This window comes from Lycorma delicatula, chromosome 5, assembly GCF_047948215.1.
Source record: "Lycorma delicatula isolate Av1 chromosome 5, ASM4794821v1, whole genome shotgun sequence".
NCBI lineage: Eukaryota > Metazoa > Arthropoda > Insecta > Hemiptera > Fulgoridae > Lycorma > Lycorma delicatula.
This window is the reverse complement of record NC_134459.1, coordinates 177,866,277-178,010,455: the sequence shown is the minus strand read 5'-3', so window position 1 is coordinate 178,010,455 and position 144,179 is coordinate 177,866,277. Positions and strand designations below refer to the sequence as shown.

At 29.5% G+C, this 144,179-nt stretch overlaps 2 protein-coding genes across 9 annotated transcripts; one reads left to right on the top strand and one right to left on the bottom strand.

Moving 5' to 3' along the window:
* The first annotated feature begins 32,503 nt into the window (after positions 1-32,503).
* LOC142325624 (uncharacterized) lies at positions 32,504-54,113 on the top strand. The gene is made up of 4 exons (XM_075367611.1): positions 32,504-32,567; positions 35,136-35,273; positions 40,762-40,950; positions 53,910-54,113. Exons 1-4 carry the CDS (start codon positions 32,510-32,512, stop codon positions 53,981-53,983), a joined length of 459 nt encoding a protein of 152 aa, XP_075223726.1. The 5' UTR covers positions 32,504-32,509; the 3' UTR covers positions 53,984-54,113.
* LOC142325625 (putative prefoldin subunit 5) lies at positions 47,205-138,454 on the bottom strand. 8 transcript variants are annotated; one of them, XM_075367618.1, is made up of 6 exons: positions 99,549-99,716; positions 95,908-96,039; positions 85,281-85,355; positions 82,860-82,965; positions 59,624-59,846; positions 47,205-47,607 (listed from the first exon to the last, which is right to left on the bottom strand). In XM_075367618.1, the coding sequence occupies exons 2-5, from the start codon at positions 95,926-95,928 to the stop codon at positions 59,833-59,835; spliced, it is 216 nt and encodes a 71-aa protein (XP_075223733.1). In that variant the 5' UTR covers positions 95,929-96,039; positions 99,549-99,716; the 3' UTR covers positions 47,205-47,607; positions 59,624-59,832. The 8 variants fall into 8 exon arrangements, with proteins under 8 accessions (XP_075223733.1, XP_075223730.1, XP_075223734.1 ...); XM_075367615.1 differs by lacking the exons at positions 47,205-47,607; positions 59,624-59,846 and adding an exon at positions 66,709-67,571; XM_075367619.1 differs by lacking the exons at positions 47,205-47,607; positions 59,624-59,846 and adding an exon at positions 72,320-72,348.
* Positions 138,455-144,179: the final 5,725 nt, after the last annotated feature.

Below are 144,179 nucleotides of genomic sequence, written 5' to 3'. Positions count from 1 at the left end.
TACACCAGCAGACCTTAGTTTTTAAAAACAATCCTCATACATTTGACAACTTGAAAGCGAGATTTCAAACATTACTAAGCAAACATTCTGAAAAGTGGTTGCAAATGTTATGAAATGTGTATGAACCTGCATTGCAATCACAGGAAACCATTTTGAACATCTATTGCAAAGTTATTATAGGTAATTTTGAATATTGTTGTATGCCTTTTATTAACATTAATATTTTTGTAATCAATACATGTCAAAGTGGTTGCATCCTTTTTTAAACACCTGTTATTTTAACCAAGAAAAAATTCATGTAACTATCAATATTTTGGTATTCTATTTCTGAAACGTTCAGCCAGAAGATTCTGGAGAAATTGCAAAGGATCTACATGCAATCAATCGGCTTGAGTGGGGAAAAGATGATACTAGCTAATAGTTTAAAATACATTAAAATATCAGCTTCTTCAATTTTGAACATTGAGTATGAGAGTTCTTTACAAGGTCAATAAGATAAGAACCCAGTTCAGAGCTATAGTAAATCATAAAACTACAGATAAGATTTTAATTGTAAAATCTACACAACACTGATGTTTTAATGAGTAATTTGATGCAGAAATTAAAAAAAAAGCAAAGTTTGCATCTACCTCCACTAATAATAAAAAAGTTTAATCTGGCAATCTTTTGTAATTTATAAGTTGCAACTTACTTATGACTATTGTGATTTGACATTAACAAAATTTTCTTTGTGTATTGACTGTTGACAAGTGGAGCTGTTGATTTTTTTAAGGCATTTTCATATTTTCTGTTAATTTAGATATTTTCTAATCTGTTAATTTTGATATTTACCAGCCATGGCATGTTTTTTAATAGGAATATTCTTGTTTTTTATATTACAATATCAATTAGGCGTATCAGGAGATAAGATGTTGGTTAAGCTATTTTTGCTATTGTATTTTGGCTTTGAATGTTTTTGTGCTTATATACCACTTCATCACTGCCTTGATATTATTTCATATACTGCTGCACAGCAAGAACCATATTCTGTTAGTGAAGAAGAAATCTTAATTCAACACATTGAATGTAACCTGGGCATGTGTACCAGAAGAATCCTAGTTCTCCAACTAGGAAGTGTGTTCCTGCAATTGTTAAAAATTAGTTGTTTTATAATTTTTTACATTATTGATAAATTCTCATTTTAACTTTGTAAATGCAAATTCTTTTGTGCTTAATTTGCAGATGAAATTGTGTTCATCATTAGAGTAAAATATTATGACTAATGCATTTAAAAAAAATTATTGATTTACTGTTGATGGTGCATTATACAAACTTTTCCCTAATCTTTTCAAGGAGTACCAGTTAATTTTGAGGAGTACCAAGTAGAGAGTTAATTTTGTACAGTTCATTCATTTGAATGTGGTTGTGCGTTCAAATCTTTTATTTATATTGAATCTAGAGTAGGGAGGTCTTATGTTTTTGTACTGTTTTTGATTTTTTGGTTTCCCTTGTTGGAAAAGAGAAATTATTAAAGAGGTAGTTGGTTGAAAACATACAGTATTTATACATATAAAAAAAGCAAATCAATTTTAGTATTTAAAGGAAGATAATGGTACAAAGGCTTAGTTTATTTTAGTTCTTTTAGAACATATTATTCATTAGATCAGTAGTTATGATGATATGGATTCATTCATTTATTAGATGTTTCCATAGAGTGAGATAAGAGAAAATGGTTGTCAGATCTGAAGAAACCACCCTTCTACCCAAAAATATCTCAATCTAATTAAAAGTGTTCCATTGTTTGCATATGGATGATAGTAACAAAGTTGATGCCATATTATATTTGTTTGTTAGAAATTACAGTATGAAGAACAAGCAGGTTGTCGGTTCATTGATGTCTATTAGTGCTTTAAATGATGATGAACTGAACATAATGATTGCCAACTGCCACTGAGGGGAAGCTCGGTCGGATTCCAATGAACGAGCTGGCTTTGCTGGAGATAAACTCCTGCACCCACAACCCTTCTCTAGGACTACCTTTGTTTTCTGTAGAAGCTTTGTTTTCCCGACTATTTTTTTTTATTAAAAATTTACCTCTTAATATAACAGGTTTTTCAAAAAGGATACAACCCTTAGATTAAGATAGAAGTCACACTTAGGTAAATTTTATTTCTCCCTACTTGTCAGTTTGCAACTATGTACTCAAGTTAACAGCTTGTAAAACTGTTGTAACATCCTTATTATGCACAAGTGCTTTACCGTATAAATTCATCTATTGTGTTAAAGACTTATCGTGTTTAATATTAAGACTTATTGCACATATAAATCTTATAGACGAGTAAAAGGCGAGTTTCGGATAGGATTTTCCAATTCTCAGTTCTTAATAAGGTATTGCGTTCAATTAATAAATTTTGTGAGACTGGGAAGTGTACACAATTGGCAAAGCACAGGACGACTGTTACTGTTAAGGTAGAAGTTCTGGAGGATGTGAAAGAATGTTGTGTGACTTGCTTGCCCACTATGTCGCTCAGAAAGTTATCTTCAGGCTGTGCTTTCACTATCTACTGCTTTCAGGGCTACTAAAAAATTTGTGACAAAGGCTTATTGTATCTGTGTTGTTCAAGAACTGAAAGAAAGTAGACCGTGGAAATTGTTTACAGTTTTGTTCTTTTGTTGATGACAACTGTATTGAAATTTTGGATCGTGTTTATTTCAGTAATGAGGCATGGTTTCCCTCAGATAGCTACATTAAAGCCAAAACCTCCGGATATGTAGCGCTGAAAATCTTCACTCGTTTCATGGGTTACCATAACACACATGTTACACGTATGTAAAATTGGTGTTTGGTGTGCGATCTTGTGGCATCGTGTTATAACCCTTTATTTTTTGACAATCTGTAGATGGTATGGTTTATTGCAACTTAATTGCCATCAGATTTACATGAATGAGAATATTGGTTGTAGCAGGGTAACGCAACGTGTCATACTGCTAATGAAATGACGTATATGTTTTAACGCTTGATAATTTTTTGGCCATAGTTTGATATCAAAAGTGTTGTGGCCTCCCAGATCTTACACCAGCAGACCTTAGTTTTTAAAAACAATCCTCATACATTTGACAACTTGAAAGCGAGATTTCAAACATTACTAAGCAAACATTCTGAAAAGTGGTTGCAAATGTTATGAAATGTGTATGAACCTGCATTGCAATCACAGGAAACCATTTTGAACATCTATTGCAAAGTTGTTATAGGTAATTTTGAATATTGTTGTATGCCTTTTATTAACATTAATATTTTTGTAATCAATACATGTCAAAGTGGTTGCATCCTTTTTTAAACACCTGTTATTTTAACCAGGAAAAAATTCATGTAACTATCAATATTTTGGTATTCTATTTCTGAAACGTTCAGCCAGAAGATTCTGGAGAAATTGCAAAGGATCTACATGCAATCAATCGGCTTGAGTGGGGAAAAGATGATACCAGCTAATAGTTTAAAATACATTAAAATATCAGCTTCTTCAATTTTGAACATTGAGTATGAGAGGTCTTTAAAAGGTCAATAAGATAAGAACCCTGTTCAGAGCTATAGTAAATCATAAAACTACAGATAAGATTTTAATTGTAAAATCTACACAACACTGATGTTTTAATGAGTAATTTGATGCAGAAATTTAAAAAAAAGCAAAGTTTGCATCTACCTCCACTAATAATAAAAAAGTTTAATCTGGCAATCTTTTGTAATTTATAAGTTGCAACTTACTTATGACTATTATGATTTGACATTAACAAAATGTTCTTTGTGTATTGACTGTTGACAAGTGGAGCTGTTGATTTTTTTAAGGCATTTTCATATTTTCTGTTAATTTAGATATTTTCTAATCTGTTAATTTTGATATTTACCAGCCATGGCATGTTTTTTAATAGGAATATTCTTGTTTTTTATATTACAATATCAATTAGGCGTATCAGGAGATAAGATGTTGGTTAAGCTATCCTTGCTATTGTATTTTGGCTTTGAATGTTTTTGTGCTTATATATCACTTCATCACTGCCTTGATATTATTTCATATACTGCTGCACAGCAAGAACCATATTCTGTTAGTGAAGAAGAAATCTTAATTCAACACATTGAATGTAACCTGGGCATGTGTACCAGAAGAATCCTAGTTCTCCAACTAGGAAGTGTGTTCCTGCAATTTTTAAAAATTAGTTGTTTTATAATTTTTTACATTATTGATAAATTCTCATTTTAACTTTGTTAATGCAAATTCTTTTGTGCTTAATTTGCAGATGAAATTGTGTTCATCATTAAAGTAAAATATTATGACTAATGCATTTAAAAAAAATTATTGATTTACTGTTGATGGTGCATTATACAAACTTTTCCCTAATCTTTTCAAGGAGTACCAGTTAATTTTGAGGAGTACCAAGTAGAGAGTTAATTTTGTACAGTTCATTCATTTGAATGTGGTTGTGTGTTCATATCTTTTATTTATATTGAATCTAGAGTAGGGAGGTCTTATGTTTTTGTACAGTTTTTGATTTTTTGGTTTCCCTTGTTGGAAAAGAGAAATTATTAAAGAGGTAGTTGGTTGAAAACATACAGTATTTATACATATAAAAAAAGCAAATCAATTTTAGTATTTAAAGGAAGATAATGGTACAAAGGCTTAGTTTATTTTAGTTCTTTTAGAACATATTATTCATTAGATCAGTAGTTATGATGATATGGATTCATTCATTTATTAGATGTTTCCATAGAGTGAGATAAGAGAAAATGGTTGTCAGATATGAAAAAACCACCCTTCTACCCAAAAATATCTCAATCTAATTAAAAGTGTTCCATTGTTTGCATATGGATGATAGTAACAAAGTTGATGCCATATTATATTTGTTTGTTAGAAATTACAGTATGAAGAACAAGCAGGTTGTCGGTTCATTGATGTCTATTAGTGCTTTAAATGATGATGAACTGAACATAATGATTGCCAACTGCCACTGAGGGAAAGCTCGGTCGGATTCCAATGAACGAGCTGGCTTTGCTGGAGATAAACTCCTGCACCCACAACCCTTCTCTAGGACTACCTTTGTTTTCTGTAGAAGCTTTGTTTTCCCGACTATTTTTTTTTATTAAAAATTTACCTCTTAATATAACAGGTTTTTCAAAAAGTATATAACCCTTAGATTAAGATAGAAGTCACACTTAGGTAAATTTTATTTCTCCCTACTTGTCTGTTGGCAACTATGTACTCAAGTTAACAGCTTGTAAAACTGTTGTAACATCCTTATTATGCACAAGTGCTTTACCGTATAAATTCATCTATTGTGTTAAAGACTTATCGTGTTTAATATTAAGACTTATTGCACATATAAATCTTATAGACGAGTAAAAGGCGAGTTTCGGATAGGATTTTCCAATTCTCAGTTCTTAATAAGGTATTGCGTTCAATTAATAAATTTTGTGAGACTGGGAAGTGTACACAATTGGCAAAGCACAGGACGACTGTTACTGTTAAGGTAGAAGTTCTGGAGGATGTGAAAGAATGTTGTGTGACTTGCTTGCCCACTATGTCGCTCAGAAAGTTTTCTTCAGGCTGTGCCTTCACTATCTACTGCTTTCAGGGCTACTAAAACATTTGTGACAAAGGCTTATTGTATCTGTGTTGTTCAAGAACTGAAAGAAAGTAGACCGTGGAAATTGTTTACAGTTTTGTTCTTTTGTTGATGACAACTGTATTGAAATTTTGGATCGTGTTTATTTCAGTAATGAGGCATGGTTTCCCTCAGATAGCTACATTAAAGCCAAAACCTCCGGATATGTAGCGCTGAAAATCTTCACTCGTTTCATGGGTTACCATAACACACATGTTACACGTATGTAAAATTGGTGTTTGGTGTGCGATCTTGTGGCATCGTGTTATAACCCTTTATTTTTTGACAATCTGTAGATGGTATGGTTTATTGCAACTTAATTGCCATCAGATTTACATGAATGAGAATATTGGTTGTAGCAGGGTAACGCAACGTGTCATACTGCTAATGAAATGACGGATATTTTTTAACGCTTGATAATTTTTTGGCCATAGTTTGATATCAAAAGTGTTGTGGCCTCCCAGATCTTACACCAGCAGACTTTAGTTTTTAAAAATAATCCTCATACATTTGACAACTTGAAAGCGAGATTTCAAACATTACTAAGCAAACATTCTGAAAAGTGGTTGCAAATGTTATGAAATGTGTATGAACCTGCATTGCAATCACAGGAAACCATTTTGAACATCTATTGCAAAGTTATTATAGGTAATTTTGAATATTGTTGTATGCCTTTTATTAACATTAATATTTTTGTAATCAATACATGTCAAAGTGGTTGCATCCTTTTTTAAACACCTGTTATTTTAACCAGGAAAAAATTCATGTAACTATCAATATTTTGGTATTCTATTTCTGAAACGTTCAGCCAGAAGATTATGGAGAAATTGCAAAGGATCTACATGCAATCAATCGGCTTGAGTGGGGAAAAGATGATACCAGCTAATAATAGTTTAAAATACATTAAAATATCAGCTTCTTCAATTTTGAACATTGAGTATGAGAGTTCTTTACAAGGTCAATAAGATAAGAACCCAGTTCAGAGCTATAGTAAATCATAAAACTACAGATAAGATTTTAATTGTAAAATCTACACAACACTGATGTTTTAATGAGTAATTTGATGCAGAAATTTAAAAAAAAGCAAAGTTTGCATCTACCTCCACTAATAATAAAAAAGTTTAATCTGGCAATCTTTTGTAATTTATAAGTTGCAACTTACTTATGACTACTGTGATTTGACATTAACAAAATTTTCTTTGTGTATTGACTGTTGACAAGTGGAGCTGTTGATTTTTTTAAGGCATTTTCATATTTTCTGTTAATTTAGATATTTTCTAATCTGTTAATTTTGATATTTACCAGCCATGGCATGTTTTTTAATAGGAATATTCTTGTTTTTTATATTACAATATCAATTAGGCGTATCAGGAGATAAGATGTTGGTTAAGCTATCCTTGCTATTGTATTTTGGCTTTGAATGTTTTTGTGCTTATATACCACTTCATCACTGCCTTGATATTATTTCATATACTGCTGCACAGCAAGAACCATATTCTGTTAGTGAAGAAGAAATCTTAATTCAACACATTGAATGTAACCTGGGCATGTGTACCAGAAGAATCCTAGTTCTACAACTAGGAAGTGTGTTCCTGCAATTTTTAAAAATTAGTTGTTTTATAATTTTTTACATTATTGATAAATTCTCATTTTAACTTTGTAAATGCAAATTCTTTTGTGCTTAATTTGCAGATGAAATTGTGTTCATCATTAGAGTAAAATATTATGACTAATGCATTTAAAAAAAATTATTGATTTACTGTTGATGGTGCATTATACAAACTTTTCCCTAATCTTTTCAAGGAGTACCAGTTAATTTTGAGGAGTACCAAGTAGAGAGTTAATTTTGTACAGTTCATTCATTTGAATGTGGTTGTGTGTTCAAATCTTTTATTTATATTGAATCTAGAGTAGGGAGGTTTTATGTTTTTGTACTGTTTTTGATTTTTTGGTTTCCCTTGTTGGAAAAGAGAAATTATTAAAGAGGTAGTTGGTTGAAAACATACAGTATTTATACATATAAAAAAAGCAAATCAATTTTAGTATTTAAAGGAAGATAATGGTACAAAGGCTTAGTTTATTTTAGTTCTTTTAGAACATATTATTCATTAGATCAGTAGTTATGATGATATGGATTCATTCATTTATTAGATGTTTCCATAGAGTGAGATAAGAGAAAATGGTTGTCAGATCTGAAGAAACCACCCTTCTACCCAAAAATATCTCAATCTAATTAAAAGTGTTCCATTGTTTGCATATGGATGATAGTAACAAAGTTGATGCCATATTATATTTGTTTGTTAGAAATTACAGTATGAAGAACAAGCAGGTTGTCGGTTCATTGATGTCTATTAGTGCTTTAAATGATGATGAACTGAACATAATGATTGCCAACTGCCACTGAGGGAAAGCTCGGTCGGATTCCAATGAACGAGCTGGCTTTGCTGGAGATAAACTCCTGCACCCACAACCCTTCTCTAGGACTACCTTTGTTTTCTGTAGAAGCTTTGTTTTCCCGACTATTTTTTTTTATTAAAAATTTACCTCTTAATATAACAGGTTTTTCAAAAAGTATATAACCCTTAGATTAAGATAGAAGTCACACTTAGGTAAATTTTATTTCTCCCTACTTGTCTGTTGGCAACTATGTACTCAAGTTAACAGCTTGTAAAACTGTTGTAACATCCTTATTATGCACAAGTGCTTTACCGTATAAATTCATCTATTGTGTTAAAGACTTATCGTGTTTAATATTAAGACTTATTGCACATATAAATCTTATAGACGAGTAAAAGGCGAGTTTCGGATAGGATTTTCCAATTCTCAGTTCTTAATAAGGTATTGCGTTCAATTAATAAATTTTGTGAGACTGGGAAGTGTACACAATTGGCAAAGCACAGGACGACTGTTACTGTTAAGGTAGAAGTTCTGGAGGATGTGAAAGAATGTTGTGTGACTTGCTTGCCCACTATGTCGCTCAGAAAGTTTTCTTCAGGCTGTGCCTTCACTATCTACTGCTTTCAGGGCTACTAAAACATTTGTGACAAAGGCTTATTGTATCTGTGTTGTTCAAGAACTGAAAGAAAGTAGACCGTGGAAATTGTTTACAGTTTTGTTCTTTTGTTGATGACAACTGTATTGAAATTTTGGATCGTGTTTATTTCAGTAATGAGGCATGGTTTCCCTCAGATAGCTACATTAAAGCCAAAACCTCCGGATATGTAGCGCTGAAAATCTTCACTCGTTTCATGGGTTACCATAACACACATGTTACACGTATGTAAAATTGGTGTTTGGTGTGCGATCTTGTGGCATCGTGTTATAACCCTTTATTTTTTGACAATCTGTAGATGGTATGGTTTATTGCAACTTAATTGCCATCAGATTTACATGAATGAGAATATTGGTTGTAGCAGGGTAACGCAACGTGTCATACTGCTAATGAAATGACGGATATTTTTTAACGCTTGATAATTTTTTGGCCATAGTTTGATATCAATAGTGTTGTGGCCTCCCAGATCTTACACCAGCAGACTTTAGTTTTTAAAAATAATCCTCATACATTTGACAACTTGAAAGCGAGATTTCAAACATTACTAAGCAAACATTCTGAAAAGTGGTTGCAAATGTTATGAAATGTGTATGAACCTGCATTGCAATCACAGGAAACCATTTTGAACATCTATTGCAAAGTTATTATAGGTAATTTTGAATATTGTTGTATGCCTTTTATTAACATTAATATTTTTGTAATCAATACATGTCAAAGTGGTTGCATCCTTTTTTAAACACCTGTTATTTTAACCAGGAAAAAATTCATGTAACTATCAATATTTTGGTATTCTATTTCTGAAACGTTCAGCCAGAAGATTCTGGAGAAATTGCAAAGGATCTACATGCAATCAATCGGCTTGAGTGGGGAAAAGATGATACCAGCTAATAATAGTTTAAAATACATTAAAATATCAGCTTCTTCAATTTTGAACATTGAGTATGAGAGTTCTTTACAAGGTCAATAAGATAAGAACCCAGTTCAGAGCTATAGTAAATCATAAAACTACAGATAAGATTTTAATTGTAAAATCTACACAACACTGATGTTTTAATGAGTAATTTGATGCAGAAATTTAAAAAAAAGCAAAGTTTGCATCTACCTCCACTAATAATAAAAAAGTTTAATCTGGCAATCTTTTGTAATTTATAAGTTGCAACTTACTTATGACTATTGTGATTTGACATTAACAAAATTTTCTTTGTGTATTGACTGTTGACAAGTGGAGCTGTTGATTTTTTTAAGGCATTTTCATATTTTCTGTTAATTTAGATATTTTCTAATCTGTTAATTTTGATATTAACCAGCCATGGCATGTTTTTTAATAGGAATATTCTTGTTTTTTATATTACAATATCAATTAGGCGTATCAGGAGATAAGATGTTGGTTAAGCTATCCTTGCTATTGTATTTTGGCTTTGAATGTTTTTGTGCTTATATACCACTTCATCACTGCCTTGATATTATTTCATATACTGCTGCACAGCAAGAACCATATTCTGTTAGTGAAGAAGAAATCTTAATTCAACACATTGAATGTAACCTGGGCATGTGTACCAGAAGAATCCTAGTTCTACAACTAGGAAGTGTGTTCCTGCAATTTTTAAAAATTAGTTGTTTTATAATTTTTTACATTATTGATAAATTCTCATTTTAACTTTGTAAATGCAAATTCTTTTGTGCTTAATTTGCAGATGAAATTGTGTTCATCATTAGAGTAAAATATTATGACTAATGCATTTAAAAAAAATTATTGATTTACTGTTGATGGTGCATTATACAAACTTTTCCCTAATCTTTTCAAGGAGTACCAGTTAATTTTGAGGAGTACCAAGTAGAGAGTTAATTTTGTACAGTTCATTCATTTGAATGTGGTTGTGTGTTCAAATCTTTTATTTATATTGAATCTAGAGTAGGGAGGTTTTATGTTTTTGTACTGTTTTTGATTTTTTGGTTTCCCTTGTTGGAAAAGAGAAATTATTAAAGAGGTAGTTGGTTGAAAACATACAGTATTTATACATATAAAAAAAGCAAATCAATTTTAGTATTTAAAGGAAGATAATGGTACAAAGGCTTAGTTTATTTTAGTTCTTTTAGAACATATTATTCATTAGATCAGTAGTTATGATGATATGGATTCATTCATTTATTAGATGTTTCCATAGAGTGAGATAAGAGAAAATGGTTGTCAGATCTGAAGAAACCACCCTTCTACCCAAAAATATCTCAATCTAATTAAAAGTGTTCCATTGTTTGCATATGGATGATAGTAACAAAGTTGATGCCATATTATATTTGTTTGTTAGAAATTACAGTATGAAGAACAAGCAGGTTGTCGGTTCATTGATGTCTATTAGTGCTTTAAATGATGATGAACTGAACATAATGATTGCCAACTGCCACTGAGGGAAAGCTCGGTCGGATTCCAATGAACGAGCTGGCTTTGCTGGAGATAAACTCCTGCACCCACAACCCTTCTCTAGGACTACCTTTGTTTTCTGTAGAAGCTTTGTTTTCCCGACTATTTTTTTTTATTAAAAATTTACCTCTTAATATAACAGGTTTTTCAAAAAGGATACAACCCTTAGATTAAGATAGAAGTCACACTTAGGTAAATTTTATTTCTCCCTACTTGTCAGTTGGCAACTATGTACTCAAGTTAACAGCTTGTAAAACTGTTGTAACATCCTTATTATGCACAAGTGCTTTACCGTATAAATTCATCTATTGTGTTAAAGACTTATCGTGTTTAATATTAAGACTTATTGCACATATAAATCTTATAGACGAGTAAAAGGCGAGTTTCGGATAGGATTTTCCAATTCTCAGTTCTTAATAAGGTATTGCGTTCAATTAATAAATTTTGTGAGACTGGGAAGTGTACACAATTGGCAAAGCACAGGACGACTGTTACTGTTAAGGTAGAAGTTCTGGAGGATGTGAAAGAATGTTGTGTGACTTGCTTGCCCACTATGTCGCTCAGAAAGTTATCTTCAGGCTGTGCTTTCACTATCTACTGCTTTCAGGGCTACTAAAACATTTGTGACAAAGGCTTATTGTATCTGTGTTGTTCAAGAACTGAAAGAAAGTAGACCGTGGAAATTGTTTACAGTTTTGTTCTTTTGTTGATGACAACTGTATTGAAATTTTGGATCGTGTTTATTTCAGTAATGAGGCATGGTTTCCCTCAGATAGCTACATTAAAGCCAAAACCTCCGGATATGTAGCGCTGAAAATCTTCACTCGTTTCATGGGTTACCATAAAACACATGTTACACGTATGTAAAATTGGTGTTTGGTGTGCGATCTTGTGGCATCGTGTTATAACCCTTTATTTTTTGACAATCTGTAGATGGTATGGTTTATTGCAACTTAATTGCCATCAGATTTACATGAATGAGAATATTGGTTGTAGCAGGGTAACGCAACGTGTCATACTGCTAATGAAATGACGTATATGTTTTAACGCTTGATAATTTTTTGGCCATAGTTTGATATCAAAAGTGTTGTGGCCTCCCAGATCTTACACCAGCAGACCTTAGTTTTTAAAAACAATCCTCATACATTTGACAACTTGAAAGCGAGATTTCAAACATTACTAAGCAAACATTCTGAAAAGTGGTTGCAAATGTTATGAAATGTGTATGAACCTGCATTGCAATCACAGGAAACCATTCTGAATATCTATTGCAAAGTTATTATAGGTAATTTTGAATATTGTTGTATGCCTTTTATTAACATTAATATTTTTGTAATCAATACATGTCGATGTGGTTGCATCCTTTTTTAAACACCTGTTATTTTAACCAGGAAAAAATTCATGTAACTATCAATATTTTGGTATTCTATTTCTGAAACGTTCAGCCAGAAGATTCTGGAGAAATTGCAAAGGATCTACATGCAATCAATCGGCTTGAGTGGGGAAAAGATGATACCAGCTAATAGTTTAAAATACATTAAAATATCAGCTTCTTCAATTTTGAACATTGAGTATGAGAGTTCTTTACAAGGTCAATAAGATAAGAACCCAGTTCAGAGCTATAGTAAATCATAAAACTACAGATAAGATTTTAATTGTAAAATCTACACAACACTGATGTTTTAATGAGTAATTTGATGCAGAAATTAAAAAAAAGCAAAGTTTGCATCTACCTCCACTAATAATAAAAAAGTTTAATCTGGCAATCTTTTGTAATTTAGAAGTTGCAACTTACTTATGACTATTGTGATTTGACATTAACAAAATTTTCTTTGTGTATTGACTGTTGACAAGTGGAGCTGTTGATTTTTTTAAGGCATTTTCATATTTTCTGTTAATTTAGATATTTTCTAATCTGTTAATTTTGATATTTACCAGCCATGGCATGTTTTTTAATAGGAATATTCTTGTTTTTTATATTACAATATCAATTAGGCGTATCAGGAGATAAGATGTTGGTTAAGCTATTTTTGCTATTGTATTTTGGCTTTGAATGTTTTTGTGCTTATATACCACTTCATCACTGCCTTGATATTATTTCATATACTGCTGCACAGCAAGAACCATATTCTGTTAGTGAAGAAGAAATCTTAATTCAACACATTGAATGTAACCTGGGCATGTGTACCAGAAGAATCCTAGTTCTCCAACTAGGAAGTGTGTTCCTGCAATTTTTAAAAATTAGTTGTTTTATAATTTTTTACATTATTGATAAATTCTCATTTTAACTTTGTAAATGCAAATTCTTTTGTGCTTAATTTGCAGATGAAATTGTGTTCATCATTAGAGTAAAATATTATGACTAATGCATTTAAAAAAAAAATTATTGATTTACTGTTGATGGTACATTATACAAACTTTTCCCTAATCTTTTCAAGGAGTACCAGTTAATTTTGAGGAGTACCAAGTAGAGAGTTAATTTTGTACAGTTCATTCATTTGAATGTGGTTGTGTGTTCATATCTTTTATTTATATTGAATCTAGAGTAGGGAGGTCTTATGTTTTTGTACTGTTTTTGATTTTTTGGTTTCCCTTGTTGGAAAAGAGAAATTATTAAAGAGGTAGTTGGTTGAAAACATACAGTATTTATACATATAAAAAAAGCAAATCAATTTTAGTATTTAAAGGAAGATAATGGTACAAAGGCTTAGTTTATTTTAGTTCTTTTAGAACATATTATTCATTAGATCAGTAGTTATGATGATATGGATTCATTCATTTATTAGATGTTTCCATAGAGTGAGATAAGAGAAAATGGTTGTCAGATATGAAAAAACCACCCTTCTACCCAAAAACATCTCAATCTAATTAAAAGTGTTCCATTGTTTGCATATGGATGATAGTAACAAAGTTGATGCCATATTATATTTGTTTGTTAGAAATTACAGTATGAAGAACAAGCAGGTTGTCGGTTCATTGATGTCTATTAGTGCTTTAAATGATGATGAACTGAACATAATGATTGCCAACTGCCACTGAGGGGAAGCTCGGTCGGATTCCAATGAACGAGCTGGCTTTGCTGGAGATAAACTCCTGCACCCACAACCCTTCTCTAGGACTACCTTTGTTTTCTGTAGAAGCTTTGTTTTCCCGACTATTTTTTTTTATTAAAAATTTACCTCTTAATATAACAGGTTTTTCAAAAAGGATACAACCCTTAGATTAAGATAGAAGTCACACTTAGGTAAATTTTATTTCTCCCTACTTGTCAGTTGGCAACTATGTACTCAAGTTAACAGCTTGTAAAACTGTTGTAACATCCTTATTATGCACAAGTGCTTTACCGTATAAATTCATCTATTGTGTTAAAGACTTATCGTGTTTAATATTAAGACTTATTGCACATATAAATCTTATAGACGAGTAAAAGGCGAGTTTCGGATAGGATTTTCCAATTCTCAGTTCTTAATAAGGTATTGCGTTCAATTAATAAATTTTGTGAGACTGGGAAGTGTACACAATTGGCAAAGCACAGGACGACTGTTACTGTTAAGGTAGAAGTTCTGGAGGATGTGAAAGAATGTTGTGTGACTTGCTTGCCCACTATGTCGCTCAGAAAGTTATCTTCAGGCTGTGCTTTCACTATCTACTGCTTTCAGGGCTACTAAAAAATTTGTGACAAAGGCTTATTGTATCTGTGTTGTTCAAGAACTGAAAGAAAGTAGACCGTGGAAATTGTTTACAGTTTTGTTCTTTTGTTGATGACAACTGTATTGAAATTTTGGATCGTGTTTATTTCAGTAATGAGGCATGGTTTCCCTCAGATAGCTACATTAAAGCCAAAACCTCCGGATATGTAGCGCTGAAAATCTTCACTCGTTTCATGGGTTACCATAACACACATGTTACACGTATGTAAAATTGGTGTTTGGTGTGCGATCTTGTGGCATCGTGTTATAACCCTTTATTTTTTGACAATCTGTAGATGGTATGGTTTATTGCAACTTAATTGCCATCAGATTTACATGAATGAGAATATTGGTTGTAGCAGGGTAACGCAACGTGTCATACTGCTAATGAAATGACGTATATGTTTTAACGCTTGATAATTTTTTGGCCATAGTTTGATATCAAAAGTGTTGTGGCCTCCCAGATCTTACACCAGCAGACCTTAGTTTTTAAAAACAATCCTCATACATTTGACAACTTGAAAGCGAGATTTCAAACATTACTAAGCAAACATTCTGAAAAGTGGTTGCAAATGTTATGAAATGTGTATGAACCTGCATTGCAATCACAGGAAACCATTTTGAACATCTATTGCAAAGTTATTATAGGTAATTTTGAATATTGTTGTATGCCTTTTATTAACATTAATATTTTTGTAATCAATACATGTCAAAGTGGTTGCATCCTTTTTTAAACACCTGTTATTTTAACCAGGAAAAAATTCATGTAACTATCAATATTTTGGTATTCTATTTCTGAAACGTTCAGCCAGAAGATTCTGGAGAAATTGCAAAGGATCTACATGCAATCAATCGGCTTGAGTGGGGAAAAGATGATACCAGCTAATAGTTTAAAATACATTAAAATATCAGCTTCTTCAATTTTGAACATTGAGTATGAGAGTTCTTTACAAGGTCAATAAGATAAGAACCCAGTTCAGAGCTATAGTAAATCATAAAACTACAGATAAGATTTTAATTGTAAAATCTACACAACACTGATGTTTTAATGAGTAATTTGATGCAGAAATTAAAAAAAAAGCAAAGTTTGCATCTACCTCCACTAATAATAAAAAAGTTTAATCTGGCAATCTTTTGTAATTTAGAAGTTGCAACTTACTTATGACTATTGTGATTTGACATTAACAAAATGTTCTTTGTGTATTGACTGTTGACAAGTGGAGCTGTTGATTTTTTTAAGGCATTTTCATATTTTCTGTTAATTTAGATATTTTCTAATCTGTTAATTTTGATATTTACCAGCCATGGCATGTTTTTTAATAGGAATATTCTTGTTTTTTATATTACAATATCAATTAGGCGTATCAGGAGATAAGATGTTGGTTAAGCTATTTTTGCTATTGTATTTTGGCTTTGAATGTTTTTGTGCTTATATACCACTTCATCACTGCCTTGATATTATTTCATATACTGCTGCACAGCAAGAACCATATTCTGTTAGTGAAGAAGAAATCTTAATTCAACACATTGAATGTAACCTGGGCATGTGTACCAGAAGAATCCTAGTTCTCCAACTAGGAAGTGTGTTCCTGCAATTTTTAAAAATTAGTTGTTTTATAATTTTTTACATTATTGATAAATTCTCATTTTAACTTTGTAAATGCAAATTCTTTTGTGCTTAATTTGCAGATGAAATTGTGTTCATCATTAGAGTAAAATATTATGACTAATGCATTTAAAAAAAAAATTATTGATTTACTGTTGATGGTACATTATACAAACTTTTCCCTAATCTTTTCAAGGAGTACCAGTTAATTTTGAGGAGTACCAAGTAGAGAGTTAATTTTGTACAGTTCATTCATTTGAATGTGGTTGTGTGTTCATATCTTTTATTTATATTGAATCTAGAGTAGGGAGGTCTTATGTTTTTGTACTGTTTTTGATTTTTTGGTTTCCCTTGTTGGAAAAGAGAAATTATTAAAGAGGTAGTTGGTTGAAAACATACAGTATTTATACATATAAAAAAAGCAAATCAATTTTAGTATTTAAAGGAAGATAATGGTACAAAGGCTTAGTTTATTTTAGTTCTTTTAGAACATATTATTCATTAGATCAGTAGTTATGATGATATGGATTCATTCATTTATTAGATGTTTCCATAGAGTGAGATAAGAGAAAATGGTTGTCAGATATGAAAAAACCACCCTTCTACCCAAAAATATCTCAATCTAATTAAAAGTGTTCCATTGTTTGCATATGGATGATAGTAACAAAGTTGATGCCATATTATATTTGTTTGTTAGAAATTACAGTATGAAGAACAAGCAGGTTGTCTGTTCATTGATGTCTATTAGTGCTTTAAATGATGATGAACTGAACATAATGATTGCCAACTGCCACTGAGGGGAAGCACGGTCGGATTCCAATGAACGAGCTGGCTTTGCTGGAGATAAACTCCTGCACCCACAACCCTTCTCTAGGACTACCTTTGTTTTCTGTAGAAGCTTTGTTTTCCCGACTATTTTTTTTTATTAAAAATTTACCTCTTAATATAACAGGTTTTTCAAAAAGGATACAACCCTTAGATTAAGATAGAAGTCACACTTAGGTAAATTTTATTTCTCCCTACTTGTCAGTTGGCAACTATGTACTCAAGTTAACAGCTTGTAAAACTGTTGTAACATCCTTATTATGCACAAGTGCTTTACCGTATAAATTCATCTATTGTGTTAAAGACTTATCGTGTTTAATATTAAGACTTATTGCACATATAAATCTTATAGACGAGTAAAAGGCGAGTTTCGGATAGGATTTTCCAATTCTCAGTTCTTAATAAGGTATTGCGTTCAATTAATAAATTTTGTGAGACTGGGAAGTGTACACAATTGGCAAAGCACAGGACGACTGTTACTGTTAAGGTAGAAGTTCTGGAGGATGTGAAAGAATGTTGTGTGACTTGCTTGCCCACTATGTCGCTCAGAAAGTTATCTTCAGGCTGTGCTTTCACTATCTACTGCTTTCAGGGCTACTAAAAAATTTGTGACAAAGGCTTATTGTATCTGTGTTGTTCAAGAACTGAAAGAAAGTAGACCGTGGAAATTGTTTACAGTTTTGTTCTTTTGTTGATGACAACTGTATTGAAATTTTGGATCGTGTTTATTTCAGTAATGAGGCATGGTTTCCCTCAGATAGCTACATTAAAGCCAAAACCTCCGGATATGTAGCGCTGAAAATCTTCACTCGTTTCATGGGTTACCATAACACACATGTTACACGTATGTAAAATTGGTGTTTGGTGTGCGATCTTGTGGCATCGTGTTATAACCCTTTATTTTTTGACAATCTGTAGATGGTATGGTTTATTGCAACTTAATTGCCATCAGATTTACATGAATGAGAATATTGGTTGTAGCAGGGTAACGCAACGTGTCATACTGCTAATGAAATGACGTATATGTTTTAACGCTTGATAATTTTTTGGCCATAGTTTGATATCAAAAGTGTTGTGGCCTCCCAGATCTTACACCAGCAGACCTTAGTTTTTAAAAACAATCCTCATACATTTGACAACTTGAAAGCGAGATTTCAAACATTACTAAGCAAACATTCTGAAAAGTGGTTGCAAATGTTATGAAATGTGTATGAACCTGCATTGCAATCACAGGAAACCATTTTGAACATCTATTGCAAAGTTATTATAGGTAATTTTGAATATTGTTGTATGCCTTTTATTAACATTAATATTTTTGTAATCAATACATGTCAAAGTGGTTGCATCCTTTTTTAAACACCTGTTATTTTAACCAGGAAAAAATTCATGTAACTATCAATATTTTGGTATTCTATTTCTGAAACGTTCAGCCAGAAGATTCTGGAGAAATTGCAAAGGATCTACATGCAATCAATCGGCTTGAGTGGGGAAAAGATGATACCAGCTAATAGTTTAAAATACATTAAAATATCAGCTTCTTCAATTTTGAACATTGAGTATGAGAGTTCTTTACAAGGTCAATAAGATAAGAACCCAGTTCAGAGCTATAGTAAATCATAAAACTACAGATAAGATTTTAATTGTAAAATCTACACAACACTGATGTTTTAATGAGTAATTTGATGCAGAAATTAAAAAAAAAGCAAAGTTTGCATCTACCTCCACTAATAATAAAAAAGTTTAATCTGGCAATCTTTTGTAATTTAGAAGTTGCAACTTACTTATGACTATTGTGATTTGACATTAACAAAATGTTCTTTGTGTATTGACTGTTGACAAGTGGAGCTGTTGATTTTTTTAAGGCATTTTCATATTTTCTGTTAATTTAGATATTTTCTAATCTGTTAATTTTGATATTTACCAGCCATGGCATGTTTTTTAATAGGAATATTCTTGTTTTTTATATTACAATATCAATTAGGCGTATCAGGAGATAAGATGTTGGTTAAGCTATTTTTGCTATTGTATTTTGGCTTTGAATGTTTTTGTGCTTATATACCACTTCATCACTGCCTTGATATTATTTCATATACTGCTGCACAGCAAGAACCATATTCTGTTAGTGAAGAAGAAATCTTAATTCAACACATTGAATGTAACCTGGGCATGTGTACCAGAAGAATCCTAGTTCTCCAACTAGGAAGTGTGTTCCTGCAATTTTTAAAAATTAGTTGTTTTATAATTTTTTACATTATTGATAAATTCTCATTTTAACTTTGTAAATGCAAATTCTTTTGTGCTTAATTTGCAGATGAAATTGTGTTCATCATTAGAGTAAAATATTATGACTAATGCATTTAAAAAAAATTATTGATTTACTGTTGATGGTGCATTATACAAACTTTTCCCTAATCTTTTCAAGGAGTACCAGTTAATTTTGAGGAGTACCAAGTAGAGAGTTAATTTTGTACAGTTCATTCATTTGAATGTGGTTGTGTGTTCATATCTTTTATTTATATTGAATCTAGAGTAGGGAGGTCTTATGTTTTTGTACTGTTTTTGATTTTTTGGTTTCCCTTGTTGGAAAAGAGAAATTATTAAAGAGGTAGTTGGTTGAAAACATACAGTATTTATACATATAAAAAAAGCAAATCAATTTTAGTATTTAAAGGAAGATAATGGTACAAAGGCTTAGTTTATTTTAGTTCTTTTAGAACATATTATTCATTAGATCAGTAGTTATGATGATATGGATTCATTCATTTATTAGATGTTTCCATAGAGTGAGATAAGAGAAAATGGTTGTCAGATCTGAAGAAACCACCCTTCTACCCAAAAATATCTCAATCTAATTAAAAGTGTTCCATTGTTTGCATATGGATGATAGTAACAAAGTTGATGCCATATTATATTTGTTTGTTAGAAATTACAGTATGAAGAACAAGCAGGTTGTCGGTTCATTGATGTCTATTAGTGCTTTAAATGATGATGAACTGAACATAATGATTGCCAACTGCCACTGAGGGAAAGCTCGGTCGGATTCCAATGAACGAGCTGGCTTTGCTGGAGATAAACTCCTGCACCCACAACCCTTCTCTAGGACTACCTTTGTTTTCTGTAGAAGCTTTGTTTTCCCGACTATTTTTTTTTATTAAAAATTTACCTCTTAATATAACAGGTTTTTCAAAAAGGATACAACCCTTAGATTAAGATAGAAGTCACACTTAGGTAAATTTTATTTCTCCCTACTTGTCAGTTGGCAACTATGTACTCAAGTTAACAGCTTGTAAAACTGTTGTAACATCCTTATTATGCACAAGTGCTTTACCGTATAAATTCATCTATTGTGTTAAAGACTTATCGTGTTTAATATTAAGACTTATTGCACATATAAATCTTATAGACGAGTAAAAGGCGAGTTTCGGATAGGATTTTCCAATTCTCAGTTCTTAATAAGGTATTGCGTTCAATTAATAAATTTTGTGAGACTGGGAAGTGTACACAATTGGCAAAGCACAGGACGACTGTTACTGTTAAGGTAGAAGTTCTGGAGGATGTGAAAGAATGTTGTGTGACTTGCTTGCCCACTATGTCGCTCAGAAAGTTATCTTCAGGCTGTGCTTTCACTATCTACTGCTTTCAGGGCTACTAAAACATTTGTGACAAAGGCTTATTGTATCTGTGTTGTTCAAGAACTGAAAGAAAGTAGACCGTGGAAATTGTTTACAGTTTTGTTCTTTTGTTGATGACAACTGTATTGAAATTTTGGATCGTGTTTATTTCAGTAATGAGGCATGGTTTCCCTCAGATAGCTACATTAAAGCCAAAACCTCCGGATATGTAGCGCTGAAAATCTTCACTCGTTTCATGGGTTACCATAAAACACATGTTACACGTATGTAAAATTGGTGTTTGGTGTGCGATCTTGTGGCATCGTGTTATAACCCTTTATTTTTTGACAATCTGTAGATGGTATGGTTTATTGCAACTTAATTGCCATCAGATTTACATGAATGAGAATATTGGTTGTAGCAGGGTAACGCAACGTGTCATACTGCTAATGAAATGACGTATATGTTTTAACGCTTGATAATTTTTTGGCCATAGTTTGATATCAAAAGTGTTGTGGCCTCCCAGATCTTACACCAGCAGACCTTAGTTTTTAAAAACAATCCTCATACATTTGACAACTTGAAAGCGAGATTTCAAACATTACTAAGCAAACATTCTGAAAAGTGGTTGCAAATGTTATGAAATGTGTATGAACCTGCATTGCAATCACAGGAAACCATTCTGAATATCTATTGCAAAGTTATTATAGGTAATTTTGAATATTGTTGTATGCCTTTTATTAACATTAATATTTTTGTAATCAATACATGTCGATGTGGTTGCATCCTTTTTTAAACACCTGTTATTTTAACCAGGAAAAAATTCATGTAACTATCAATATTTTGGTATTCTATTTCTGAAACGTTCAGCCAGAAGATTCTGGAGAAATTGCAAAGGATCTACATGCAATCAATCGGCTTGAGTGGGGAAAAGATGATACCAGCTAATAGTTTAAAATACATTAAAATATCAGCTTCTTCAATTTTGAACATTGAGTATGAGAGTTCTTTACAAGGTCAATAAGATAAGAACCCAGTTCAGAGCTATAGTAAATCATAAAACTACAGATAAGATTTTAATTGTAAAATCTACACAACACTGATGTTTTAATGAGTAATTTGATGCAGAAATTAAAAAAAAGCAAAGTTTGCATCTACCTCCACTAATAATAAAAAAGTTTAATCTGGCAATCTTTTGTAATTTAGAAGTTGCAACTTACTTATGACTATTGTGATTTGACATTAACAAAATTTTCTTTGTGTATTGACTGTTGACAAGTGGAGCTGTTGATTTTTTTAAGGCATTTTCATATTTTCTGTTAATTTAGATATTTTCTAATCTGTTAATTTTGATATTTACCAGCCATGGCATGTTTTTTAATAGGAATATTCTTGTTTTTTATATTACAATATCAATTAGGCGTATCAGGAGATAAGATGTTGGTTAAGCTATTTTTGCTATTGTATTTTGGCTTTGAATGTTTTTGTGCTTATATACCACTTCATCACTGCCTTGATATTATTTCATATACTGCTGCACAGCAAGAACCATATTCTGTTAGTGAAGAAGAAATCTTAATTCAACACATTGAATGTAACCTGGGCATGTGTACCAGAAGAATCCTAGTTCTCCAACTAGGAAGTGTGTTCCTGCAATTTTTAAAAATTAGTTGTTTTATAATTTTTTACATTATTGATAAATTCTCATTTTAACTTTGTAAATGCAAATTCTTTTGTGCTTAATTTGCAGATGAAATTGTGTTCATCATTAGAGTAAAATATTATGACTAATGCATTTAAAAAAAAAATTATTGATTTACTGTTGATGGTACATTATACAAACTTTTCCCTAATCTTTTCAAGGAGTACCAGTTAATTTTGAGGAGTACCAAGTAGAGAGTTAATTTTGTACAGTTCATTCATTTGAATGTGGTTGTGTGTTCATATCTTTTATTTATATTGAATCTAGAGTAGGGAGGTCTTATGTTTTTGTACTGTTTTTGATTTTTTGGTTTCCCTTGTTGGAAAAGAGAAATTATTAAAGAGGTAGTTGGTTGAAAACATACAGTATTTATACATATAAAAAAAGCAAATCAATTTTAGTATTTAAAGGAAGATAATGGTACAAAGGCTTAGTTTATTTTAGTTCTTTTAGAACATATTATTCATTAGATCAGTAGTTATGATGATATGGATTCATTCATTTATTAGATGTTTCCATAGAGTGAGATAAGAGAAAATGGTTGTCAGATATGAAAAAACCACCCTTCTACCCAAAAACATCTCAATCTAATTAAAAGTGTTCCATTGTTTGCATATGGATGATAGTAACAAAGTTGATGCCATATTATATTTGTTTGTTAGAAATTACAGTATGAAGAACAAGCAGGTTGTCGGTTCATTGATGTCTATTAGTGCTTTAAATGATGATGAACTGAACATAATGATTGCCAACTGCCACTGAGGGGAAGCTCGGTCGGATTCCAATGAACGAGCTGGCTTTGCTGGAGATAAACTCCTGCACCCACAACCCTTCTCTAGGACTACCTTTGTTTTCTGTAGAAGCTTTGTTTTCCCGACTATTTTTTTTTATTAAAAATTTACCTCTTAATATAACAGGTTTTTCAAAAAGGATACAACCCTTAGATTAAGATAGAAGTCACACTTAGGTAAATTTTATTTCTCCCTACTTGTCAGTTGGCAACTATGTACTCAAGTTAACAGCTTGTAAAACTGTTGTAACATCCTTATTATGCACAAGTGCTTTACCGTATAAATTCATCTATTGTGTTAAAGACTTATCGTGTTTAATATTAAGACTTATTGCACATATAAATCTTATAGACGAGTAAAAGGCGAGTTTCGGATAGGATTTTCCAATTCTCAGTTCTTAATAAGGTATTGCGTTCAATTAATAAATTTTGTGAGACTGGGAAGTGTACACAATTGGCAAAGCACAGGACGACTGTTACTGTTAAGGTAGAAGTTCTGGAGGATGTGAAAGAATGTTGTGTGACTTGCTTGCCCACTATGTCGCTCAGAAAGTTATCTTCAGGCTGTGCTTTCACTATCTACTGCTTTCAGGGCTACTAAAAAATTTGTGACAAAGGCTTATTGTATCTGTGTTGTTCAAGAACTGAAAGAAAGTAGACCGTGGAAATTGTTTACAGTTTTGTTCTTTTGTTGATGACAACTGTATTGAAATTTTGGATCGTGTTTATTTCAGTAATGAGGCATGGTTTCCCTCAGATAGCTACATTAAAGCCAAAACCTCCGGATATGTAGCGCTGAAAATCTTCACTCGTTTCATGGGTTACCATAACACACATGTTACACGTATGTAAAATTGGTGTTTGGTGTGCGATCTTGTGGCATCGTGTTATAACCCTTTATTTTTTGACAATCTGTAGATGGTATGGTTTATTGCAACTTAATTGCCATCAGATTTACATGAATGAGAATATTGGTTGTAGCAGGGTAACGCAACGTGTCATACTGCTAATGAAATGACGTATATGTTTTAACGCTTGATAATTTTTTGGCCATAGTTTGATATCAAAAGTGTTGTGGCCTCCCAGATCTTACACCAGCAGACCTTAGTTTTTAAAAACAATCCTCATACATTTGACAACTTGAAAGCGAGATTTCAAACATTACTAAGCAAACATTCTGAAAAGTGGTTGCAAATGTTATGAAATGTGTATGAACCTGCATTGCAATCACAGGAAACCATTTTGAACATCTATTGCAAAGTTATTATAGGTAATTTTGAATATTGTTGTATGCCTTTTATTAACATTAATATTTTTGTAATCAATACATGTCAAAGTGGTTGCATCCTTTTTTAAACACCTGTTATTTTAACCAGGAAAAAATTCATGTAACTATCAATATTTTGGTATTCTATTTCTGAAACGTTCAGCCAGAAGATTCTGGAGAAATTGCAAAGGATCTACATGCAATCAATCGGCTTGAGTGGGGAAAAGATGATACCAGCTAATAGTTTAAAATACATTAAAATATCAGCTTCTTCAATTTTGAACATTGAGTATGAGAGTTCTTTACAAGGTCAATAAGATAAGAACCCAGTTCAGAGCTATAGTAAATCATAAAACTACAGATAAGATTTTAATTGTAAAATCTACACAACACTGATGTTTTAATGAGTAATTTGATGCAGAAATTAAAAAAAAAGCAAAGTTTGCATCTACCTCCACTAATAATAAAAAAGTTTAATCTGGCAATCTTTTGTAATTTAGAAGTTGCAACTTACTTATGACTATTGTGATTTGACATTAACAAAATGTTCTTTGTGTATTGACTGTTGACAAGTGGAGCTGTTGATTTTTTTAAGGCATTTTCATATTTTCTGTTAATTTAGATATTTTCTAATCTGTTAATTTTGATATTTACCAGCCATGGCATGTTTTTTAATAGGAATATTCTTGTTTTTTATATTACAATATCAATTAGGCGTATCAGGAGATAAGATGTTGGTTAAGCTATTTTTGCTATTGTATTTTGGCTTTGAATGTTTTTGTGCTTATATACCACTTCATCACTGCCTTGATATTATTTCATATACTGCTGCACAGCAAGAACCATATTCTGTTAGTGAAGAAGAAATCTTAATTCAACACATTGAATGTAACCTGGGCATGTGTACCAGAAGAATCCTAGTTCTCCAACTAGGAAGTGTGTTCCTGCAATTTTTAAAAATTAGTTGTTTTATAATTTTTTACATTATTGATAAATTCTCATTTTAACTTTGTAAATGCAAATTCTTTTGTGCTTAATTTGCAGATGAAATTGTGTTCATCATTAGAGTAAAATATTATGACTAATGCATTTAAAAAAAAAATTATTGATTTACTGTTGATGGTACATTATACAAACTTTTCCCTAATCTTTTCAAGGAGTACCAGTTAATTTTGAGGAGTACCAAGTAGAGAGTTAATTTTGTACAGTTCATTCATTTGAATGTGGTTGTGTGTTCATATCTTTTATTTATATTGAATCTAGAGTAGGGAGGTCTTATGTTTTTGTACTGTTTTTGATTTTTTGGTTTCCCTTGTTGGAAAAGAGAAATTATTAAAGAGGTAGTTGGTTGAAAACATACAGTATTTATACATATAAAAAAAGCAAATCAATTTTAGTATTTAAAGGAAGATAATGGTACAAAGGCTTAGTTTATTTTAGTTCTTTTAGAACATATTATTCATTAGATCAGTAGTTATGATGATATGGATTCATTCATTTATTAGATGTTTCCATAGAGTGAGATAAGAGAAAATGGTTGTCAGATATGAAAAAACCACCCTTCTACCCAAAAATATCTCAATCTAATTAAAAGTGTTCCATTGTTTGCATATGGATGATAGTAACAAAGTTGATGCCATATTATATTTGTTTGTTAGAAATTACAGTATGAAGAACAAGCAGGTTGTCTGTTCATTGATGTCTATTAGTGCTTTAAATGATGATGAACTGAACATAATGATTGCCAACTGCCACTGAGGGGAAGCTCGGTCGGATTCCAATGAACGAGCTGGCTTTGCTGGAGATAAACTCCTGCACCCACAACCCTTCTCTAGGACTACCTTTGTTTTCTGTAGAAGCTTTGTTTTCCCGACTATTTTTTTTTATTAAAAATTTACCTCTTAATATAACAGGTTTTTCAAAAAGGATACAACCCTTAGATTAAGATAGAAGTCACACTTAGGTAAATTTTATTTCTCCCTACTTGTCAGTTGGCAACTATGTACTCAAGTTAACAGCTTGTAAAACTGTTGTAACATCCTTATTATGCACAAGTGCTTTACCGTATAAATTCATCTATTGTGTTAAAGACTTATCGTGTTTAATATTAAGACTTATTGCACATATAAATCTTATAGACGAGTAAAAGGCGAGTTTCGGATAGGATTTTCCAATTCTCAGTTCTTAATAAGGTATTGCGTTCAATTAATAAATTTTGTGAGACTGGGAAGTGTACACAATTGGCAAAGCACAGGACGACTGTTACTGTTAAGGTAGAAGTTCTGGAGGATGTGAAAGAATGTTGTGTGACTTGCTTGCCCACTATGTCGCTCAGAAAGTTATCTTCAGGCTGTGCTTTCACTATCTACTGCTTTCAGGGCTACTAAAAAATTTGTGACAAAGGCTTATTGTATCTGTGTTGTTCAAGAACTGAAAGAAAGTAGACCGTGGAAATTGTTTACAGTTTTGTTCTTTTGTTGATGACAACTGTATTGAAATTTTGGATCGTGTTTATTTCAGTAATGAGGCATGGTTTCCCTCAGATAGCTACATTAAAGCCAAAACCTCCGGATATGTAGCGCTGAAAATCTTCACTCGTTTCATGGGTTACCATAACACACATGTTACACGTATGTAAAATTGGTGTTTGGTGTGCGATCTTGTGGCATCGTGTTATAACCCTTTATTTTTTGACAATCTGTAGATGGTATGGTTTATTGCAACTTAATTGCCATCAGATTTACATGAATGAGAATATTGGTTGTAGCAGGGTAACGCAACGTGTCATACTGCTAATGAAATGACGTATATGTTTTAACGCTTGATAATTTTTTGGCCATAGTTTGATATCAAAAGTGTTGTGGCCTCCCAGATCTTACACCAGCAGACCTTAGTTTTTAAAAACAATCCTCATACATTTGACAACTTGAAAGCGAGATTTCAAACATTACTAAGCAAACATTCTGAAAAGTGGTTGCAAATGTTATGAAATGTGTATGAACCTGCATTGCAATCACAGGAAACCATTTTGAACATCTATTGCAAAGTTATTATAGGTAATTTTGAATATTGTTGTATGCCTTTTATTAACATTAATATTTTTGTAATCAATACATGTCAAAGTGGTTGCATCCTTTTTTAAACACCTGTTATTTTAACCAGGAAAAAATTCATGTAACTATCAATATTTTGGTATTCTATTTCTGAAACGTTCAGCCAGAAGATTCTGGAGAAATTGCAAAGGATCTACATGCAATCAATCGGCTTGAGTGGGGAAAAGATGATACCAGCTAATAGTTTAAAATACATTAAAATATCAGCTTCTTCAATTTTGAACATTGAGTATGAGAGTTCTTTACAAGGTCAATAAGATAAGAACCCAGTTCAGAGCTATAGTAAATCATAAAACTACAGATAAGATTTTAATTGTAAAATCTACACAACACTGATGTTTTAATGAGTAATTTGATGCAGAAATTAAAAAAAAAGCAAAGTTTGCATCTACCTCCACTAATAATAAAAAAGTTTAATCTGGCAATCTTTTGTAATTTAGAAGTTGCAACTTACTTATGACTATTGTGATTTGACATTAACAAAATTTTCTTTGTGTATTGACTGTTGACAAGTGGAGCTGTTGATTTTTTTAAGGCATTTTCATATTTTCTGTTAATTTAGATATTTTCTAATCTGTTAATTTTGATATTTACCAGCCATGGCATGTTTTTTAATAGGAATATTCTTGTTTTTTATATTACAATATCAATTAGGCGTATCAGGAGATAAGATGTTGGTTAAGCTATTTTTGCTATTGTATTTTGGCTTTGAATGTTTTTGTGCTTATATACCACTTCATCACTGCCTTGATATTATTTCATATACTGCTGCACAGCAAGAACCATATTCTGTTAGTGAAGAAGAAATCTTAATTCAACACATTGAATGTAACCTGGGCATGTGTACCAGAAGAATCCTAGTTCTCCAACTAGGAAGTGTGTTCCTGCAATTTTTAAAAATTAGTTGTTTTATAATTTTTTACATTATTGATAAATTCTCATTTTAACTTTGTAAATGCAAATTCTTTTGTGCTTAATTTGCAGATGAAATTGTGTTCATCATTAGAGTAAAATATTATGACTAATGCATTTAAAAAAAAAATTATTGATTTACTGTTGATGGTACATTATACAAACTTTTCCCTAATCTTTTCAAGGAGTACCAGTTAATTTTGAGGAGTACCAAGTAGAGAGTTAATTTTGTACAGTTCATTCATTTGAATGTGGTTGTGTGTTCATATCTTTTATTTATATTGAATCTAGAGTAGGGAGGTCTTATGTTTTTGTACTGTTTTTGATTTTTTGGTTTCCCTTGTTGGAAAAGAGAAATTATTAAAGAGGTAGTTGGTTGAAAACATACAGTATTTATACATATAAAAAAAGCAAATCAATTTTAGTATTTAAAGGAAGATAATGGTACAAAGGCTTAGTTTATTTTAGTTCTTTTAGAACATATTATTCATTAGATCAGTAGTTATGATGATATGGATTCATTCATTTATTAGATGTTTCCATAGAGTGAGATAAGAGAAAATGGTTGTCAGATATGAAAAAACCACCCTTCTACCCAAAAATATCTCAATCTAATTAAAAGTGTTCCATTGTTTGCATATGGATGATAGTAACAAAGTTGATGCCATATTATATTTGTTTGTTAGAAATTACAGTATGAAGAACAAGCAGGTTGTCGGTTCATTGATGTCTATTAGTGCTTTAAATGATGATGAACTGAACATAATGATTGCCAACTGCCACTGAGGGGAAGCTCGGTCGGATTCCAATGAACGAGCTGGCGTTGCTGGAGATAAACTCCTGCACCCACAACCCTTCTCTAGGACTACCTTTGTTTTCTGTAGAAGCTTTGTTTTCCCGACTATTTTTTTTTATTAAAAATTTACCTCTTAATATAACAGGTTTTTCAAAAAGGATACAACCCTTAGATTAAGATAGAAGTCACACTTAGGTAAATTTTATTTCTCCCTACTTGTCAGTTGGCAACTATGTACTCAAGTTAACAGCTTGTAAAACTGTTGTAACATCCTTATTATGCACAAGTGCTTTACCGTATAAATTCATCTATTGTGTTAAAGACTTATCGTGTTTAATATTAAGACTTATTGCACATATAAATCTTATAGACGAGTAAAAGGCGAGTTTCGGATAGGATTTTCCAATTCTCAGTTCTTAATAAGGTATTGCGTTCAATTAATAAATTTTGTGAGACTGGGAAGTGTACACAATTGGCAAAGCACAGGACGACTGTTACTGTTAAGGTAGAAGTTCTGGAGGATGTGAAAGAATGTTGTGTGACTTGCTTGCCCACTATGTCGCTCAGAAAGTTATCTTCAGGCTGTGCTTTCACTATCTACTGCTTTCAGGGCTACTAAAAAATTTGTGACAAAGGCTTATTGTATCTGTGTTGTTCAAGAACTGAAAGAAAGTAGACCGTGGAAATTGTTTACAGTTTTGTTCTTTTGTTGATGACAACTGTATTGAAATTTTGGATCGTGTTTATTTCAGTAATGAGGCATGGTTTCCCTCAGATAGCTACATTAAAGCCAAAACCTCCGGATATGTAGCGCTGAAAATCTTCACTCGTTTCATGGGTTACCATAACACACATGTTACACGTATGTAAAATTGGTGTTTGGTGTGCGATCTTGTGGCATCGTGTTATAACCCTTTATTTTTTGACAATCTGTAGATGGTATGGTTTATTGCAACTTAATTGCCATCAGATTTACATGAATGAGAATATTGGTTGTAGCAGGGTAACGCAACGTGTCATACTGCTAATGAAATGACGTATATGTTTTAACGCTTGATAATTTTTTGGCCATAGTTTGATATCAAAAGTGTTGTGGCCTCCCAGATCTTACACCAGCAGACCTTAGTTTTTAAAAACAATCCTCATACATTTGACAACTTGAAAGCGAGATTTCAAACATTACTAAGCAAACATTCTGAAAAGTGGTTGCAAATGTTATGAAATGTGTATGAACCTGCATTGCAATCACAGGAAACCATTTTGAACATCTATTGCAAAGTTATTATAGGTAATTTTGAATATTGTTGTATGCCTTTTATTAACATTAATATTTTTGTAATCAATACATGTCAAAGTGGTTGCATCCTTTTTTAAACACCTGTTATTTTAACCAGGAAAAAATTCATGTAACTATCAATATTTTGGTATTCTATTTCTGAAACGTTCAGCCAGAAGATTCTGGAGAAATTGCAAAGGATCTACATGCAATCAATCGGCTTGAGTGGGGAAAAGATGATACCAGCTAATAGTTTAAAATACATTAAAATATCAGCTTCTTCAATTTTGAACATTGAGTATGAGAGTTTTTTACAAGGTCAATAAGATAAGAACCCAGTTCAGAGCTATAGTAAATCATAAAACTACAGATAAGATTTTAATTGTAAAATCTACACAACACTGATGTTTTAATGAGTAATTTGATGCAGAAATTAAAAAAAAAGCAAAGTTTGCATCTACCTCCACTAATAATAAAAAAGTTTAATCTGGCAATCTTTTGTAATTTAGAAGTTGCAACTTACTTATGACTATTGTGATTTGACATTAACAAAATGTTCTTTGTGTATTGACTGTTGACAAGTGGAGCTGTTGATTTTTTTAAGGCATTTTCATATTTTCTGTTAATTTAGATATTTTCTAATCTGTTAATTTTGATATTTACCAGCCATGGCATGTTTTTTAATAGGAATATTCTTGTTTTTTATATTACAATATCAATTAGGCATATCAGGAGATAAGATGTTGGTTAAGCTATCCTTGCTATTGTATTTTGGCTTTGAATGTTTTTGTGCTTATATACCACTTCATCACTGCCTTGATATTATTTCATATACTGCTGCACAGCAAGAACCATATTCTGTTAGTGAAGAAGAAATCTTAATTCAACACATTGAATGTAACCTGGGCATGTGTACCAGAAGAATCCTAGTTCTCCAACTAGGAAGTGTGTTCCTGCAATTTTTAAAAATTAGTTGTTTTATAATTTTTTACATTATTGATAAATTCTCATTTTAACTTTGTAAATGCAAATTCTTTTGTGCTTAATTTGCAGATGAAATTGTGTTCATCATTAGAGTAAAATATTATGACTAATGCATTTAAAAAAAATTATTGATTTACTGTTGATGGTGCATTATACAAACTTTTCCCTAATCTTTTCAAGGAGTACCAGTTAATTTTGAGGAGTACCAAATAGAGAGTTAATTTTGTACAGTTCATTCATTTGAATGTGGTTGTGTGTTCAAATCTTTTATTTATATTGAATCTAGAGTAGGGAGGTCTTATGTTTTTGTACTGTTTTTGATTTTTTGGTTTCCCTTGTTGGAAAAGAGAAATTATTAAAGAGGTAGTTGGTTGAAAACATACAGTATTTATACATATAAAAAAAGCAAATCAATTTTAGTATTTAAAGGAAGATAATGGTACAAAGGCTTAGTTTATTTTAGTTCTTTTAGAACATATTATTCATTAGATCAGTAGTTATGATGATATGGATTCATTCATTTATTAGATGTTTCCATAGAGTGAGATAAGAGAAAATGGTTGTCAGATCTGAAGAAACCACCCTTCTACCCAAAAATATCTCAATCTAATTAAAAGTGTTCCATTGTTTGCATATGGATGATAGTAACAAAGTTGATGCCATATTATATTTGTTTGTTAGAAATTACAGTATGAAGAACAAGCAGGTTGTCGGTTCATTGATGTCTATTAGTGCTTTAAATGATGATGAACTGAACATAATGATTGCCAACTGCCACTGAGGGGAAGCTCGGTCGGATTCCAATGAACGAGCTAAATTGTAAATTGTTTGAAATGTTTCCAAGTGATGCTATAATTAAGAGCAATCCTATGTTGGATAATACAATTTTACGTAAGTGTGTATTATGTTTAATTTCTTGACTCACGAAAAAACAAAACAGATAGTTGTAGTGCAGAATTTATAAATTTTAATTGCCTTTTAGAAATACCTTGAACAAGAAACAACAGTAACTCCTTAAAATATCCATAATCTCATTAACATTGTATACATAGCTTCCAATAAATCTGGAAGGGATATACAAAAAAAAAAAGATTCAAACAAAGATTGTTACAAAATCAGAGAATTCCGTCTTTAATCAAAATAAATTTTCATCAAATATCCAATGAAGATGTCAAAAAACCTAGTTATATCATAGTCTAGAAATAAAGCAGAGGGTAACAGCATACCATCAAAACTAAATCAACCACCTTTTTTTATCATACCAGCAACATAAGAACATCTAAACTAAACATCTAAATGGATTGAAATTATTAATTTATACGTACAAAGTTGGAAGGAAGAATATAATACATAGCCAGCTACAAGGCAGTTTCCCCAACATGCAAATGTAAATTCTATGACAGGTAGAAAATATTGGTTTAGCAATCAACTGATACATCATTACTTCATGAAGATGATTTTGTTAGGAAGCTGGAGTTTTATGAGGAATTAAATTAATTATTCATTGTAAAATAAATCATCATTTCTTAAGCTCAGTGATAAAGTCTGATGAAGCATATTTTAAGATTGAATGATCAAGTAATCACTCTTAATGTGGAATTACAAAAAATAAATGTTAAGATCTTATTTCTTCAACTGAAACAGAATTCACATCTTAAAATTTTACATGAGTAAGATATTGTTATTGTTATCACAAACATACATCATTATCCCAAACCATTTAACTACTCTATGTTTGGCAGCAAAATAGGGCATCTCCTCACTGTGCTCTTCAACTTAGAAACTACCTCAATCAAACCTTTTCTTGACTGGACCGGATACCAAGGAACAATTAATTAATGAATGGCTACACCATTTTTTGCTCTGAGAAATTTTCATAGACATGGTATTTTCTTCAAATCCAAATGGCTGAACCTCTTCATAATCTCAACTGAAAAACTTGATTTATTTTAAAAATAAGGCTGAAGTCTTATTGGAAAAAATGTGTAATTCAGTGGGTTGTGAATTATGGGTAATCAATGGGTGGTGTAAACACCACTTGTAAATAAATATAAACACCACTTTAACCTGTATATAGTACAGGTTAACTCTAGTTTACAGTGAAATAAATAGCACAGATAGGAATTAAATACCTTTTTATTAACAATTATATATATTACTTGACAGCAACAGTCAAACAAAAGTTGTATTAGGCAATGTTATTATGTAGTACTTTTCATTAATCTATTACTAACGCTATTATTACTCAAATGTACAGAGTGTGAATTTAAAGTTATGGTGTTGTGCTGTAGCTACTGAAACAACACAGAAGTATGCAATAAGAAAAATTAATACAATAATATGGCCAAATTATCACCCAGCCAATATGGTTACTTTCACGTTAATCTTAAAACGATAAAAATTAAATTGATTCATTTTAAAATTATTCATTCAACATGAATTTTCCTACAGAATGATGTTGGACTTATATGATAGCAATTACAGGTACTATATATCTAACTCCGAGTGCTGACACCTCGGATCAAAAGTATAACTTCAGTATAACAGATGAATGATACACTAATCCATCGGATGAAATTAATGTGGTAATTACCTTTAATTAAAAATCTGAATAAAAAGTAAACATGTTATACCATGAAGATGTTAGTAAAAATTGGAATTCTTGTTAAAGAAAAATGTATTATAATAAACAGATTTAAGATCCCAGGCAAAGTAGTTAACTTTTTCCTTCAGTATCCCAGCCTAGAGTATCTCAGGGAAGGTTTAATTACTGAGCATTAATTAACCTATTACTACCATTTTTATTTTTAAGTTCTAATTAACAATACTTCCTAGCCTGGTGATAATGGAATGTAATAATCTACAGGTACACTTACTAACTGGATGCAGGTGCAAGTGGACTCTTTTCCAAAAAGTTATCTGGACACTTATGGAATATCATAAAAATCTATCAATATAAATTACTCAAGTTGAAAAATATTAATGTGTGCCTTACATAGTTAACTTTATATTGCTAGAAATTGTTAGTAATAATCTAAGGAGTAAATGCATTTTAAGCAGTCCAGATTTTCTCAATTAATAAATGATATTGAATAAGATATAGAAAAAATTGCTTTATTGGCAATTCTACAATGAAGTCTTCAGCCAGAAAATGTCAAGTAAATATTTCAACAATGAAATAGGAATTGTATCCACAGTCATTTAACTAAGAACTGTTTTGTTAAAAGTGACCATAAAATCCTTCTTACTCGACATTCTTTATTTATGATTACCGTTCTTACTTTATGATACATAAATAAATTTATTGATTAAAAAGATTATTTCAATTAATATATTTTGATGCAATACTTGTAACAATATACCGCAATCCACTACTTGCAAAATATTATTTATTATTCCTATTATTGTTGCATTGTTGTTTTTGTTTTCATCTTTTATGTTTCTTTATTCTACTTACAGATTATACAAGGACAGAAATGATATTCTCTGTAATAAGTTTATTATTAATAATGATGGGATTTTTCTTTTCATTCTATACATTTCGCAATCCAAGGTACATGTTTAAACGACTAGCTGGTGGTATTCATTTTATAACTTGTAAGTATTATTTCAACCGGTTTAAAACTAATAATTCTAAAAAACTCTTTTTACAAAAATTTTACATTTAAATTTTATGAATGAATAATATTTTAAATGTGAAATGAAAATTAGCATAATAATCATTTTAAAATTAAAAATTACTCAGTAATAAGCTTACTTAAGTAAATAAATAGAAATCTTTTATTTTGATCAGTACATAATACTTTATACAGATCATGTTAAGATGGGTAGATATGTGTAGTATTCCATAGATAAAAAAAGTAACTGCCAAAGACTTTACCTGTCGGGATCATAGGAAATAGAGATAAAAACTTGGATCACAGCAGCCCTTCACAAAATACACAATTATAATTTTAAAATAGATATTAATTATTTAAAATCTAAACACATGAAAAAATTTTAACATAAATACATGATGGTACTCAATATAAAAAATAAGTATAAAATATTTCATAATTCAAAAGTCATTTATGAAAATTATTTGGATTCATATTTATTTACAAGTTGAACAGAATGCAGATTTAGGTTTTTATATTTTTTATTTAGTATTTGAAAATTCATCGACCACGTGTTATGTTTCTGTAAAAGAAAATCTTTTAATTATATTTTAAATATAATGGTGGGAAAATTTTGTAAGTAGTTAAGTAAGTTATTAAAAAATGGTAATGGAAACAGAATAAGGCCCTTTTCTCAAAAGCAGAAGTATTATATTGAGTTAACATGAAAAAATTTATTTTCTCTGGTTTGATTGACATTTTAAGATTAAATGACTATTCTTTTTAACAAAGATTGCGCATCTATAAATACAAACATTTTTAATTTTCTAAATATGGTTTACGTAATTCATACTGATGGGCTCCAGATAATGACCTGACAGCCCATATTTGTATCTTAAAAATTTCTTCAAACTTTTTAAGGAAGCCCGAATAGTTTATGTTAAACTTCACATAATAAATATTAAATAATGTTCATTATATTTAATAATGATAAGTTTAACATTTTATTAAAGCACTTCAAAGGAAAACAGGAAGTTTGATGTTGTTCCAAAAGAAATCAATTTGATCATGTGAGAATTCCAATTAAATCTGTTTTCTAATAAAGCAGCCAGGAAATCCATAATAATAATTAACAAATAATAATAATAATAAATAATATACAGTACTAATAATTAATCCATATACAAGGAATTTTTTATTTCTATGTTGTAGCTGCACTGCTTGAACACACCCATAATGCAAGTTGTCTGTCTAATCTGAGATTATTTTTAATTGTTTCTCTTCTGACCATACCGACTCTGTATGACAAATATAAATATAATAGAGCTGTTGTAATGTCTTAAATTATTTCCATGTTTTTATATTGTATATATCATGTTTTTATATATCCATCTTTTTTATATTTAATAATGTCATAATATCTTAAATAATTTCATATTAAATAGTCATAATTAGCTATTTCATGAATGTATCTTGGTAGAATAACAAAATTGTAGAAATGGTTTATTATTCATTATCAAAAACAGTAGAAATAAGGTATCAGGAAGTGTCCTTACTACAAATAAGAACAATCTTCTTTTTTTTTACTGACATTTTAAAACCCCTGATTAAATATTTTACAAACTCCATCATTTATGGGATTACATAACATTATATTATTGCACCAGTCTGTAAAGGTTATTTGAGGTAAAAAAACAACTTATATCCATAACATATTATGTTATTTCTACCTGAATTAAATTATCCCAACAAACACAATATATATATTAATTTCTTGCTGAATATTACTATTCTGTTAATGGCCCATAAACTGTACCTGTCAGATATTTCAATAATTCTATTTCAACTGCTTCAAATATCAATTTTTCTGACCCATTAATTAAGGCCCAACATTTCAAATCATGTAACAAAACAGATTTAAGAGGGTGTAAAGTTTCAAAATATATCGTTTTACACTTTAGAGACTAATTTTTTCCTTTATATATAGGTCACTTAATTCTTAATGACTAAAGTTTTGGGTATTTATAATCTTTTAACATTTTTATACAAAAAGAATCCACAGTTTTTAGATCCATTTAGAATCATCAAATATGATAGCATGAAATATACTATTAGATCTGTTTCTGACAGAAGTGAATTGGCATACGTCATGCTGAATATATACTTAAATATTAATGTTACGAAAATATAAAGTGGGGAATTTTTTTGTTTATTTCTATGTTGTGGCTACATTTCTTGACCACACCCATTCTGAAAGTTGTCTCCGTAATTTGTGGTTATTTTTCTTTGGTTATTTATGAGTAGTAATTTTCATGTTATAAATAGTGTTTTGTGTAAGTTTATTCCACTTTTTATTAAAAAATCATATTTTCATAACTTTTGTCCTGTGTGTCTAAAATAATGGACATAACTCCAAGAAAGTGTAAAAAATTGTTTTTCTTCTGAGCATATCAACTCTTTCTATATGACACAACTACAAATAACTACTGAGTGTAGTGTTGCACTTGGAATAGTGAATAGTATCTTAAAATGATTTAAAGACATTGGTTTCTTTTCACCTCAAAGGAAATGTAAATGTGGCTGTAAAAGAAAAACTATTCCCAACACAGGATTGGTTATTAGCAAGAAAAAGTAAACGTGACCCAAAATTATTTGCTGCAGACCAAATTGAGAATTAGCAGCCAGTGGAACAGATTTACACATGACAACTGTTAGATGACGACTTTTGCAGCTGGATGGAAAGCTTGTCAGCTAGCTAAAAAGCAGTTACATTCATATGTTTAGGAGCAAAGAGTTCCATATATTAGAAAAGCATCAGATGAAAATACATTATTGGCTCATACACAACTTTCACTTAAACCTCCCCAGAAAAAAAATGTCTTGGAATTGTTTCACATTTGATTGTCCTTGTTCATTACTTCCAGTAGATGGTATGTTGAAAAGGTTGTGATACAACTTCAAAAAAGAAACTCTCACAAGGTAACAGAATGTTTCAGTAAGATCATACCATACTGCCAAAAAAGCGGACAAATTTATCAAAGAACAAAATTAAAGTGTTTCCATGGCAGGCAACTGGCCAGATATAAACCAGATTGAAAATCTTTGAGTAATAGTAAAAACAATGTCTTTCAAAACTGAATTGTACAACAAAAACTGTCCTCATTAAGCAACAATATTGATATGATTTTATGATGAAGAAATTTAAAAAAAATGAGTAGTGTGCTTGTTGATTCGATGCCAAATTGTGTACATGAAGTGATTAAGAATATAAGAGGAAATTTTAATTACTAGATATTCACAAATTCTACAGGTATGATTTTTTTCTAAATAAAGTTATCTTTTATTAAATAATATCTGTGTTCGGATTAATTTGCATGCTAATGAATACTCCTGTTATAATACAGTCTTATACTCTTTAATGACATCAAATGAAAGTTGAAGAAGTAGCTTAATGAGAAGAATGTGAAAAATATTTGTAACCAACTTATTAAAATATAAAATTTGGTAAATTAATTGATGATTTTAGAATTTTTCGTTTGTACCTCAAATTAAATGTAAATCAGAAATGTTTCTTAACTAACTATCCCACCAAAACTATCCTCTTTTTACATAATTATTATATCTTAAATTAAATTTTTGTTTATTCTCCAATTCACTTATAAGAAACTTTAAAACTAAATCATTAAAGCTGTTTCTATTTTTTTCAGGAAATAGATAGTACACAAGTGCTAATTAAGCAGGCATTACAGCATTCATTTAAACTATATTTTAGATTAGTTAAACCTTACTTGTACAAAAATCTTGATATATATTTACCAGGTGAGAAACTTAAAATTGAACCACTACAGACTAAACAAAATTGTAGGCATGTAACATTTTATGAATTAAATGAAAAAATGAAAACATAAATTAAATTCTGTATTTGCATCTACAAAAGTTTACATATTTACCATATTTAAAAAAAAATTCAAAGTAAGCAATATATTTTATGTGCTCAAGTGTTCATATTGAGAGTCAGCTAATGCAAAATATTGTCAATACCCTTTCAACAAAAAATCTACAGATCTCTTTATTTAATGTTTACCTTCATTTCATTGAGAGTGTGGGAATTTGATTCCTAAACTCTATCCTTCAAACAGTCCCAAAGGAAAGAATTGCAACTAGACAAATTTGGAGAACATGGATGCCAAAGCACTCGCCTGACAGTTTGTTCTCTTGTAAAAACCGCATGAATGCATGCTAGTAAATCTTTGTTTGTGACTTGTTACTCTATGTTGTAGGAAGAAATCACATTCTTTTTCACAGCACAGTTTTAAAATTGTGCAGCACACTTTTAATATCATACACCAATTTTCTCATTGTGAACTGGACACTCAAACATCTGGTGAAGATTTTCAGTCATAAAATACCTAGTGTTGTAAATTAACATGCCCAGATAAAAGAAATCATGCCTCATCTGAATTAAATACAGCATCAGGTCTATCGGTCCTTCAACAATGTTTTTGGGAAGTCAGTCGCATTAAGACATTTTGGTTTGTTTGTTCTCTTAAGTTACTGCAAAGTTGCTCACGATATTGTTTCAAATTTAAATCATGAAGAATCTTTACAACAAGATGTGTATTTTACACCTCTGTTATGATAACTTATATATGAATTTTTTTCAGATCCACAGAAATTCTTTTTCCGTTATAGAATCTGTTGTAGTCTCTGGAACCTGATGGAAGGTTGCCTATTTTCTGTTGCATTTGAAACCAACTCAAGATGGCATTTTTTAACCAAATCATGTCTGCTAATCTTTACTGGGATACTGGCATTTAGAAATTTTTCCATAATTTTTTACGGGTTTTTAGAAAGAATCCAGAATTCACATAAGCTTTCATTAGCATTGTTTTCCTCTATCAAATAAAGCATTTTAAAAAAGATAACTGCAGAGAAAGAGACTATATTGAATGGAACATGCATGAACAGTTTACAGCTGACAATAATAGATAAGAGTAGTAACATACACAACTAATAATGGCAGTAGCAGGAACATTAGCATCATTAAAGACAGTACTCAAACAACTGCAATTTGAGCCGATTTGGTTTGGTTTTAAATTCTTCACCTGGTATATCAAATTAACTAACTAGTAGTATCAACAAACAATTAACTATTATTTTAATGAAAGTAATGATGAAACATTAAGATTTCCAACATATTTTATTTATCTTTCTGGTAAACATAATCTCCTAATTTCTTTTTTAAGGTAAAAAATAAAATTTATAGCATATGAAAAATGCCAAGCTAACCCAGATTCAAATCTGGAACTTACTGAATAAAAGGTAGACAAATAGACATAACCATTCCTGTATGGAGGTTGTTAATATGTAAATATTATCAAAATTTGTAAATAAATAAATTTTAAAAAAGTGTTATATATAGTTCTTAAGCCTAACCTACCTTTGTTAATGTCATGAAAGATTATTAATAATTCAAAAATTATTTTTAGGTTTATCAGTAATGGTGGTCATAGAAGTTTTAATGAGTTCAATTGTCTATGAGAAAGAGCATCTTCCAGTGGTACACCCAAAGAAAGCTGATTATTATTATGGCTACTCATTTTACCTAGCATGTTTAGTTTTCATTTGCAATTTATTGGCTGGCATCGTATTCTTTTGGTATTCAAAGAAACGTAAAGGTAATAAAGCACCTACAGATGAAATAGCCATGGCTGATGAACCGACCATAATTGGTCGGTAAATTTAATATTAAATATAACTAATACACTCATTAAAAAAAAAAAGAAAGAAAAATTTATTGTCATGATACTATAAACCTATGTTAGTAATATAATTGTCAGATGTCCCTCAATATTCCCAGTGTGTTCATTTCTCTTTTACAGATTTTAATTAAGTTTATGTAGTGTAGAATTTTTATAATAATTTAAGAATTCAGAATTCTATTTTTTTCCTCAACTTTTTAATATATCTATAATTATGTAAATGTAAGAAACTATCTTTACTAATTATAAGACCCCCTATTTTTATCTAGGTCCACAATTTGAAAATAATGAAGGTTTCAGGTATAGAATTAACATGAATTATGCTATTCTACTAAGTATTTAATCAGACTTTGACTGGTAAATGAAAAAAGTAATTGCAAAATAATTGAGAAAAGAAAAGGTGTGCATATAATTTGTATTCTGTAAAAAAATACTATTATAAAAGTAATTATTAGTAATTTAATTTAAAGTTTTCAAAGTAAATTTTTGCCAATGAAATCATTGAAGTTTATTTATTAATTATTTTTTGCAGTTATTAGTTTTATGATGATTTTGATATCTGGATAAATCATTGATTTATTTTTAAACTGAGCAAAGTTCATATTGCTGGACATTACAAGTCTACAACTAATGTAATCCTTTTTTACTATCAAATATTATATCACCAAGAATTCTAATGTAAATAATGGCCTTAAGTGAATATAGATTAATGTTGAATAGTTTTTATATATAGCCTGTATAGAAAATGTGCATTAGAGGATAATTTATATATCCTCTATAATTCGTCAGATGAAAAATGTTTATGTCTGACTGATCATAGCTATTTTATTTACCAACAATTTGGCTGAAATATTTGAAAGGATATCAAATTAATTCATGTCACATCTTAGGTGCACAGCCCATGCAGGGCCCTGGCCTGAGCCCACTGGACTGCTCTAGTATTTAACTCGTCATCACAGATCAGCTGATTTCATAATCAAGAGTTCAAAGGTTCAAATCCTAGTTACTACTACATCATGGATACCGATGTTCTTTGGTGGTTGGGTTTTAATTAACTACATATATCAAGAATGGTCGACCTGATACTGTATAAGGCAGTATAAGACAGTTATTTACATCATCCTCTGAAGTAATACCTTACAGCGGTTCTGGAGGCTAAACAGGAAAAAAGAGGACCCTGGCTTCACCTTTCTTTGAATGTCTCTGCCTGATGTTCATCAATAAAGGTTGTTTTTAATCATTTTCATTACATTTTGACTTTAATTAAGATTCAATGCATTCTAAACCTGTTGTTTATTCTGCACAAAGCAGCAGTGTATTTTGCAGTCTAGACCCATCAAAATTACACCTTGAGGATCACTTGATTTTATGTACAGGTTTTCCCCCCCCCCAACCTTCAGAGAAGCAACTCTTATGTACAAGCCAGCCATACCACTTTGGATCAGCCCTGACTATATTATTTCCCCAACCCCATCATAACTGGAAAGTATTTGCCATGTGGAGGGGAGACACCTGATTGAGGACTAGAAACATCTCACAGTACTGTTCTACACTGTTTGCCTTATATTTCTTTCATCTCTCTTTTTTCTGTTTAGCCTCCGAAACCACCGTACGGTATTGCTTCAGAGGATGAATGATGAATGAATGATATGTATGAATGTAAACATGTAAACGAAGTGTAATCTTGTACAGCCTCTGGTTAATTGAAACCAACCACCCCAAAGAACACCAGTATCACGGTCTAGTATTCAAATCTATATAAAAGTGACTGCCTTACTAGGATTTGAATCTTAGAATGCTTGACTTCAAAATCAATTGATATGCAATAACGAGTTCACCACTAGACCAACCTGCTGGGTTATATTTCTTATGTCTGTGTTATATAATACTATCTGCAATAACAATATTTAAAATTGCACATGTCAGTGTTACTTTCTTTAAGAGTAATTATATTCATTATAAAATTAGTTCCAGTAGTGGACAGAAAGATGCTATAATTTGTAAGATTCATTATTATCTGCATTTTAGTAAGCTTAACATCCTGACTTCCAATAGTATGTTCTGTCGATGAGTCTTATATATACATACACACATAGACTAAAACATATATTGTTATTAATTATACTTTCCCAAATAAAACAGCAGTTCAACAATATGCTGAATGGTTACAATCTAAGATATTGACTACATCACAATAAAATATATGATTTTAGTTACCACAGTTCTATTTTCAAAGGTTACTATTTTGTAAAAAAAAAAAGACTGATATTATTTGATTATTTGTTTTTTTCTTAGTGTTTTATTTTGTTGTCGATACAAAACTTCAACCAAAACAGTAGGTAAATAAGATAGCTATAGCTAACCAAAGACATTAATCTCTTCTTCATTGAACACACCGAATTAGATAACGCTTAATTTTTTTATTTGAATATTTCAGAGAAATGAGGGGTCTTATATATGAATAAATATGGTAGTTAGTTAATTTCTTAATTAAATTTTTTTTAACATTAATTAGAACAAAATATTACATCTAATAATTTATTTTATTATTAATCTATAAATATTTTTGCATAAAAGTTTTCTTTATGATTTTATAACCATTTTTCATCTATATTTACATATACTTCATGTATGCATAAGTAACAAAATATTATAGATTTAGAAAATATATTTATTCATAAATATATATATAAAATTATATATGGTTTTTTATTTTAAATATTTATTTTGCTTTTCAGTTAAGATTAAAGTATAGTTTTATAAATCTCAAAAGACATTAATTACTTTTATACATATGATAATTTTAATGTAGAGCGTGTACATATTTATTCATAAGAAATGAACACTTCAGAAATTATTTTTCTTGAAAATGTAATACAGTGATACTTTTTGTTTTTAATTTTTTTAAATTATACAACAAAGATCTATAAGCAAAAGTAGATTAATAATGTTACATAGTATGATTATTTTTTATTTATTTTTTTAAGGGGTAAAATAAATTATATAAACATCATTACTCAGTTCAAAGATTATAACTATTTCTTTATTATCTATTTTATTACTGTGGAGTAATACGGTTTTACTCCCACTGCTAATTTGAAAAGTGTATAAAACATACTATTTCAAAACAGAAAGATAATGCATTAATTCGTTGCGTTAAACTATTTGTCTCAGTCTTTCTTGAGGCTGTATTGTATGTAAAGCATCAAAAGGAATCAATAGTAATAGTCATAAGTTCTTTCTCTGACAGTAATGAAATCCACTAAACAGCAATTCTCTGTGGTGAATATATATCATTTGCACTTTGGTGAGCTTGATGGGACTAATGTAAAATCATTTATTTGGCTTGGTCAAGAAGGCAATGGTATCTTGCTACATGGCATAGCAGTAATTCTGGTATGGTAAGGCTATTATTTTTGAGAATAGTACATCATTTTAAAGAATGGCCAGAACTAATTTTTGATTCTGGTCAGGTTGATGATCAGCCGTTATCATTATATTTTTAGTGCTAAACATGCATATTATATACATGGGTTTTAATCATTTATATAATAAAATTATATGTTTACATGCAATGAAGGTAGTGAACATGCAATGAACATTTTACTTATCTTTTTTGTGTACTGCATTAACTACGTATGATACTATAATTACATAAAGCAATGAAATTCATTATATCTAATCGTCATAATTTAACTGCATGTATGAATTTATATATATACATAAATCCTGTTTTTGTGTAAAACAATAAAACTAGATAAAATAAAATAAGTTAGCAGAACTAAAGTACATACATAATAATTTAATTATACTGAACAAAATAACAGTAAAAAACTGTCAATAGTTAAAATTAAATTTTACATTGAACTTGAAGACTCAGTTCAATTTTTCACACTGACAAAATAAATTCGTCAAGTTAAGTTTTTAAAATATGAAATCCCCTGATGATCTTTGTTTGTAAAATCACAAATAGTTGCCAGTTTCATCCTCTCAGTTTACAGACAGACTGCATGCAAACTAGCCAGCCAGATGTTCGTATGATGAACATGCTGGCTCTAATTCATTTAACCTCAGATTCAAACCCTGGCAACAGTATAATGTTTTTCACCCATCATTTCAAATCATATCAATAATGGAAAAACCCTCACTGTAATAAAAACTGAATAAAGTTTGTAAGTAAAGGCACTTAATACTTTACTAATGCCATTAGTTTTCAGTAAAATAAACTGTGAAATTTTAAGAAGCCAAAATACAGTTACTGCATATTTATTTTTTGTTACATAACTACTGACCAGTGATACCTAATGAATGTATTTGCAAACACGAATTTGTACACAGAGCTTTTTCAGGCTCTCTTAATTAAATAATGGCTGTCCACATCCTGTCAATTTATTAAATGTTGAAAGCATGTTTAATCCAAAATCAAAAATGCGCTGTTAATGCTTAACTCTTCAAGAATAGATATCATACTTTCTATGATTTTATTGTTTTATATATTTTAACAATATTAATATTCATTGCATCAGCAATGGGAAGAAGCATTTTGACAGTTTCTTTGAGGAACGGTTTTTTCATTTTTTTTCGGAGTAGGTTGCAGGCCTGTTATTACTGGATCTGAGCTAAGCAACAATCTACATATAACATCTAGATTGCAGAATTCTCTGCTGAACTTACAAGCAAAATCTTGATGGTACAAGCGAAAGTGTTTTTTTTTAGCCTCAGCACAGCAGCCTCTTCTGACATCATTGCTATGGGTAATAAAGCTTTTCAATGATGATAGATCCATGGATTAATATTTTATGAAGAGTAGGTATTAAAAAAGTAAGACTTCATGAATATAATTTCACATACAACTTCACCATACCTAAACAAAAGGCTTTGAATTTATCAGTGTCTATTTTATGGTCATTAGATATAGCCTCTAAAATGGTTTTTGACAATGTATAATGTATAATCTATGCCAGTTATTGCCGCTGATAGCTCACAATCCATAAAAGATCTTCTACTCATGTTTCCATCATTGTTATTTCAAAGTCCTGCTTTAGGAACAGTACTATTAAAGCCAATTGTGTTTTAAATTCCTCTTGTATCTCCATTTTTCTTTGTTGAATGATTTGCTTATCACTTTGAGTTCTTATTTGCCATTTTATTACTAGCAATGTATATGTAAGATAAAGCAATCCTTCAAACAATCTTATTTTGGCATGGAGTATCAATAAGCCAAATTTAAAAAAATCTTCATTTATCTGCTTTGTCATTGTTGAATTATTAAAATCCTCGAATGATGTTCCGCAGATGTAGCATTTCATCTCGGCATTGCATACTTTATTGACAACCATTGTCAGCATCATGACATGTTTTACCAAAAATGTTTTGTTTGTTAGTGTGATTCCAACTTGTTAGTGTAAGTTGATTGCAATGAACTTATTTTATTTTCTACATAACTAATTCTTCTTTCATAATATTTGTTTCTTTTACAAATCTTATTCAAATTGGTCTGCAAAATCGTGGAGATGAAGGCAATGGATTTCACTGCATCACTAGGGATATTTGAAATATCACTTCCAGCAGTAAAAGTTTCTTAGCCACTTAAAAAAGGGAAGGATTTTAAAAAATGTACTTCAGAAAGATTCAATGGTTAGGTTTTTAAAAAATAAAGGTTAACGTACAAGCCCCAGTAACTAATAAGCAAGACTTGAGCCATCAGACTTTTGAGACAGAAACACATAATTAATTAATTAACATAAAATAGATTTACAAAGTCAGCTATAATTATATGGTAATCATTTCAAACCATTTTATTATTTCTTTCATTGTCTTAGTTCAAGCTCCACTCCATTTTGCCAGAAACATGATCATATATGTGTATATAAATATTTACTTATTTGTTGTGTCACTTATTATTGATGTATCAATTTTAATAACACCTTAATAATTATGCAATTTTTGTGATATTTATTTTAAAACTTTAGTAGATGTTTCTGAGGAAATAAAAAGGACTTTCTCTTTTAGTTTTTCAGACAAAAAATTATTTTACACATTGAAATTAATTTTAATATTTATTTCTTTTCAAAAGATATAATATTAAAAAAGCTTATTAATATTTTAGGTTTATCTTTTAATTATATTAAGATAATTAAAAAAATAATAATTTCTTATTACATAGTTTTATTTTATAATTTTATAAATTGCTGTATTGTATAATATTTTATTGCTCCAAATAAATTGATCGTGTTTTTACCCTAAAACTATTTTTCATATTTCTTATTCTTCACTTTTTATGTTGGGTAAATGTTTTGCTGAAGCATGATTATTTGATTTATATACTTGTACATGGTGTTTTGGATGTCAGTGTTAAAGGTTTGTTATTCATTAAATACAAAAATTAATAGACAGTTCTTTTCTTCATTTTTATATTTTCATAAAATGGCAAGATATTTTCCAATGTACTACAAGTTTTGACCAGTTCGTTTCTCTTCTCAGAAACATATGCTGCTAACTAATGTTCAGTTCTTTACCCTTCACCACTTTCTGTTTTTTTTCTTCACCACCAATATTTAATAAAAATGTATGCTAAAAAAAAAATTTTACATGCCATAATTATATAAGACACATTTAAAAAAACTAAACATAATGAATAATAGTTTTAGATCATAATGAATTTTAGATTATATTTAATGATTTTCATAACTTTAATAATTCAATCAATGATTGAGAATGAATGAACAAAAGGAGAAAAGATGGAGTCAATTGTAATTTGGTGAAAATTGTACATGTCAAAGTTATTTTAGTGCAGTTCTCACAAATTTTGGCTTGATGAGGGGGTTTTTTATGCATGCCTGATTGAATTCAGTAAGTGTAGATAAAGCATGCATACAAAGCTAGTTACTCTATGATTGGACATATTATCATTTTCACACAAAAATAAATTTTATAAACTACTATTTTGTTAATAATCTACCCAGCAATCATTTGTTATTTATCATTTGTTAATTATTGATACTACTCATCTCAACTTCGCATTCAATAGAGCTGCAGGCTGGTGTATAAAAAATACAGACTGGTACATAGAATTCATCTCATTAAGTAAAAATAAAATATTTTGGTAGGAATAAAAAAAGAAAAAGTAAAAAAAAAATTTTTTTACTCAAGGATGAATTTTAACTATCATCATATAAATATTCTCATTTTTCTTGATTTCTATCTAAATGAAACAGAACTAATGTAGTAGAAGCTTCTTGATTATCCAATTGTGAATAAATAAGTAAGTAGTATAATGCAAAATATCAAACCACAATACCATGAAAATTAAAAAAAAAAATAAATGTTTAAAGTTACATGTATTTCACAAAATATTTATTAATTATAAAAAAAAGTTATTGCCTTTTAATCTAATACTTAATATAATTAGTATAAGCAAAATACGTCAAAGTTTTGTAAAATATTTTAATGTTTATGTATACAAAGATAAGTGTATTGTAATATTTAAAGTACAGGGTACATCAATGAAGTAAGAAATTTAAAAATACTGATTTTTAAATAAGATTTTATTTTGAGATGAATGTTTCAATAGTTTTTTGTTAAATAAGACATGGCATTTTATTTTTTTTAAATAATGCTTGAAAGGTGGATGGTAGATGGTCCTCGCCAATTGTGACACAGATTATTGATTCATAGAATTCACACAGATTCTATTGCAGAATAACGTTCTATGTATAGTTACTGCAGAGTCATCATTTTTATAAAGTGGTTTAACACAGAATAACATGATATGAACTTGAAAACTGTTCCCTATTTACTAAATGGCATTAAGTGACTGGCAATTTATCATTAAATTCAGCGTCTTCATCTAAACATCAAATGAAGAAATTTAATTAGCATTTCAAAATTTAATTAGAAAAACTCATAAAATTTCAAATGTAATAATTCTTTCTTTAAATAATACAAATTAAAATAGTATTTTACTCAAATTTGAGCATTAGCATGATGAATTTAAATATAAATTAGTAAATGTGCAAAATAATTATTGAAATAAATTTAAAAAATAGGTTATGCTCAAAAACAGTTTGAAGTTTACTTGCAATCTAAAACTGTATGATCATTCTGATCATTGAACAGCCAGCATCAATAGTAGGCCCAGATCAGATAATAGATAAACCGGGCATTTGCCCAGAGCAGCAGATTTTAGATAACAGCAAAAATAGTAGTAGAGAAAAAACAAGCTAAATAAAAAACTATAAAACATGAACATGTTGTACATTTTCAACATACTGCAGATGCTTAGGAAGTTAGACAGACCATCCTTCAATGTGTTAAATGAAATCACTTGGGAGCAGCATGCATTCTGAGAGCTTGAATAGAATCCCTGAAATTGGTAATAAATGAATTGAAGGGCTTAAACCTGTCTTTGTCGACAAACATTGATGCTTTCAAGTGCAATTTCGCAAATATATTTTTTTGCGTGCATGTAGTTTCAGGAAAAACTATTATTTTTATGACCGATGGGTGGAAATGTAATTTGAAATAAGGACATTCAGAAAATTACAACAAATCCATCATTGTTTATTTTGATGATTTACAAAAATGAGTTTTGTTTTAAAGAACTTATAAGAGATTTTGTAGGAAAAAGTGAGGAGAAAATTGTGTTAGAATTCAAATCAATTAAAAGATTTTTTTATTATTATTTGTAATCATACATTTTTTAAAACCAATTTATTTTCTTTCATGTTTTAATTATGAATATTATCTGTTATACTTTATTGAAATGAAAATTTTAAATATGTGTTGTATTTTTTGATATTATTTTTTATATAAATATATTTTATTTTAAATAATGTTTTTACTTTTTAAAAATATCTACAAAAATTCGCTGTCAAAAATTATGTTTCAAAATAATAATATGTAAAGGATGGTGAAAATAATTTTTGCCCAGGGCAGCAAAAGCTGGATCGGGGGCCTGATAAGTAGACACATAGTAGTCATTAATATCGGTAAAGAAGAATCATCATTCTCATTAAACAGAATTTTTTAAAATAATTTTTAAGCACAACCTATTTTTGTTATTTTGTAATTTATAACAAATTTAAATTTATGTATTTCCCATGTTCTAAAAAATTAAATTTTGATGTAATATTCATATAAAATTAATTTAAAGAGAATTCTGATTATGAATTTTGGGAAATAATTGTATGACAATGTGTTATTATATCAAAATGGGAAAAAGTGTTATTTCTTTTAAATAGTTGCAAAACAAAACAGTAGTTTAATATTGGGTGTTTCCACATTACTAAAGTTTCTAGATACTTTATTTATTTTAGGTATAAAGATATTTTCTGACAAAATTCTTCACTACATGAAGAGTTCACTTTTTTCACTTTTCACTATATGTATTTCATTTGCTGTATTGTTATATTTTTAGGTTTAAAGTTATTGTAAAATATTGGCATGTATGCATGTATGTGTATAAGGGTATGTACATAATATGTAAGATTATAATATAAACATTAAAATAGTAACAAATGTAAACTAAAAAGACAGATTTTATTAGTGTAATATATGTTGATGAATTTATGTTTATGTTAAGTGTATTTGTGTTACTTGTGTACTTTTATAGTGTTAAATTATGTGTATGTGTGTGTAAATTTTATGTAAATGTACTAAATTAATATTTTATTATAAATTAAATTTATTATAAATTACTTATAATTTACAAACTTAAATTTGTCTAGTAAATGTAAGAATTTTCAATTTCATAGGAAGAATTAATTTTGTGTCATTTAATTAATTTACAATTAGACCAAGCTGGTCTAGTGGTTAACTCATCGCAAACCAGTTGTTTAGCAGCTGATTTTTGGTGTCAAAGATTCTGAAGTTCAAATGCTACTTAGTTAGTTGCGTTTATACGGATTTGAATACTAGTTAGTAAATACCAGTGTGCTTTGGTGGTTGGGGTTCAATTAACCACAAATCTCAGGATTGGTCAGCCTGAGTCTGTACAAAATTACACCTTATTTCTTGTCATACATATAGCCTCATCTCATTGGGCCATGGAGAGGGATTTCTTATTGTTCAGTTGAATAGATTGCAACATACACAATTACCTTCAGGCCACAGAATTTGAACAGAAAAAGAATTATTGTAAAATTACTAAATTTACTAAAGACAATGAAAGTTTTGCCTACTACATTAAGATAACACATAAATTGAATTTAAAAGAAGAGCATTTTGTTACTAAGATTCATTCTTATCTGACATATATCCCAAAAGTCAGGGAAAATCACATTTCCAGCTCTAGATAAATGATACCAACCTTTAGACATGAATTACATTAATTAAACTATTAAATTGAACAAAAAAGACATGAATTAGAATTAATCAAATTAACATAATAAATATATTATCACTAGAGATCAAGGCAGTTTACTGGATGCTTTATCTTTTGAATGAAATAAATATACAATCTTTGTTACTATTAATTTAATAAGTACATCAGAGACTTTCATTATCAGCATTTTTATAAGCATTCAATAGACACTGATTAATCATATTTTTAGATTAATTCATTATTACTCTTAAGTATTAATTAATATATTAGTATTTCTAGATCCTTTCATAAAACAAAAGTTGACATAGTTTAAGATTAATTTCAGTAAAATTCTGGATTCTAAACTTTTTTTCATTAAATTCATTATTTCCATCTCTTTTTTTAAAATAAATTATATGCTATAAATGATATTTTCAGAAATTAATTGAATTAACTAAAACAAAAGTAGTTTAAATCACATAAAATATTATGGCTTAGGATCAGTTTTTTATATTAGATTTTGGTAAATAAATATGTTACTCCAACGAGTATGTAACAGTTAAATATTACTTTGATGTTACACACTGATACATATACTACTCCAGAAATAAAAAAAATGGAACTGCCTTGTAACTTACCTGTAAAATGGAAACCAAGTGAAAACCTTGATCAGAACAGCATCACAAAATTTAAAACTAATAATAAAAAATGGCATGACAGTAAAATCACTTAAAATAAAATAAATTGTACATTATTTTATAAGAAATTTACAAACCCAATCGATTATTCAACAAGTCCAGTATTATTTTATGTAAAACACAGTAACCCTACTTATCAAACAAAAATGTAATTTATAAAAGTATATAGATATTACAATAATGATATAATAACATATCTAAAACTGGAAGATAAATAAATTAAAGATTGCATAATCAAATTAAATGTCAAAATAGATAAATTAAATACTTTAAATATTATATTATATTACATTTAGGCTGATTTACATTTTGATTGAGGCTGATTTTACATTTAGGCCTGAGCAGTATAAGTGATAAAGAGCATGATATTTTAATGAACATAATCGCTGATGTTAAATGATGGTGAGATAGACACAGCTGTTAATTCTAAAGTATTATATTCCTTGTGTAGTTGGTTTGAATGATGCTTCAACTTGATTCAACATTAACAGTTTGTGATCACTGCCCAAAAACAGTAACATTATTAAAATACAAAGGATGAGGATGAATATCCTTGAATTTAACCAGTAATAATCTGCCTTCAACTTTTAGGGCTACTTGGATGTAGATTATATGTTTGTTCATCCATCAAAAATGATGTAAAAATTCCTTACTCATCACTAAAAAATAAGGTACTGCGAACAGGAAAACCCAAAGTCATCTGAACCATATATTTTAAAAAATATACATTACGTCTAAATCTTGTAAAAGTACAAATGTGCCAATTTTTGAATATTATTTTGCTATAAAGTAAACAGCAACATCAGATTTCTGTGCCAGCATGTTTTCTGAGTAAAGAAATAATAGTTTATGGCTAAACATCATAATACGATTTGCTTTCAGTTGTTGAAGACTTGCTTAAATACCATTGATCACAAGGTCTTAAACAATCAGGTATTCTTTGAAGCTGTAAGTCTTGATTTCAAATTTAAATAAATGTTTAATTGTTAATGTTCACACTTTTTTTTTTTGAGTTTAATCATATATTTTGAAATTAAGATAAATATTATATTTAAAATATTAATAATTTACTAAATTTTGGTTCATTAAATTACTTTTTACAAAAAAAATATTTTCACATATTTTTATTCTAAGTTGCATGATAATAGAAAAACAAAGCTAAGCAATTATTGTGTTGTTGTATCGGGTAAATAACAGAATTTCATGATACATTTCATCTAAAAATTCATATTCTAACTATAATTTTCTTTGTTACTAACAATCACTATTTTTATTTATTTTATGCATTGCACAAACTTATGTTACTTAAATCATTGCAGCACATTTTATTAACAGATATACACTTAAAAAAAATCCATTAATGTATTCACATGATGAAAATAACAAAAAAAAAAAAAAATAATGGTTAAAATAAATGATAGATAAATGAATGCATTGTCCAGTGAAATCTCACTTCAGCCTTTATTTAGTCTTCAAACAGAATTGGTTGGGAAGTTTTGTAAGTTTTAGTCAATAATTATTAAATGATATGAGTAGAGTTGAACTTATGGCGTGATTTTATGATTAGAGGTATTATACAATAAATCATAATAGAGAATCAACCACTCAAGCCTATCATATGATTAAAAATCGTATTACATAAATAATGAAAACAGAGTGACTGTTGTTGAATTGCTAATATAAACATGCATATTATAATATTTTATGCTAATAAGATATTTAAAAATAACATATTAAAACAGATTTTAATAATTTTTTTTTCTGTTAAATGTAATATTAATTCTTATAGTTATATTTTAATTTATGACATTAATTATAAACACATAATTTTTTAAAATAAAGTTTTTAATTAAAAATCATTTAACCTGTTTTAGATGAAGACTTTAACTTTATAGAATTAGAAACTGAAGAAGATAGGTGGATGAAATTTTTTTTCCAGAGAGGGTAAATAATTTAAAAAAAATTTTTTTTATAAAATATAATTTATTTATGTAAATCATATTATTTTATTAATCTAAAAGAATATTAAATTGCTAAAATAAATTAGATTTAGTTTAAAAAGGTCATATAATCAAACATAAAAGCAATAATGGACATCTTAATACTTTTAATAACAATAATAATATTTTGTACAAAACAAAGATTGGTCTTAATGGGTTCAGTTGAATACTGTTGTTTTTCTATAAGATAGAATTCTCAAGAGTGTACACAATTTTATTTGTATCTAAGCTGATTACATAACATAATAATACAACTTCAAAATAACAATCACTTATGAAGAAGCATAAAGTACACGTTCCAAGCACAATAAAAAAAATGATAATATAATGAAAAAACAAAAGAAATAAAAAAAATTGAAATAGACCAAAGAAAAATAAAAATATCAAGTCGGTTGCAATAGAGGTTAATAAACAAGTATTTACTCTGTTAACCTGCATTAAATTATTTATAAAATTATTTAAATCATTTGCCATTATCTCACAAATTTACATGGATATTCTTATCTATTTTATAGTAGAATACCTTAAATAACATACACTCAAATAAACTACTCATTCGATTGTTTGACTCTCATAAGATATCCTTTTGATTTAATATATTTTCAATTATTTTTGACGATCTAATGATTTATTCATCACATCACTGGTCTTTGATTACCTTATGACAGTCACAAGAAAGTCATTCTTTAAAATGTCCCTCATACCATTGCTGCACTGTTTGTTAATTTAAAGACTTTGTCTCTTCAATATTGATGAATTGAATCCATTTCTCATCAACAGTATTGCTACTGGGGATTTTAATTCTCAAACAGTTACTTTTTGCAATGAAACTGTTCTTTCATTATTGTTTCTTAAGATAATGTTATGATTTTTTTCTGTTATTTAACCTACAATCATTGACTTCATTTGAAAATCATAAATACTAAAAATAGAAATTACAAATTTTATGTTAAATTACCATTTAAAATATCCTTTCAAGACTTGATAGCTTTTTTATTTTCTTAATATAAAAGAATATATATATATAAATGATTTTCTCAGGCCTATAAAATTAGAAACATATACAACTGTTTGTAACAAGCTTAGTTTGTTTTTTTTTAAATAAAGATTACAAAAGAATACTGAGAAAGTATAGCTTTTCATGACAAATAGACACTAATGAAGAAATTCAATACTAGTTAAGAAAATCAAAAGATAAAAACAGAATTACTGAGTACTTTAAAACAAAAAAAAGTAATATTAAGAAAGATACTGCAATTAAAGGATAACATATAAAGGTGGAGTGGTAAAACCTCAAAAGTAAAGAAGAAAAAATGAGCAATGAAAAGCAAATAAACCCTTTTGGAAAGGAAAGAACACATGACAAAAAAAATTAAATTAAATAAAAGAAATAGAAAGGAACTAAAAGGAGATAAATAAATGCAGAAATATAATGAACATAGAAAAATAGCCTGATAGTTTTAAGTAACAAAAAAAAATCTAAATAATGCTATAAAAAAGGCTAATGAATACGCGACTAACCCTGAAAAAATTTTAAATCTTAATCCAACGATTTTGAAACCACTAATTTTTTAATATAAATTCTTAGAGCAACGCATAAAAAATTTATATTGGGTTGGCAAGAAGTAATTCCGGTTTTGTAGTGCAAAATAAAACTCAATTTTTTTTAAACAAAGAATGAATGAACTTTTATCAATTATATATTTTCTATTTTGCCTAATAACCTTTTGTTATCTTTCTTTCAACTTCATGATTCTGTCTCTTAAAATTTCTGGTCCATATAAGCAAAAAACTGAATCGAGTGAAATTAAGGGTCATCATTATTAGTGAAAATTGTACCATTCAAAGAAATTTGCAAACTTCAAAATAAAAATTGTAATCTGATAGTCCAAGATCAGGGCTATACGAGGGATAAGACATTACTTCCTGACCAAGCTCCACTAACTTTCTTTGAGTTATCAAAGCTGTTTGAGGCTTTGCACTGATTTTTCTTTAAAACTTTCAGAACCATTTTTCTTTGATTGCTTCTTTCATTAGTTTCATTAGTTTTTGACAGTAAATATCTCAAATTATTGTTTGGTTCCTTGGAAGCAGTCAAAATACACAACACCTTTGTAATCCCAGGAATTGATATGATGATTTTTTAATGAAATTCAGTTTTTGATTTGGCTTGAACTAGTTCATCATACTTGGACAATGATTGTTTTTGATTTATGTTATTGTAGATGATCCATTTTTATCACTGGTCATAATTAATTAGAAAAAAGGGGTCGACTTCATTGGATTTGTTCATTGATTTTTCACTGTGTTAAATGAATCTCTTTTAATTCGTATGAAACCCGAATATTGATATTCTTATTAAGTCCAAGACATTTGATGTGACTTTCAGTTTGTATGATACATTTAACCTCTCTGCAATCTCTTGCACAGTTACATGACAATCTGATTCAAATATGGCTTAATTTAGCCTTCATCGACTTCTGTAGATCGACCAGATTTGATCATCTTAAAGTGAATCTTTAAATGAAAAATCTCCAGAATGAAGTTTTTTAAACTAATTCTGACACGTGTGTTCTGTTAGGCTTTCAACACAATAAACTTCACATATCTCTTTGTGAGTCTTTATGGATTACTTTAAAAAGTAAAATAAATTTAAAATGTCCATTTTTGCACTCCATACTATAATTGACCATAAACTAAACATTTTGTTTAGTTTAAACAAATGTTTAAACATAATTACACTCAATTTGCTTCTAAATTAAGCTAAAATTGTCAGCTATAAAATGCCAAAAGAGAAAAATCATAACATTGACAGAAGTCATTCAAAACAAACGTAAAGTTAACTATTTGTGAAAACTGATTTTACTTTCTTGCCAACCCTAGTATATATGAGAATGGATATCACATGAACTGAAAGACATCAGGAACTAAGAAAAAGATTCTTTTCTAAACATTATTGTTTTCATATTACAGTACTATTTTTATATTTTAAAAAAACTGTATAACTTATTTATCTAGATATTTAATTTTAACTTATTTTGATGTATACAAATTTTTATTAAAAAATCTCAACTTACAATTTTAAAGTTTGAGATCTAGAACCCATCTACCTTACATAATTACAAATTCTTGTCACAAAAAAAAAGAAAACAATATAAAACATTCAATTTTTTTTTAAATTACTCAGAAACTGAAGTTTTATTCTGTGACTAAAAAAAAAAATTAACACAATATTTTAAATATTCAATCATAATAAAAGAAAAGTAAACATATAATTCTATTTTATTATTTATTTTTGTAACTTTTTATTTATTAATAACATGCTTTTTTACTTTTATACTTGCTAACACTTCTTTTTTCTAGGTAGAATACTGTCTTGTACAGAGAACAAAGAGTTTTATTGAAAATATTATGTTAAGTAGTTTCTTATTTAATAGCAAAGTAAATATGTTACACTTTCTCTAACAAAACTTTAATTACTAAGAAGTACCAGGGTAAAATTTATCTGATATCTCATATTTTTAATTTTATATGGAGTATAATGTTTGGCAAGTACGTGAATTCTGTGTAAAATAAAAAGAAATTAAAATTACAGTAAACAATTTATTTTCTTTCACATTTATATTACACAGAAACATTTTAAAATGCTGGCACATTTATTGAATAAGTTAGGTTTGATTATAAACATGATATAAATATCTGAAAATGAGAATTTTTCTGTTCTAAAAAAAATTTGGTACTTATTAGAAAAGTACATAAAATATTCTTCAAAAATACACTACATACTCACTCATATACAAAACAGGAATATTAGATTTAATTTTAAAAACTATTAATTCATATGAAAATAATTAAATTTCAGATGGCTATAGAAGCATTAAATATAATGTGCTATATAAAATTTAAAAAAAAAATATTTTTACAATAAAGAATACCATTAGGAAAAAAAATTCATATTTAAATATGTCACTAGTAATCAATAATGTAAACTAATAAACATCAGAATCAGAATCACCTTAGCAATGTTGATACTCGTATTTTCCACATAAATACACAGTAGCTGTTGATATATTTCAGCAAATATAAAACAAATCCAAAAAAAAGAATAATAATATACGGTACTGTGTAATCATAAAACAGCATAAAATATGTAACTTCCTAATAAAATTGGTAGTACTTCAAAAACCTCATCTGGCTGAAATCAGAAACATTAAAATGTGATTTATTTATGTACTTTACACCTTTACATGAGTAACAATCATTGATTTACATAACTTAATAATATTAATGGTTTATGCTTAAACCATTTTATACATGAAATTACCTGCTGTTGTTGTCCATGACAACAATTGTATCACAAATGACTGCTAACAAATAAAAGTAAAGCTATGCCAGTTTTTAAGGTTTTTGAAGACTACCACTATCAAACTAAGGACCTTTTGTGTTCTCCATATTTAAATTTTTTTATGATTAGGTAATCATCAATATTACTTGTGTATTATTCAATTAAACAGAGAATATATCTCAATCTGCCATATAAGGCTGAAAATACCTTGTCGTCCATTTAAAAATTATTACAATTTGAAGAAGCATTAATATGAAAATATGCAAAAATATGAAAATATGCCTACATAATGAATAACAAAGAAAATAACATAAGTTATTACAATTTTTCAACTTACTTCAAATTTAAAGAAAGAGAACCTTTTCTCATACTGTATTTCAAAAATAAGAAATAATGCTTCTGAAACAACATTAAAATATCCATTAGATATATTTTTTTATATTGAATTTGGTGCTCTTTAAAATAAAATAAAAAATTATAACAGAATGCAGATGTAAAACCGAAGTGTTTATTGAAATGATATTACTTTGTATCAAAATATCAGATTGCAAATAGTATATTTTCTTCTTATTACATAAATATTTTAATGTGTAAGATAAATAATTTTAGGTGATAAGAATTCTAAGCTGTAAGTACGAAAAAAGACATTATTATAAAATTATCATTTAATTAATGTTATGTAATTACTCAAATTAATGTAAAAGGTATGTTTGTATTATTGCTGTAAAAAAAATAAAGAATTATAATTTATATCATTATATATACTACCTGTTAATTTTGTTTTTATTTATTTATCTACTAGGGTTGTCTAATGCCATAAACAGGCTGTGCCAGTGATTTTAATTCATTTGATATTTATGTATTCAATTTGAATTGAAATGATCAACTTAAGATAAACTTTTGAAAAATATACATAAATTTATAGACATCACAAATATATAAGATTTTCAAATTGGATTCATGTATGTAATTTTTATTATAATTTTCAAATTATATTAGTAACATTTAATAACACAAGCCTGCAAAATTTGGGTTGTGGAATGTTTTTTAACTTTAATAGTCGATTCCTACTTATTTTTTAGCGCTGAATCTGAAAAAACCTTCACTTTTTTCCATCACATCAGGATTTTTTGCGAATTGCGAATTTCAAAAGTTGAAAAATTGCAAATATGTAATACTATAAAATAGATATGAAACATTTTTTTATAATAAATTAATATAATATATTCACTTTTTTACTTACACTATGCATACTTATAGCTAAACAGCTGAGTAGTCTGATGAGATGGGTGGTGGGTGGGTTGGGTTGAAAATGACGGTGGAGAGTTGGATCTCCCTTGCTCAGTGAATGCATGAAGTCAACAGCTTGTGACAAGACTTAACAAGATATATGATGTTTACCAGCAGCTTTCTGCACCACTCATGCACCGTGCTACTACTAGCAGTGCCTTTTCAACCATCATCTCCTAAAAAAAAAAAAAAATAAATAAAAAAAATAAAAATAAAAAGTCTTCTGGTAAATTGAGTTTTTTCTGTCCTCTGTGATCAGATGCGTTTTTGTCAGTGGAAAATATATTTTTAGGCCATAAATCAAAATTTCTGTTTTCAGAATGGCTTCAAAAGGTTCGCAAAAAATCTGCAGATTCTTTTTTTTACATTTGTGGTGGAAAGGCAAAAAAAATATATTATAACAAGTTTCAATGGACAAGTGTACCTCACATATTTCGGAGTGAAAATAGGAGATCAAGACAAAACGTGGGCACCCACTACTTTTGCTACACATTTGTTGAAGGATTTAGATGGTGAACAAGAAGTGTTCAGATTTGGAGTTCCAATGGTGTGGCGAGAGCCATGAAATCCACCCAATGCATGGTGCGATTGTTCAACTGGTGTTCATAGTTACAATTTGAAAAGTAAAAGAAGAATCACTATCCAAATATGCCATCTGCTTTATGCTCAGTTCCTAGTGCATAATCCAGATATACTAGTGCAAATTCCACCAGAATATTTACCTGAAATAGGCGGATTCCAGAAGTGATTTAAATAAAGATAACATCAAGGAGTACGAACCCTGAGGTAGCTGTGGACTAGAGCTTTATTCACAGTCTGAACTAAATGATTTGGTTTGAGACTTACATCTGACCAAAGAAAATTAAACATCGCTTGGTTTAAGGCTTAAAGAGAGGAACCTGCTAGCAGCTGGCACCTCATTTTCATGGTTCAGGTACAGAGAAAAGGATTTTGTTCCATATTTTTTGGAAGAAGGTCTTCTGTACTGATGTACATGGACTTTTGACTGATTTAACATTCCATATGAAAGTACCAATTGAAGACTTCATAAGTTCATCCAAAAGAAACCTCAAAGTTGTCCTTCTTCACAATGGGAATGTGTAACCATGAATACCTGTCAGACATTCTGTCCATTTAAAAGAGGGTTACGACAATTTTGAATTTGTTGTCGATAAAATTAAATGTCAATCATAAGTGGATTAGATGCAGTGATCTCAAAATAATATCATTGCTCCTGTGACAGCAAGGAGGATACACAAATTTTTCTTGTCTTTTGTGTGAATGTGATAGCAGAGACAGAGAAAACCATTGGATAAGGAAAGATTGGCCAAAAAGAGCGTTATTAGAACCTGAAACCAAAAATGTGCTCCAAAAAGCTCTCAAACATCCAAATAATGTTTTCTTTCTTCCTCTGCATATCAAGTTAGACATGATCAAGCGATTTTGTCAAAGCCTTACCAAAAGAAGGTAAATGTTTTAAATACATCTGTGACAAATTTCCAGTCTTATCAATCACCACATTAAAAGAGGATGTCTTTACTGGTCATGATATAAGAAAACTTCTCAAAGATGGTAATTTTGAGGAACAAATGTAAGTTGCAGAAAAAGAAACCTGGAAAGCCTTTAAAGACATAGTAATCAAATTTTTTGAGCAATAAGAAGGATCCAAACTTCAAATCAGTTGTTGATAACATTATGACATTAACTTGAACATATGTTTTTCAAATCATTACTAAACTAATGACCACAAAAAAAACCAAATAATTTTTTTTAAATTTATGTATTTGGAAAGTAATTTAATAAATCGATTATTTCATAAAAGTCAATATAGCTCTGTAATCAATGTAACTAGTAATACCAGAATTGAATTGTGCAATACTTGAATAGTAAACTCCCGTTTCAGAGGAATTTGTGAACAAAGTTTGCACAAATTTGTCCAAGAAAGATACACCTAATTTCAGCAGGCCTCGCTGCTGAATAAATAGTGTATTATAATTATTGATTAATAAAAACCATTTATGAACACCAAAATAATTTACTATAAATTTATCAATCATTATATCATAAGCTTTTTCAATTCATAGATTCATCATAAGTTATAATATTACTTTGAAAAGCTATTTAAAATTAAATCTATTTAAAGCCTTTTGTTATGTATGTGATGAGTTTACCATAAAATCAAATAGAAAAAACATTACACCTTTAATTAAAAAAGCGTATCATTTGTACTTTCAGTGTAAAATTGGTGATCAGGATAAGACATGAGCTCCTCATATAGTATGCAATATATTAGTATTAGTATTATAGTATACCTATTTTGATAGGCATGCAGTTGCATGCCTATAACAAAAATAGCTATAAGCTATTGACAAATTAATAAATTTGTTAACAATTATTAACAAATATTGTTATTTTGATAGGCATAACTTTAAGCTATGCCTATCAAAATAGCTATAAGTACATGTGTTTTCTTTGCGAATGGGACAGCCGTGGTAGAGATAAACATTATGTTACCAAAAAGTGAAAGAAATGAGACAACTTTTTTTTTCCATTTGTAATTACAAATGGGAAAAATATGTGCATGAGCCCTTAGTTGAATCCAAAAAAAATTTTAACCCTCCTCTCCATATCAAGCTAGGACTAATGAAAGATTTTGTAAAAGCAATGAAGAAGGATAGTTCTGGATGTTTTTTAAATCAGGCAGAAATTTCAAAATGTAAGTGAAGGATAAATTGCATACTATAATTGCAATGTAAGTGAAGGAATATTTGTTGGTCCTCAAATAAGAAAGCTGATCAAAGATGATGTATTTAACTCAATTTTAAACAAAGTAGAAAGTGCAGCTTAGGCTTCATTTAAAGATGTTTGCAAACAATTTCTCGGCAACAAAAATCCGAAAATTAGCACAATATTTTTAATAAAATTCTTACTTCATACAGAGCTATGAGATGTAATGGCTTAATACATATCCTCCACTCACATCTGAATTTTTTCCTGGCAACCTCACAGACGTAAGTGATGAACACGCTGAACATTTCCACCAAGACATTTTGGTGATGGAAAGCTGCTATAAAAGGAAATGGAATACTAACATTCTAGCTGATTACTGTTGGACATTAATTCGTGATGTGCCTGAGGCTATTTATAAAAGAAAAGCATCATTGAAATCATTCTAACACAGGTATGGCCTTGCAGAATTATAAATTTTACAGATTTTAACTATATTTTCCCTTAATTTTTTTGAATTTAATTTAGTTAAAACTAAGGGTGATAAAAAAATTGTATTTACAGGAAAACAGTAATAATGATAATAATAATAAATGTCAATAATTCAAAAATTATAGTCATAGTAATTTCAACCACAACAATAATAAGAGCAATAATAATAAATGTCAATAGTTATAATAAACAGTGATTACATACAAAACAGAATTTGTAGTAATCGTAAGGATTTATTTACATGTAATTCAGTGCTATTGACAAAATACATTAGCTTGACCGCTACTCTTAGCACTTTTAACCACTAGTCTTGTATTTGGTAGAATAGTAGTACAATACATAAGAAAACCATATTGTTCTTTTACTGCAAATACCTTTTCTGTTCACAAATAAAACTACTCTAACAATTTATGGATGAAATTTATACATTATCTTTTCCACTAATAGTCTAATATAACTCTCCGAAAAATTTTTTATTTTCATGTACTAGAATTACTTGTTACACAAAATTACTTGTACATCACCCTAATCACGTCAAACTCTCACACTTAGAGAAAGTATTACTCTCAGAGTATCACAGGAGAAACATTAAAAAGTTTTTTTGTCAATCACTGTAATCTTAATAATATTGATGACAGCGTCGAACTCTCATAATAATTCCTAGCTTACAACTCTATCATAGCACTAAATTGCAGACATTCATCGAAATATCATCTTGAAGAGTGATCTCGTAGACACTCCTGGCAGAGCATCAATCTCGCTGACTTACATCATAACGTTTCACTTATGATGTTATGATGTCAACTGATCTTCCCTGGAGTATTTATATTCCTATCTACTTTAACAACAGGACTAGTTTCAACTGCTTGAACAGTTTCAACAATCTAACTGTTTCACTGTTGGATTGTTATCTAAAAAGTACAGTAAAACACTTTTGAAACTACATGTGAAAAACTTTAAATGATGATTATTTTTGTTAGGGTTGTCGTAGTCTGAAGTTTTTACGTTAAATGTTTTTCAATGTCCTTTAAAATGCTGTGTCATAACCCTTTCTTTCCATCTTAACTTTCTAAGTAACTTCTCTGAGAGCTTGGGGTGGTCACATACCGAAAAATACTGGGTTTTGGGGATAGAAGCATTTGCTAAATTTCATTTTTCTGTATTAAAATATAATTATAGCGTTGCCTATTTCGTTAACTCCTGTATATATATATATATATATATATATATATATGTAAGAATATTATTCACACTCGTTTTGGTCTTCCTTGGACCGCGGGAACTCGTTGCTTGATGTTCAGTTTTTTCTTCTTTGTTTCCCACTGTTTTCATATTTTCACTATTTTTCCCCTTTTGTTGGTCAGTCCACTTACTGGCTATTCTTGGTTTGTGATCTTTGTCTTTGAAGTTATTTAATCTGCGATTATTTTCCTGAATTCTTCTCTAACATGTATGATGTTTTCTGTAATCTTTGTCGTAGTCGAGTTGGAGATTTCACAGTGGAGACCTCAGGTTCTCAGGAGAATTATAAGGGGGAAAGTATTTTCATCCATACCTCCTTTCCCTTCAATCCTACATCAAAACCCCCTGGAATTTATCCGTCCCAGACTCCTCTTCACAGGTAATGACCCTTCACGATTAGAATTTACTATTTTTTTGCATTTTCGTATGAAGATTATGGATTATGTCTTCCATTTCTTCCTGTCTGCTTCTTCATTTTCAGTATTATATTCTAAAAATGTTTGGACCTCATCGTATTTATGCCAGGTCAAGATTAAATGATCAAATTTGACTTTTAACAGTTCAATATCTTGATTTTCCATTCTAAACGATTCCATAAATGTTTTAATTCATGTAATGGAACCCTGATGTATACACCTTTGATGGTTTGTTTTATTTGGGCTTGAAGCACATATGTTGCACATCCACCTTTCAATAGCTCCATCATCCGTATCAGATTTTTGTATAATTATAAAAATAAAAGAGTTAATTTCTTAATTAAAAAAAATAAAATCTTAAAATCTAATCTATTACATTTTTATAAAGGACTTGTTTCAAATAAGAAAGCTGAAACACATAACATGAGTGGAGGAAATATTATCTATTTTACAGTAGTAGGCTTAAATTACGAAATGTAATCTGGGCTTAGAGTACAAGTCAATAAGTCGGGTAATTAAGAACAAAATATTGACAGAGATAAACAGGAATTAACAGAAAGGGAGAAAGGGAAATCTTTTGGTAAAAATTGTGGAGTAAATCTCTAGTAAAGAGACCCCGTAGACCCTTTAGTAAAGGAGGTAAATTTCTAGTTTTTTTGGGGTCAATTTTCTCAAAATTTTGCTAACATAACTCCACTTTATATCAAACTCAGTATATGTGTACATGCTTATACCACTTAGAAAAAAAATTTCCTAAAAATTAAAATTATCTCCCCATAAAATCAAAAAAAAAAACTATATTTTTATTTATTGCACATTTTTTAACCAATTGTTTTAATGTCTTCCTTAGCATAGCAGCAGGAAAAGCAAAACAATCAGAATTTAAAAATATCGAATTTTTTAATTTTTAAAAATTTTTTTGAGTTTATACTATTCTTTAGTACTTTTTAAACAGTAAACAGAAAAAGTAATCGCAAGCTGAGAGATCAGGCGATCTGGGAGGCCATCTAATGTCACCATTTCCTGAAATGACACGTTGTCCAAACAATCGGCGTACAGCTGCCATCGATATTCGTGTAGTATGTGACGTTGCTCCATCTTGTTGAAACCAGGCTGTGTTAAGAATTGGTGGAAATTTCTTTTGTTGTTCCACAACAAAGGTTTCAAGCACGGCTACGTAACAAGCCGACGTCACTGTAATCGCAACCGTTGTCATCCTCAAAAATATATGGGCCTATAACACAGTAAGATGACATAGCAAACCACACGGTCACTTTCTGGCTGTGCAACGGACCCTGGTGTAGCTGCGTAGGAATTTCTTGTGCTCAGTATCTGAAATTTTGCTTGTTAACAAATCCACTGAGGTGGAAATGCGCTTCGTCTGATATCCACAGTTCGTGAACAAACTCTTCGTTATCATTTATCTTCTGAAACATTACATTACAGAATTGTGCTCGCACAACTGCATCGTTTGGTTTCAGTTCCTGGACGATCTGCAACTTGTGTGGATGGTATTGCAAGTCCTTCACTAGCATTCTTCGAACACTTGTACTTGCAATTGTAAAGATGCTGAGATACAAGAGATGCTGATGACCGATGTGGACTTCGTGTGACAGCATCTTGTAAAGCTTGAACATTCTGTAGTGTACGGACGGTTCGCTCACGGCCTGGAGGTTTCTTTTTCATTGCCGAACCAGTTTCCTCAAAATTAGATATCCATGTTTTAATTGCATGTGCTGATGGAACACGGTCGTGCCGTCCCAGATTAAAATGATGGTGAAATTCTCTACGCGCTCCCTCCACACTTGTCACTGTCACGACCACTCCAAGGATCCATGACAACTAAATGGCAGGTTAGGTTAGAGAGGACGATTAGTGCCACTTATCAAGTGGTACCAATCGCCCACAGCTACCAACACAACTTTCAAAATTTCTCGTTTCTTTGAATCATCCTGTATTACAATAAAATTTCATCATAATTCCCCTCAACAACACAAAAAAAATAAATTTTGAGTAAATTTTTATTGGCTGAACATTTTTTAGTGGAATTTTTTAAAATTGTTTCCACTTAACAAAGAAGTAAGTAAAATCAAAAAATCTTCTTGGAAGATGATTTTAAAGGCGAAGGAGCAGAATAAAATTACTCATTTTTTTTTTAATTTCTGAAGCCTTGGTTTATTTATACAAAAAATAATAATTTCACAATAAAATTCATCATAAATTATCCCCACTCCAAAAAATGAAATCTTGAGTAACTGTTTTCTTGTATAATTTATTTTTTCGCAGTAAATAACCAATACAGGAAGCTATTGCAACTTTGTTGCCACACCTTTTACTTTAACTCTAATTTTAGAATGTTCATATCTGATAATTAAAAAGTTACTCGTTTAACGTAATTTATAACTACTACTTATTTATTAATAAATAATTTATATTATTATTCCTTTTCTTTATTTAATTTATTTACTTATTATTTTATTTATATTTCTTCTTCCATGTTAATTGTTTAACAATCCAAATGAACACCTAGTTTTACTTTTTTATTTTCCTAATGTGTACGTTGCAATCAACAAAAAAAAATTCAGTTAGTGAACAATAAGCAATCTCCCCTCCCCACGGACCAATGAGGTAAGGATGATATTTGACATGTAAATGAAGTGTATGTAATCTTTTACAGATTCTGGCCGATAATTCCTTAGACGTGGGGTTAATTGAACCCCAACCACCAAAGTACCGTTGTCCCAGTGGAGGATCCCTTTAGAATTCCTCATTTGAGGCGTAGCGTCAAGACCGAAGTCGCAGTGAGAGAATCTCATGAGGTCCCCTCATTAAAGGCATGGCGACTATTTAAAGACCGAGTCCCAGCTGTCTGGGAGAAACGTCAGTTCTCAACTAGGCAGTTTGAGGCGATAGCACCCCCTGGAGACGTGTTCATGCTTGGTTTCGGATCTGGCTGCAGGGGGAGGATAAAACTGATGAACTCAAAAAACCACCAAAGTACAACGGCAAACTTTCTGCATGTTTCTAAAACATAGAAATTATATACTTAACACTAATTACATTAATTTTAGTTTCAATTTTAAAATAAATTTTTTTCCTTAATACTTTGTATTTTCTTCCACATTTGGTACTTAGCCCAATGGGCTAGTCTAGTGGTTAACTTGTCACAAATCAGTTGTTTAACTGTAGCTTTTCAAAGTCAAAGGTTCTGAGATTCAAATAACACTGAAAGTTAGTTGCTTGTATACGGATTTGAATATCAGACAGCGGATTCTGGTGTACCCTGATGAGTCTTTCTTTTTCCTGTTTAACCTCCAGGAATTACCGTTCAGATATTACTTCAGAGGATGATATGTATAAGTGTAAATGAATGTAGTCTTGTACAGTCTCAGTTCAACCATTCCCAAGATAATTGAAACCCAACACCAAAGAACACCAGTATCCATGATTTAGTATTCAAATCCATATAAAACTACCTGCCTTTACTAGGACTTGAACACTGGAAGTCTCGACTTCCAAATCAGCTGATTTGAGAAGACGCATTCACCACTAGACCAACCCAGTGGGTTGTACTCTGATGGTTAGATTCAATTAACCACACACCTCAGGAATGGTCAGATGTTCCCAAGGAATACAAAACTACATCTCATTCTCACCTCACTGGACCATGGGAAGATTGCTTATTGCTCACTAATTGATGCAAAAAACACATTTGGAAAAAAAGGATTAGTACTTCACAAAGATTGTTGCCTTAACAGAATGTTTTGTGAAAATTAAATTTAAAATAATGGAAAAATATGTTTAACATCTCAGATCATTAATACAAAATAAATTAACTTCCTGCAATTAAAACTTTAGAAGTTAATGAAATTATTAATTTCAATACCATAATTTGAATATATACAGAGCATTTGTAAAGTTGCTGTGAGTACACTTTAGAATTAAATGATGCATTCTGTCTTTTGGTGTTAGGAATGGAATTCAAGGACAGCAGGAGAATTCTAATCACCCTACAAATTGCAGAACCTGGAAAAAAGCCCCTTGCTGCTTAATCTTTCTTTTATCGAGCGGATAATTATTTATTTAAAGGTGATTATGTTTATTTTGTTTTATTTATGGATGGTATTGTTTGCTGCGTTCCAATCCTTCAGACCAGGGAGTGGGGCTTAGGTTGGTGCTCTGTGTTTCTCAGCAATAAACCAATACATCAGTTGTTAAGTTGTGATTGAACATGCTTCGTTTTGTTTATCTTAATCAATAGTTATGAAAAATATAATGCTTCTTTTGGAAGACATGATCTTTAACTGATTTAGTGAAGCACAAGTTTTCGGAAAAGTTTCCAAACACTCCCATTTCTTTCTACAATGCAGTTCAACTCTCATCAAAAGATTCCAGGCAATAGGCTATGTTGTAGATGCTGGCCCAAACTGGAAAATCACCTAAATTAAATGAACAGAAGCTGCTTGATATTTCAAATGCTGTGGCTAAAAGTTCCTCAAAGTCAACACGTAAGTTAGCACAGCAGTAAGATATCGGACTTGCTACCGCACATAAATCTTAAAGAAAAGAACTGAAACTATTCCCCCATAAAGAAATGTGTGTTTAAGAACTGAAACTTACAGATTATGCCAAAAGACTAAATTATTGTCAACATTTTAAACATTTTATTGATCAAAATTCCATAGGTATCTTTGACATTATATTTTTAACAGATGAAGCACGGTTTCATCTGGAAGGGTAAATTAATTTAAAAAATACACAACTGTGGTCAACAATTAACTGTCATGAATTACGAGAAAAATCTTTACACAAAACAAAAATTGGAGTCTGGGTTGGTGTGAGAAATTGTGGGTCCAATCTTTTAGAAAATACAGTTTTTACTAGTATTTTCTTTTCTGTTTTTTATTTAGCATAATTTCTTGGGAGTAAGCAATTTAAATTTATTTTTATTGCTATCAAGTATTTGCATGTTTTCTATACTTGAAAGTGTATTACAATTCCTATGCGAGAGCATAATTAGATTTTTGTTCATTATAAATATATTCAACTAGATAAATAGGCTAGATTTTTATAGGGCTAGTATTGATAAACTATTACAGTACACAAAATTTAACAGAACGGTGTTTAAATCATCTGGAAATTCTCTCAAAAAGAACTCAGCACAAAATAAATTAATAATAAAAACAAAGAAAGATAGGAATCAGTAGCACAGACGTCTATCAATCAATAGTACCATGTCATTAACATAATTTGAGATATATTTTTTAAAAGTAGTAATTAATTTTTTTACTTTAGAAAACTATAAGGTCTAAATACTTTATTGCAAAATGTTTATTTCCTTCTGCAGTCTAGATTAACCAAAATCCAGATTACCAATATTTTTAATTATATGATTATCATAAAATCTACTTGAGGAACTTCTAAATTACTTTTAGATAAGCTAAAAGCTAGATATTAAAGATATTAAAGCTAGATATTACTTTTAGATTTGTTCAATGTGCACTCAGTTCACAGATATACTAATACCTCTAAGTTTATTATATATAAAAAGAAACTGCTACAAAACCGCATTGAACCAATCCAGACAGAAAACCTTTAATCTGCCTTCACGTTAACGATTAACTTTTATAGACATAACAAAAGAAATATTTTATGATAGCGATTCAAATCATCAAATCTAATGAAAAACCCTAAAACTTTATTAAATATAAATAAAAAAATGTTTATATCACAAAGGTTTGCATTCAGTCAATCAACTTACATTGGTTAGTAAAATACAGTATAACTAACAAACAAATAAAAACATTTATTTTATTAGCAAAATAAAGAAATAAACTTTATTAAGTTCTTAATTACAAAACAGCCTTGAAATGCAAAGAAAATTACAACAGAACCGTGTTTTTATACAACAATTTAATGTTTTAATTAAAGTAAATTTTATTACTGATTATATGCATAGACTTATACATACATACATGCATATGTTTCTAGATTTATATAATAATTAAAGTTGATTGCAGCCTCCAGAAGCTAAAGTGGGAGGGTAGGTTTCGATGAGAAAGTGTATGTTTAAAAAAGTTTTATGTCTGTATATAGCAAGCAATTCCACCAAGCAATCTATGAATAGACAAAGACAAGGACGGAGGAGAGGAGTTAAAAAAAAGAAGAGGTTAAGAAATAAGATGGACTAATAAGTTTTATGATGTACAACAGATGAGCAGGAGGTGTATAAAAAAAAACAAACCCAACAGGATGAAGTATGATGGAATTTAGAAAAACAAAGTAAAAGAAATAAATAGAAAAAATAAAATATAGAAAATAATTAGCCATAAAATACGTAGTTTTTTTTATTTATTTTTAATAACCAAACCATAATTTATTTTTCTAACTTTAAATTACATACTAATTACTATAATATTAGAAAAATAATGTAATAATAATAATAACAAAACTGTCATTAATTTGTAATCAATCTTTTTCAGTAAAACGTATCATAGAGTATAATGATATGGTAATATTAATGTATTAACTACCATCTAACTCATACAAAATCAACAAGGCAGAAATAAATTTTGAGAATTTAAAATTTTTTAACTGCTCCTCAGATTAAACTCTCATATTTCATGGATAAGTCTCTCATTTGAAGAAGAGCAGCAACATATGGTCTGGCAATTAAATAATGAGACAAGTCTTGGAAAAAATAAAACAATCAATTATCTCCATTTTATTCAAAATACTATCCCCAACAAGCATCAATCACTGGTATTACATATCAATGATCAAACTACCTATGTAACTCATTTATCTGATAAAGCCTTAAGCCTTAATGTGAATTTCCATTGGATATTTCAAAATCACTAAATAAAACATAAGATATTTAATTTCAATAATAACTTTAATTTTGAATAGAATATATTCACAGTAAAATAAATCTATAGAATAGGGTGCCTGATTGAACAAAGATATTTTCAGGACAAAACAACCTAGATAATTACTGACTGATGAGTTAATGTTTATTGGGAAAAAGGAATCTATAATCTCTCGTGCTAGATACCTTTGTAACAGTTGTTAGTACCCTTCAAATCAAGGTTTTACCATGGTTACCCTTGATCTACCCAGGCAAATGCTTTGAGGTAGTTCCTTTTTTCATCTGTGGAGTAGCATATCAACCTAATTCTGATGTTATCTATATAATATATTATGTACCCATCAGAATAAATAAAAAACTTATTTACATATTTCTATTTACTGCCTTTAATTTTGTGGCAATTAAAAAAAAAAATTTAATTAAGCGTAGGTATTTTTAGTTTTTGTTAAAAGTTATCATCAGCTTTTTAAAAAGTTTATTGTGTATGTTTTAGTTTTATTTAAAATATACAAAGTCTACAAACAATGATGCTTCTTTGAAAAAGTTATCCGCTCTTCTTAAAAGACAAAAGGTGAAAAATCAATGTCTTGATTCTTAAAGAAGACAGAAAAACAACAAAAATAGACTCCTACTAGAATAGGCTTTGTAATATAAGATAGGTAAGATAAGATACTTTTTTTATCTAGTATTTCACCAAATTTTATTGAATTTTCTTATGAAAATAATTTGAACATTAGAATGAGCTTAGGGAATACAAGTTATAAGAACGTACCAATAACTAATGATGAGGCCAAATTAACATAATGATCTCAGTGATGGAATGGAAAGTATCCTTGCCTTTCATGTAAGAAGTTTTGGATTCAAATCCTGGTCAAGAATTCATAGAATTGTCATTATTGCTCCTAGCTATTATTTGATATCAGTTTTCTGTTACTGCAATAAATTAATAAATATCAACAAATTGTCTAAGTAAAAAATGTTTTATTTAAAAATATTTCATTTCTGTAATATAGATCTGCACTTAAAAAATAATCGATTGGTAGGTACATATATTGGTAGGTCTATTGGTAGCTTACAATATAGTTTACTGATGCCCCTTTGTAAGGTGATAGGAGAGGAGATCCCTACTTTAAATCAAAATTGGCCTCATTTCTGAGGAAACCCTATTTAAAAAAAAATGAGTTAAAAAGTGATTCAAGTGGCTTATTTGTATATAAACAACCACTTCAGCGGTAGAAGTCAAATAGGGAGCATTTCAGTTTCATAATGAAAAGATCTCGGGTTCAAGTCTTCATGTCAGTTTTTTAACTTTTATTTTTTTTTTTGCATGTATACAAGGTTCGGCTGATAAATTTTGCACATATATGCGTAGGATGGGAATGAAAAGAGGTACTGGAGTGAGATAAAAAATGAATAGAAGTATAATACCTTAGCTACAAAATATAATATTTATTTTTCAATATAATCCCAGTTTACATAGATACATTTTGTCCAATGGTTGACAAATTTTTGCATTCCATCACTGAAAAATTCTTGCAGTCTTTCTCGGATCCAAGAGTGGCCACAGCTTCCTTGAGCTCATCATCGGTGGTGAATTACTTTTGAGAAGAGGAAAGAAGTGGAAGTCGCATGGAGCCAAATCCAGTGAGTATGGTGGGCAGAATAGACTCAAACTTGCAGAGTGCCATCAGAGAGTTTGTGTGGTAACCACTGTGCACAAATTTTAAGGTAACCCAGTTACTTGATAAAATGGCCAACTCATTCTTTAGATATGCCTAACTGAATAGCGATGCATTGCTGAGTGATTCGCCAGTAACTTTGAAACAAATCGTTCACCTCCTTTCAATGTTTCTGGTCAGTCACAGAAACTGGTCGTCCGCTGTGAGGTGTGTTCTCAATTGTTGATTTACCAGCTTCACATTTGTGAAATTTCAACACTCACCTATTCACACCTATCAACAGTTTCACTACTGTAAACAGTTTTTAAACGATGAAACATATTTGTAGGATTTACATTTTCTGCTCTTAAAAATTTTATCACTGCACACTGTTTTAACCGTGTTGACATATTAGCCGTACTTGACTCCATTTTAACAACTACTGAAAACAAACCAGTAAACGGATTTCAATGCATTATCACAGGTTTGTAGAGGGGGATTTTAGCTATCATGCCCAACTCGATAGTACCTTTTGTTTCCATGTAGCACACCTGTGTGCAAAATTTATCAGCCGAGCCTCATACATTTAACACAGACTTTTTATTATATAGTATTTATTATAAAAATATTTATAAACATCTGTAAAAACTGCACTAGTTAATTATTTTATTTGAATATTACAATCAATAACCTAAAAATCTTTATGAAGATGTAATGGAGATATGCACATAAAGAATGAAGGAATAAATAGACAACAAACAGATTTCATTTTATAAAACAAAAAAACAAATTTAAACAACAGTTTATTTCAATTTTCAGTATCACTGTTACAATCAGTAGATTGATCAATATAAAAAACAAATATAAAGAGCAAAACATAAATATTTTTTATTGTAACATGCAAGATGAAAATTATAACAGATTTATATATTTACATTTTTTGAAGTTTTATAAAACAAAATCTGTTTGTTAGGTTAAAAAATAATTGTTATACTCAAAAAAATAACAAGCAAACATTAAATTCATAGAATTTTTTTCCAGATTCTTATAAATACTGTTGTTATTATAAATACTATACAATAAAAAATCATCTGCATTAATAAATAGTAAGAAAAAAATTGAAGTAAAAGCGAAAACTTAAACCTAAGACCTTTCAGTTATGAGACTGTAACACTCACCACGGCTGCTTAGGTGAAATGAAACCAAAAAAGATACTTGAACTACTTAAAATCTTTACATAGAAACTGGGTTAAGTTGGAAACTGCCATTTTGGATTTAAAGTAAGGATATTCTCTCCACCCTGAAAACAAGTAAAAATTCACCATCTCTGAACTTTCTGAATAATTCCCACAAATTTCTCGTATGGTTTTGTATGCGACTGTCAATTAGGTCACTGTCACTAATTACGTTACCGGAAGTTCTGTGCTCAGTGGGTTCTAAAAATGCTTAAAGAAATCCATATAACTAAATGAATGGGCTCTGCCTTAGATCCGTTGTAAACTGATTCCTTGTCCTTAAGTTACATAGTAAACACTTATAATGGAATCACCTGAAGAACCTTCTACACAAAACAAAAAATTAATGATTGAAATTAACCCATTTTATGAAGAACAAGTCCTGAACTTATAAAAAAGAAAAGAAATATGTATAAGTTGAATTGAGAAGGTCCATATTTATGATCAACTAAAAACAATTGTTACATCAATTTAAGCTCTATTTTTTGTTTTCTTTTACTTATATCCTTTATAGTTACAGTATTTTAACTATTTCCTTGGGTATCAGGAATAAGAAAGAAATTTGAAAATTTATATGATTTCTAGATGTTAAGATGAGTTGCACAGTTGTTCTTACTACTGATACATCAATATTCTACTAAAAATCAATTCAATCCTAACTATTTCATTGGTTATTTAATTATTACGTTACTACTATTTATAGAACTATGCAGAAAAAAAAGTCAAGTTCAGCAGAACAGGTAGTTTGAATAGTATATTAAATGAAGAAATTTATTACAAAATTGATAAGTGACCTAGAAATACAAGGGCAGTTCAAAAAGTAACCTGTGTTGTAGCATAGCGCAAGTAGTAGTGTTAGTGGCACCACCATTGACACATCAGCATACTCTCTGAATCCCTCACCTACCTTTCAAACTGCGTCAGTGAGCTGTGTACTCCCATAAGATTTCTTTAAGCACAAAATGTTTTGGCAGCAGACATCCATCATAAGTTGTGTACTGTGTATGGCCCAAACAATATGAGTGACGGTGTAGTATGGTAGTGGGTCTGATTTTTTTAAAAATGGAAGGACAAATATCCATGAAAAACAGAAGAGTGGTAGGCCTTCTTTTGTGAGTGATGATCTTGTCAGTGAAATCAACAAAAAAGAGCATGAAAATCTAAGATTCACCACCTCTGAACATTCCGAACAATTTCTGTAAATTTCTCGTACGGTTTTGTATGAGACTGTCACTGATAAATTGGCTGCCAGAAGTTCTGTGCTCGGTGGGTTCCAAAAATGCTCAAAGGGATCAATAGAACTAAATGAACTTAGTTGGCCTACGTGAATGCAGAAATGAAACAACAGCTGATGGCCTGGGGCCATACCAATTTTCCATGCAAGCCAAAGAAAGTCTGCCAAACTTTGTCAGCAAGGAAGGTTATGGGTACAGTTTTTTGGGATGCCAAGGGAGTTCTTCTAGTCGAATTTATGAACATGGACAACGATTACTTCAGCAGTCTACTGTGAAACTGTAGACTGTCATTCGGCTTGTTTTTTTGAATGATAATGCTCATCGTCAGAGTGCTTGAAGAACTCAAGAACTTTTGAATCAATTTCAATGGTACATTTTTGATCTTCTCTCTTACAACTGACATGGCACCAAGCAATTTTCATCTCTTCACTCGTATGAAGAAATAGCCTGCATCGTAGCACTTTGATTATGATGAGAAACTTCAAAATGCTGTGAAAGGATGGCTAGTTATCCAGTGGCTGAACTTTATGAAGAAGATATTTGTAAATTGGTGAGGCGACTATGTTGAAAAATAGTTAAAAGCTGTATATAATAAAATATTTTTATCTATACATGTTTTTTATTTATAGCCAAATGGAGGTTACTTTCCAAACCGCCCTTGTATTAAGTAACAAATGAAACAGTTTTAGCAAGGGTAAATGAGATTATAAACTAACAAACTGAAAAAGAAAAACTAACTCTTTGAGATAGATGCATATTAAATGAAAATGGTATTAAAAGGAAAACTTAACATTAAAAAAGGTCAATATAAAAAGATCCACAAGATCTAGATAGAAATGAAAAAGCACCCGAAACTAAAAAAACAAAATGAAATGAAGAGAGAGAACTTTAATTTTTATTTTAATTACTAAATTTATTATCTTATACAATAGCAGAATAATTCAAAATTTAATACACCTAATGTTTTAAAACAATTCAATTAATTTTATTACTATTTTACTTTATCCATGAAAAAGTCATTTGTAGTAAGTCATTGTAAGTAAATCCTGACATTTTTACTTACAATGACTAAAAAACAATTTTACCATATCAAAAGAAAACAAGTTTTTTTTTTATATACTATGAAAGAATCCTAAAAAGAATATAAAAAAAAAATAATTCTACTTAAGAAACATACATGGTTTTTCCATAACACGTTCCTTTCAGAATATCAAAAAACTAGACTGTTTGTACAAACTTAATATCAAAGGTGAATTCCTTAAAAGTACTAAGCAATGTGATACAACATGTAAAAAACCAATAAACATCCTCAATATAGTCAGTAAAACAAACAGATACACATGTACAAAAATTCTACATAAGTTTTTCAGTTTTTAACATATAACAGAACTAAATTTAAATTCTATAATATACATTTAAAAAGTTATTCAATCTGTATAATAGTTGTATGCATTCATTCATTCATAGTGTTCTGCCATTACAGCAGGTTCTGTCACAGCTGCTGCTCACCACCTTGTTCTATCCTTTGCTAACCTCTTTGTTTCTGCATATTTTCCCTTTTCCATAATCCCACCCATCATTGAAATTATTTACAAAAACCATTTCAAGAATTAAGGGGAAGATCCGCCACGATTGAAATACAGACTAAACTTTATATCAATATATAACCGGAAACATTTAGTTTACTGGCATTATCAGTAATTTTGTATTTTTAACAAAAAAATTTATTTCTCCAGAACTGTTATATATCAAGCTGGAATTTTGTTCACTGTACATTTTATACAAAAAATATTTTTAATGTGATATTAGCCTGAAGTTAGTACACAAGGTAAATACAAACACAGTTTTAAATAATTATTTTGGTTACTCTATACTTACAATCCCAGACTAATTTTTTTTTTTTTAAATACAATTAAATTTGTTCTCTTTTTAAAATGACTGAGTGTTATGACCACTGTTATTTGCTCAAGAAAACTTGGATTTCAAATCTCACTGGTATACTTTGGATTAATTATGTCCTATAATGAATTTTTTATGTTACTTGACGACAATTCTTCATCCTATAATGAAAACTCAATGAATAAAATAGTACTAATTAAAAAATGTTAAACTCCCTGAATTTCTTGCATCCCATAAATATGTGCTCAATTACTTTTACTGACACCTCCTGAATGGTGAATGTGTTATATCTGGTATCTTCATGTATTTATCTTAAAATTATTTCCTATCTTAATATTTTAAGGGCTTTAATTATGTCTATTTTTAAAATTATAATTGTGTATTTTTGTATACTGCTCTAATCAAGATTTTACCACAGTTTCCTGCGATATGTCCCAGCAAATCCTTGAGCAGCCCCCTTTTTTTACAACTGTAATAACATATCCACCCATTTCTGATGTGATTTACATAATGTATTATTATGTATCGACCAGAATAAAATATTCATTTTATTTAATTAAACCAACACCTGATATAAATAAAAATATCTTATATAAGAATGAAGAGGTCACATAAATACAAATTTAACATTCCCAAACTTATTATAGCAGAAATAAAACTAAATTCAAAGAATCTGGTTTATCCAATTCTTTTTCAAAAGTGTACACATGGAAAAATTCAAAATACTCATTAGCAATTCAATAGTAAATTACAAATTTCAAAATCAGAGAATGTTTTTATAGGTAACAAAACTTTTAGAGCTGAGAGTTTATGACAGGTGTGTCATGTTTCAATAAAGGAAGCGTAAGTAATTACAAGGTACTGTAGAGACAGAGCTAAAACCTGGATAGTCATTTATGGTAATGATTGTGTAGTGACTAAATGCTGAAGAAAAAGAAATTGGATTACAAAAAAACCACAGAGAGGAAATTATGCAGAAGTAAACTAAAAGTATATTATTATTATTATTATTATTATTATTATATTCCTATGTAATAAATATAATCATGTACAATAACTTATATGTATGACTATGATTGTGGAAAATTAATGTTTTCATTAATTGCTTTTATTTTATGAAATTTATTAAAATTCATATTTTTAGGATATTAAGAATATCCTACAGTGTATGTAAAATCTGAAGGTGGGTCCTCCCTATAAGGTGTCTCTACTTGCCTCGCCAACACTACTCTTATAACCTGCATGTAGAACACTTACTACCAGCTGCTACAAAAGTAAGCCCTCCAATGATATTGCTTCATTTATATTTTTTATTAGTGTTTATCCTACCATTCATTTCTTTTTGCTATTATTTATTTAAATTTCTCATTTAATTATTTCATCTGTTATGTATTTATTCTACTGTATTAATTTATTTATTTGAGCTACTATATATTATATTAGTAATATAATACTCGGTAGTATTCATAGTTTTTTTATAATAAATTTAATAATGATTATAATTATATTACTTTTACTAACATTTCTTTAACACTATTTATTTATGTATTTTTTTGTACAATTTAATGTTTTCAGTTTATAGTTTTGTATGCCTACAAATCTCAAAAGAATATTAGTTACTGGTGCGTATATACTATTTAGAAATAATTTTCATAAATAACTATGCCCTGTCAAAGGAAATCATAACTATTATGGCCTATAATAAATAAATAACTCATTTCATACACTTTTGTATTACATTTGTTTCTGTTTCACTTTTGTTTCTGTTTATTTATGACAAAATCTTATTTAAGAAAAAAAAACCATATACTATCAAGAAATAAATAAATAACTTTATAATATACATCTTGAACAAAAGATTAATCATGGATATGTTGCAAGTGATTGCAAATTAATGGATGTGACTTTTGGAATACACTACTTTGGCTGCTGTTATGAGAAGTCGCTAAGTGATGTTAAGCGAAGTGGAGGGGATGCCACCGTGCACTACTGACCTCCCTTCAGATATTACATACACTATAATAATCTCAAAAATGACTACAGATAATTTGATACTATTTTTATGTATTATTGGTAGTAAGTGCAACACGACGATTTTTTGATTAAACTATATCTAAAAATTTTATAAAATATTAAAAATTATTAAATCTTTGAACAAGCTGTATAAAAAAAAAATTATTTATACTAATATTTTCAAATCTTCAGGCCACATGCTTTAAAAAAGTTCTGATAAACACTAACAGAAGTTGAATGGCAAAATCGTGTATACTAAAATTATGTTCCTAACATTAGTATGGAGAAACACTCCCCTTACAGAAATTAATATGTACTGAAACAGACAATAAAAAAAAATTTTAAAGTAAAATAGTTAACATAATATTGTATTTTAAAAAGAAATGGAATAGACTGACAAAACAACCTACAAAAACTTGCAAAAAGATTGCAGATGAAAACAATTAGCATACAAGAAAAGTAGAAGCTTCTATACAGAATATGAAGAGACAACCATGTTGATGAATAAATCTAAAAAAACTGAACCTTATAATATAATAACCAATTATATCATAAAAAGGAAAATGAAGTTGGTGATGGATACAAGATATCCAAGTTTAATTAATTTGGTGAGAGAATGTGTGAGAGGCTCAAAACTACATAAGAAAACAAAAAGTAAATTACTTTTAAACACGTAGTTCCTTCTTTTTATTATATATATATATATATACTACAGTTAAAAAAAAAAAACAAGACTGCCAATCCATCAAAGTATGTGACAATATCTCTTCCTTTCATCCCAACAAAAAGTTCCAAATTCAAATTAATATAAAAGTTACCAACCATATTGTATTCCATGGACAAGTGTTCAAACTTCTTGAGATAAATTAATAATAATAAAAATTAATATTAATAGATATTTAAGGATAAGTTAAACACAATAATAAAGAGAGAAGGTTGCAAATGAAAATCCTTAACATCAATTTTATTATGGTAAATTAAAAAAAAAAATAACACAATAATTAAGAAAACAAAAAAATTAACAGCACATTTAAAAAATATATTTATTAATAAATACGAATCATTAAGAAATATAGTAAATTGTAACAAAATGAAATCATAATAAAAAAAGACAATAAGTGTGCAAGTATTAATAGTATATTTGATAAATAAATAAAAAATCCATTAATAATAAATTTATTGTGCTTGTACTTGCTTCTGAGCAGCAAGCTGAGCTTGAAGTTTTGTATCCATTACATCTATTACAGCCGCAACAAAAAATTAAATACTACAAAATTCATCACAACATAAAGATAATTATCAAATTAGAATAACAACTTGTTTCTAAAGCAGCAAGATTTCAATAATACAACTGCTATTATATCTACTACAGAGTATAATTAATTAATTAACACCTCAAGGTAGGAAATTATTTGAGATGGGTATTCAACCACTTTGGGAATTACCTACCTAGAACAAAGAACTAAGTGCTTTCTTTATGCTTTTATATTAATATCTACGTAAATGGAAATCATCCACAGAATACAGACATGACTAAAACTTAAACGGAAAATGGTTCAAAGAAAAAAGAACATACAGGTCAGTAATAAGAACAGTTAAACTGTATTAGAAATATGCTTCACAAAGAAAACCAAGGAAAAGAAAATCAAATTAGCCGAGACAAAAATCTTAAAAATGAATGCTTGGTGAGAAATTAATAAACAGAATTAAAAAGTAACTAATGGAAACTATTAAACTGGTTAATTGTCAACAAAACAGATTAAAGAGAGAAAGATGAAAAATATGGACATTTCATAAGAAATAAATTATGCTGTCAAGAACTTATGAAGATGTAGTTTGGGTAAGCAAGAGATAGGCCTAAGAGATGAACAATTATAGTCTCACACCTTCAAATTTGTTCTTATTTGCTTATATTAGCCTCATAATTTTAAAATATAAGGAACCATAAAAAACAAGTAATGCAAAACATATGACTGTCATACGACTTGCATTAATATTATCAACATGATCAATGTTTCATGTTGCTGTGCATAATGCATGCCTACTACATTAAATATCTACTCCAACAGTCCTGAATAAGTAATGTATCCAATCTTAACAACAATTTTAGAATCTTTTCTTTAGAATTTTGCATACTGGATATAAAAACTAACTAATTGGATAGAGATAGTGCTTGCTGTTACCTTATTGCATCACATTTCCACTTCAAAATTTTACCATCACATTTCAATGTGTGTATAAGTGCGTGCACTCCTGCATCACAAAATATAAAGTTGGGAAAATCCTTTGAACTGAAGACTGTTAATTATAATTCTTCCAGTAGTCACATATTACAACTATTCCTGCAAGCTTACAACATTTCAGAACAGGAGTCACTTTTACAACCTCATGTTACAGCTAGCACTAGGAAACATTGTTTATGACCAATCCACCAAACACCCAGCTACCTTTAATAATGTGCTTTTCAATTACATTGCTGCTTTTACTATACTCCTCTTTTCAATAGTTTTCTCTCTCCTTCAACACGAAGGAAAGAGAATGCACATGCATTCTCATGCTATTATAATACAATATATATTATCTAAATAACTGCTCCAATCAAATACCATATAATCTGTTATGTCCAATTCACTAAACAGTAATATTCATGTCAAGCCAGGTCCAACAAAACCAATAGAAAAGTAATTTTAAACATGTTTTGTACTTTGAAATGTACTTTAACATTGAACTAGAAATTTCTTTTTACAACTTCTCTTTTCTAACCTATTATATTAAAAAAAAAAAAATAGTTGTCTTGCTAACATCCAAAGTATTCTCCATAATGCTTAAGATAGAACTGATTGTCTAATTATGACTCTAAAGATAATGCTACCACGGACTATAACTATCTTATCACCTGCTGTCTGGCCTTGCTGTCAGTTTTGACATCTAATTTTGATATTTTCTTTTCAGTTTAGTTAGTAGCATTACACATCTAAGCATGAAAAGATTTGAAGCCAGCCAGGCTTATAATTATTAGGAGGTGGAATGATTTTTGGAAACTGCCTTACAAAAATGAGTGAATGGTGAATAGGCAATAGACTACAAAAATTGGAAACTGTGAGCAACAGCAATCACATACAAAAAAAAATTAAAACCCCCATAATATATGTTACTATCACACACACTTAAAGACTTCCAACCTTCTTTAGTGAAAACACAAAAATACACTAGATAAAATAAAGTAATAAGAAAATATTCATGCTGCAATGGAAATAATCCCTCCTCAACAAAATTCTTGTAGAATTTAGAATGAATACCTAAAAATAAACTGAATAATTAAAAACAAATTTAAATTTATACAAACAAAAAGTAATATACTCAATAGAATGATATAAAAAAAACAATATTTAAGATTAAATTACCTTCTCTAATTTTACTTTTCTCCATTCCCACAGCTTGGATTTTTTCCATCTGTTCGGTAACAAAAGTAACTTTCCTTTTGAAATAGTCTTTTGCTCCATCAATATCCTGATGAACAGAAAAAAATCAATACACACATATATAGTAAAAAATTAAATAAACTAATAATAATAAAAATGATACATTGATATGAGAAAAATATAATATAAACTAGAGTAATCTTTCACCACTACTTATACAGTTGGCTTCGAAAGTTTCTGAAATAATTTATTTTATAAATTTACAATATACTGCCCCCTCAGAGTAATTTATTTAAGAGCTAACACTTTAACTAATTTCATAAAAAAATTTAAGACATTCCTGAAGCTATTATTAAATGCCTCTTTCATTTGTTTCATTCTAATATCACCCTTATCTTTTTTTCTTTTGGAATTTATGAATTGTTTCCTTTTATAAACAAGTGAATATAAGATGTCAACTCAGAAGAGAATGTGCTTTAATGCAACACTATGTAATCTTTTATCAGTATTGATCAGAAAATATGATAATGCATTGAAGAAGATAAGATCTAGAACATAAATTGTTTATATATAATTTATTTTATCTTTCTTTCTTGACAATAAAATTACCAGTTTATAAAAATAAGACTTTTTTGTTCTTTGTGGAAAAATTTAATTTTCACAACTACAGAAACAAATCAATAAATACAGTTTTTAAAATTAAATTTAATCATAAATGAAACAGTGTACATAAGAATATTTAAGTTTTAACAAATTTATTGATATATATCAGTCTTTCAATAATTAAACAGTGTTAAAGTTATTTAATAAAATAACTGAAACTACCAGACTTGTTGGTATTCCTAATATAGGAAATATCAGCTGTTCAAAAAAAATATCCATTATCATAGCCTCTTTTGTTTTAATTTCAAAATGTCGGCTCTGCTTAAAATATGTATTGTGCTGTGATAAGATTTTAAAACAGGCCAAAATTCACTCGCAGATGTTACAACAGTAGGTCAAAAAATATATTAATCATTATAAACTGATTGGACAGTTTAAATATAGCAAAACAAGCATCACTGTTTTTTATCACAACAGAAGGCTGGTGGAAGTTTCAACTGATGCTTTGGAAAATGATCTTATTAACAAGGGTAGATACATAAAAAAATTTTAAATTGCTACAATATGTAGTGCAAGTATTGACACTATTCATTCCCTTAACAAAGATAAGTTGAATTAACACAAAACATGTTCAAGGCGAGTTCTAAGATGTTCACTTTAGATAAAAAAAGGTACCTAAATTTACATTAATAAGGAACTAAGTGATGATTTTTTTAACGGAAGGTAATACATTTTAAATCACAAAACAACTTGTGTTGAAACTTGGCAATCATAATTTTCAGCAGGAATCCAAACGTTAGACTATGAATATCTGATAGTCATTAAGACTATGATGGAAACATCTGAGTTTACCTACCAGGAAAATAATTCAAAAACCTACATATCAGCAGGTAAAGTGATGCAAACAGTGTTTTTGGACTATCTAGGCCTTTTTTTTTGCAATAACTTGGAAGAACAAGATGTAATTATCAATTATCAATGAATAATAGTGTGACATGCTAGAAAATAAAGTGAAAGCCACAATAAGGAGGAAATATCCTGGTTTTCTCTCAAAAGGCATAATTCTTCTGAATGATAATGTTCATTTCTGTACAGTTCAAAAGACAAAGGAAAGCTATAGAATTTTTATATTTCACCAAATTCAATGATAATGAACAAGTAAAGAATGCAATAGAAGAATGGTTCAAATACAAAGGTGAAAACTTCTTTACTACTGGAATAAAGAAAGCATACAGAAAAAGAAAACAAGTGCCCAAATGTCACCTAGGATTATGCTGAAAAGTAGTGTTAGTTTCATTATTTTTGAATACATAATAATTTGTATACAGTCATAAATTAGTCTCTTTAATTACTGAACGACCCCATTAGCATATAAGGAAAATAATATGTAACATACACACATATATTTTGTCTTTTTTTTTTGTCTTCAGTCATTTGACTAGTTTGATGCAGCTCTCCAAGCTTCCCTATCTACAGTTTTATATATACATTTTATTTATAATAAATGTATTACATCTGTTTTTAATTTTCCTAGAATTTAAAAAGAAGAAGAAATTTATGAAAAATTAATATGAATATATACACAAAGTTGGGGTAAAACATTCATGAATAATAATTAAGATTACACCTTGTTATATTAACCCTGTTAAAATGAATGTTTTAAATGAAGGAAAACTATTATAAAAGTATCCTTACTTTCTTTTTTCTCAAACACCAGTAAGATTTCTTTTTTGAGTAGTATGTATATAATATACCATAAACAATAGTATTATATTTTAGTGTATTATTTTATTATATTACCTTTTGTAAATAGTAACCAGTTCCAACATCGATAATAACATTTTCACTGTCTGCTATTGTCCCAGGTACATACATCTTAATTTCTTATTCAAGAAAAATAGAGCTTTTAATTCACTTAACATAATTAAACAAGTACAGAAAACAGAACTAGTAATAATAAATTTAAATTATAATATAAATTTTTTTACAAAAAAAATACACTTAGAATAAGAATTTTTTTGTAGTTTTTTTTTTTTGTAGAAACTATGATAAAAAACAAGACATGACTTCTGAGTAGATATTTTTTTAAATTACATTACAATAACTGGAAGCCCAATTTTTTGGTGTAATCTCTCATAAGTACAATTCACTCATATTTTGTTTATTCAAATAATTACATGAAATCAGTTTGCAAATTGTAATTAGAGATCAATGATTTTTATTAATATTACTTTTTTTTTATATGCATATATTCAGTCTCATAACAGATTTTTTTTAATATATTTCAGCAGTTAGTTTTGTACCATCTCAGATCAATAATTTATAAGACACTTGCCATTAATTGAACTCATGTGCATATATAACATTGGCATTCAAATTTAATTAAAATAATTCATCCTTTACCTGTTTTTGGTAACTTTTCACCCATTTTTTTCTGCTCCTTTAAAAAAAAATTAACATATTAAGTTCAGTCACGATGACATAAAAATATATAATAGGGATGATATACTGCATAAGTTATGTACAAAAGCGTAATATTTCTAGTCTCTGTTAGGGAAAAGAATTTTAGGGCTCAAAGCATGTAACACTAAGCATAGAGTAAAGTAACCTTTTAACAGAAGTATAAAACAAATATAATACCACATAGCTACAATGATGGTAGCACAAAATTTACGTGAATATATTTTTGTCCTGTGCAATTAACTAGGCATAGACAATTCAATTTAACTGCTATCAACATATTATTCTCATTTTTAAATATTTTTTTTTTTAATATAATTAAATTTAAAATGTTTTTCTTTGCTGCAACTTTTCTCTTTTGGCATTGGAACAAACAATGCTACTTTGTAAATGGTTAATTTTTTAATCATTAATGGCTTTCCACATCATGTTCTCAGAAAAACAAACTACCCACAATTGAAGCATATATGAATAGGACATATGCTGATTACAGTATCAGTATTCTTATCTCCCCTTCAGCAAAACACTTTCTCTTATATAAGTAACACAACCAGCTGAACCAGTATTTCCCACTATTCCGGTAAAATCAACACACTAGTGGCATAGTCTGTTAAGAGTTTGGTAACACCAGTACTGTTATACTATGTCAGTTTCTCATACTGACACCTAAAACAAGAAACTGCAATGAAAATGAAATTTGATTTAAGTAAACAGAGAATTTTAAATACGGTATATCACCAAACAAAATCATAATAATAAAATACATGCTACTTCATACATTTATAAAAAAACACTGTTTTAACCATAAACGGTCATAACAAAAACATAAATATAAAATTATTAATTTTCTATTAACAAGTAACAGTAATCAATAACCCTATTTCATTTTCACAATTTTTTATTTTTGTGATATTCAGTTCTGCTTTATAATATTCTCATTTTAATGTGGAATTAATCCGATTTAGTTAATGTTGAGCAGCCTACTATAGTTATGGGTACCAAAGTTGGTTTTTATATTTTCTTACATTTTGCATATTTTCATTGTTACTAACAAACATAATGGATGATTATTTTTTTTTAAATTATCAAAAGATAAAATGCTTGAGGAGAATTTGGTGAATATACAGTGAAGACAAAAAATAATTTTGATTGGAATTAACAACTAACAATGAAGACCACCCCAAATTAAAGGTAAGATCGATCCAAACTTGGCAATTTAAATAAAGAGTGCATAAAGAAATAATGGATTCCTCATCAGTTATCAAAATATTATTTCTGGTAATGCATCATCATACATTAAAAATGGAAAAATATTTTAAAACTGATGAATCGATGGATTCAAAAGTTTTGGGGTTGTTTCACATTTGAAGGCCCTGTGCTTTGAAGGTAAGTAAGGAACAAGATCTAAAGGTCTTTGTTCATTACTTCCAGTTGATGTTATGGTGCTGGATACTTTAAAATTCTGAAGTTAAGGGGTTATGGACACAACTTCAAAATAAATTCCCAAAAGGCTACAGAGTCTTCTAATAAGATCTGGTGCCAGGCCATACAGCCAAAAAAATTGGAAAAAGTTTTCAAAGAACAAAATATTAAAGGTTGAATCCATGTAAAAGTGAGCCTGACTACAAAAAAATAAAAATGTTCTAAGATAAAAGAGTACTCTTTATTATTGTTGTTTATGAGCTATATTTAATTGTCCTGACAAGAATTATATTTTAAATTTAAATTTTAATATTATTTTGTGGTATTCAAATTAATGAATCATTCCAAGAGTAGTGTTACATATTTTATAATAAAGTTGGAAACAAGTTCTTTTTTTTATCAGCTTACTTCAGACAGCTGATTTTTTGCTTAGATGAAAGTTTAGTAACATTGAAAATATTTAGTAATAATTATTAGTAAGTTTAGTAATACTGGAAACTACAGTAACATCCAGTTGGGGGTAAATATTTAATAAAATACATAATGTATAGAATTGCAGGTATCAGTGTCACACCCATCACAGCAAAAGACAATAAAGTAAATTATATCTACTTTGAGTAAGATAAATATTAAATATGCTTTTATGAAAGTGAGGTTATGTGGATAGGCATTATATCATGTATTAGTTACTTGTTACAAAATCAATATTTACAAGAAAATTAATATATTATTTATGTCATAACCATGACACTTCTATGTTATCATTCCATAAAAATCTCTATCACCCCAATTAAAATAAAATAATTAATACCAGCAATTTTATACATTTACAGAATATTTGTACACTAACCTAAGTCTGATTTTATTAAAGATTTTTCTTTATTTAATGAGGATTTTAACAGAAAAATAAATCTGAATCCAGTTACATAATAATTTTTGGTGATACAGTATACCTTACCATATAAGAATTGGATCATAAAGTAAATCATTTCAGCCTCTTCTGAAAGGTTATTAACTTATTATACACTTTTTAGGCAAAATGAGTTCTACAATCCAGATGAGGAAATTAAGGCAAAAGCTAAAAGGAAGATGAAGAAAGTGCATTTATTAAAGGAACGGGAGAAGGGCAAGAGAAGATAAAGGAAATTAATTCTAGTACTATCAGCAAGTTAAAATTAAAGTGTTTAAGAGATGCAGAAAGAAAGAGAAGATGTAGGCAAAGAAAATAAGAAGAAAAGGCTAGAAATAAGCACTAAAACTAGGTTCATATCGATGTCCACAGTCACTAGGCAAGACTGTAAAAAATGTGATAGGATCATTACTACACAGTTCTGAGAAAAATTTAGCAGTAATAAGAAAGCTGGTATGTGATACACCTGAAGTCAAAAAAGATCTTTTCAAGGAGAAAAGTTATCAATAAAGACGGATTTCCCTGAATGAAACCACTCAACAAACAGTAATACAGTTTTATTGTCGTGATGATTTGAGTCACCAGGCTCCTGGCATCAAAGATGTTCAATAAAGGATCCTAAAACAGGTAAACGTTCTTCCTTCCAGAAGAGACATATGACAAAAACAGTCAAAGAAGCATTCAGCTTGTTTCAAATGGAGTTTCCAGAAATTAAAATAAAACGATTAAAGCTCAATGAACTTTGTTCAAAATTATGTTTTTTAAGTTCACAGAACCCTCACAATGTATGCATTTGCATCATTCTAATCTGTTTCATTAATGAATCCCTAAAAAACGGTTGCAACCTTTCCTCCAAGCAGTGGAGAATTACTAAGAACTGTTTGTTGTGATATTTTGAATGAAAACTGCATGACTGGTATGTGTGATTCGTGTATCTGTGATATTAATGTCTTGCTTCCTTCTGAATGTAATCTCTATTCAAACTTGGAAACAGTAGGGTGAATGTGACAATTGTCCAAAACTCTTGGAATTTGAAGGTTCACTAGAGGATGCCATTTATGAATTAAAAGTCCAATTGTTAAAATTCAAAGTTCATTCATGTGTGAGAAAGATGCAAGCTAAATCATTTCAAGAGTATAAAACAAATACTGATGAGGACCACATAACTATGCAAATCGACTTGGCTGAAAATTATGTTGCGACCTATCAGGACAAGATACAGAGAGCCCATTGGTCTCAGCACAAGTAAAATTATTTACACGCTGTACCTGGATTAAAAATGAGACTCGCTTTTTTTGTAATTGTAAGTGACAATGTGACACATGACAAATGTGTCTGTCTGGGTGTTCCTGAGGGAAATTATTTCCAGCACTTCAGAAAATTAACTGAGTTTTCAGATGGCTGCGCAGATCAATTTAAAAATAAATTCAAACTCACTAATCTGTGCTTAATGCATTCCAATGTTGGTGTGGAAAGAAACTGTTGGGTAAAATTAACAAAATAATAAAATGAGATAGCTCGTTTTTGCCAAAAGAAATTGGACTTTAATTTAAAAAAAAACAATTTAACCTTTTCAATTAAATCATAACCTTAAAAAAATTAAATGAAATTATGAAATAAACTTAACTTAATTCTGTACAAGGAATATCAGCTGAATCAACAAATCAATTATAATATTAAAAGATAAATACATAAATATACATTTTTCAAATAATTATTTTGAAAATCTTTTGCATTAAATACGAGTCTAAAAACAGTTTAAATAACTAAATGCATTATTATTCAAACTAAAAGATGGAATACAAAAGCAATAAATATTACTAGAACAAATCACAATATTAATTACACAGAAGTCCAAAATCATAACTTCACTTCAGGAGTTATTTTCTTTAGATTAATTTAAGAAAAGTAATATGAATTCAGTTCATGAATAAATAAGAATTAATCTCTGCGATTAACAAATTACATTAAATTAAATGATAGAGTTAATTACAATATAAACAAATTGTAATAAGTAATCATATAAATAGTTCATTAAGTAAGCAAGCTTTCTTGAAAATATTTAAGTTTCTTAGCCATTCTCATGTTAATGACTTCTTTTTTTCTAATTTGTAAAAATAATATAATACTTGAAAGAGCAAAACAATATTTAACACTGATTACAAATATTAACAACAGCAATAATCTAACACATTATAAATTATGTAGAATAGAAGAAGCTCAAATAACAAGTTTTAGTACTTAAATAAAACAAAGAAACAAAATTATAAATAATTATTGTCAAATGACTATAACTGTCTCATTAAAATTGTTATTTTCCAAATGAAATCAAGAGGTTCTGCAGTTACAAGAGTCAATGAAGTACAATAGAAAACATTCCTGGAAGTTGCTAAAATGTTATCAACCAACACATTCATGTTCAATAATGTTTGTGTCATACATATTCTTTTATAATCCTGAGGTACTATTTAATTACAAGTCAATTTTATAATAACAATAGTTGGCATTAATAGCACATAAAATATGTTATACATGAAAAATAATAACACAACCGTTATCTAAGCCACCTTTGTGACTACACTTGAATGAAGAAATGGTTTTATAAGCCAATCTTGAAATTCAAATTCCTAATGTATAATTAGTTGTGTATTTCACTAATTTTACTAAAAACATAACTGTTTAATATAATAAATGATGAATAATTTGAATTTGCCTTAATCACATATAAATATTTGTAAAAAATGAACTCGTGAAATTAAAGTACACATACATACATACATACAGACTATCCTTGGCGTAGTCTACAATGGCGTATCCAAAATAACAGAGGTAACATTTTGTTACTAGAAATTGAATAATACGGAGCATCTCAAAATTGTAATAACCAGCTTGGAGATTCTGCATCTATAAAATTGGCTGGTTTGTAGTTACTAAACCACTTTCAATACTAGAGGTTATCTACTGAATTTGAAAATTAACGTATCAAAGAAACAAGGCAAAGCGAACATAGAAATTTGTAAATTCACAAAACACTGACGAGTAGAAACAACAAGAAAATATGGCGACCGAGAATGCTGCACCGTTTATGAATGCACAAAGGCGACGAGAGTAATTAACACACTAAACGAGAGAAAAAGAGACGAGAGCGAAATCGCAGGCAATAACACATCATAAATGTCTGATCTATTCTGTGATAGAGAGAGAAGCAAAAGCTAATCGCAGGCTGGTCCTCCAGGCTGGAGGACCAGCCTGTGCATTCAAACATCGCAAAAGTCTGAACTGGAATGAACAAAAGGTGGCGTGGTGAGAAGTAGGGGAAGCAAACTAGGCAATGGATAGGAGTGTGTGTGTGTATGTGAAAGTGTTAGTATGAGAACGATTAGAGAAAAACATGTGAGAAAGAAATAGCAATAAATAATGCGTGATATGAATACACTGACACTAAAGATGACACAACAGTCAGTCAGACTGGCGCCACGAGTCAAAAACGAAAACAATAGACCAAAACAATCTATTCTATGACAACCCCTATGGAAGTGCACAATAGATTTACCAAGCCTGTAACAACTACAAGATCCAACCCTAACTTTGAATTTATTGGATTAAAAGCTACTTTACGCAATGGCGTAAACAAAGACAATGGATACTCTTTTCTACATCGCATGGACCATAATTTGGTGATAATGAAATGTAGACTGGGGTTTAAAAACCTGAAGAAAAGGTGTCAGATGAATCGTTGGAATTTAGAGAAGCTTGAGGAAGAGGAGGTAAAGAAGATTTTTGAGGAGGACATCGCAAGAGGTCTGAGTAAAAAAGATAAGGTAGAAAATGTAGAAGAAGAATGGGAGAATGTTAAAAAGGAAATTCTTAAATCAGCAGAAGCAAACTTAGGCGGAATAAAGAGAACTGGTAGAAAACCTTGGGTTTCAGACGATATATTGAAGCTGATGGATGAACGTAGAAAATATAAGAATGCTAGTGATGAAGAAAGTAAAAGGAACTATCGGCAATTAAGAAATGCTATAAACAGGAAGTGCAAACTAGCGAAAGAAGAGTGAATTAAAGAAAAGTGTTCAGAAGTGGAAAGAGAAATGAACATTGGTAAAATAGACGGAGCATACAGGAAAGTTAAGGAAAATTTTGGGGTACATAAATTAAAATCTATTAATGTGTTAAACAAAGATGGTACACCAATATATAATACGAAAGGTAAAGTCGATAGATGGGTGGAATATATTGAAGAGTTATACGGAGGAAATGAATTAGAAAATGGTGTTATAGAGGAAGAAGAGGAAGTTGAGGAGGATGAAATGGGAGAAACAATACTGAGATCTGAATTTAAGAGAGCATTAAAAGATTTAAATGGCAGAAAGGCTCCTGGAATAGATGGAATACCTGTAGAATTACTGTGCAGTGCAGGTGAGGAAGCGATTGATAGATTATACAAACTGGTGTATAATATTTATGAAAAAGGAGAATTTCCGTCAGACTTCAAAAAAAGTGTTATAGTAATGATACCAAAGAAAGCAGGGGCAGATAAATGTGAGATATACAGAACAATTAGTTTAACTAGTCATGCATCAAAAATCTTAACTAGAATTCTATACAGAAGAATTTAGAGGAGAGTGGAGGAAGTGTTAGGAGAAGACCAATTTTGGTTTCAAGAAAAGTATAGGGACAAGGGAAGCAATTTTAGGCCTCAGATTAATAGTAGAAGGAAGATTAAAGAAAAACAAACCAACATACTTGGCGTTTATAGACCTAAAAAAGGCATTCGATAACGTAGACTGGAATAAAATGTTCAGCATTTTAAAAAAATTAGGGTTCAAATACGGAGATAGAAGAACAGTTGCTAACATGTACAGGAACCAAACAGCAACAGTAATAATTGAAGAACATAAGAAAGAAGCCGTTATAAGAAAGGGAGTCTGACAAGGATGTTCCCTATCTCCGTTACTTTTTAATCTTTACATGGAACTTGCAGTTAATGATGTTAAAGAACAATTTAGATTCGGAGTAACAGTAAAAGGTGAAAAGATAAAGATGCTACGATTTGCTGATGATATAGTAATTCTAGCCGAGAGTAAAAAGGATTTAGAAGAAACAATGAACGGCATAGATGAAGTCCTACGCAAGAACTATCGCATGAAAATAAACAAGAACAAAACAAAAGTAATGAAATGTAGTAGAAATAACAAAGATGGACCACTGAATGTGAAAATAGGAGGAGAAAAGATTATGGAGGTAGAAGAATTTTGTTATTTGGGAAGTAAAATTACTAAAGATGGACGAAGCAGGAGCGATATAAAATGCTGAATTGCACAAGCAAAACGAGCCTTCAGTAAGAAATATAATTTGTTTACATCAAAAATGAATTTAAATGTCAGGAAAAGATTTTTGAAAGTATATGTTTGGAATGTTGCTTTATATAGAAGTGAAACTTGGACAATCGGAGTATCTGAGAAGAAAAGATTAGAAGCTTTTGAAATGTGGTGCTATAGGAGAATGTTAAAAATCAGATGGGTGGATAAAGTGACAAATGAAGAGGTATTGCGACAAATAGATGAAGAAAGAAGCATATGGTAAAATATAGTTAAAAGAAGAGACAGACTTATAGGCCACATACTAAGGCATCCCGGAATAGTTGCTTTAATATTGGAAGGACAGGTAGAAGGGAAAAATTGTGTAGGCAGGCCACGTTTGGAATATGTAAAACAAATTGTTAGGGATGTAGAATGTAGAGGGTATACTGAAATGAAACGACTAGCACTAGACAGGGAATCTTGGAGAGCTGCATCAAACCAGTCAAATGACTGAAGACAAAAAAAAAAAAACATCGCATGGAAAGAGGGCAGTAGATGGAATTGGCGGGTGCATAGATTGGTGTGGAATGACATAAGGACAAGGGAATTTACTGTGAATTCTGCTGAAGATTTCTTTGAACGTGCTAAATTTGTTGAAAGAGTTCAAGTTGTTTTTGTATTATCATAAAAAATAACCAAAAGTAGGGAAATGCTGGAAAAGAGGTGGGAAAATGTAAGGCCAATCCCAACTCTGCAGTAAAAGCATGTTTAAAGCATATGTTTAAAGACTCTGACAGTTTAGTTGCTCGGCAAAATAGTAGCTGAAATTTGAAAGACGCCAAATTTTCAACAGCAAGATGGACATCTACACAGATTCAAATACTGAATCTAGAACAAAACTGAATTCTAATAATTCAGATCAAGGAGAATCTAATACATTTTACACATGCAAATTAGAAATCAATGACTTTGTTCTGCTTAAATTTGCAGGTATGAGATCAAAGAAATACTTTGTTGGCCAAATTGTGGGAAAAGAAACTATGATTATCAAATAGATTTCTTACGGAAGAAAAGAGATTCTTGGATTTTCTTCTTTCCACAACAAAAGGACAACAGTCTTGTGTCTGCAAGTGATATTGTTATGAAGCTACCTGAACCATCATTCAGGGCTTCAGGGGAGGTACATTAAGGGCTGCTTCCACCATAACAGTCTGTATGGATCTGTCACAGTATAATGTAGATTGATGTTTCTGTAGTTTTTAAACTAGATCTATGTTATATTTCACAAAATTAAATATAACTACACCTATTTAGCAGTTTTTATTCATTTAATCAAACATATTAATAAATAACTCTCAGCAACTCCTGAAAATAACAAACATTGTTGTTAAAATCGAACAGTGTCACACCCGTGACAAAAATATGTCATACCCATGACAGAAAAGAACCTCTTTTATTTAAAAACCTCTCGTATTTATTTTGGACAGTTAGTTAGTATTCTTTCCATGGAACATGATCACTGTAGAATGATTTTTCACATTATTACTAGTTAACAGATTAAAATCCATTAAATTCACAGATTTTTACAACAGTAAAAATGCAAATGGAGTGAGCTGTCCAGTTTTTGTCACACCCATGACAAAACAGTGTACTTAGGATATCAGGACAATTTAAAAGGAATAACTTTAAAAAAATTAAGTGAATATATTTATACTATTGACTTCTCATGTTCTTCAAATTTCTGAAAGTTGTTAATTATTGTTATTTAATTCTAGAAAGAGCAAATCCTTGTGAAAATATCACACCCATGACAATGGATTCACCCTAAAGTGCTCCTGTGGCCAGGTAACTCCCTAGACTTAAACTAAATGGAAAATCTTTGGGCAAGTCAAAAATCAATTCTCAAAAATGAATTATACAACAAAAATTGACCTCATTAAAGCAATATCAGTATAGTTTCATGATGAAAAGATTGAAAAGAAAAAGTGTACTACACTTGTTGAATCAATGCCATATCGTGAATGTGAAGTCTCGAACAAATATATTCATAAAATTAATAGAAAAAACTAATAAATGAATTTAACTCAATAACTCACCAAAAGAAATCATTACAAATAAAGGAGATATTAAAAACTAGATATTCACAAATTGTACAGTTATGATCTTTTTTCTAAATAAAATTACTTTTTATTAAATAACATTCTGTTCAAACAATTTACACACTACTGTACCTGGTTTCAACTGTGAATAAGTATAAAGAATCACTGACCTATCTTGCTGCAAAGACTATACCTTAATTAACTCAAATAAAACTATGAACAATAAAGGATACAGATCCTGTTAATGGTACCATAACATCAGATCCTTTTGATTCTGGAGTGACTTTTTCCAAAACTTCTTTAGTCCTGAAGTTTATTTTGGGCCATTTTTAAAGATTGAAGTGAATCTTGAAAGAAATAAGCTCCTAAAAAAAAAAAAAAAATTATTATAACATAAGTTCCAGTAAAGATCATCAAACAAGATAAAATTAAATTTACCACAATTAATCTTCTATAGATTAACAAACAGGTTGGTATTCACTATTTAGTCTCCTAAATAAGTAAATAAGTAGTTTTATGAAACAAAGACTATTTTTATATAACAATTACAAAACAAGCTGTTAGTCAGGAATTATTGAAACCAAAGCCCATGGAATATATTCAAATAGAAAAATACAGAATTACAAAAATAGGCAATATCTTAGGAACAAATATATTTAAAATAAGAAGTCGAACTAAATTTGGTTATATTTTTGTTTTTAATATTGGTATATCATCATACAATTTAGTCTACATCATCTAAACTAAAACTTTTTTATGATCAATCAAAACATTCTTCTAATATTTAAAAAAATAAGTATTTAACATAACTTCTAGGCTGAATAAACTACTTCATCTTAAAAACACATTTAGTAAAAAAAAAAGCCTAGAAGTTATGTTAAAACTTCTAGGCTTAGAAGTTTTAACATAATTCAGATACAATATTCCCAATTTATATTTAAAAATACCAAATTGACTAAAAGGGTTGCCAAAAATACAATACTTACAATGCTTGTTGAACATTTGAGGGAATTATTTAATATTTGGTTTCTTATTTGCAACAGCAGGTGTATAAGGATGTGAGGTGATAACTAACATGATCTATAATCTAATCAGTAAAGTTAATGTAATATATTGAATTTGTATTTTGCACCAAAATGCCACACCTGCTAGATACCAATAAGTATGTGCATATGTATAGCATTTATTATTATGATTGTCAATTGGATTATGTCAATGTTTTGATATATACACACATACTTAAGCACTTTGTACAACATATTATTATTAAAAGCAATTATTTAAGATATTAACACATATCACACACATATTAAATTAGTATTTATTGAATTCTACAGTCAATAAATTACATATTGAGGATGAGGCAGCAAAATTGATATTTTCGAAGTACATTGCAGTTGAAACTACTGTGTAGTAAACAGTGTTCGTGAGGTTAGTTTTTCAAAGGAAATAAGCAAGTTTATCCAAGAAAGGTAAGAAATTTTTTGTTAAAGATTATAAAAATATAATGAAACCTAAATGGCAAGCAGCTAAAATTGTTTTGATGAGAGAACTTTCTTGTGCAAACCAGACTTTGAATGTTTTATGTAAATGTCACATGGATAAAATCTGAAAATCTGATTCTAAATTTGAAGTTTCATCTTTGGAAAATATCTCTAAAAATGATGTGCCAACTTCACTGCTAATTCATACTGTTATTGAAAACACACTAAACTAAAAAAAATCATTCTGAAATCTACGTCATATTCTATTTCAGAGGTGAACAATTCAAAAATTGAATTATCACAAATGTCAGCTCCAAATGTTTCTACTACAGAACAACAATCAGAAATGAAGAAATCTTGTGTTGAAAATGAAATATTTTAAACATTTACTTTACTCTTTTCAAAAAGCCCTTTTTGATGTGAACTAAGAATGCTACAGTTCATGGAAAACGTGATGAAAATGGCTGTTTTTACTTGTTGGCAAGTTAGAAAATAGTCTATTACTCAAGAAAAATTTTTTTAAATATAAAGAAATATTATTTTGCCACTGCAAGATGGGTAGTTATCATACACCAAACATCATCAAAATTAAAAATAGGGATGCAATAAAACTTTTGAAAATCCTTTTCCTGTTTAGCCTCTGGTAATTAACATTCAGATAATACTTCAGAGAATGAATGAGGATGATATGTATGACTGTAAAAGAAGTGTAGTCTTGTACAGTCTCAGTTCAACCATTCCTGAGATGTGTGGTTAATTGAAACCCAGTCACCAAAGAACACCGGTATCCATGATCTAGTATTCAAATCCGTGAAAAAATAACTGACTTTATTAGGACTTGAACACTGGAACTCTCAACTTTCAAATCAGCTGATTTGGGAAGACACGTTCACCACTAGACCAACCCAGATGGCATCATTTATCACTTCACACCCTATGCCATCACAGGTATTTCTCTCATGATACAATGCAAAAATTGCCATTCTACATCAAGTCCAAAATCTGTTTTGTGATAGCTGACATTTAAAAAATTCTTTTTATATATTAGCCCGATCAGAGAAATAGATTGTTTTATAGCAGGATGGTGTTCTTTAATGTAATTTGTTAACTGAAGTTGAAGTGCACGGGCTCATGTGGTATTATGTTCTAGATCAGAGGTTGGCAATCATTTGGTCAGTAAGGGCACAAAATAAATTCAAAAGTTATTGGGGGCCCCACACTATTATTACACAAAATTCAGATACATTTGGGTTTAAAATCAATAAAACAAAATTGTTTTTCACAGTCAACATTAAAACAATAAATTCTCTTTCTTTTTACAATTATTCATGATGGGTTATTTATAATTCCGTTTAATCAGTATATGTATTTGATAGTGAAAAACGCGATTATCTTGGGTGATATGGTTACTAATACAACATAAATAATACAATATAATCAAGAACAATAACCCTCAAAATACATAGCACTCTGAATATGGTAAAAAACTACCAAATTTATCAGAAACCAGAAGAGTTAGGCTCTTTTGCATTCAACAACTGACAAGACTTCTTTTTAATTTTGTTTTTAAATTTTTAAATTTTCCTTGTGATTTTGCAATTAAATGATGAATATTTAGAATTTCAAGTTACAATTCCTTAACCCTACTTATCCCAGACGTCGAAATCAAGTATTTTTTGCTTGAATTCACAATTTTTTAAAACTAGAAATACCACATAGAGTGGAATACACCAAAATAAAATCTAAAAAAGCAAAAAACATATTAAAGGAATAGAACAAATAGCGTATGGCCGGCCTATTCTTCAATTGCACAATAAGTTTTTTGTAACCAACTTAACTAATACAAACTACTACTGTCCTACCTAAAAAGAGCTACTGTAGGAACGAAACAAGACCCCCAAAAAAAGTAATTTGGGCAACCTATAGCACCAAGTGCAAACTGTATATAGTTTTTCTAACTGTTTTTTTTTTTTTTCAGAATAATTAGCTCACAGTTAACAGAAAATCATAACATCAAACCAATAATCAAATATCACAACTTCTATTCCTTTAATAAGAATAATCAAATGTGTTCAAGTTGGCTATTTTCTGGTTAATATTTATTACATGTCAGTTGCTAACACAGTTCTGACTAAAGAAACTGTTCTTTTAATTTTGATTTTTTTTTTTTGCCTATAAAGTGAAAGAGAAAAATAGCTCTCGCAAAGTAGGAGGGAGGGAAAATCAATAATAAACCGTTTAGTTTTACGAAAACACGAACAAAACACACAATTTAGAAAACTGAGGATAGAAGATTTAAAGATATGTCAAAAAATGAATAATTATTCATCTTGTAATAAAATATTTATAACACAAATAAATAATAAAACTTTTTATCATATATTATCTACCTGATCAAGCTGTTGTTTCAATTGATTTAACTGCTGAATATTTAATTTTGATAAGTCTATTTGTTGCATTTCTGGTTTCCCCTCGCTGGAAGCCATTCTCGTAGTAACAAAACTAAATAAATCGAACAGCAGGCGGCTGGTTGATACAGCTACATAAAGTAAGGTTAGAAAAACTAGATCACAGAAAAAACATGAGTCTTCGCCAAAGAGATGTTTTTTATCTAACACTTTTTTTTTGACGTGATGAAAAATATTGGGGAACAAAGCCAGAGAAAAGTAATTTTATCATTACATTAATTCGATTTTCCCCTTGAAATGATGACACTTTGATTTTGGAAACTAATTAAGCCCTTTATATTAAAAATACAACATATATAGAGATTCACAATTAAGTTAAATCATTGATTGTCATAATTATTTTAGTTATACTTACCAATTGGATTATAAAATAAAAATGTGCATAAGAACAAAATGAATTCTGTGTCATTTTGTAAGTAGACTATAGCAGCTCTCTTCTCAGTTGTTTTACTTGCCAGTTATTTTATTGTCTGAATGGAAATATAACACTGGCAGTTTATTAAAATGCCTACAAGATTAATTTAAAAGTAAACATACTAGAACTTAATATGAGGAAGCTGACTTTTTTGTTCTTAAGAATCTTCAAAAAAATTTAATTTAGAATACTGTATTTATTTTTTAAAACTTCATATCAATACTAAATTTTAAAACATTTAACAACTTAAGATAAATATCCTTAAACATAAATATCCTGTAAACACTTTACCTTGGTAGGTTCGGATCCACAGCATTATCACTTTGGATCTTCATATAGTCTGGTGATTACATTTAATACTAGTGCAATAATATCTTCTGTTCATTACTTATTTATGAATGTAGTGGTTTTGTATCAAGAAGAGAACTTTCATGAAACTAATATCCATATGAATATTTTATAAGAAAGCTTCACATTCATCAGTTTCCCATGATTTTTTCTTTGTCATTTCAGAGAAATGATGGTAAGTTGTTTAGTTATTTATGGAGGCTATTTATCCATTATGTTATATTATATGCAATGTAAATATAAGATTAAGTATTGATTTGTATAAAATATTTATTGTTTCTCACTGATGTAACTTTACAATGTAATATATTAGTGATTACTTTTGTTTTGCAGATATTAATTTTTTTTACATTCTTGGTACTATAAGTGATTTATAAGTAGAAAAATGGGAGATAAACCTTCATCTGGTGTGAAAACGGACTGTGAAAGGTTGTTGAAACACTTTGCAAGTACTGGTAGTTTGTTATATAAAGATTTTGTTAAAGAATGGCAAAATATTTTAGTTAATTTGATGATGGTGAGAAGTGTATAAAGTAAAAACTGCAGATGAAGGTAAATAATTATATAAAACAGAAATCTGAGGATGTAGGATATAGTAAATAAATCAAGATTAAAAGATTCGTACAGAACGGAAAGGAATTGAGAATTGCAGTAAACCAAGAAATGGGCAAATACTTATACTTACATCATACTGCAATAATACTTTACGTAAGTGTAGATATTCAAACAGAATTATAAGTATTTATTCTTAAAATAACGAAATAGATTTAACTTGTAAGAGTATGTATTTCAGGGCAATGATTAACTATGTTTCCATGAAAAAGGTTATTAGATTGATATCTTGTTGAAATAATTGCGTTTCAATATTGTTCATTCTCATTCGTGTCTCTTAATTATTATTTGATGTAGATTTCTATACCTGCATGATAAATCGAGGTAATCACAGCTAATATGGACTTCCTTCACTCAGGTGTGAGAGAATGAATTATTGTCATTGCCTCAAAAATTTGCTACATCTATTTACTTTGCTAATCATCTTTTTTTTTACCTACTGTGATATTTTTGTCAGTTGTTTATATTTCCTTGTGAAAGTGTTTACTGAATATCAAGGTAAAGTCATGTTTTACATAATTTCAGCAAAATCTTGTCTAAGTTTGTTCCAAGACATTCCATTTTTCATCCTATAGATTAAAAAAGACATTCCATTTTTCATCCTATAGATTAAAATTTTCCAATCTCTTTTTCATATCAAAAACATCCTCTGGATAGATGGCATCTCAAGTAATAAGCCTGTTACAACATAAATTGATTTGCTATTTTTCTTATCTTAACTGAATATTGTTTACCTTAAAAGCCATCCATCTATGTTTTATTCTAATTTGCAGACAAGTTCAGACTGAAAACATAATTTTTTTTTTTTAGAATGAAAACAATTCATAAAATATTTTCATTCTTCTGAAATGTAACATAGATGATTTCATCAAAATTCTTATCACTCAAGCTAGTAGTTAAACCTTAATATTCTTTTGACCTTCAGAAAATGTCATTTGATGGCTAGCAGACATGAAAGTTTTTAAAGCTTAATGAAAAAAAAATTTCATAAAGATGTAAAACTAAAAATAAAAATAATTAAGACAAAAATTAAAAGTTGTTGCATATTTATGCATTGTTTTGTCAGTTTACAACTAAATAATTTTGTAAAAATAACTATGAAAATTATTATAGCAGGATTTTATTTGTTTTTATGGCTTTACTCCATGAAAAATGACCCAGCTAAATGCCAAAAAGTACAGTTGAAATAGAATCAGTAGATTCAGTCATTCTTATACCTTGAGAATTGAAATTTATATATTAGATTTATCCACTGTTATTGTTTGTATTTGTGATAAGGTGTTCCTTTTATCTCATCTGTCAGGTTTATAGACTTCAGTCTAACACATTAATAAGAGTAAACATTGTTTCTCAATTTTTAGTCATGAATAAGATGGAAAACCACTGAATATAACCTGATGGTCAAACGACATTTAAAATGTCTCGAAGAATACCATCCTGGAAAATGAAGGGTTTGAAGTAAGGCCAAATTTAAATAGCATTAGCCGTATAAAATAAACTGGTTCCTATAGATCATCAGAGTTAACAAAATTTTTGAACTGTTGAGATTTATCGGTGGATAATGATACAATAATATAAAATGTTGCTTTACATTTAAATGTTTAAGTAGTATGAAACTATATCATAGTCATTCATTTGAATTGTACAAAAACATGTGTAAAATCTACTTCTGTAATGCAACACAGTAATGATTTTCATAACATTTCATTCTGATGTGAGAAACCAATAAGTTTTTTTTTGGTTGGGTAAAGGAGAACAACTATTTGAATCATTAAAAGCAATTTTCTTCTGACATTTTTGGGCTAGAATGTCCAATATGGGCTTATTTTAAGGCTGATGAAATACTTTCCATACGACATGCATTTTCCTTTTTTTTCAATATTTACCATAATAATTTCCAATGATTGGTTTTCACATTATCCACAGCTTCAATTGGTATTAAATTCTATATCTATTACATTAAAACATGTATTTTAATAATTTGTCATTTTTATTTGAAGTTATGTTTTCTATTCTGAATGATATTATGAGTGTGTGTAAGTTTTCCTGTTCAGTACTGGAATTATATACATATATATATTTAAATTACATATATACATATATATATATATATATATATATATATATATATATATATTTATTGTATAATTTTTTTATTTTTCATAATGTTGGCTGGCAGTCAAAACCTGCTAAATTGTTTCACTAGGAAGCTAAAAGTTATCCTCATTATTAATTCATAATTTTTCAAATATTATTAAGTTGTAGTGGTCTCAAATATTATAAAACCATGATAGTAGCCATATTTTCTTTGTAAATAAAACTTAGCAGATTTTGCAATGGCACCTAAAGCAGACATAACAGTTTTTTCAAATGCTGAAGGAAATTTAGCCAATAAAAGATCATAATAACAGTAAAATTTTTTATTGTTAAAAATTACAAGTTTTATAAAGAAGAAAATTGCATACTCGTATAATAACTTTTTAAACATTTCTTCTTAACTTCACTGTTCGTACCAAAGTTAATATACCAAACGCACATCAAAAACTTTGATTAAACAAAATAAAAAAAATTATAAAAATTAAAGAAAAGAATAATAGAAAAAATACTAAAAACAGAGGTAGCAGAACTTGCAAAAATATGAGAATTTGAACTCCTTGAATATAATTATTACTCATGATTTAAGCTGTCATAAAATGAATTGTAATCGGTTGGAATGAACAATTTAAACTGTTGAAAGATGGTTGTACTTTTGTTCATAATTTTTCTAGTCTTGTGAGTATAATGCTTTCAGAAACTTTGTATTTTCTTCTCCAAATTTGCTGAAATGCCTAGGAAGAGGTTTCCACTCACATATTTTAATTTATAATAAATTCCATCAGAACTGTATCTCATAGATCTGATATCAGTTATGTTTGGATCTCCTGCACTACATCCTGGCCAAATAGACAATACATAATTTAATCCTGACCTTTCCCACAAAATTTTTGAATAATTACAATATTCAGCTTTTGACTCTGATGAATAAAAAAACATTAGATAATGTCAAATTCCTATACTGATAGGGGCAACCATCAGTAAATAAGATGACGGTTTCACCTGATTTTACACAAGTCTTTTAAAAAATAAAATTGCAAACAACAAAAGAAAATTCTTGGGAGATGATACCACCTTCTGATTCATGTCATAAGTAGCAGTCCTTTTTTTGTAACTATAAAATGTAAAATTATCCACACAGAGTTTGTTTGTAATAAATAGCTGAAATTTTAAGGTTTGGTTCCATAAGCACTTTTCCTAAATCCATTGTGAACACATTAACCCCTTCATTACTCAATTATCTTGTTCCTTCTCTTTCCTAGCATCCCTTTTATTTTTTATGTAATTATTATAATCCTCTTTAGTTGTATTTATAACTGGTGTACAGATGACACTGGTCTTTTTTCACAGATACATGACAAATCTAAACTTTTTCAACATTTGTCCAACCGTCTTGAATCTAAAAGTTGTTCTTTCTTGTGAATACATTTCTTTATATTTGAACAATTCCACTTTTGAGTTTCAAACTGTTTCAAAGTATATTTTCTCAGTATCATGACAGCGATTAGATTTTAATTTATGTACCCCAAAAGTTTCCTTAACTTTCCTGTATGCTCCATCTATTTTACCAATGTTCATTTCTCTTTCTACTTCTGAACACTTTTCTTTAATCCACTCTTCTTTCGCCAGTTTGCACTTCCTGTTTATAGCATTTCTTAATTGCCGATAGTTCCTTTTACTTTCTTCATCACTAGCATTCTTATATTTCCTACGTTCATCCATCAGCTGCAATATATCGTCTGAAACCCAAGGTTTTCTACCAGTTCTCTTTATTCCGCCTAAGTTTGCTTCTGCTGATTTAAGAATTTCCTTTTCAACATTCTCCCATTCTTCTTCTACATTTTCTACCTTATCTTTTTTACTCAGACCTCTTGCGATGTCCTCCTCAAAAATCTTCTTTACCTCCTCTTCCTCAAGCTTCTCTAAATTCCACCGATTCATCTGACACCTTTTCTTCAGGTTTTTAAACCCCAATCTACATTTCATTAACACCATACTATGGTCGCTATCATTGTCTGCTCCTGGGTAAGTTTTGCAGTCAACGAGTTGATTTCTAAATCTTTGCTTAACCATGATATAATCTATCTGATACCTTGCAGTATCGCCTGGCTTTTTCCAAGGGTATATTCTTCTATTATGATTTTTAAATTGGGTGTTGGCAATTACTAAATTATACTTCGTGCAAAACTCTATAAGTCGGTCCCCTCTTTCATTCCTTTTGCCCAGCCCGTATTCAGCCACTATATTTCCTTCCTTGCCTTTTCCAATGCTTGCATTCCAATCTCCAACTATTATTAAATTTTCATCTCCTTTTATGTGTTTTAATTGCTTCATCAATCTCTTCGTATACATACTCTACCTCATCATCATCATGGGTGCTTGTAGGCATATAGACGTTAACAATCGTTGTCGGTTTAGGTTTTGATTTTATCCTTATTACAATGAGTCTATCGCTATGCGTTTTGAAATACTCTACTCTCTTCCCTATCTTCTTGTTCATTATGAATCCTACTCCTGCCTGCCCATTATTTGAAGCCGAGTTAATTATTCTATAATCATCTGACCAAAAGTCGCCTTCCTCTTCCCACCGAACCTCACTAATTCCTACTACATCCACATTTATCCTATCCATTTCCCTTTTTAAATTTTCTAGCCTACCAACCTTTTTTAAACTTCTAACATTCCATGCTCCGACTCGTAGAATGCTATTTTTTAATTTTCTGATGACCCTCTTCCTTAGTAGTCCCCACCCGGAGATCCGAACGGGGAACTAGTTTACCTACGGAATATTTTACCAAGGAAGGCGCCTCCATCATTACTATTTGAAAATGCAGAGAGCTACATTTTCGTGGAAAAAAAAGCAGCTGTAGTTTTCCATTGCTTTCAGCTGCGCAGTACTCAGAGGACTGAGTGATGTTGATATGGCCGTTTAAGTCATTCTGACTCACGCCCCTAACAACTACTGAAAGAACTGCTGCCCTCTTTCAGGAATCATTCCTTAGTCTGGCTCTCAACAGATACCTCTCCGATATGGTTGCACCTTCGGTCCAGCTACTCTGTATCCCTGAGCACTCAAGCCCCCTCACCAACAGCAAGGTCTCATGATTCATAGAGGAGGCTAGCTCAACTATGTTACAATTTTATAGTCAGGTTTATATTTTAGAAGTAAGTTATATAAGAGTTTGTGATGAACATGATTAAAGTAAAGAAAGAACGTATTAATTTAAAGAAGTATTTTTATTAAAAAAAATTGTACAATTTACAAATTAGGAAGAAATTTTCAAAAAATTTTTATACTACAGATTACACTTTACAATGAATAAAGTGTAAGTTAAGCTCATCGAGCTGGTGTAATGGTTAACTCGTCATTGCAAATCAGCTGATTTCTAAGTCAAGAGTTCTACGGTTCTTGGATACTGGTGTTCTTTGGTGGTTGGGTTTCAATTAAGCACACATCTCAGGAACTGTTGACCTGAGACTGTAGAAAACTACACTTCAGAGATATACTTGTAATATAATGGTTTAAGGATTGTGATGGTGTTTGATAAATTCAACAAAGAATTTCTATCATCATAGTATGGGCTACTATATTATCGTGTAAGGAAAACAGGTGCTGAAATTTTTGGTGATTGATATGATAGTGCCCCTTTTGAAGAAGTTCCAGGTCAGTAAATTACTTTTTTGTGTAAGTTTGTGAGATTTAGTGCTCTTACAACTAATATAGAGTATAATATCACTGTATTATCGCTTTTTAAGAGTCAAGGTTAAAGTATGGGTTGGAGTTTACTACAGTGTTTTAAGATCTGTTTATATTGCTCAGAAGCAAGCAGTACGTATAATATTGGGGTAAAAGTAGATGCATGAATCCTTCCCATTATTCAGAAACTTAAGATCTTGCCACTGCATCATATGTATTTCTATAGAATACCAATGACGTATTATGAAGGTTGTAAACAGGATAGGATCCTTGGTACTTTGGTTAGAAGACTTCACGGCAAGCGGATAGTGAAGTTGCTCCTAGGACAAGGATTGAGTTATTTAAATGTTATTCTTTTTTTAAGTCCAAAAATATTTAATCACTTACCAAAGGAATTTAAATCCATAGAAGTGAAAACCTTTTGACTGTTGTCGATTGAAGATTTAGAGCTTTATTGATTTTCAATTTGTTAATTATATTATATAAATATTTTATTATACTAATATGTATAATATATGAAATCTATACATACACATTGAAGGTGTATTTGATTGTATATTTTTCAAATTATTTGATTTATTATACAATAAATCTTTTTTTGTCAGTTAATATAGCTTCATACTAATTTTAATTGCTACGGTTAAAGTTCCAGGCCGGGATCTTTCTGTTTTTTTACCTACAATTGAACCAAGTCATTATTCAATTCTGTGTTTATATAATTTTATTATATATTAAAACTAATGTAATTAATTTACAAAAGGTTAATCAATGCCCACATCCCACCGCTGGCAATGGTAGATGGTGTGCTCAACGATATCCTCAAGATCGCAGTACCTGCATAGAGGAGACGCTCTCCTGCCAAATCGATGCAGGTAGGCTTCAAATTCGCCATGTCCAGAAAGGAGCTACCTCACCCAGTCCTCTCTGCATCAATTCTCGGAATTAATTTACTAGTCCATACACCAGTAGGTGAGATGTTCCAGGCCTCCTGCCACTCGGCTAGAAGTAAGTCCGATAAAGCTTATCCAGATAAAGCTTATCTTGTGCATTCTACTAATACGTGCATTCCCGAGTATACTTATACTATAAGTGCAACACAAGTAAATGTAATGAACATTATGAGATGGACGTAGGTACCTGTTGAACGTAAGTGAATAATATACACTGTATCTTGGCATACAGATTATAATTCTCTACCTTGAACAGAACTGTTATTAATTAATAGAATGATTCGTAGCGAATAAAAGGAGTTAATTCTACGTTAACCGAACCTTTTAACTTTAACCTTTTAAGTAAAAAATATATGATAATATTAAATTGATCAATCAGTTAAATGATCAATTATTATGCTAGAACACTTACTAAAACCTAACATGGCTTATTATTATTATTATTATTATTATTATTATTATTATTATTATTATTATTATTATTATTATTATTATTATTATTATTATTATTATTATTATTATTATTATTATTATTATTATTATTATTATTATTATTATTATTATTATTATTATTATTATTATTATTATTATTATTATTATTATTATTATTATTATTATTATTATTATTATTATTATTATTATTATTATTATTATTATTATTATTATTATTATTATTATTATTATTATTATTATTATTATTATTATTATTATTATTATTATTATTATTATTATTATTATTATTATTATTATTATTATTATTATTATTATTATTATTATTATTATTATTATTATTATTATTATTATTATTATTATTATTATTATTATTATTATTATTATTATTATTATTATTATTATTATTATTATTATTATTATTATTATTATTATTATTATTATTATTATTATTATTATTATTATTATTATTATTATTATTATTATTATTATTATTATTATTATTATTATTATTATTATTATTATTATTATTATTATTATTATTATTATTATTATTATTATTATTATTATTATTATTATTATTATTATTATTATTATTATTATTATTATTATTATTATTATTATTATTATTATTATTATTATTATTATTATTATTATTATTATTATTATTATTATTATTATTATTATTATTATTATTATTATTATTATTATTATTATTATTATTATTATTATTATTATTATTATTATTATTATTATTATTATTATTATTATTATTATTATTATTATTATTATTATTATTATTATTATTATTATTATTATTATTATTATTATTATTATTATTATTATTATTATTATTATTATTATTATTATTATTATTATTATTATTATTATTATTATTATTATTATTATTATTATTATTATTATTATTAAATATGTATATATATATAAAAAATATTATAACTATATAATATTATAACTAAATATTTTACAAAAAAGAAAAAATCTACAACTGAAGATGCAGGTTGCCGTGAAAGTGCTTTTGTAGAGATTATATGAAAAAATAAGGTGTCATTTTATTTTATTCAATTATGTATTTGGGTGGATCAAGTTGAATTTATTTTATACTATATTGAAATTATATTGATATTATAAAGTTGAAAAGATCAACTTTAGAAATATATATTTTGTAATTGAATGATCTTGAGGGAAAAACTGTTGTTTAAAAGTTTTCAACCGATCATAATAATTGTGTTGTAAATTATTCCATATGAACTGGAAAATTTCATGCAGGTTTTTATTTCCTCATTTATAATTTAAACCATTTTATGATTTTTTTTAACAAATTAATACACTGAAAAGTTGTATAACCTATAATAAAAATTATCAAATTGCACTCTAAAAAGATTAAAACATTCACCCATATTTTATAGAACTTTCAAAATTTTACTTCATATTTAATATTAAATATTAAATAATTGAAAAATATATGTTGCTAAAAACATAATACCACTAGAAGCAATACCCTCTGAAAAAAAAGAAAATATGAAAATACATTTAGGCAGCCTTCTATTTTTAAAAACTTCTAAATATGTGCTTTTCATTCAATTTTAACTGAACATATTAATAATTATTGATAAGTTGCAGGATGCATGATAACATTTATTTATCAATAACCTTGAGCATGAAGCAGAAGTAACTTTTCTTACATGATGTAGGAATGACATCATGTTTTATTTAAATTAATATTATTTATAATAGTTCTATCTACCTACAATGTTTTGTTTGACATTTTAGGGGATATTCTCTGGTTGTCTGACTAAACACAAAAAAAGATCAGTGCATTGTAATCAAATTTAATTTTTAAGTTATTTATTATTATTCATAATGAATAATTTAAGAGAAAGTTGTAAAAAGTTTACCTCAGTTTTAGGTAGTTTTTGATCAAATCAGTCTTTTTTAGAACTTTACGTAGTTTTACAACTTTCACCATAAATTAAGGTATACCAAATTCAATTTAGAAAACACATACATTTTTAAATTTTAACATTTAAGCAGACTGAATTTTAGAAACTGTTATTTGATTAATTACATGTTATTTATTTATCATATAAGTCAGTAGAACTATTGTAATTTATTATTTATCTAATCGATGTTTTCCATTTTATTTCAACCACCACATTTCATTTTATTCCAACCACTGTCAATTTGTTTTTTAATTATTGATAAAGTTGCATATATTATGTTACTGTTAGTTTCTTACTGCATGAAGTTTTTAATAACTTAAAACTTAAGATAAATTGATTCATGGAAAGTGTTGAACCATAAAAGTAGAAATTACTGGATACCTAAAAAAACTCTTCTGCCTTTTCTTTTAAATCAATATTACTTTTGATGAAGTTAATAAATTTCTGTATTTTATTAAATAGGCAGCAAGTAAAATAAAAATGTTTTGTCACTGTTTCTAACAGTAATGGTATAATATATTAATAGTTATTTATTTACACATTTTGTAGCAATATGCAGTTTTTTAATGAATGAACTGTTTTGTCATGTTAATATTTGAAATCTGTACTTGTAATTTATTAATAATGTTAACTAACTACCAAAACACAATATATTTTGTTAAAGTTGCAAGTCATCAAATGCAGTAGATTTTTTATGAGGAAGTTGATAGATATACTTATAACACTATAAAATTATTCTTAAAAGTTAAAAAATGCAAGAATCTATTATTTATAATTGACGTATACTGTGCCACACCTCTAGTATAGCACCATATTTTGACAAAAATATCTGTCAAATGTAATAATTTATAAATAACTGAAACTTTCAGTAGTAACATTAAACTGGAATAGTTGGTTAATGTTCACGAACAAATACAAAAATTGAGAATTAATTGCAAAGTAGACTTTTAAAATAGAATTTCAGTTGGCCGATCCTCCTTCAGTAGTTACCAACAGTGCTACTGATGGCAACTCTCTGAAAAAGGTTAGGAACCCCCAAAACCTTTAGTATCATATTATATTAAATATATTTGATCTATGTTGTTTGTTCATTTACAAGTAATATTATTTTTGTTAAATTCGCATTTGCCATTAACAGTGATATTGATAACCCAGTTGTTTAACATACTGCTAATTCGCTCCAAAAGATTCTTACAAAGTAAAAGTTTCAGTACTTTCAGACTGGAAGGAATAATTAATTATCAGAAAGTATTTATTATGAAAAAGTAACTATGTCATTAATTAACTGAAAGTTGATCATTAATTATGTAATAATTTTAAATTATCATCATTTTGAATAATGTTGTTCATCAAACTTACTTAAAATACCAATGCTATGATAGAAAATAGTTTTTATATAATACCAGTATGCATAGATTGCATGAAATAATTTTATGCATACAGTCCATCTTTTAACATATTTCTGTTTATATAAAGATACCTCTAAAGACAAGAACCTGCTTGAAAGTGCTCCTGTTCTGAAAAATGCTAAGACAGTATGTTGTTCATAAATATGTTTTAGTAGTTGTATAAATTATTAAAAAACATAAAATATGGGTAACAATACTCATGGCATATGGTAAAAGTTGATTAAAGAGTAGCAACAATCAAATAAGTTATAGAAGAACACCTTACATTCTGAGACAAGTGTACATTATTGACATAGGAAAAGATGAATTCAGTTGTTGAATTGAGATGTCAATTTTATCAGTATGTGAAAAAATGATGTATATCAGTATGTCACCTGGCTAGACAGTAATCTTATTCTATCATTTCTGTCCTTCATTCATTATTTTGATTAATTTATTCTCTTTAAGCTAATCAGTGCTGTTCTTCAGTAAATGGTGATGCGATATTTTGTTAATTAACTGATCCGATTAATTATAGCAGTAATCATGTTCGATTCATTGTCAATTTTCTGTTTCATAAATTATATTCAATCATACATTCACTTAACAGTTTGATGAAACATAAGTCCATTGTGTAATATAACAAGCTTGGTTGTTAGTTTGAAAGGTTTGACGAAAATTATACTTTATTTTTAAAATTTAATTTGAATTTTATTTTTGAGTTATAAAGCTTAAATTTAGAAGAGGGACGATAAGACCCTATAGATCTTTATTTTGGTTACAAATTTTTTTTTATAGACATAATATTTCCTGGTAAATGAAAATGTGAACTTATCATTGATGTTTTCTTTACACGTATAATCTTGTTGGCTAAAGTTGGCTTTAGCCAACTTTAGCCAACATAACAACATAACATGATAATAAGTTGCAACAAAAATAATAAAAAAATAAGTTTTAACTTTTTACTAGAGGAAGTTTGGAAGAAAGAGCTAAGAATCTGTAATCTATTAATAATAAAACACATAGATGTTTATTTCTAAATAAGAAAGCAAAGAAATTTTTATATTACCATTCCCATTATATTGATCGGCACCTTCGACTTAATGTTCAAAATTGGGTGCAACTGGGGCAACATATGGCAGTGTTTTAGAGCTTACTACATATTCTAGGATAATGTAATCTTATTAAAAATAATCCATTTGTTTTATTTTTATTTTAGAATATAAAATAAACTCAGGACAGTACATTAGCCCCTTTAGAAAAAAATCATTTACATCAAGTGACATAAAGCAAGCACCGCTTTGCACTTTGCTTAAACTCAAAATCTTTATTACAAATTAATCTAAATATAATGAGAACATAGTAATTACTTTTACCAGGTAAGCAGAAAATTAGCTGAATCAAGAACTGAAGGAATGATATTCTATATTAGTGTTGGAATAGTCAGAAACGTGTATCTATGTATTAATTAGTTGAATTAGCTTTACTTTACAAGCCCTTCAGTCCCATACTAGAGTTTTTATTGAGTTACCAGATAAGAAATGTAATTCAGAGACAGGTAAATAAGAAGGACATCCCCACCAAACCTCTCAAATGCCAAGATAAACATAATAGAGATACACCTTATCCTTTTAATTTATCTCCTAGCCGTGAAACTAAGATCCAAAAAACACCCTGAAACAGAAGAATTCAAAGTTGAAGGAAAGGGTTGAATAGTGAGAAAAAGAAAACCTACTCGCTAAAGGACTGAAAGAACAGTAAACAAACCCAAAGGGATAAAAAGATAAACACAGGTTTGCTCCAAATCCCCTCGCTTATCTCACTTACAATTCCTTGAGAGATTGTTTGATTTACGTATGACTGAGAAAGCATATTAATGATTTTGCATTAACTAGCTTAAATATATCACAGATAACCTCATTCCTTTTCTTCCAGATACTTAGGAATCATCCAAGAAAATATTAGGCATTCTTAAGGGAAGGCCACACCCATCCCTAGAATTAGGTGGCACATGGAGGTATCAAAATGTACAACTCAACAGACTATATAAGACCAGATTATATGCTCTTGCTATTAGGATTTATGTAATCTGATATCACTAAATAATATAACTTTTTCTCATATTTATAGATTGTACAATATATTATAGATTATCATTACCAAAATGTTACTCCAATCTGCTGCATTTTACATAAATATACATAATTAATAAACTATAATTACTTACTACTGTCATGGTAACTTAATATCTCATCATCTACAAGGTTATTTTCTTTGATTTCCTCCACTTTTCAGTTACATGATTGTCTGCTTAAAATTTTTATCTTTTGCAACTGTTGAATTTATATAGAATTAATCAGTTTACTAATCGTAATTATATAATATAATATTTCTATTATCCCGCTGTTGATCAATCATAACAAAAACATTCATGAGTGACTAATTCTTTTTTTTTCTGGACGTGGTGATATTGCCACATAAGCTTGACGCTTGGGCGTGGGATATGGAAATGGAATATTGTAGCATATGAAAAATGTTATGTCTAACTGGGATTCAAACCTGGGACCTCCGGATGAAAACCCAAGATGCTACCACTCCATCACAGAGATTGGCATTTAATTAGATCAGCAATCATTAAATTAGGTAGTGGTTATGGTAGTTCTGCCTCACTCAGGGCAAATCTCTCAACACCCCTCACCTAAACCTGTGTAACAAACACATCAATACTCACATACAAACAGTGGCAAGTAATAAATTGTTGCATATTAGATTACACTGATCAACAATGATTTTGTTAGATGAGAGTGAATAACTGATTCTTATATATATAATCAGAATTTTTCTATCAGGCTTAATTTTTTTGTAATTACCAATCTTATTTTCAGGTAGTATATTATGCCTGAACTCCAAAGCATAGCATTTTATTATAATATTTGTCAACTAAATAGCTTTTGTTTATTTATTGCAGTACCTTAATTGTTGTCACATTGATTTGTTGGACATTAGTTATGTTTATTATTTACACACTAAATTAAATGAACAAGAATGTGACTCATTTTCCTATTTTCATCTTACAATAAACATATCTGCTCATTAGTTATTTTATATTTACTTGTAAATTGTCATACAGACTAGAAAAATATTTTTAATTCTCATTCAAATGAGAGTTCTCGTGTGTAACATGCAGCTACGTACTGGCTTTTGAATTTGCAGGTATATTTTGTTCACCAGAGTGTATGTTTATTAAATTAGTGCGTTTATAAAGTGTTAATTTTTAAACAATATTATTTATTATAATTTATTATTATATAATATAATAATGCCTTGTAGTTGCATTAATCATCCAAACAATTTCTGCTACTCTGTGGTGAGGTAATGTTGAAGTCTCGGAAAGAAATATAACTTCACTGATAAAAAAGTTGTATGAACTGTACTTTGGATGTAAATTAGTTGATCAGATAAATCTTGGGCTCCTCATATTTGCTGTGCTTCCTTTGGTAACATTGTGGACCGGTTGGCTAAATGGATCTCGTCACATGCCATTTGCATTCCAATGGTTTGGAGAGAACCGAAGGATCACACCACAGACTGTTATTTTTGTGTAATAAAGATATCTGGAATAGCAGCTAAAACTAGATGTACTGTTAAATACCCTGTAATTCCCTCTGCCATGCGGCCAGTGCCATATAGCCAAGAGCTTCCAATTCCAGTACCACCAGAATCATGAAACTTAGATCTTGTGCTGACTTATTAGGCAATGAAGAAAGAGTTCCAAACTTTTTAGAAAATAGATTTACTGAGTCCCATTTAATTAATCGGTTAGAATTAAATGATCTGGTTCGTAATCTTAATTTATCAAAGAATCAAGCAGAAATATTGGCATCAAGACTGAATTAATGGCATCTTTTACAACCAAACACTAAAATAACTGCTTTCCATGACAAACGGTCAGAATTTGAACATTTCTTCTCTCAGTATGCAAACTTAATACACTGAATATAATGATGTGGACTCTTTACTGGAAGCTTTGGGAGATATGCACCATCCTGACGAATGACAGCTTTTTATTGACTCATCACAGCTTAAAACTAAGCTGTTCTACTTCACATTGGAAATAAATACCTATCAATACCATTAGCATATGCTGCTCACATAAAGGAGTCTTGTGAAAATACGAAACTTCTATTGAGCAGGATTCAGTATGAGAAATATTTATGGCATATTTGTGAAGATCTGAAAGCAATAGCAGTTTTACTTAGATACACTAAGTTCTGTAGCTTTTTGTGCAAGTGGGATAGCAGGGATAGGAAAACCCATTACATAAAAGAGTATTATAAGCCAAAGAGAGAGGTACTGACTGTAGGAAGAATATTGTTAGTCAGGCATTAGTAAAACCAGAAAAATTTCATCTTCCGTCACTACATATTAAGCTAGGTTTATTCAAAAATTTTGTTAAAGCAATGGATCATAATGATGCAGGGTTTCAGTTTCTACAAAACAAATTCCCTAATATAAGCGATGATAAAATAAACAAAGGTACATTTGTTGGACCACAAATAAGAAAACTAATGAGTGATCTGGTGTTTGAAGAATGTTTGAATGACTTGGTGGAGGTTACTGCATGGAAATAATTTCAAAATGTGGTAAACAACTTCCTTGGAAATCATAAGATCAGTAACTACAGAGAACTTGTGAGTGAACTCCTTCAAAGCTACGAAGAACTTGGCTGTAGCATGTCACTCAAAATCCATTTCTTACATTCCCATTTAGATTTTTTCCATTGATAAACTGGATTTTTTTTTATCAGTATGAACAATGAGAACACTTTCACCAGTTGATATCTACAATTGAAACACGATACCAGGGAAAATGGAAACAAAAAATGTTAGCGGACAATTGTTTGAATCTAAAGAGGGATCTACCTACAGCAAATTACAGTAAAAATCCAAAAGAAATAGATTTTAGATAAGCACAATATGCATGTAATTTATTGTCATACTATGTTCACCATACACCTTTTGTTTCAAAAGAAATTTTGATTACGAAAAAACTGAGCCCGATAGAAAAAATGTATTAACATATCTGAAATCAACATAAAATGTACTATAAGAATCAGTCATGAACTGATTCACTCTCTCATTTAAAAACAAAAAATTAGATTTTGTTGACCAGTTAGTGTTATTTAATACATATGACTACTTTTTATTAATCATACATTGAGATTTTCTCAAAGCTCAATTAGCTGTTAGTGAAACAGAATGCAGCTTCAAAAAAGAAATACAATGAGCACTTAAAAGTTTTCCACAGCAACTGGAGTTAATAACTTCCAACAATTTCATAGGAGGGGCTATCCTCCTATCCAGTGTGATCAATGAGACTGGTGTTCTGTACAAAACCTGTGAGAGCACCACCTGAGACAAGACCCTCTGTTTCGATGTCCTGCGATCCCGATATTGGTCATTATCTGACCAATGACAGCTACAGTTTTTCAGTCTTAACCGACACTTCTGTTACATATCTCTGAAACTTGGCATTCTTATCTATCCACACCCGTTCACTGCAGGGGTAGGGTGGACTACTGTGGTACTGACTAAATGAAATTGGGGTCAGCGTATGCCAACGAGAATATGACATTCAGATCTTCTTGGGCAAAAACTGAAGCCCAACTTCCGGCAGGCATGAGACAATAATATTTACCACCTTCTTCCTAGTTTACATCACTGCCCCCATTGACTGTTACATCAACAAGTTCCAAATCATCAGTGAATATCAGTCATTATTGATCAATCAATAATTTCTTTGATAGTATTGATCCCATCACTAAGCCCTGTGGAACACCGCAGCTCATTCTGATCTGTACCTCTCCTTTGACGATATTACCCACTGCTGACCTTTTGGAGAGATAACACTGGATTATTCTCCTCAGGTACGGACTGACTAACATAATCTAGAACTTTACAAGTGAAAGATGGAAACACTACTCCCATAGAAGTAAGTATATTATAAAAGACCAATAAATGTTTTACTGGTCTTTTAATTTTAAACATTTTTGTAAAATTATTTTTTTAACATTAATGACTAGCTGTATTATTTGACATTTATTTCATCATCAATTTTTGACTATGATCAAAAAGAAGAACTCCAAACAAAATTTCAAAAGATTTTTTTATATAACATTTATTTCAGACTACATTTGCTTAAATTTTTTCCTGTTTAAAATATATCTGCGAGTAAGTTCAAAAATCCTCCTTTGTAAGTTTAAAAGAATTGGATGTTGAAAATGTTGTTACAAATTTAAGTTTTAAATTATGCTTATTTTAATTTAAGCTTTAATTTTTTATCCAAAAAGTTATTAATAATAATAATAATAATAAAAATATAACAAAAATAAAATAATAATGAATTTATTTCCAATATCTTCAGATATTTTTACAATCATTTATTATATTATCTAATATTATATATAGCCTATTTAATCGTTTACTCAAAAAGTTATCTGTAAATATTTTAATTAAAATACTGATTCTAAATTTCAGTTAGACAGAACTACTGACTTTTTACAGTTTTACTATGTATTTTACGTTACAGAACACTAATAGTATAGATTTGACTAAAAAAACCAGCCATCCCATACAGAATTTAGCACAGTTTAACTAAAATATATAATTTTCTATAATATATTACTGCAGTTCCTCTGTAATAAATATAAACCAAGCTATAGCAACAGTTTAAAGTTCTACATTAGGCAAACAGGATGTAGTATCAAACAATGAACAATAAAGACCAAAATCTCTTTTACAGTGATATACAGGTAATATTAGCTAGCCACATCATAGAAAAAGTCACAAGTACTATTATAAACAATCTCAGTTCTGTGTATACTCAAAAAAGGATAAACTTAGTTTAGTGAAACATTGTGAATACAATATAAAAAAACACATAAAATTAAACATTAAATTAACAGACCATGTTGATTTAATAGACTATTAAATCATATCCCATGTAACTTCCTAACAAAAAATTATCAATACCTGTGGCTATTGATACATGTGAAATGATACCATTTATAATGTCATATAATAGAGGATGGAAAGTGGCAAAACATGGTTGAGAGAGAGAGAAGGAGGGAGAAATTATGTAAAAATAATTCAGGCAAAATATCTTCTTTCTCTGTATTTAAAGAAATTGTTCGACGTATAACTCTCACTTTTAATTATCATGGATAACATCACATGTAATCCAATGAAAATTATATAATACAAAACTTCATCCGAAAGGTTTTATAAGTTGGTTTGATTGTTTTTGCACGATCTATAAATGCAAGTAAAGTAATGAGTGAATGCGCTTCATTTGTGCATATAACACATGTTACCGTGACTAGAGTAATCTGAATAATATACTTACTTCATTGTCATCCAAACTTTGACAGTCCTTATTTCCTTATTTCTGTGCTGTGTATGTCATAAGGAGACAAGACTTCGCACGAGCACGGAACTGAAACAACAGTACAGCTGTTTTTTGCACTGCAGTCTAACGTGTGACGAGACATGAATTCATCATTATGAACGGGAATCAAGAAGACAGCATAAAGTAAAAGCGTAAGAATTCACGGGGCAAAAATTTCCGAAACCGAACATCGGAATAAGAAATCATGATGACAATCTTTTGGTATGCAAACACCTCGTTTTTTGTCGATCATCTAAAAAAATCAACGAATAATAACTACCGCATACTTCTGTGACGTGCTTATTATTAATAAAGTTAAGCCAACAGAGTTGAAAAAACGCCCTGGATCTCAGCGCAAAGGCCATAATTCTACTTCAATATTAACTCAAGATTATTAGCAGACACTATCTCCCAAAGCGGATTAATGCCTTATCAGTTTACACTATTAATTCAAATAAATATATCCGATAACAATTTCAGCAAAAGTATATGACAGTATGAATATTTAAAATTATAAACTTCTAGAAAGAAATATATGTTAAAAAATTTAATATATTGAATTATGTACAGTTTTTAAAAAAATTGAGTAAATAATATGAATTATATAAATGCTAGAAAACATTGTCAGAAATTTGTTGATCGTTGTACAGAGGAGGTTCAATAGATCGACTAAATACAATAGCATATTCTTTTATGACGACAGTAAGCAGCTAATTACATCGTTTACTCGGGAAGGTGTATTGATGTAAAACAATTACATTCTCAATACAAATTGGAATAATCAAAACAAATAATTAATACATTTTTTAACGTAAACCGTGGCAGTTCTTCGTAGCTACAAAATTTTTCTTTTATTACACTGATGAATTTTAAAAAGATGTGTACTTTAAAAAGATGTGTATGAATATCTATGTATCCTACCATCTAATGTATAATATCTATAAAAGTAATTGATTTTTATACGATTTTCGCCCCTGCCAGCATATAAATGAGATCGTGCAGGAAAATATAATGTTCTCAAAATATTGCTATTGTATAATGAAATATTTTACCTTTTGGTAATTATATAACTACGTGACATCGTATCGTCCCGTAACTCAGAATGAATTAGGAATTACGAATATAAGTTGGCTGTCATTATTTTACTAAATGACTTATGTAAATGAATCGCATACTCTAATGTTAAAGGGCGTCTGTTTGTATGAGAAATTCGTTTTCTCTCTGGATGCGCATTCACTTTATATTTTTACTCTCCAAACAGAAATATTTAAAAACATTAAATATTCGATTACCATACCTTTTTACTTTAAATGAATTTAATGTTTTAACTTTTTTCAAAGTTATTTTATTTTATAAGTAATGAAGTTGATGCACTAGTTTTTCCAATTTGCGTCCGTGAACGGAATATTTCAAAATGTGTCACTGAAGCGAAATATGACACGGGTTATTTCTTTTTGATTAAAATTACAACAATAACCCTAACACAGAACGTCAATTTCAAAATTTCACGAATTTGCACGAGTATAAATTGTACACTCTCCTTATAAGCGTATGGATTTTAAAATAAGTTAATTCCTTTTCTTGTGCTTCTTTTATTTCTTCTCTACTTTCGGGAAAATAAATCCAGTCTGCATCATACGAAATATATTACAATACATTAAATACTGAATTTTAATTTCTTTTAGTAAAAATTAATCTACTTTAGCCAAAAAAAAATTAATATTATGTTCATTAATTTTATATCCAAATACTGTATATATACACAAGTGAATGTATTTAAAATATATATTTTAGATTATAACGGATAAATTAAAAAAAAAAAAAAATTATTTCGGTGTCGAAGGCAGAAAATCATCACTCTACTATTATGATTTGATATTCTACATGATTTACTTTATCTAGAAAAAAAGTTGTACGCTAACAACAAAAATGTATCCTAATTATCACATTTCAAACTATTTTAACTCTTTTTTTTTTTAATTAAAAAGTAACCGTTTTAAAATGGTTATTATAAAACTTCTTTGGTCATTGATATACTCCAAACTTATCAGCATTTATTTTTTTTTTACTAAAAAATTAAACTACTATCCGGGATAAAATTTAAAGGTAAATAATATAAAAAAAGAACAACTCATATATATATATATATATAAACCAAAAATAAAAATAATAAATTTAACAAACAAAGAGGATTGTAAAAGGCTCCTTCTCGGATAACAAAAAAATAAAATTTTTTAACGAAATTCGTAACAGTATTAAAAGGTATCTAATATACCAAACTTCTAAGTAATAAAAATACCCGGTCCACAACTTCTTTATCGTTACCCGGGATTCGACGAATGTTCCTGGGCGATTTAAATTTACGACGCAAGGTCGCATAACGGATATAATCCACAAGGATCTGGCGCACAGTCATGAAGCAGTTGCATCGTATGCATATCGGTGCGTTTACTGCTGATATCAGATAACCGTGAGAAACTCTCGTATGTCCTATCCGCAATCGGCAGAGGACCACTTCCTCAGGACGATTTTTCTGCAGAGTCCTATGGCAACACAGAATCCTTAATGTGCCGGAGTTAGTTACCAACGGTAGCCGTCCAGTCTCCTTGCCGCTTTGCTCGAAGAGACTGTTTTATACAATTAATAAAGTCAGAAGCAGCAGCACGAGTGGTAAAGGGAGGTTAATTGCATGCGTCTTTAGTAGCGGAATCTGCACGTTCATTCCCACGTACCAAGGAATCCCAACAGAAACTTCTTTGTTTGTTGCGATGGTTCGACTCACTGATTGCGTTATAGATTTCAACGACCAAGGGATGTTTAGAGTAAACATTTTCTAAAGTTTGGAGTGCACTCACTTCACGACTCGCTACAAATAAGGATAATTCGGTACTTAGGGTTAATGATATTCACAGTATAGCTATTGCGTCAGGGTTTATCTTGGAGAGCATATAATGAAACGTTTGCTGGAAGACGTTAGGTGGTGTTGATTGTTTATTGTAAATCGTAAGGTCAAACGTAAAATTTGTAAGGTTGATTCCCAAAGAATCGTGTCAAAAGCCGGGTGATTTGGCTGTTCTTGAGGCAGGAAAAATAAGAAACCAAAAGCTGGTCCCGTTTATCCCAAAGTGATAGCTCACCACAGTCAGCAAGTAAGCTTGCGACAGGGCTGGATCTAAATGCATTTTTGGCAAGCCGAAGGAAAGCATGAGGTACAGCATCCGGCATTTTAAACACGGTATGACGCGCTGAAGAGTAGGCGACACAACCGTAATATAAAGGATACCGAAATAAGGAATAATAAAAACGTATCGTACATGACCGATCGGCTCCCCAATTAGTGTTGCTAAGAACTCGCGGCATATCTAAAAGTTTGGAACATTTTGTTTTTAATTCTTTCATGTGTTTGACCAAAGTAAGGCGGCTATCAAAAAATAAACCAAAAACTTGATAAATAGTTAGTCGGACTTTTTATTTTTACGTCGGTGAAATCAACTAGAACGATTATACAAGGCATTTTGAACAGCGTATTCTATTTTTGTTTCGCGTCGATTTCAGCGGCAGTTCGCGGAAAATGGATCCGATCGGGAGCTTTTTCCGTTAACCTTTGCAGAACATAGTCGACTGTTTTACAGACGACAGTTCTATGTAAGCCACAATCTTTGCTGATGCCGCTTTGAAACCCCGGATCAAGAAATATTTTCATCTTCTGATAACAATTTAATCCTTCACCCTTTCCTTTATTTACCTCAGACAGAAACCGATTACATAGATATTCAACCGATTTTGTTTGAAGCAAAGATATTCTTTATATCTGCTAGCGCCGAAAGGATCTACGCTCTATGTAAATTTGCGATTACGCATGACTCATCCATTTTACAACGCTCAGCACTTGATTCTACTTTTTAGATCGATCTGATCGATCTGTTAAAATTTTTGTAGTAATTAAAAGAAGAAAAAAGCTATTATTCGCTTCCTTTTTAAGTATTTACAGATACTAAAAAGTATTTATGTGTATTTTACAGAAAATACTCTTCAGGACGGTAAATACTCAAAAATTTATAAAAACCAAAAAATGTTAATTTTTTTTAAATTAGAAGATATGTACTTCATCGGTAGACATGTACTGCCCGTATTTAATGTAAAAGATGTTACATTGCGTGGAATATTATATTTAGCATTCCTGATGCTGCGTATATATATAAAATTTTTAAAACTTTACTGAATGACCGAAAATTACATTTTTGAAAAAATCTTTGTATTCATCACAACTGAATTTTCAAAACATACGTAGTCAGTTTTTCTTAATTTAATAAATATTACTAATACTGATTGTAAATGCCATGTTGTTTCATAAAATATCCATCATTGACGTTTCCAATAATATTTCATGTAACATTGTACAGCAAATATGATTACGCATTCGTATGTATGATTAAATTCCATAAAAGCATAATTTTTTTAGATGACCTGACATGAATCACGAGTTACTTCTAAAACTGGTAGAGTCATCCTCAAGAATAACAAACATTCCGTGCCGCATTTACTAAGAAATGTGAGGACTGAAATGTTTCCTGTCGCCTTATTCATCGCGTCAAACATATCAGCATGCCGAGTCCGCACAAAATATCAACTAATATTTAGCTGACAATGGACTTTCAACTGTGCTCCGTAGGAGTCGCGGCTGTAGAGCTAGGTCACTTTCAGTATCTGGAGTTTTCGCCTAATTAAGGTCATATGATTGTTAAAAATAATTGTTAACGATTAAAAAATAATATTTAAAAAAAAAAATTTTTTTTTCAAAAATCCACACCAACCTCCAAAAAATTCTGTTTTAGTCTTCTGCTATGTTTTGACGACACAGGTGAGCGGTAGAATTAAATAAATGAATAATACTTAAAGTGTAAAAAAGTAACTTGGTGTGCCCCGGTTTCGAACTCGATCAACCGGTCGACTCGGTATCTGCGTTAAGCCTCGAATGTCACTTAATCCCAGCCTTCCGCTATCGTTATCGTTCTGCCGTTTCTGGTTTTATGTTTCTTTTACTTATTTTAGTTTTCGTTTACATTATAGTCGGATCAGCTGTTTTAAGTTTTCTTTTGTACTTTGTCTCCTTTGGTTTTTAGTTTCTTCTAAACTTTAAAAAAAATGTTTAAACCGGTGGCTTTCTTTCATTTATGTGATACTTTAAGGTTGTTTCTTAGCTCTTTTTTTGTGAAGCCTCTTTTAGTTTTATAAATGTTCAACTCTGCGGTTCTCAAAAATACATTTTTTAAAGTCTATATTGTTAAACTTTCTTTTTAAAATTTTGATTTTTTTCATTATATCTAACGAAAATTATTCGCAAACTTTGTTAAGTTTGATAGTAAATTAATAATTTCAAGATAAATTTAATACAATTTAGAAATCAAATCTAATAACCCGATAATTTCATTGCAAAATCAATTTTATTTCACCCAAATCGGTTAAAAAAGTTTGGAAATATTTTAATATCTCCATCATAATATTAAAAAGTCCGTCTGACGTGTTTTCTTTTTCTGAACGGGTAGGTACAGAATGCTCTTAATTATTAATTCAAGTGTTAAATACATTTAGAAAAAATAAAGGAGTCAGAACAATCGACTTATAAAATTTTACGATGAGAAAAGATGCTAATCGAAGGATCGAAAACTGAGTTTTGGATTTTTTAAATCTGTTAATCCATATAGCTAATTTTTTTCTGCAATCTTTATGAACGACTAATTTTTGTTAAAAAAAGTGGTCACTTATACTTTTAAAAATAACAATATCTACCTTTACAAAACCGGACGACGGAACTGTTTTCGTTTATAACTCGATACTATATTTACGATAAAAGGATCTTCTTATGGTATCGTTTTAATAAATTTCCAAATCATTTGAAAAATCTTCCAAGCGATGTATTTAAAATAGAATAAGAGACTTTTTTTTACGGGAACGTTAATGAATTTTTAGATAATATTAATTAAAAAAACAACAAAAAAACACGATTTATCTGTTTCCCGTTCAATGTGTACTAAAAGATGCGCTCAAAGTAATCTTTAATACCGAAATTTTAAATCATTTTGTAGTAATCTTTTATATTTAATGTACATTATATTTTAACATTATTTCACGCGTTTGTATTTAAATAATTAATTTGGATTTCAAACACATCCATTTTTTACAGAATTTTCGAAGAAAATTACGGTTCTAGTTTCGGTTACACGGTGAGTGTGGGATTGAAATTGAATTTTCTTTACTTTTTGAGATATCAGGAAATTTAATCGAAAAAGTAGCAGAAGAAAATAAACGTTAGAGAAATTAAAAAGACAGGAATGTACAGATATTCACGAAAAATATAACAAACTTTCAGGACTTGTTCTAACACTGTAGGCACAAAACAACTCGGCTTACCGGTCTCAAATTAAGAAAAATACACTTCCAGAATATTGTATTTAAAGGAAAACATTCAACGTGGTTCTAGCATTCCACATATCGGTTATCTGTTTAATACAGAGTGATTCACCAAGTATATAACAAATATTTAGGACGTGAAATACCGGTGAAAATAAAATTTATACTAATATATGTTCGGAAACGCTTCGTTAACGAATGTCGGTTGGCGAAAGATTTCGCCCTGCTTTCTGTGCCTTCCATAAAATTAAGGGCAGAACGAAGAGGTCTTCGGAAGTAGAAGAAGGAAGACCAACCACTCGCCTCAACATCACGGACTGGAGTCCGGAACAGAGCCCAGCAGAGATGCGTCCTGAAGGGCAGCCATACCAGAAGCGGATGAAGAGCTTCTACACAACCTCTCCTATTTCAAAACTTACAATAAGACAAAATAACCCAGCAATTGCGACTCCTCCGGAAAAGGGGACGCATTGCTCCCTCCTTATAGCTAGTGCCCCGTTGTGGCGTATTCCTGCTAGCCTATTAAAGAGTTAGCACCGAAAGGACTTCAGTGGACGGTCTGAAGGGGAATTACGTCGGAAGGACAGGCTTTATAAGCCTAGCCTTCCGCGGTCGGCCCATGAAATGGGTTCGATAACGCTGGTTTAACAACGGATTGGAATGCAATTTAATCCGTCTTAAATTCACTAAAATAATAATAGACAAAACTTGAAAAATTAGATCCGAGATTAAAAAAAATAACCTTTTAAAAAAAAAACAAGCCCGATTAGAATGATCCAGCAGCAAGGGACTCTGTCCAGGTTCTGCGATAAAGTAGGGAGTAATAGACTCCTGCCAACTTTGCATTCCATTCCATTCCTAAAATTAAGCTAGACTGTAATACTGGCATCCAAATTAAGGGAGAAGTTGTAGTTTTATATGAAATCTGACCTGAAAAATTGAAAAACGTAGGTCTTAGAATTGTATTTTTTGAGAAACTGTGTTTTTGAGAAATTTGGTGTAATAAAACAAAAGATTGTAGTTGAAAAAAAAAACACTATTTTACGTTTGGTTTAAAATAACATTGTTAAACGGGGATAAACACATTAAGGTTTTAAACAAAATCTGTAGAGAATTTGATTTCGAGTAAAACAGTACGAATAAACTGCACAGAAACATAACGCAAACAAAAGAATTTGGAAGTTTATTAAAAAAAATATTTGAAAATGCGATAGATTTTAATCGGTATTAAACGAAACAATATGTTCAAAATTACAAAACAAAAGAATTAAATATTTTAGAAAAATAAACGAAATAGAAAAAAAAATCAATAAAGCAATAAATTAGTTATTTTTAAAGCTAATTAATAATTAATTTTATTTAAATTTATTTAGATTCCAACGATTAAGGTTTGCATTTGAATAGTAGTAAATATTTATTGCTGTTAACATTTTGTTTCGTTTAAATGCGTAGTTAAAATCTGCCACATTTTGAAATATTTTGGTTTAAATAAACTTCAAAATTCTTACATTTATTAAAAAATAAAAAATAACTATTAATTTGTACACATCTTTACGTGAGACTACATCATCGTCGCTTCTCCTTTAAAACCACGAAATTCCCTCTCTTTTCTATTTCACCTCTCCCCCACCATTCCAATTCCATTTCGGTTGTTAATAATACGCTAGTCAATTCAACAAACTGAATATAACTGTCTTTGATTTAGCTTATCCCTTTTATAAAACTTACTAGTAAAACCACTGTCACACGTCGTATTTATTTATAAATAAAAATTCTTGTTCAAGATATGAATATAAATATTTTAGACGACAATAAACCGACAAATGAATATTTAACCGCCTTACATATAAATGGTTTTAAATCCTAGATAAATAAACACAATACGGTTCAAATTGAAAATATTTCATGTATCGACCGTATTTTCCTTAAAAGTAACAACATAAATACCGTTTTGAAAACGGAAAAAACAGATCGCTTTTCCACTTCAGTGCATACTAATGTCGACAAACCAAACAAGCTTAAAAGTAATTCGACCATCACTAACGTAACTAAACTTAATTATGAAAATTTAGAACAAGAAATATAGATCAGCATTTATTCTAATAACTCGGATAATATAGCCGACTCGGTGAAAGCTTTCACTACCACACTGACAGAATACATAAGAGATTACGCTTATACATTTATGATATCCCGTAAAAAGCAACCGCTTAAAAATGGACAACCCCACGCACAGTCGATTTCATTAGGAAGAAAGACAGTAGGTTTACCAAAAAAATTAAACAACCGTTTAATATCAGAATGAAAAAGAACTATAAAAAATACATTTATTTCGAATAATGTAATTTCAAAATAAAAAATTGAGTATTTTAATAATAAATCTCTGAACGTATAAGGTAACGCAAAGAAACCTTGCAAATATATTACCCAAATGATAAACCCGATAAACGATGAACGTCAACCGAAAATCGACTCTGAAATCTTAAACGATCACATTGTGAGAAATACGCCAAAAAATTATCGAACGATAATATAAATATTAAATTTTTTATATAAATATTACATCGATGACATCATGTCCTGCAGCTAGATTCGCTACCGAACCGCTGATACTAATGAAATCTATAATACATTATTCGTAATTTAAAAAGTAATTTATTTATCGCCAAGAATAGAGAATTGAACTGGAATCTGTCTGAATAAAATTCAACTTTTATTGTAAATCTATGGGAATCCACACAAATGCTAGACAGTTTTTTTTTATCCGCAGAGGAGCACATCTGCCATTTCAGTTTAATAAATTTATCAGAATAAAAAATGTATTTAGGAAATTCTTTTTTAATCATAGGTCCTAAGTCATTTTTTTTTAACCGTGTTCCTCAGTCAGATAACGTACATAGGGAAGTGGTGTTTATAATTTCGTTGGCATGTTAAAATATCAATTTTCTTTTGTTATTTATTAATTTGTTTTTATCCAGATTAATTTTTAACCATTATTATTATTATTATTATTATTTATTTTTCCATGAAAATAAATCATTACTTTAAATTATCTCAGATAAAAATATTAATTTTATAATTTATCAGAGAACAGAATAAATTTTTCCAAACATTTTTTACAAAAATACTCAGAAAAACATTTTTTCATGAATTTTATACGATCGCTTACTTAGTGATATCGTTAAAAATTAGTCTTATCGCTTGAAACATAGGTATACAGTTTTACAGGTTTGAGAGTAAATAAATTAGTTTATAGTATCTTCTCTACGTTCTACTGAATGTAGCAAATTAGACGTGCATTAATAACAAAATATAAAGAACACAAAATAGAATAAACCTTTTTAAACCTCCTCGTGGAAACTGAATTATTACGTAAAGTTACGAACCGCACCAAACAAATCCTAACTTAAAATACGGATAAAATTTGCGCGATCCACCGCTCAGGAAGACAAAAATTGCTAATTACGTGAATATTATTCTCATTAATAGTAACATTTCCGTTGTGTACATTACGTAAAAGATTTGGACTTACAATATTAAGTCCAAATGATTGAATTACTTTTAAGATCGTTTTGGTTAATCGATATTAATATGTGAAAAAGCGGTCTGTTGTTCATAGGCCGCTTTTCAGTACAATCAATAACCATTATCTTGTAATTTGAGTTAATAGCCTAATAAAAGTAAATAACAATAAATACTGTAAAAATAATTCATTTTTTATCTGATGTTTTCGTTTCGCACCGACTGAATCGAGGTTATTTATTAATTAATTACACGGCAGCTATATTTTAGGTTATATCGATGCTGACAAACCGCGATAGACAATAACGTATTAAAAAAATACCGGTAAGGAGTAACAAATCGACTCGCCCGGTATATTACTGCACTAATGCAATCGCACACGTTGCAGTAAAACTCACTGCTACAAACAGCAGCTAGGATAGCCCTTATCCCGAACATAATACAACAACGAATTTTTAACCGTTGACCTAACTTGCATTTCGAAACGGAAGCGGTTTATTGCATTGTTTCTCAAGCTGTGGAGCGCGCTTCGTAGGGGGGCCTGATAACATTAAATAAGAGCGCGAGCATATCGAAAAGAAAATATTATTAAAAAAATGTATTAATTTGCCGAAAGGAAAGCAAAATAAAATACATTCTTACATAATAAATAATAAAATATACATTTACACTGATATAATACATTTATAACTAGTTTAATAATTATTAGCGACTCCCTTGGGCCCGTCTGGCAGAGTTAAGTTTTTTAAAGGAAGGTTTAATATTCGAAACAAACACTCTTCTTTTTTCTATATTCTTTTTCTATATTTAGCCGAGATTTATATTTTGCCTTCAAAGCAACCACCGCAGAAAATCCGGTTTCGCTAAGGTAGGATGTTGAAAACGGTAACCGTACACGAAACGCTCTTGTTTTTTGTACAAAATCCATCTACCCCTAACAAAATTCAAACAGCGATTTTTAATAGATTGTCTTTTGCTTACGCCACTTTCTACGAAGACTATGAAGATTTCTTCGGCATTTGAAAGCCCTTAGGTAGTATTTTGGAACGGAAACCTAAGCTACTCGTAACTTGCTATCGAGTTTTCATCGGCAAGAAAAACTTTTTAAAATTCTTTGTCGGCACCGCTAAATGATTTTCAACGGTTAAAAAAACAACTTTTAAATTTTTTTCTTCGGCCCTGTAAGTTTTAACACGTTCATTCGCATTTACAAATATTTCTAGATCTTTTTACTTTAAATTTCTGCTCCGCTATTCCAATTTTCTACAAAAACATTAAATTTATCACTCGTACCAAACATATGTGTATTTCCTCCGTGGAACTGAAGATTCAAGGTATTTAATTTCTCAAATATATCGACCGAGTAGGTCAGTTCCATCGTAAATAAACCATCTCGAAACTTCTCGGCTTCCGGTCGGTTTTCCTCTTCTACAAAAATAGTGATTTTATCTCTTAATTCATAAACACGTTGAAAAAATTTCCCGTGTGATAAACATATCGACCCGCAATGAGATAGTAACGCTGTGAATGTACTGCGACCGTGTCTTTACGAAGTGCAGAAAAGATTCTTGATTTTAGGGGTTAGCACAATACACAATATTCAGACCGCGAATCATTTCTTTGGAAACCAGAGCTTCTCTGCGGATCATTCAATATATCCAGACACGCTGTGGAGATTTTGTTTCGTAAGTGCTTTGGAATCTTAGAGACACTGAAGGAGCACCATCGGTGCATATTCCGACGCAATTTTTCTACTCTACGTTTGCCTCGTTTATAATATCATTTAAAATAGCAAATAATGCGAGCGCTGTTGCTTCGAGTTCTATCGGTTTGCATTAAAGGTGTTCTTCTACCGTTGACATACCATCACAAAATCGCAACATAGTCGACGAAATACTTTCTGCTATTTATCGCTATCTGTTGTCTCATCAAGCTGAATTGAAAAACGTTTAGTCACGCGACTTCCCGAAAAGCTGATGCTGTACATCTTCAGCTACATCGCCGATTCGACGGGCAACAGAGTAATTTGATAGAGGTATGGACTGTGATTGTAAGTTTTCACCGATGGTGTGAGGCTTTACATGAAACTTTGTAAGAGGCAAGTACGGCTTTTTTTCACAAGGTATTTTTTACAACGATATTGTCTTTCATGATTTTAATTTTAATCCGAATAATTCTCGGGGTTTGTTACCGTACTCGCTATGAAGCGTTTCCAAATGTCGTTTAAGTTTATTAGGTGTCATGCTAACTGCTGAAAACCATTTGAGCAAATGACACGCACGGCTTTTCTTTTTTATTTACTTCAGTACTAGTAAATCCAAAATTTAAGATTTCTTGAGAATATTTTTTGATTTTATTTTCAGAACCACCCTCCTCTGTGCACCTGTTGATGCTTCAATATCGTCTAATGCTCGCTTACACCCGCTTAAAAATTTATCCGTGATTCTGTATAAATTTACCGCCGTGAATATTTTATATCGTTAATCGCAATTAATTCGCAAATTACAACATACGCATTCACGATAGATTCGAATAGCGATATAAGGATCGACTCGACCGAGGTGCAGCATTTATACACGTTTGCGCAGACGTTCCAGAATTTTCGAGACGAATCGGAACTTATCGCGAAGTCGCGAAAATATCCAACATGGCGGACGTATGACTGAGAGCAATAGAGAGGCATCGATTCTGGTTTTGTCAATGCAGCGGGCGGATCGGAGTCGGCAAATATCAGTAAACTTACTTATTCTTGGCAATTTGTAAGGTTTGTAATTAAGGTCGTGTGTAGCTTTCATGTCAAAATACTCAAAATACATATTTATTGTATGAGAGGGGCGATGAAAATTATGATTGAAATTTGGGTCGCAAATACTGAAAGGTTGAAAAACGCTGTTTAAAGTAGTAAACCAATAACACAAAGAAAATAAATATTTCTTACATCAGTAACCATTTTAGAGCCGTAACAAAATAATAAATACAGTATTGCGAATCACGTACAAACTGCTGACGCATCGTTATTTGTAATGTACGACATTATTTGTGATTACGCTTGACATGCCGACACCATCAAACAAGTAAAGTAATAACATGTATCAAATTATTTTTAATTTATTTTTTGTTATCAAGATTATAATTTATAATGATAAATTATAAAATATTTAATAAAGATTACGAAATTCAAATAATGTGCAAACTACTTTAACATCATAAAAATGATTTACTATAATACTTTTGAAAATAATAACTATTAAAAATAAAATAATAATAATAATAATAATATGTGTGTGTGTGTGTGTGTGTGTGTGTTATACTGTAAAAATGATTACTATTTTTTCACTGAAATTTCGATTTTCTTTTATCTTCACTTTCGTGAAGAAATTATATATATATAATATATTATATATAAAATATGTATATAAATATGTAAATAATATATATATATATATATATATATATATATACACCGGAAAGTTTTTGTTGAAATTAAATTAAAAAAATATTCAAAATTAACATCAAAGAATAATAGCTGCATATAATTTTGTATTACGTTTATCAAGTTACTAGGCGATAAACATACCTCGCTAAAATTTTTATAATTTAACTAGTAATGCTTTCTACTATGTATTTCAATTTACTCAATGTATTTCCAAAAAAATATTCGCATCCTGCGAATGTAAACAACGTCGAGGAATACATAAACCGGTAAGTAGAAAATTAAATTTTTTATAAATAATTATGTTTACTGCTAGAACAATTTAGATTCGGAGTAACAGTATAAGGTGAAAAGATAAAGATGCTACGATTTGCTGATGATATAGTAATTCTAGCCGAGAGTAAAAAGGATTTAGAAGAAACAATATACGGCATAGATGAAGTCCTACGCAAGAACTATCGCATGAAAATAAACAAGGACAATACAAAAGTAATGAAATGTAGTAGAAATAACAAAGTGGACCGCTGAATGTGAAAATAGGAGGAGAAAAGATTATGGAGGTAGAAGAATTTTGTTATTTGGAAAGTAGAATTACTAAAGATGGACGAAGCAGGAGCGATATAAAATGCCGAATAGCACAAGCGAAACGAGCCTTCAGTAAGAAATATAATTTGTTTACATCAAAAATGAATTTAAATGTCAGGAAAAAATTTCTGAAAGTATACGTTTGGAGTGTCGCTTTATATGGAAGTGAAGCTTGGACGATCGGAGTATCTGAGAAGAAAAGATTAGAAGCTTTTGAAATGCGGTGCTATAGGAGAATGATAAAAATCAGACGGGCGGATAAAATGACAAATGAAGAGGTATTGCGGCAAATAGATGAAGAAAGAAGCGTTTGGAAAAATATAGTTAAAAGAAGAGACAGCCTTATAGGCCACATACTAAGGCATCCTGGAATAGTCGCTTTAATATTGGAAGAGCAGGTTGAAGGAAAAAATTATGTAGGCAGGCCACGTTTGGAATATGTAAAACAAATTGTTAGGGATGTAGGATGTAGAGGGTATACTGAAATGAAACGACTAGCACTAGATAGGGAATCTTGGAGAGCTGCATCAAACCAGTCAAATGACTGAAGACAAAAAAAAAACTGCTAGGATGTAATTTATTAAAAATATTTCACTCACACCCACTGACAGACAGAAACAGGGAGAGATTGAAAGGTTGCTTGGGACTTACGTACTACTAAAAACGCAAAACATCATTTGCACTTTGGCGCAAGGTCAAAGTAGTAGTAAACAACACGTTCACCACATGAACTGGAATACGAGTGAAAAATATGTTTAAATTATTTTTATTATACTACTAAAAACTTCCTAGAAGCTATATATTTAACGATGAAGATTAAATATATGATATAATTATCATTTATCATTAAGATAAAATGATAAATGAAAAAATGTCAGAACTTGCCGGGAATCGGACAATTATCGAGTAACTATGCTCGTTATAATGATGGAACTATCTTAATTTTTATTTCCGAAATATGTCAGACAAAATTAGATCGTTCTTTGTGTCCTTCATTTATACAGTTGATACAGTTTATACAGTCTTCTTTAATCGTAGTCGAAAAGAATCGATTAGCCACCGATGATAATTTTAATTTAATTTTATTTAATTTGAAAAAAAGCCTACACAATTTGTAAGAAATATCAGTGTTTTGTAATTTCTTCCCAGCAACAGTTTGGTCAGCACAGGACCCGAAACTTTAAACGAGCTGAAGAATGCGGGTTTCAAAATAGTCGGCATATTAATTAGTAATTATATTACTAATATTATATATTAGTATTAAGCATATTATATTAGTTTATAAAAGGTTTCTATAAATTATAATTTCCGCTTAACAACAATTATTAGTCGAGATTATATTCTAGCACTTTCGGTAAATATTGTTTCCATCTTCAGGAACATATGTTAATTAAATATATATTTAACAATCATTTGTTAATTAGATGAACAAGAGATTGTTATCTGTTATGAATAGCGGTGTAATGAATGAAAATACAAAACATAATAACAATATAATTCGTAATAATGCAATTAATTGGGAACATAAGTTTTGAGCGGACTTACTCAACACTGCTAATATTGAATTTAATTTAAACACCCGTACAAATTAATCTATCAATTTCAATAATCAATCTTTATAAAACAAATATTTTAGAAAAAATTTCGTATATATTGTAAGCCGTTGCACCCCTTAAAAAATCCCGAAACTGTTTTTTCGATATATATCTGAAAGAGTATTTTGTAAGCCCCAATCTAGCGAATACGTATCTCGTTTAATATAGTCGGAAAGGGGGAAAATTTGCAAGGATTGCTCAAATATGCTTTTTTTACTTTTCTTATTACTTTTATGGCTGATTTTAAAAAAATGAAGAAACTTGTTTTTAAATATTTAAATGAGAATTACATACGCCAAAGACCAAGTTGATATCTTCATTTGTTACTAAAAATAAAAATAATAAAAAAAAATACTAAGTTTCATTGTTACTCCGTTTTAACTCTATATACTGGGAATTTAAAGAAATTCATTTTACTGAAATGGAACACCGTAAGAAGAACAAAATTCAAAATTTCATCCGTTTTTCAGTACTTTTACTGGACGTTAATGAATCAGTCGATCATTCAGGACATGTTCTTTTCTATATACCGGCTGATATTTCAGTACGGGAATAGCTTTATACTGCGTATCTGAGAGGTATTTGGAAACGGAAAGAAATGGAGTTCTACATAATTTTAAAAAATCTGCCTTAAATTTTGTTTAAGTCTGTTTTAATCTGTTTTTTTTTTTTTGATCTGATTTTGTTTTAATCTGTTTTTAAATTTTGTCCGCCATATTGAATCAATTTTTTTTAAATAGGAAGTTGGACGTATGACGCATGATTTCAATGGTGAAAACCGTTTTTCTGTTAACCTTCATGGTCGAGGTATAAGCAATCATATTTTCCATGACGGAAAAATCGTGTTAACAATAAAACGAGGTAAACGGGCTGCATGAACACTTTTATTGTACTTTACGTTCATAATGCATACAATAATGATTTTTAACAGATGCTACGATACTGATAACAAAAAAAAAATACTGATCGTAAAAAAATTGCAATAAATAATTATTCATTATTCAACAAAAAAAAAAACAAAATGGAAAAATATCGGTAGTTTTGCTGAAATAATATTTTATGTACTTTTCACTTAAAAAAATGTGTATAATATAATTTAATAAGCGTGCAAGGAAGTCAAATGATGTCCATACCATTAAGATGATTAGCTATTGAAAACTTTAGTTTAATTTAAATCTCGAATCGAACCCAAGACCTTTGATGTAAGATGTAGTAAGCAAGCACGCTTTCTGTGACACCGACGCAGCGATATTACATTTTTATTGTTAATTACACTTCGATTTTTTAAATTTCTGCTTTAAATTAAAATAATATTTATCAGAGTAAGTAATATTAGTAATATTTATCAAAAAATATCTAATGTGGACACCACATGACTTCCTTGTACGTTTATTAAATTACATATACACATTTTTAAAAGTACATAAAATATTATTTCACTAATAACTTTTTTATCGTATTTTTTTATTGTTATTATTGAATTATTATTTATTGTATTTTATTTTTTATAATCAGAGGTTAATAATTATTAATAAATTAATATATTTAAACTAAAAAAGTTAAAAAAAGGGAAGAAAATGATGCAAACAAAGAAAGAATAAAACGATTAAGAGCGGATGATGAATAAAAATGGAAAAAATTTGAAAACTAGAGAACGTATACGCAAATTAAGATCAGAAGAATTATATCAAACCAAAGAGCGATTAAATGATCGGCAACAAAAAACAAATAAACGAAATGATCGACTCCGACTAAGAGAGAATATTGTCTGACAGTATCAGAGGAGTAATGAACTAAAATATAAGAAAATATTTTGCAATTTATTAAAGATCGGGCATGTATGCTTCAGTTTCTATGTTGTTCTTGTGAGAGTCTATTTTTCAGTCGCTGTAGTTAACTTTAATGTAGATAAAATTAAACGGAAATTCAGAATAATTAAATAAAATTAAACAGAAATTGAAATAGAAAATCCAAAAATAATACGATTCTAAATTATAATTTTCAATTAGTATTAAGAAATCAGATGTTTCACCAAATCTGTTACATATACACATGTGTAATGGTGCCTATTAAATTACACATACACATTTTTAAAAGTACTTAAAATTTTATTTCAGTAATAACTTGTGATTTTTTTTTTATTATTGAATAATTATTTATTGTATTTTTTTTTTACAATCACAGGTTAATAATTATTAAAAAAATAATTATAATTAAAAAAAAAAAAATTTAAACAAAAGGAGATGAAGTCTTATTCAAACCTATGTGCCTTCCTTTATAAGCTCCAAATATTTCATTAATTAAAATTTTATTTGGCTATAACTATGGAACCACTGAAAATAAGTATTCCTTATGATTATTACAGTTGAAAATCTCTTACGATATATCGTTGAGGGCTTATTACTGCAGTTAAGAAAAAGTCCAAAATCAAAATGTTTTTGGATTTTGGACTTTGTTGAATACTTTTGGTTCAGTCGATTGCAGTCAAAAAGGAAGGTGCACAACTAGATTTTACAACAGTCCTGTATCAACATGCTACGTTTTGAGTCGTACATAATCGTTTTTGAGACGTAATACGTAGGTACGTATTTGTACAGACGTCACGCCGAAACTATCAAAATGGATTCAGGGATGTTCAAAATTGATATTTCCGTTGAAATCTGAAAACCGAAATTTTTTGCGATCTCAATACTTTACTTCGTGGAAGGAAGTAAAAAGGATTATAAAAACACGCAGGCGAATGTGCTTTTATGTATACGTGCAATCATCACGATATCATGTGCTGTTGAAATTATATATATATAAATTGAATATTAGATAAAATTAAATAACTGAAAGCCTTACCATTACCCGTTCATGTACCGTTGGCGATGTTCTTCAGCTAATACATACAGGTTAATTTTAAAAGTCGCTTTCATTTATTATATTGTACATCGTAAGTTATCACGATTAATAAAAAGAAATCACAACAAAAATATCGGCTAAAATTTTTTGTCGAATAAAAAAATTAATAATAAATCTGACCATCTAAAATAAAATCCGACCGTTTTGATCTGCAGAATACATTAATATAAGTTAAAAAAAGTGCCAAAAATTTGTAAACTATTTCGTACTGAACGATACCTTTCTAAAATAGATACCTAATTTATTAATCACGAAATGCAGACAGGCAAAAGATTTCGTTATTAACAGAAACGTAACTTTTAAAAAAGTTAGATTAGAACTTCAATAAATATTGATACACGAAATAATTAATAAGCAGCAATTATTAGAGCACATATAAATAGAAATAAAAAGTTTAGTCTACCAAAGAATCCGCAACCGTCTTCTAGTTATCGGTACTTTTTTGAAAGCAAATCGTTTTTATAAAATAATCTATAATAAATTTTATTTAATTTAAATTAAAATAACAGGAATAAAAATATGTTTGGCTAAGTTAAAAAAAATTATTTTTTAAAGCCTTACAAATCGAGCAAAAATAAAACGTTTAGTTCATTAAACTACCATAATTCCTGCTAATACTTGTACTTAATCGCAATATTTAATAGCGTAATATTTTTCTTAATACAAAATACTGTTATTCAAAGAACTTACCTAGTTACATGTAGAATTCGTCGTTTAGATTCACATAAAATTTGATAGTAAACAAAATTTGATACGGTTTTAAACACGGTACTACATATCGTAAAGAAATACATATTATTACTGTATTTGACAACGTTAATCGTAAATAACACTTACATTAGATTAATAAGTTATCAGAAAGAAAATATCACATAATATGCTATATAAGTTTTGTTTATTTTCACTATAATCGCCGTATATAATGAAAGGAGCTAATAATATTATAATCAAATATAATTTTTTATCAACGTAGCAAATAGTTTGACACACCAGTTGTTTTGACGAACCAAGTCGAAGGAGGAGAGGTCGAATGCACTCATAGCAACTAACGCTATCTTGTGCCATTTCTTCGTACACTCCCTCTCACAATCAAAATTATGAGCAAAGTTATCAGTTAGTAATTTTTTTTCACTCTATCTTTGTTAAGAAGCCATCTTTTTATTTAAATTGTTAGGCTTTTTTACTTCCTTGTACGAAATAAAGAAAGTATTGTGATCACGAAAAATTCCTGTTTTCAAATTTCAACAGAAATATCCATTTTGACTAGTTCGGCGTGACGTCTGTACGTACATATGTATGTATCTCGCATAAATCAAATACGATTAGCCATAGGATGTTGAAATTTTGGATTTAGGACTGTTGTAACATCTAGTTGTGCACCTCTCCTTTTGATTGCAATCGACTGAACCAATAAAGTCCAAACAAATTTGAATTTAAAAATTTTTCTTAACTGCAGTAATAAGCCCTCAATGAGAGATTTTCAACAATATGTCATAAGTGTTATTTATTTTCATCGGTTCCAGAATTATAGCCAAAATAAATTTTAATTAATGAAATATTTGGATCTTACAAGGGGAAGGCACATCGGTTCGAATTCGACTTTATTGAATTTTTTTAACTTTTTTTATTTTCATTTACACGGTCTTAATGTGATGAATAAAACTGATAGCCGGATAAGCATAATACGCTACGAACTTTCGCCAAGCTGAGAAATACTCTTAGATTTTCAGCCTAAGGGTAACGTTTTTTTTAATTGATAATACCCAGAAAAACATTAAACATGTCAGCTATCGTTCAAGCCAAGAATCGGACCCAAAACCCTCAGTATATCATTCGGTTTTTCTGTTACGGAGATGACAAAATAGATTACAAAATCCGAAATCCGACTAAATCTAATTCCATATTATTTAATGAACTTTCAGTTTATTTTTTGGATTGTTTCATTCATCGAGAGCCAAGTATTATTTAAGAACGACGAAATATATTTTAAAAGATCTAAATAAAATTAAATTAGGATTTACACGTGTAATAAAGTGTATTAATAAATAGATCTGTGGGTGTACAATATCCATTTGATTTTGATATTGCAGACGGGCTTAACAGTAAAGTACCGAAATCGGCTAGATATGATAACTTTGAAATTTAGATATAATACTAATCATTACCTCTTTACGTACCATTTGTAGTTTTTATAATCTGTCATAACAGATGTGGCTTTGTTATTTTTCTTTTTGAGCTGATAACTATTAAAGTAATTAGAGAATGCGCTATTATAAATTTTCCAGATCCTAACCGAGTAACGAATCCGGAACATTTAGTCTAGCAGGTAAGCAACTACCTCTCTAATATTGTAGAGGTCACGTTACATCTAAAAAAAATAATACTATTTTTTTTTAATCCCTGATTTCATATTTAGACAAACACAGTAATAGTTAATAATACAAAATGTACGCGTGGGTGAGGGTCCGTATTTACATGTATTTGATTACTTATATAAACTGATAATTAGGTGTAATTAAATAATAAGTGAAAATCTCATTATAACCCCTTTGTGTCTGGTTGGCTGTTAGAGTAATACGTACATTTATAGTGTAAGTGAAAATTTATTCTCATTAATATAAGTTCCGCAAGATTGATAATAAATTTTAAAAATAACAACAGTAATTTAGTATTAGACAACGCATAATGGATGGTCTAATGTTAAAAAAATTGAGAGTGAAAGAAGCAGTTTGCGAACTAAATTTTAGATGGAATAATTTTGTTGTTTAAAAGTGTGGTTGTTGTGTCTTACGGGCGATGGTCGTTAGAGTAGGGGGGGGGGGTGGGAAGGAAGACAAACGTCATGATGGTAAACTAAAGAAATACAGGCAGTTGTTTAGTCTAGCATTATTGGCGGGAAACTGTCGGACATAATTACTCAATTCACCGTACCTTTAAAGCCTCTAGCCAACAGTGTTCTTTAACTTAACCTAATCAACGCATCCATTGTACATCTCTATTGGTATATTCCTTATTACTGATTAAGGTAAGTTTTATTTGCTTTTCTAATATTAGAATTTTTTAAACAATTATTTGCAGTTATTTTATTCTTTGTTTATATTATTCAAATAAAATACGAGTAAATTAAGCAATATTTTTAACAAAAATTCTTTCGTATAAAGATTAGAATTACTGAACAAGAAAGCACTTCAGTATAATGTAAATACACCTTAAATAAAATTTCACATAAACACATACACAAAATATTTTATTAAACCTCCCCTTTGAGATTATTGAGTGCGATGTAACACCCGATAAACCGTCTTTATTCTGTTCGTTATTTACACACAATTACTGTCATTGTATTTACTAAATTAGTATCTACTCAATATTCCATTTTAAAAATATTTATTAATTAAAAATGTTAGAATCCAGTTTACACTTGTTTATTTTTACGAAATAAATTAATAATTATTTATCTTAATAATGTATCTAAATAGCAGTGAAACTGTGTCGAAAAAATAAATAAAACGAATCACGCTATATATTAGGTTATTCGACCATTAATTAAGAAGGAAAGTAAAATATATTGTGTATCAAATTAACTGTCTCATATAAGCAAAATGTATTTCACGAGGAAAAAGAGAGTTTTTAAGTATCGAATTTAAATTTCATTTTAGATATATTAACAAGTTTTAAGTCGGGTAACGAGAATGAAACGTGCTACGCAAGAAAAAATTTGCATCAGTATCGTTATCAAAAATATACTCTGATTTACTGGAGCTCCTTAGTTCGATTCCCAAGTAGCTTACCGTTTGTTCACCGATCTCATTCGTGTCGTTAAATATTCATAAATGAATAGATTTAAGAGGATAGGTAGTTTGACGAACTTATCATTGTTCTGTCACTCAAGAAAATATTTTTAAATAGCGAAGGAAATAGTGAATATTTGTAAATAGTGATATTTTTTGAATAGTGTATTTTTTAAATAGTGCTCTCTCTCAAAAATTTGAAAATTTTATCTGATTTAATTTTTGTAATTACAAAGGTTTTGCTATAACAAATTTTGAGTGAGAAAAAAAAATTATATTTATATAGAACAGTATATTTCAGTATTTATATATAATTAAAATTGTGCGCGCGCGCTTCGGTTACTATACACAGAATACTATTCTTAATAGGGAGGGAGCTTGTATATGAAACAATTCTAACATTTTGTGATTGACAAATGCTATGTTGCCATTTATACTGATTTTTTTCTTCCCCGTTGACTCTTCACCCGCCAAAATCGGCATCTCTTATTTTACTCCGTTGCGTTTGACTTATTCAATACCTTTACATAATAAATCTTGCAACCAGTAAGGAAGATGAAAAAAAAAAAAAAGTCAGTCTTAAATTCTCATTCAACAATATGGTTGTACTATTAATGATTTTGTCGTTTATGTAGTAGTGTTAAAAAGTTTAAAAAAATCATACTTAATAACTTTTTTGTTTATGTTAATTTTTTAATTTGTATAATACAGTTAGTAAAATGATCACTGATCTTATATATCCGATCTCCTGATTAACCGGACCTACATATTTTATTTATCCGTAAAATTTACATAAATCATTGCTTGATTTAAGTACTCGAATTATCAGAGAGATTTTCTTGTAACAAAATTCAGAAATAATTTGTGATTCAAATTAAATATAATCTGAGATTAATGTTTATTAAAACGTCGATTATTTGGACCTCCATATCTCAAACATTTTGCGACTTAAAAGCGATGACAAATCTAAGAGAACTTTGATAAATCTTAAATAACGTTTTTGTTTATGGTAATTTTTTAATTTGTATAATACAGTTAGTAAAATGATCACTGATCTTATACATCCGATCTCCTGATTAACCGGACCTACATATTTTATTTATCCGTAAAATTTACATAAATCATTGCTTGATTTAAGTACTCGAATTATCAGAGAGATTTTCTTGTAACAAAATTCAGAAATAATTTGTGATTCAAATTAAATATAATCTGAGATTAATGTTTATTAAAACGTCGATTATTTGGACCTCCATATCTCAAACATTTTGCGACTTAAAAGCGATGACAAATCTAAGAGAACTTTGATAAATCTTAAATAACGTTTTTGTTTATGGTAATTTTTTAATTTGTATAATACAGTTAGTAAAATGATCACTGATCTTATACATCCGATCTCCTGATTAACCGGACCTACATATTTTATTTATCCGTAAAATTTACATAAATCATTGCTTGATTTAAGTACTCGAATTATCAGAGAGATTTTCTTGTAACAAAATTCAGAAATAATTTGTGATTCAAATTAAATATAATCTGAGATTAATGTTTATTAAAACGTCGATTATTTGGACCTCCATATCTCAAACATTTTGCGACTTAAAAGCGATGACAAATCTAAGAGAACTTTGATAAATCTTAAATAACGTTTTTGTTTATGGTAATTTTTTAATTTGTATAATACAGTTAGTAAAATGATCACTGATCTTATACATCCGATCTCCTGATTAACCGGACCTACATATTTTATTTATCCGTAAAATTTACATAAATCATTGCTTGATTTAAGTACTCCAATTATCAGAGAGATTTTCTTGTAACAAAATTCAGAAATAATTTGTGATTCAAATTAAATATAATCTGAGATTAATGTTTATTAAAACGTCGACATATCTCAAACATTTTGCGACTTAAAAGCGATGACAAATCTAAGAGAACTTTGATAAATCTTAAATAACGTTTTTGTTTATGGTAATTTTTTAATTTGTATAATACAGTTAGTAAAATGATCACTGATCTTATACATCCGATCTCCTGATTAACCGGACCTACATATTTTATTTATCCGTAAAATTTACATAAATCATTGCTTGATTTAAGTACTCGAATTATCAGAGAGATCTTCTTGCAACAAAATTCAGAAATTAATTATAATTCAAATTAAACATAATCTGAGATTAATGTTTATTAAATTGTCTAATATTCGGATCTCCATACCTCAAACATTATGTGACTTAAACGCGGTGAGAAATCTGAGAGAAAAATAATTATTAAAATGCTGAAAAAAAAATCGCTTGTTTAACCAAGACTCAGATTTAAACAAGTTTTGTATTTATAACGAAGTTATTAGTTATGTAATTTCACAGCCGATGGTAAATAATGGCGTAATGTGCTAACATTTAACTTATCACTCCTTCATTCTCCTTCATTCGAGATTTGTAGGATATGAGAAATACCAAATCTTGCTGGGAATAAACCCAGAACTTTCCATTGACGCTACTACTCTCTCCGTCGTACGTGTTTCCTCAGCATCATTCAGGAAATGCTATTATTCTGTTTTATATTTGGGCTAGTTATAGGCTGAAATTTTTTCATTGTATTTTATTCATTTATTAATTATTAACTCGTAACAAAAATAAAGCTAATTGGCCAACCCGTTAATTTAAATAATTATCGATTCCTCGACTGTTCCGCTCACAAAATCGTTTTTCTGCATTTACACTCTCAGGCTGTTCCTTCATAAAAATAAAGATTACAGGAAAGTAATTTGGAAGTCATAAAATCTTTGTAGGCATTTTATTAAAAGTGAATTAAACTTTAAAAATTAATGATTGTCTCCTCCAATAATATTTTATGGGGCCTGGTGTATATGATTTTTTTGGCATCTTATAAAATTGTCTTTTATAAATTTTTTATTATTATCATTTTTTTAATTTCAGAAATTAAAAAAT

Bases quoted from the DNA above. Each gene is read 5' to 3' on its own strand.
- LOC142325625 (XM_075367613.1), bottom strand. From the start codon at position 95,928: ATGGTACCATTAACAGGATCT. The intron at 85,356-95,907 runs GTATCCTTTATT...TAAGAAATTAAG, and splicing joins TGGTACCATTAACAGGATCT to ATGTATGTACCTGGGACAAT. The intron at 82,755-82,859 runs GTAATTTAATCT...GTTTATTTTTAG, and splicing joins GAAAAGTAAAATTAGAGAAG to GTATTCATTCTAAATTCTAC.
- LOC142325624 (XM_075367611.1), top strand. From the start codon at position 32,510: ATGTTTCCAAGTGATGCTATAATTAAGAGCAATCCTATGTTGGATAAT. The intron at 32,568-35,135 runs GTAAGTGTGTAT...TTCTACTTACAG, and splicing joins GTTGGATAATACAATTTTAC to ATTATACAAGGACAGAAATG. The intron at 35,274-40,761 runs GTAAGTATTATT...AATTATTTTTAG, and splicing joins TGGTATTCATTTTATAACTT to GTTTATCAGTAATGGTGGTC.